The sequence below is a fragment of the Elgaria multicarinata genome, chromosome 4 (genome assembly GCF_023053635.1).
Source record: "Elgaria multicarinata webbii isolate HBS135686 ecotype San Diego chromosome 4, rElgMul1.1.pri, whole genome shotgun sequence".
In the NCBI taxonomy this organism is placed as follows: Eukaryota; Metazoa; Chordata; class Lepidosauria; order Squamata; family Anguidae; genus Elgaria; species Elgaria multicarinata.
This window is the reverse complement of record NC_086174.1, coordinates 46,068,665-46,190,560: the sequence shown is the minus strand read 5'-3', so window position 1 is coordinate 46,190,560 and position 121,896 is coordinate 46,068,665. Positions and strand designations below refer to the sequence as shown.

The following is a 121,896-nucleotide window of genomic DNA, read 5'->3' as shown; positions in this document are numbered from 1 at the left end:
TATTTTCTTCGGCCTTTTCTTGAGTTGTGCTTTATTTACTTATTTATTAAATTTTTATACTGCCCAATAGCGGAAGCTCTCTGGGCGGTTTACAGAAATTAAACCCACGAAGTACTACATAAAAACAATATGAAATATAGAAACTACAGTATAAAAATACAACCAGTATAAAACCTAGCAGCAATGCAGAGATTTAAATTGCAGTAACATTTAAAACAGCAAAGCTAAAATGCAGTCAAACATCAATGGTTTGTCTGCAATGGTACTTTGAGTGGGGTAGCTGTTGTATGATTGTCACTGGCTTTTGTTTATTTGGATATTTATTGTTGCATTGTTTTTACCTGGTGATCTGCCTTGAGAGGTTGTGTCCTAAAAAGGTGGCCTAGAAGTATTTCAAATAAATAAATAATAGAGGGATTATTTAATACAAGGTTGGTATATTGGAAAAAGTTGCATCCAATAGCAGCAACAGCCTGTCTGAGTCTGCTTAAGCAAAGCATCTTAAATGGACACTTACTTCACGCTTTGTAAACTTAGTTGCCTCTGTGGAGAGAAATGGACGCTTCTAGAACCAGATTGCTAGTGACAGTGTCTGTCTACCCCGTAGCAGACAACAGTGCTTTACCCAGAGTAAATGAGGCACAGCTGATTTGTCTTCTGTGAAAGGTTGGATCAATGTCTGTAGAGGTGGGTTGCTGCCTTCCTCAGCGTTCAGGGCACAGCAAGTTTAAAATAATTCAGTGGTGAAAACATCCTCATTCTGCCTGCAAACAGAGGGGAAGTCAAAATACCTGCATCTGTTACATGTGAATCAGCTCTAGGTAACATTTTTATTTCAATGCATTTTATTTATTTATTTTATTAGTAACACTTACATACTGCCTAATTTACTTTTGTAAACCGCCCAGAGAGCTTCGGCTATGGTATATAAATGCAATAAATAAATAAATAAATAATAAAATCTCTAAGCAGTTTATATAGAATTATCAATAATCAGATTTAAAATACACTATTAAAACCAAATCCAGCTACAATAACAATGCAAAATATAACAAGGAACAGTAAATCTAAAGTACCCTTTCTGGGGGCCTTGCTAGACTGGCCTGGAGGCGGGGCAACGGCGCGCTAATTTTAGCGCGCGCCACCCCGCCTCCTAGACGGCTGACGCACAGGGACTCCGGAAGCCCTGCAGCGTCGGCCATTTTTGTTGTTGTTAAAGGGGCCACGTGCGCCCCGAAGGCTTCAGAGAAGGTCCCCGTCCCGTGTCGCCCTCTGCCATCTCCCTCCCCGTCATTCTGTGACACCCTGCGCCCTCCCTCCCTCCTCGTCGTCCTGTGCCACCGTGTGCCCTCCCTCCCTCCCCGTCGTCCCGTGTCGCCCTGCGCCATCCCCCGTCGTCCCGTGTCGCCCTGCACCATCCCCCTCTCCTGCCGGTCCAGGATTCCCCCCCCCCCGGCCCGATGGGCACAGCATTGAGCGCTGTGCCCAGTCCGTGGCTTTCCCTGGCTACTCGTGAGTAAGCAAGTAGCCGCAAAAAGCCACGGAAGTCGGGGCTGCGGAAAAGGCACGCCATAAGCGACTTTGCTTATGGTGTGTTAAGGGAGGCTTTAGTGCAGCCTGGGGCCGGATTCCCCTGTGCGTCATGTGGACACACAGCAGGGAAACTGGGCCTCAAAGCGCGCTAACGCCTCGTCTAGCAAGGCCCTGGGTTGTGCATTTGTTACCCCTTGAGGCACACCTTTCTGAAAGCCCATACAGTGTTTGTAAGGTTATTCCTCAATAGTTGCCACACTACTGCACTTAAAAACAATCATGTGAGGGACTGCTAACGGGAGCTGATCAATACAGTGGATAAATAGGCAGCGGACCTTGAGCGCTATGACAATAAGCTGCAAAGGGAGTTACCCTAGGCCTTAGTTAATTAAAAGTGAAATAAGCAGCTTCCTTCGGCTGGAACTGTAGCTTTTGAGACATAATCGTATTCCTCACTTGCAATCACTTACCATTAGGAGATGCAAGAGCCATGAAATTATATACTAGAGATTATGTTTAATAGCTTTGTGATGATTCTTTTACTGCCTTGTGTCCTCTGTTTAACTTAGACTTAACAATTTACCATTGGTTTGGCTGAAATGAGTAAACAGTAGTGAAAGCAGGATAATCTAATGTCATTAAACAAAAGGGTATGGAATTGGGAATTGTTGCCTTACTCAGAGAATCTCTCCTCCCTCTGAATCAAAATTGCTTGTTTGCTTGATTCTCTCTGCTTCTGTTAGCAGGTTCACAACAGTTACTTGGATCACAACAATAGAAAGATGTTCATTTGGCCTGTGACAATAATGTTCATCTTTTAAAAGGGAAGTTCTTCTTCGAACATATAGCGGCAACAAGTGGGGGATTTATGGCAATTCACAAGGCTTTTGCTTTTTAGGTTAATGTAACTCACTAAAATCAGAGTGTCTTGCAGAGGTGCTGATTGTTATCTTCTGTATAGCCATGCTTGACAGTCCTATATTTTTCATGTGTATGGCTATTTACGGAAATATCTGTGCGCAAAATGTTAATTAATGAAAAGAGCATTATAGTGACTGTGAAACTAAATCTGTATCTGCCTCAGCTTAATCAAAGCAAATTGATTTGTGGCTCCCACGCTTGACTGGTGGTGAGATCTTCCTTGCTTCCTCATCTACTTGGAACTGCCTCCCAGAACACCGGATCCCTGCCCAGAATGGCTTACAATCTAAAATTCAGTACAGGAGAAACAACACAGGAAGGGGAAGGAGGTGGAAGCAAGAGGTAAACTGGAGAGAATATGTGATTGTTTGAGGTACCGCTGTTTTAGGCTTGATTACAGGCTTAGTTGCCTGGAGGGCATAGGAACTAGGGGATTGAGCTGAAGGATTAACAGAAAAGGTGGGTTTTAAGAAAATATTTGAAAGTAGTAAGTAGCTTCAGACAGGTGTTCTGGGCAGGGATCTTTCCTCTTATGCTCTGTAAAGCATCATGCATGCCCATGGTGCTATATAAATAAAATCATGAACATCAGAAGTGGCTCCAGTCCTGTCTTTAATATTCTTTCTTTTCCTCATTTGCCAAAGCCAAAGAGGATATAGCCTATCCAGAAATCCCAGGATATACTGTGCACTATTTAATGCTCTTTTCAAGCTTCTGTCCATTACACAGTATAGTGCAGAACAGATAGGCAAAACTTCTGTGCAGGCACTCTCTGGCCTTGTGCTGAAACAGTGACATTCACTGAATTGTACTTTCGCTGCAACTGGCTAAAAATGTTCAAATAGGATGTGTGGGCAGGAAACCCAGTGGGTAGATTTGCAATTTCTATTAGTTTGCCTAGAAATCTAAAACAAAATGTCTTAAAAGCAAAGTATAGTTCTCTGGATACTCGAATTATTCCTTGTTGGTTACTAATAACTAAAAATGCATCTGCAAATATGATTTTAAAAGGTTGTACTAAAACGTCTGTGCAAAATAGGAACTACTGAAATATCAATTTCATGAAGTGATTTATTTGGCATAATCTATCCATGGTCACATTGAGGCATTGCTAAAGTAGTTTCAATTGATTGGTAAAGCTGTTTTAGGGGCAGGGTTAAAACAGACTTTCGTCAGTGGGGTTCAAGCTTGGCCTATAACAAAGGACCTATAGTTTGCTACAGTGGAAAAAATATTTTGCATTCAGAAACGTTATTTTATTAATGTATTTCTCTTGTCTAGGAGGCAAACTATGCTTTATAAAGCTCAGCAGTCTCTTACACAGTGCTCTTGGGGAAGAGGTAGTTTGCATCAGACAAGGCATAATCGATCCTCTCTCCAGCATTTCACTGTTTAAACTTGCAGCACCTGAGGCTGCTTTTGGTGGAGAGTGTGTGTGCACATAAGTTGCACATAATTGTACACAATCTCTAATTTGGCTCCCTGTTCCTGACTAGTGAACAGATGCGTAATACTGAGAATAACTGATAGATCTGACGAGTCAGTTGAAAAGCTATTCTGCCACCTTTCCCATATTAAGCACCACCAGTCTGGTTTAAGTGGATCCCATCCCATTTAGAACAAGCCTGGCTTGTCCCAAAAAGTACCCAGGGCCTAATAAATCTAAACTCTTCCTCCCTACACTACCATTTCATCCATGCATTGAGTACCCTCCACTTCGTCTGACTGGCTGACTCAGGTAACATTTCAGAGAAAGCTGTCTTGGAGGTCCTTGCTTTCCATCTCCTACCTAGCAACCTAAATTTGGCTTCTAAAACTGCATGACAACATTTCCTTGCAATTGGTGCCTACATGCAACAAGGCCACTGATTTCACCCCAGCACAGGCTATCTAGACAATGTGTAATGTCTGCCACTTTTGCATCAGGCAGGCAGGTGTCATATGCCTATCACAAACTCAGCTCTTGGTGTCTCTAATGAGCAAATCATCCACTACTTAGAGCTCCCTGCCTTCCAGAGGCATATCGTTGCTGGGAGAGGGTATCTTTTTTACCCTGCAAGGGATGGGTCCTTTTTGAGGGCTTCTTCCCTTCCCTCAGAGTCGTGCCCTCTTTCTCTGAGACCTTGCCACCTTGGAAGGAGAAGGGCTCATCCACCATCCTCTCTACCTGCTCCAGCTTCTCCACATCAGTTGCTTTAGCCTCAGTGAATCATATTTGTTCCCAGAGATCCAGGGAGCCAAGCACCCATCTATAACTTCTGTCTAGCAGGCAAATAGTGTACATGTGATGCCCTGTACAATACACTGGACAGCTCCCATAGCCCTCCTTATTTACTTTTAGTAGGGGAAGAGGTCTCCTCATCCTGTTGCTAAACTCACACAGGTGCCTAAATCCCCTGACTGCTTAACTTCTTATTACCTTGATGCTTTGCCACTGGCGCTGAGACACTTCAACAGCTGGGACTCCTCCTTGTGCTTCTAGAGCTGGTCACTGGAAGCATTAAAGCAGCAGGAGGAAGGAAGTTTAAAATTTGCCTCTTTGCAAATCTCTGAGTGGAAGGAGAGGTGTTACTATTCCTGTGGTTTCTAATGTTTGACTAGTATAACTTTCACTGTTTAGGCCAGCCTTTCCCCAGGTTGGTGTACTCCAGATGATTTGGAATGTTACTCCCATAATTCCTGATTACTGGCTGGGGCTAATGGGTGTTGTAGTCAAAAACATATGGAGGGACCAGTTTAGGGATGGCTGTCTAGAGCTAGGCTGTTATCAAATGCACATAATCTTTTTTCTTGTAACATCTGGAAAAAAATTGCTACTGGTTATAACTTAGTGTTTTCTGCTGGGTGGTTCTTCTATAATGTATTTGTGTGTTTGTATAGTTTCCAAAGCATTTTATGTTCTAGTTATTGGAAACTGTGCTGAGAAGCAGAATAGAAACTTTAGAAACTATGTTGTCTAGGGACAGAATGAGCCTAGACCAAGGAAAGGGAAGGGGTGAGGGGAGTAAGGGAGTCTTAGCTGGGGCACTCTTTGTAGCTACAGAGTGAGGTAGGAAAGGAATGAGGCTAGGAGAGGCTGACACTAATGCAAGAGGAAGGGATTAGCACTATCCATTAGCCTGGAGACTCTGGTGGGTAGAAGGATGAAAGGGCTGCTTAATCTAGACAAGCAGGCTCTGCAGGTCTGGGGCTGAGTTGAGGAGCTGGTCGTGAGAGCTACCTGGCTTTGTTCCAAAGCAACATGTTTTCTTTCTCTCCAGCTGCTCCTTGCAGACTTCCTCTTGGGAGTATTTGGTGTGAGAGAGTAGTTGGGTGAACAGGAGAGTATGGCCCTTTGGTCCTCAAGCTCAACCGATTACCACTTCTTTGACCATGTCCCCATGCTAATATGTTGCCTGCAATAATTTATGTTTTTAAATAGTTAGATGGTAAAGATAAAAGGTGGGTGGGGTGGGTGGGAAGGGAGGAGATTCGTTATAAATAAGTTCTCAGTTTTCATTCTGGAGATTAGAAATTTTAAACGGAGTTTATTTTTTTGTTTAATTAAAATTAAACATATGTAGCAGTTAGCAATGCAAATTTAGATGTGAACTTAGTTTATCAGCTGACTAGCTCTTCTGCGACTGCATGGCTAATTATGTAAATTTCTCATTATTTGAATGAAGGGATTAAAAATACTATTTTATTAATTTGTGCTTAAAATGTAGTTTAACCCTCAGAAGTAATACTTGAAATTCTAGATGAAGTATGGAAAGCTCTAAAGCTCAAATATTTATCTCTGTCCAGAGTCGCTGCGCATAATGTCTGTGGCTATTTTCTCCAATCTTATAGGAGAGGAAACTTTCTAGTGGTGCAACTAGAATAAGGTTACCTCTTTCTCCACCTCCTTGGAAGTAACGGGCTTCTGTGGCAGGTGGATTAGCTGCACGTTTAGCTGTAGGGAGAGGGGAAGTCAGGGAAGTTGGATAACTCCTCTTTGCAGCTCCTCTGACCCTGCGTTCCGGAAATATTTTCTTTTCCTTTTTTATAAGAATAGAATATTTCATAATATTTTCAGCTAGCAGTCAGTCAAAGCACAGAACTTTTCTTTCAGGATGTAATTACCCTTGGTACTTATCTTATCCCTAGGCTGTCAGTAGAGGAGAGAATCAGGAATTGCCTGCTCCCCAGTTTGCACCTTCACCTCAGGTGAGTATCTATATTTGCCTTTTAATCAGTATTCAAACAGTATGTCCCCTCCCTTCTTTCCCTTTTTCATTGTCCTATTCTTTGCATATATTAGCTTTTCCAATATACTAAGACATGCCTATGGTTTAGGGGTGTGCACAGACCCCCCGCTCCGCTTCACTTGCAGATCCGCCATTTTCCGGATCGGGCCGCTCCGCCCCGCCCCCGCTCCGCCCACTTCCGCTCCGCTCCGCCCGGAGCTCCGGATCCGGAGCTCCGTTTCCCCCCCCCATAGGCTTGCATTGAAAGCTAAAAAATTATACAACTTTTTTTCTGTTCAAGTTAGAAACCTCATGTTTGGCACCATGACACCTCATGGGGATATACACACGCATGCCAAGTTTCAAAGCAATCCCATCATCCCCTGATTTTTGGCGAATTTTTGAAAATCGGGCACCCCACACACACCATCCCTGCGAGGTGGGCAGGGGAGGAGGGAGGGAAGGCAGGCAGGCATGCAGCTGGCATTTCTGGGGGCATAAGGAAGTGAGCCAAGGATAAGCCAGTAATGCATATAAAATGGAATAAATCAATCAATAAACAAAGGAGGGGTGGAATTAAAAGCAGCAGTGTTGCTCAATAAACAACAAGAAGAACTTTTTTTAAAAGGCTATATCTGTCTTTTACCAGCAATAGGGGGATGTGCCCGGGGGAGGGGGAAGTAGCTGCCAGTTCAAGACACTGACAGCCACAGCTCTGAGAAGAAGTAAAACGCTCACTTCGACTCAGAACAGGCATTGCTCCACCACTGAAAAGTGACCATTCACTTCAACTCATGATAGGCATTGCTCCACCGTTTTACTCTCTTTGGAAGGCTCTAATGGCCTTCCAGTGCAGGAGAGAGTGGGGGCACGTCCACGATGAGATGCCCTAGGGGAGCTCATCCCCTTGCACCACATCGATTCAGTTGTTCACCAAGGTTAGGGTGGGGAGCAGTGCTGTGTTTCTATCTCTTATTCTTGGCTTAGTATATGATTTCAGGTTGTGTTTGTGCATTTGGTGGGGCTACTGTGTTAAAAAACACGGGGAAAAGCCCGTTCAGATGAAGAAAGAGAAGTTTCCCAGAATCCCAAGTTACCTGTTTTGCCTATGCCCTCCTCCAACTTTGGGATCATCATGACCGGGAGCTGACTCTGCCCCTCAGCCCTTTGAAAAAGGTATTTTTCCCGCCGATTTTTTAAAAACGTCTAGCCCGCGACCCGTACGATGCAGAAAGTTGAGAGTGGTCTCAAAATGACCCCCATCCACGACTCTCTGTGCACAAGAATTTCCAGAACGATAGCTTAACCCCCCCCCAGTTATCCCCGATTCTTTCCCTCAATGCAATCCTATGGGCGAAAAGCCGAAAACGCAGTTTGAGCCGCGCGGTTGACCCGATTTTCACAAAAATATAGCCCGCGACCCGTACGATGCAGAAAGTTGAGAGTGGTCTCAAAATGACCCCCATCCACGACTCTCTGTGCACAAGAATTTCCAGAACGATAGCTTAAACCCCCCCCCCAGTTATCCCCGATTCTTTCCCTCAATGCAATCCTATGGGCGAAAAGCCGAAAATGCAGTTTGAGCCGCGCGGTTGACCCGATTTTCACAAAAATATAGCCCGCGACCCAGACAACGCAGAAAGTTGAGAGTGGTCTCAAAATGACCCCCATCCACGACTCTCTGTGCACAAGAATTTTCAGAATGATAGCTTCAAAAACAACGTAGTTATGCGCGATTATTTGCCGCAATGCAATCCTATGGCGAAATGTTTTCAAGATGGCGACCGGAGCGCTCCGCCTGAACTCGGAGCTCCGAAAAATGGTCGCTTCTCTTCGCCTTGCTTCTAGGGGGTCCGCGGTCCGCTCCTACTCCGCCTCTGGGTAAGGCGGAGCAGGCCAATCCGCTACTGCTTCTACGCTCCTAATCGGAGCGGAGCACATCCCTACTATGGTTTACTATCCAAATTGATGCCTACCTTCGAAAACATAACCAGTATTTTGGGAGCATATTTGCCTTTTTGACCTGCTTTGTGCAGGCCGTATCTGGTTAAGAATGTGGCTTTGCATATACAGTTAGTCTGAAGGAAGGAATATTATACAGCCATGTTCAGACACTTGATTTGTGGAGGACAATATGCAATCGGTGATATAGACCATGGTGCAGCTAGGTAATTTTTGACCCTGGACTGAAAGACCTTATGGGGGTGGAGGCATTAGATGGTCATGTCTGTTACTTCAAATGTGAAGCATACAATTAACAATTCTTGTTGATTCCCCACACAACTGCCATTCCATGCTTTAAAACTGCATCTACATTCCTGACATGTTGGAACAACAGCGCTGTTTGCCAACCCTGATTAAAATTATTATTAATAATAATAAATAATAATAATACTCTGAGCATGTGCAATTTTGCATTTTAAACTCCCTTAAATCACAGCACCATCATGCCGAGAGGAATAAAATGGAGTTTGCTTCTGCATCTGCCAATGGCTTGATCTTCCTTTGGAGTGAGGTGGGGTTGGGTATCATGGCTGTGGGGCCATGGATATAGAATTGCACCACTGGATATAGAACTGTTATTCTAGGCACAGTGTGATTGGAGACTGCTGGAGTACAGTTGTGTCAGTATCTCAGACTTTGATCAGAGGGCAAAGCTTATAAGACTCAGGTGGGAATAGGTTCAAATTGTATTGGTTAAAATTGCCCTGGCTATAGTTGAGGTTTGACTAATGCAGGCACTTAGACTGGCGATTTCAGAAGAGGCTTTTATTCTGAACCATCATGTTCTTCTCTCTTTTATACACATAACTAATAATGGACAAATCTCTCATAACTAATAATGGGCAAATCTCTCATAATTAATAATGTGCAGTGAGATTCTGTCATTTTATTCGCATGAATTGGGACTGTGTTTCTGTTGCAAAGTAGCAAAGAGATTAGGGGGTTGCCGCTGTCAAGCCCATTCTCTATTATCGCTTCTTACAAAACATACATCTTGGGTAATCGTGTGTCCTTCTGGTTTAAACTGGCTCTTCTGCTCTGTATACGGGGGTGGTGGGGTGGTGGTAGGCAGCTACAGTGTTACAACAAGCCACCCTGAACAACCCCAAAACAAGCCATGAGTTCTCAGGGTGGCTTGTGTATGGTCAACAAGCCACACTGAGGAAGCTGCACCCGGTTCTGTCATCATGACACACCACCCTGAAACAAACCTGGCTGACAGTCCAACATGGCTTGTCATGTCATGTGAACCAGACCTTTTTCTGCTGTAGCTGGAGGAGCTGGATAGTGATGTCATAATGTAGGTGACTGTTTCTAGTCTTTCTGCAGAAGAGTAGTTTTCATTAAAAAAAATAGGTTTTTTTATGAAAACTATAACAACTAGAGTGGTGATTTCTCCCTTTTTTGTTGTATTTTTTGTGGGGGGAGTACTTTAAGGTGCAAGTAAAAGCAGAAAATGGGAATATCAATTGCATAACTTTCATATCATTCTTCCTTTTCTTCACCAGTGGCTTCCTGGGTGATAATGTATTTCTTGGGTTGGAGCAAAGAAAGGACGCCTTCTCACCATCTCTGCAGAAACACCTAAGAACTTGTTCATTCAACCATTTATTTTGTACTGGTTACCAGTTTTGTTTTTGTTTCAAAGGGTCAATTTTAAATCAGAGGCAACCTATTTTAGGTTCCATTTCAGTTCTAGCTTACAGGGGGTGGGGCGGAATCCTGAACCTTCCATACACTCTGACATTTGGTTAGATTTAGTTTGACCTCCCTGTTTGGAATGTATCGATACAATTTTAAAATGCATTCCTCCATATTACAAGTATAGTTTTTCTGAAATGCCAAAAATGAACTGAGAGAAGAATGCTATGGTTCTGGAAGAACATTCCAGAAACCATAGAATTCTTTGAAGTCCCCCCCTCTGAAGCCTCAGAAGGGGACTCCAGTATCTGAACTCACCCACCCCCCACACCCCCTCACAGGTGTCATGAAAAAAATCATGCTGGCTGCTTCCTGAAGTCACAAAAGCAGACTTGATGTTAGAAAGTGTGTGCTGGTGGGTGGGGAGGGGAGCAGCGAGATGAGACATGAGTCCTAGGGCCTCTCCAAATCCAGTCTTGTCCCTGCCATTGTGCCCTCTCTAGATGTTCTCAGAGCATTGTCTAGAGGGGAAAAAATCAAAACACAGAGGTTGGAGAGGCAAAAATCACCTCCATTCCTCCTCCTTTTTTGCCCCCAGCTGCTCAGCAGGCATTACATACACGGAAGTCTCCAAACTCGGATGTTTCCATCTCATGAGGCTGCAACCCATAAGATTGTGCCCTTTGTATGCTTCATGTGGCTGTTGCCTAAAGTCAAAAGATGATTACAATAAGAAATGTGCATTTTATGCTTGCTCCAGACCTCTGTTGAATTAGATAATTTATCATCCTGAGATTAATTGCACTTAATTATATTATCAGAATGAGTAACTTCTCTGTGCTTTGTACAATTTGTACAAATTTACACCTGTCTCATCTATTTGATGGCCATCTCATTACTACTCACACTGTCTTTGACTATTCTTGCTAATATGGTTCATTTTGCTATATTATTTCTTCTCATTGAAATGTGTACAAAACATGTCCTGTTATTCCTCATCATGAGAGACCATTATGATCCCTGAAGCTAATGTGAATGGGTCCCTTTTGTGCTTACATCAGCAGATTCCAGCCATGTGAAGCATGCTTGGGCTGTTTCTACCCCACCTTTTTGCTTTACTTTCTCTCCAGTCAGAACAGACTCTGAGCCCACAGCAAACCACTTAGAGTCCCTCAGATTTCATTAGGGAGTTTAAGGATGAAGAATAATAAAATAGAATAAGCTAAAGAATTGAATAGAAACAAACACAGAACAAAGTTTCTAACTCAACACTTTTCATCATACCAATTTATTAATTTATATTGAACTCCCAACACTTCAGAGCTCCCCAAACCCCCCATTGAATAATCCTTCTTGTGTGAGAAATATACAGACTAAGACACATTCTGTGGGGTGGACCGGGAAGACAGCTGTCTTATGGTAGGAATTTTGTAATTTGTGAAGCAGACTTTACACTAGTTTGGATTATGGATTACACTTGACACTGTTAGTACTGTGTACATTAAAATACGGTGTGCAGTATTTCACTAGTACAGTAAATGCCAAAAAATAAAATAAAATTGTCTGCAATTATATGAAGTGTTGCATTCTGCGGGAAATCTCCAAGCCACGCAACTCAGTTTTCTAGTGGTATGAATATATCTGGTCAGCACTTTTTTAAAAAAACACCCTAAATTTACATATTTCAAGAGGGCTAAAGAAGAATGATTAGTTGAAATATGTTTGTTTATACATCATTGGAACACAAATTTTTGTGAAAATGTACATCCATATGTATTACTTCCTCAAGTATAATCTCTTTAATGTATATAATACATGTGCATTTTTGTCCACAGTAAGATTTGTTTTTATATTTTCATAATAAAAGATTCAATACATGTTTGTTTTGTGTATTTATTTTATTTGAACTCCACATTTCTACCAAGAAAATGTCACTCAAGCCAACTTGCAATCATAAGCAACTAAAAATAAAATACAAATAAAAACTTGATTAAAAAATAATAAAACAAATATATAAAACCACACTTAAAACCACTGCAGTAACAGAATAAAAACAGCACCCAGTAGACTAATTTATTTATTACATTTCTATACCGCCCAATAGCTGGTGCTCTCTGGGCAGTTCACAAAAATTAAAACCATTCAAAGTATAAAACAACAGTATAAAACCATAATATAAAATACAATATAATCTTGAGTCTAGTCAACATAGTGACTGAAATCTATAAAAGAAAAATGGAATAAATGAGTAAATGCACAAATAGCTAGGTCGAGAAAGGATGGTCCCTTTGAGTTTTATTTAGCTGATGTATTGCAACAGGATGTTCTTATTAATATCAAATCCCACAAATTAGCCATTCTTGTAAGAGAACATGTCTGATTATTTTCTTATTACAGTTTGCTAATAACTTTCCAAGGGCTGCCTTGGCATGATATAAAAACTGCTACAGAGACATGGTATCTACTTTTGATTAGCAGTGGAAAGACTTGTGCTTCAAGACATAAAAATAGTATTCTTCATTTAACAACAGTGTTGTACATTTTTATTAAATATTTCCACAAATTTGCCATTAAACACTAGCAGAGTTTATCATTTTGTGCAATAAGCCTCAATTAATGAGACACCAGCATGATCCAACTAGAAATTGTGGTGAGTAACATAAGTAGAAGTTTCCCAGGTTTGGGAATTGAGTTGGATGGCCCCACACTCCCTCTACATGTATATTTATTTATTATTGCATTCATATCCTGCCTTTTTTTCCTCCAAGGAACCCAAGGCGGTGTACATAATCCTCCTCCTCTCCATGTTATCCTCACAACAACCCTGTGAGGTAGGTTGGCTGAGAGTCTGTGACTGGCCCAAAGTCACCCAGTGGGTTTATTTATTTATTTATTTATTTATTACATTTTTATACCGCCCAATAGCCGAAGCTCTCTGGACGGTTCACAAAAATTAAAACCATAATAAAACAACCAACAGGTTAAAAGCACAAATACAAAATACAGTATAAAAAGCACAACCAGGATAAAACCACGCAGCAAAATTGATATAAGATTAAAATACAGAGTTAGAACAGTAAAATTTAAATTTAAGTTAAAATTAAGTGTTAAAATACTGAGAGAATAAAAAGGTCTTCAGCTGGTGACGAAAGGAGTACAGTGTAGGCGCCAGGCGGACCTCTCTGGGGAGCTCATTCCACAACCGGGGTGCCACAGCGGTGAAAGCTCAGTTTCCATGGCTGAGTGGGGACTAGAACCCGGATCTCCAACTCTTAGTCCAACACTTTAGCCACTACACTGCACTGCCTGTTTAGAAGAGAAATCCTACAATTTACAGCATTCCCTACCCAGCAACTTCCAGTATTCTGTCTAAACATGTACCCTTACTACATGAAGCAATATATATTTACTATAACTAACAAATAAATACATAAACATTGACTAAAATATATTTCATTTGAAACTTCCTGGGCTGTGCAATACAAATGCTCAGACATATATTCTATAGCAATAATTTGGTCTTGAGTTCATCTTCTAGTGGATTGTATTCAACATTGGGGAGGATTAGCAAGTCAGTATCTCTCAGCTGTGTTTCATAATTGCAATGCTGTGGGTTTTTTTTCTTCAAAGGAAGGCTGTTATAGCTTTGAGCACTGCCTTCAGTGAGACTCGGTTCAAATGCCAGACATTTTTCTGCTTTAGCCATTTATCTTTGATTTTGTACTTTGAATGGCATTTTATTTTCAAGGAAGTAGTCCTAATTCTTCATCTTGCACTAAATTTAAATGTCTCACCCACCCCATTCCAAATCATGGGCTAGCTATCCAGAAAGTTGTGAATTGTTCAACTCCTACAAATGATGAATTCTTTAATCTCCTTTCTAGTATCTGAAACTTTACTATCTATTCAAGTTGTATTGATACACCAAGAAGGCTAGTAGCTTGATTTTTATGTAAGACAGGAAATTTGGTTTATCATGCATCAAATAGCCCATAGTATGGGTAAATGCATCATCTTTGGGCTGAAGACTATTGCATGTAATATATATCCCCAGTCTGAAGTGATTTAATACTTAACATCCATGTCAGGGTCCTTAAACGAGTAGCAGGGTTAGAAAAGCTAAGCGTGCATACAGATTTTGAACATAAATTTGCCCTCAGTGAATTTTAATTCCTGAGTTGGATCTGTGGGTGAAATCCATATGCCAGTAATGCTGCCAAGGATTAGATTCAGGCTAGGGAGCTTTGCATTGACAAGATAAAGGCAGTAATTACCATTAGAAACTACTCAAATAAAGGCAGTTAATAAATGTGCATGTTGTGTGAAGGCAAGTTGGTCACACTCCTTTTTATGATTCCCTGAGAGCATCTTTGTGACTGAACATAATGGTTTATAATGTCATTGGCTTGTTTGTCACAGAATGCCACTCCTTCCCCACCCAGGTCTTTTGTCCATTAGAAGCCCAGATAGCTGCTGCTTTTCACCTGTTTCCCCCACCCCTACCCCCATGCTGACTTGTGTGGAAAATATAGTAATGCACAGCAGAAAGAGGTCCTTCCACATTCATGCTTTGCTTGGTAATACACTTAATTCCGCATCATTATACATTTCCATTTCATTAGTGTTCACTGTGTTACCCCCTCTAACCAAAGATGTGATATATACATTTTAAAAAACACACACACAACACTTTCAATATCTTGTTGAAACATAGAACTAGTAGAAAGCTCCCAGTATTGTAGAACAGGAGTAAAACTGCTCAGGAGCAACTTTTCAAGAGATGCAGTGAGCCTGCAGTGGGAAGAAGGGAGAGGCAAACATCAGGTGTCCTACCTAGCACATATGGAGGTGCTTTCTGCTAATGCAAAACCACCATTATAAACTATCATCACTCTTCATGGCCTGTTAGAATTATGTAAGCACAAATGATGGGGAGCTGCCTTTAAGGAGTGAACAGCCCTAAATTTTGACTGTTAAGGAAAACACTAGTGGAAGAGTAAGCAGGGAAGGGAAATGAGAGATGAACGTGTATGTTGCACATACATCGATTTGGTTACAGTTTGGGTTGAAGGAATTAGACTAAAGTCTTAATCGAAAAGGTAAGGTTGGGGAAGGGATCCGGTGTGTGCATACATTAGCGTTCCCCAACCTGGTTCCCTCCATATGTATTGGACTGCAGGCTGATGGGATTTGTAGTCCAACATTTCTGGGTGGTGGTGGTTGGGGAAGGCTGTTGTAGATATAGACACAGAAAATGTATACGTGTAACTTGTGTATTTAAAAAGCTTTGGGGATTTATTCCTTCAAATGTTTTAGTTTCTCTTCCTGCTCCTTTCTTGCCAAAGGGAAAGAATGGATATGCAAATAGGATACATCCCCCCCACAACTTTCTAGTTCAGACAGCTAGGGTAAAACTACAAGGGCTGTTAACCCTTCTGCTTGAGGATATGGACTTGTATCAACAACTATGATCGGGAGACATTTCAGCAGCTTAGTGGTAGATTCTGCACAATTAGGTTCCTCCTGATGGTTTTATGACTCCTTCTTAAGCATCTAGCCTAGACTACATTGTGTGCAAGGAAGAGGCTTAGATGGGCCATTAGTTATTTAAAGGATGGTAAATTTTTAAGTTCATAATTTAGTTTGATAGAAGTTTGTTTTAGAAGGTATTTGAGAAGGAAGTGGCAAAATGTACCGAAGTGTGATATACCTATCAAATAGACGGTTATTTTTTTGGAATCTGGAAAGCTGATATGGAATGTCTTGCAGTCTAATTCATTTTCTCTAAAATACTGTTCTGAATTTCAAATAGCCACAAATAATCATCCACCTCATGCAATGTTGAATACATAACAGAAATTAAAAGCTGAAATTCTTGACTCTGTATAAAGGGGTCAGAAGTGCTGTTATTCTGAATCCCTCTCCTTGAGAGAATTTTGTTTGTTTGTTTTTGTTCTAAGAGTTTTGTTCCACACTTTATATGTTGGGTGGGCATTGGGCCCCTCCGGTCAATTTTGAAGAACCCACTGCCTTGCTTCTGTGCTGCTTACTTTCCTGCCGAAATTTGCTAGTGTGGTGGTGAGGAAAATATGCAGGCTCCCCTTCAGAGCAGAGAGCATGCAGCACCTTGTTTTAAAGCAAAATCACACTTTGTTTTAAGAAAAGGTGTATCTTTCCATACACCTAGTTTTAAAGGGAAAGCGGTGTTTTCCCACCACACTCTGCTACTGAATAATAGTGGCAAATTTGGCAGCAGGTGTAGCACTCCCAGTGGATTTCAGGCAGGGGGAATTGCCTCCCAGCCCACCAGAGGTTGCCCTTGCTTTCGATTATGCCATCTGAATTTAATATTTTATGCCTCAGTTGTATGTTAACATGAAAATTTATACACTTGAAAATAGGAGGTATCTAGGGACTAAGCCCAAGTTGAATATATTTTCATTTAATTTTTGCTTTCATTGAGAAATATTACCTTTTTTGTATCCTTTAAATGACTCCCTTGAAATTTTGTCCCTTTCCTCTCGATGCTGGAAGGACATTTGCAAACTGCTGCCATCAATGGCTCTTTTTAAAAGTTTGGGAGGCCTGTGTAGTCTCGGAGGTGTGTTCTATGTTAGCTCAGAGAAACTCCAAAGTCTTGGGAGCAAGAGAGCTGTGCAGTCACTGAGGCTGACTAACCAAGTTCTGGGAAACTTCCCCACTGGAGTGAGCTAAAGACTTATTGAGAGTCCCTTAGGGAGAGCCACCTATGCCAACTATAAGCAGGGCAGGGGGAGGGCTCATTAAAGGACGCTTTAAAACTTTTACTTCGTTTGACAAGGAGAACTTCCCTGAGCTTCATCAGACAAGGGCCACATTCAGACATCATGATAATCCATGATGGGTTAATAAGCTATGCATAGTAGCTTATGTTTGAAATAGTCCATGATCCTCCACCAGATGAACTGGCTAATAAGCTACTTTGCATAGCTCATTAAGCTGTTGTGTGTAATTTGGCTCACCCCCTGTCCTGCTGTAGTCCTCCTACAGCAGCACTGTTTCACCTCTGAAGTGATAGAACTTTGCAATTGGGAGGCACCTGATGCAAACCCCCCTCCCCCCATGTGACTACTCACCAAGGAGCAAAAAGTGCACCAAAAGGGGGTGATGGCTATAAAACCTTGGAGCTTTGCAGGATTGGGACAACACTTCACACACATTCTCTCCTCACTGGGAAGCACCTAATCCAACAATGAATTCCTATACAATTACACTTGGAGAAGGGAGATCCTGGGTGTGCCAAAATGGGTGGCACTATATACCCTTGAAAGTTTGCTGGATTAGGAACAAACATCATACACATTAGGGGAGGCACCCGATCCACCTTCAAAATCCTGCAGAATTACACCCAGGGGAGGGAAAATCCAGGGTGCATCAAGGATGGGTTGGCACAAATAAACCTGTGGAAAATAAGCAAAAATAACAGCCCAAAATGTGCATTTCTCCCATAGTCTAAAGTTCACAATTGTACAGGCACAAATTTGCACAAATTCACAATTGCATAAATCTGCATTTGTGTGAATTTGCACCTAGGGGAAATGCACTTTTTTTGACTGTTTTTGGTTGTTTTCCAAAGGTTTACTTATGTCCTGTTTAGTGCACGCAGGAATTTCCCTCCCTTAGATGAAATTTCGCAGGATTTTGAAGGTAGACTGGGTGCTTCCTGACTAGGAGAGGCTGCCTATGAAGTGTGTCCCTGTCCTAAAAACCTTTATAGAATGTTGGCGGTTGTATGATCTCTAGGTGAACAAATTAACTCACGGTGGGTTAGCAGTGTGTTATTTTGGACAAATAACACTTTGTGGGTTAAAAAATTCCTGACAGATGATACAATAACCCATGATGGGTTAAATAATCCACGATGGATTATTTAACACATCATGGTTATCATGTCATCAGAACCCAGTCAAGGTCTAGGACACAGCATGAAGAGTACAACACATAAATTTTTGGCTCTATTATCAGCCTTCCTGGAATGAGTGTTGGGGCTAGCAATGTCCAACTGGATACATTTGTTCTATCACACTGTTTTTCCTCCACTGTTGTTAGGGTTTGGGGCTTTTAAATGTAAAATCATGCACAAATCTGGCTAGCCACACCTTCACTAATAATAGAAACCTTTCTTCAGCCTTGCTTTACCTTCTCGGATTTTTCTCCGTGCTGCTAATTTGCAATATTACAAGACACCTTCAGGGTTCTCCTCCTGTGCTCTAACTTTGTGCATATATGTATCTTGTCACAAATCTAGCATTGTGTCAGAGGTGCATTGGCCTGAATTGAAAGAGCAGGCTGAATCAGGTTTCCTGATCCGTCCAGCACATATATTCTGACAAACTGCTTAGCCTTCCATTGCTGGGAGCCTGAGCAGTTTTCCAGAGTGTGTGTGCTGGAAGGATTGGGAAACTTGACAGGCTGTGGCAATGGAGGCAGCTCTAGGCTCAGACCTGTAGGACAGTTGTTAAAACTCTGGGAAGGAGGTAGGGTGAAAGAGCAGTGCTGTAGGATTTGGAATTGATAAGAACTTGGTGCTGAAAACAGGGATCTGCCAAGTAGCAGAGTGCTATGGAGCTGTCCACTCTGCCAGATGCTGAAGAAATATGCCTTTGAAGCTGAATAGCAAAAACGTTGCACCAGTAATAGAGTGGTATAGATGGAACTGTTGTAGGCCTGGCTGCAAGAGACCCTCCTGGTCTGACCTTCTTTTCACGCAGTTTGACTTGCTTTTGTTCTGGAGACTGCTTCTTTACTGGAGTCTTGACCCATGATTTTTCCAGCCAGCGAGGTATAACCAGCCTCCCTCTTCTGGGCAAGACCTCAACCAGAATGCTTTTCCTTCACTGCTTTTGTCACGTTGGGGTGAATCAGGGCATGTGGCTCTCTGTGTTGGCAAGAGCCTGGCAGTGGGGATAGGGCTGACTTCAATATCTGGGGCCAGTGTTAACCAGTGACCTTAGATGAGGGCCCCAGTGCCTCTGTCACAGGCCAGGCTGCCTTCAGTATTATGTGATGGGTGGGGGTTCATGTCAAGCATAGCCAGCTTTAGCATGATTTCCAAAAAGAAGCAGATTTATTACAGGAGATTGAAACCCCTATGTATGGAAGAGGATGCACAATGCTCATCAGTCATGCCAGATGACGACAAGAAATAATGTATGAAGCACCAAAATAATAAGTTTTTTTTTTTGGAGGCAGCCAGCATGGAAACTAGCTGAGAATGGCTGCAGGTGTCAACTTCTCATTTTAAAAGAAGAAAAAGGGTGGTAGATAGAGAATTGCTCTGTGGCAAAAGTATAAAATATTTGTGTCCTGATTGATTGCTTATTTGTCGCAGTTGCGTGCTTCTGCATAATGTATGTACTAATTCATAATTCTGGGGAGCCATTGCTACTTTGGAGAGTTGGCCCTCATGATGCTAATTACTGCACTTTAATGCAGTGGGAAACTAATCTCAGAAGACTTTGGTTTGGCTAACCGCAAGATGTAATTTTCTTTTCCTCCAGAGACCACACAATTCAATTCCTTCAATAAACCAGAATTGGGAAGAATATCGGCTTCAGTGTTTGAAGTATCTTCATGAAACACCTCCTCTTGTGACCGGTGAGGCTGCTCAGTCACATCTATATTCTGTTGCAATTCTTTGCAAGTGTCCTCCTGCCATTTCCCTTTCTCCAAGTTCATCAACTAGGTCTGCAGGATGCTGGAGGGGCATAGTTTTTCTTTGGTTCAAGGGTGTCTATGGTGGAAGAGAGAAGGCGTTCTGCTAAGTTCTAGAAATTGGCCCACATTGGCCTGGTGTTCAGACAACATGCTAAACCATGCTGCTTAAGCACTAAATGGTTAAGGGAACGGTTAAGGGAATCACCCAGACAGAGATGCACAGAGAACACAGGCTCTGCCTCACCTCACCTTGTAATATCCAGTGAGCCTGACTTCCCTAGGAGGCCATCTTGCCCTCTGCATGTAGAGGGGCAAGGATCATGTTTAGTGTGATACTTGATACATACTTTAAAAAAGAAGTACATCCTGCCCTGGTACCCATGAAAGGCATTCAGGGCAGCTTACAATAGAATATACACATTTAGCATACTCTTCTTTACACATATGGTATGAAGGCAATATAATAATAGGAACTATAGTAAATGATTTTTGTGAACTGCCCAGAGAGCTTTGGCTATTGGATGGTATAGAAATACAATAAATAAATAAATAAATAAATAAATAAATAAATAAAGTTGATCAGGTATATAGTAGGTGGATCTTTCCAGGCTTTCTGTGTTTGTTGTTTGTTGCAACTGTAACTTCATGCAAATAATTTTAAAAAGACAGATTTGTGATTTGATTGACAGTTAGGATGTCCTCTCTTCCTCTCCCCTCACATTTTCCTTCCCCCCTCAAGCAGAATACCTAAATAGAACTCAAATATCTGACAGAAGTATATGAAGGTAGTAATTAAGTGAACACACATGAACATACTTTCCCATGTTTACTACTGAACTGCCTTTTGAAACATGCCGTAGTAGAATGCTTTATCATGTATCCCAAAATGTTGGGTCATCTTGGCTATAAGAAGGCATCAATAACTGAATGAAAAGAAAAATAATGACATGTGTTCAGCTTTCTGATCATAAGGCTTCTAGTAATTTGGAAAAGAAAGCCTGCACTAGCATAACATGTGGCTAGATGTTCTGGTCCCAACCCACTGGAATGAATTGGACTTGATATGTATCTGAAACAGCTTAATTTGTTTAAAAAGTGCCATTGCTACCTCTCAGAATTGCACTGTTGCAATTGAGAATGACACTAGCTGATGGCAATAATAGCAAGAAGGTATTAATCTCCCTCTGCTCTGTTGGGCAGCTAATGCCATACTCCTAGACTGACATTTTAATAAATCTGGTTGAGGCTTTAGTATGTTGAATAAGCTATAATGCTGATTGGTGGCCTTTTGTGTGGGTATTTCAGCAATGCATCGATGTATGTCTTTTACAGTTTGAAACAGTGTGACAGTGGATCATTTGTCTGGGGGAAATGTGTAAAGAATTCTGAATAATTGTATGACCTAATAAAGGCAATGCCAGAGATGTGTGTTTGTTGCAAAGTACAAGGATATCTGAATAGTCTCAAGGGTGGCTGCTGTTCCATTGACTATAGTGACAATCTTCTCCATTCAAGTGAATGTCATGGAGTTTCTGCATGTCAGCTGAGGCCAGTGGAGAACAACTGTGGTTATACATGGCCAGTAAGCAAGGACAGTTGGAGTAGGTGATGATGAAACACAGCCATATTATGCTGGGGGTTCAGGACATAGTCAGGGAGGCTGTCTGGGAACTCCATGTATACTGCCTTGAGTTTCATGATAGACAAAGACAAGCTACAAAGGTTTTAAATAAATAAAATGGCAAGGGCATTCCTGGAGCAGACCATTTTTGCAGTACTTGCACTAACAAATACTGTACTTAATGTTTCTGATGATTAACAGTTATAATGGTGACCAACCAAGAAAGAGATCTTTGGGTTGTGATGGACAACTCAATGAAAATGTCAGCACAGTGTGCAGCTGTTATAAAAAAGCTAACTCTGGGTTTGGCATAATCAGAAATTAGAAAAGGAATTGAGAATAACATTTCCAATATCATAGTGCCTTTATACAAATCCATGGTGTGACCACATTTAAAATACTGTGTTCTTGGTCACCATACCTAACAAAAAAAGATATTGTAGAGCTGGAAAAAGTGCAGAAAGGGGCAACTAGAATAAGGAGCAGGAGCATCTCCCCTATGAGGGAAGGATACAACAGCTGGGTTAGTTTAGCTTGGGAAAAAGAAGGGTAAGGGAAGACATGATAGAGGTATACAAAATTATGCATGACCTGGAGAGTATGGATAGGGAGACATTTTTCTCCCTCTCTCAAAATGCTAGAACATGGGGTCATCCTGTGAAGCTGATTGGTAGGAGATTCAGGACACACAGTGCATAGTTAAACTATGGAATTTGCTTCTACAAGATTGTCACCAATTTGGATGGCTTTTAAAAGGGGGGTAGATAAATTCTTGGAGGAGAAGGCTATCAATGGCTACTAGTCCAATGGCTACTCATATCAGAGACAGTATGCCTCTGGTGGGAGGGTGCTATTGCACTCATAGGTTTCCCATGGGCAGCTGGTTGGCCACTGTGTGAATGGAATGCTGGAGTAGACAAACCCTTGGTTGATCCAGCATGGCTCTTCTTATGTTCTTATATCTGCCTGGGAGTTGGTCATTTGAACCTCTAGTATGAAGTAAGTGGTGAAATTAAAATGTTTGTGAAGACCCCATCCCTATATGGTCAGGGGGCTGGAGCAGCTGTGGTTTACAAAGATAATCTTAACCTGACCAGACTCCCTGTCTGGGAATTGAATCACATCAAGTGTGTGTACCTGAGTCTGAAGATCAGGGATCGACTAGGGATTCTGTTAGTGTACTGGCCACCCCACTGCCTATCAGACTCCCTGGCCGAGCTCACGGAACTGGTCTCAGAGCTGGTGTTGGAGTCGCCCAGGCTTCTGGTCCTGGGTAACTTCAACATCCCATTTGGGGCCAGTTTGTCAGGTGCAGCTCAGGAGTTCATGGCATCCATGACAAACATAGGCCTATCCCAATTGATCTCTGGACCCACACATTCAGCAGGTCACACCCTCAGTGCTGTTTCCAGTTCTGAACAGATGGATCTGTGGGCAGAGGTGTTAAATACCTCTGCGTTGTCATGGACATATCATTTTCTGGTCAGGGTTAATATCATGGCTACTGTCTGCCCCTGCAGGGGTGGCTGACCCATTAAGATGATTCGCCCTTGAAGGCTGATGGATCTTTTTGGATTCCAGAAAGTCTTAGAGGGTTCTATGGCTGGTATTATCAATGATCCTGTAGAAGCCCTGGTCAATAGATGGAATCAAGCTCTGACTAGGGCTATCGACATGATCGCCCCCAAACATCCTCTCTGACCCTCTTCTAACCAGGTACCCTGGTATACAGAAGATCTCAGGGAGTTGAAGCAGGAAGAACGATGACTGGAGCACTGATGGTGGAAAACTTGACTTATATCTGACAAGACACAACGTAGAGAACATCTTCGTTCCTGTGGGGTGGCAATATGTGCAACAAAGAAAGCTTTCTTTTTTGCATGCATTGTGTCTGTGAATTCGCATCCAGCAGAACTGTTCAGGGTGGTAAGGGGTCTAACTCAGGCACCTTCCCCCCTGAACCCAATTTTAGAGCCTTCAGTAGTTCGCTGTGATGCCTTTAACAATCATTTCACAGATAAAATCTCTTGGATAAGAGCTAATTTAGGCACCATCATTATAGCAGAAGCTGACAGTAGGCAGGGGGCTGGAGTGAGTAGGATTGTACTGTATCAGTTTCAGTTGGTGAGTACTGAGTCCATCATGTTTAAAAGAAGCGGTGGTACAGCTGCTTCTAAAAAAAGTCCTCCCTGGACCTTAATAACTACAGACTGGTATCAAATGTTCCGTTTTTTGGCAAGGTGATTGAGAGAGCAGTTGCCTTCCAACTCCAAGCAGTTTAGGATGATACAGATTTTCTAGACCCATTTCAAACTGGCTTCAGAGCAGGATACGGAGTTGAGACAGCTATGGTTGCCTTAGTGGATGATGTTTGCATGAGTATTGACAGGTAGAGTGTGTCCCTGTTGGTACTTTTGGACCTCTCAGTGGCTTTCAATAACATCAACCATGGTATTGTTCTGGAATGTGTGGGGTTTTTGGGAATCGGGGGCACTGTGCTTCAGTGGTTCCGGTCCTGTCTCTCATGCAGATTCCAGATGGTGATGCTTGGGGATAGCTGCTCCTCAAAAAAGGAGCTGTTGAATGGTGTACTATAAGGCGTCATCCTATCCCCAATGCTGTTTAACATCTGCATGAAACTGCTGGGGGAGATCATCCGGAGGCATGGGGCAGGGTGCTATCAGTATGCCGATGATACCCAAATATATTTCTCTATCCCTTCAACAACAGTGTCAGCTAAGGATAGTGTATCTCCTCTGAATGAATGCTTGGAGGTGGTAATAGGCTGGATGAGGAAAAACAAACTGAAGTTGAATCCAGACAAGATGGAGGTGCTTACTGTAAAAGGCCCCAACCTGGGTTTGGAGGTGTGTTGACCAGTTCTGGATTGGGTTACACTCCCCCTGAAAGACTGCGTTCATAGCTTGGAGGTGCTCCTGGATCCATCGCTCCAAATAACAGACCAGATAGATGTGACGACCAGGAGTGCCTACTATCAGCTGTACCCCTATCTAGAGTTGGAAGACCTAAAGATGGTAGTGCACGCGCTGGTAACTTTAAGGCTTGACTTCTGCAATGCAGAAGTCGGACTAGGCACAAAGGGCTACCTTTGTGCCTAGTCCGGACTGACTTCAACTAGTTTAAAATATGGCAGCAAGTCTGGTCACCAGTACACCTAGAGGTGACCATATTACATCAATTTTAAAATCACTTCACTGGCTGCCAGTTAGTTTCCAGGTGAAGTATAAAGTGTTGGTTATTACCTTTAAAGCCCTACATGGCTTGGGTCCAGGTTACATGCGGAATTGCCTTCTCCCATACAATCCACCCCACACACTCGGGTCCTCTTACTTCAACCAGCCAAAACTAGACTGACAACTGTTACTTGGAGGACCTTCTCTTCTGCTGCTCCTAGACATTGGAATGGCCTACCAGGAAAGATTGTGAATTTAAAAAGCTATAAAGACTGTTCTCTTCCAGCAGTCCTACCCAGTCTAATTTTAAGATGTCTGGCTGTTATTTTAATAATGCATTAGTTTTATATGTTCTTAATCAGTTTTATGTATTTTAAAATATTTTTGTATTCAGTGTTGTTCCCCGCCTCGATCCAGAGGGAGAGGCGGGTAAGAAATAAATAATTTATGCTGCTGCTGCTTTATTTTCTGTTGACTGCTCTTCAAATATTCTGTCTACAGAAGGCAAGTTCTGCAACAGGACATTTGATGGATCTGTATGTTGGCCTGATGGTGTCCCTGGCACCTATGTGAATATGAGCTGCCCTTGGTATATCCCATCAGCTCGCTCAGGTATGTATGTTAATTGTGCATGCCTACTCTGGGAAAACCTCATCTGTATGACATTCCTCTCCCTATATTTCCTGAAGCCCTTGTATCTGAACTGAGCTGTACAGACTTTGGGCATGCTAGTGGGACCTGATCCTAGTGCAGTGGGAAGCTAGCAGTTGCAGAAGCAAGCAGAAAGAGTGGAAACACTCATTTCCTGAACAGGTCAGTGGAGCTTGGAGAAGGGAACACCGCTGACCTGTCCTATTCTGGAAACAGGAGGTTCAGCTTGTTTCTGGAGTTGTTTTAAGAAGGGCTAGTTCTTCTTGTGTTAGGGATAGATCCCACAGGTGCAATGGAATTAGCAGGGGTGCAGCAGCAGTTTTGGATACTGCCCTATGGTGTGGGTTAGGCTCACAGGCCAAAATTTCCGCCGTACAAAATTTTCCTAGACGTAGAAAAATAGCATTTGGGGAGAAGGCTTCTGGTCCAGGCTTCCCGCTGAGATGCATCCTGATCTGGTACAGCCTAGACACGGTCTACTCCCACACTGAAAGCCAAATCACTCGGTATACTAATTGTGTAGTGCATAGCTGAGGCTTACCTTTAGTGTAAGTATACATGGCCCCGATTTGCATCACCATTCTTCAGGAGAGGAGGATTAAGTCCCCCCACCACCACCATTGTCCCTTGAAATGCCCACCCCCATTGGCATCAGTGGAGGCTTTTTTTCTTTTGTTAATTCCATGTGTATATGTGTGCTTGTGTGTGTGTGGGGGGGGAAGAATTTCAGGAAGTAGACATTGGGGGAGGGGGGCAGAGCACAGTTGTCCTGATCTAAATCAGGGCCTCACACAATAGCATAAATAAAAAAGAAGGCTGAGGTCAGATGTTATGCAATTAGCAAAATGTGTAGCTTGGCTCTGAGGAGCTGGTCTGAGGTTGATGAAAGTTTTAGGCAGTAATACTAAAAAGATCCATTATTATTAATAATTATATCAATGTATCCATCTATGCATTCTTCCTATCTTTCGCTGACATAAATGGAAGGAATAGCAGTTTAAGAGGATTTAGATGTAAACATTTGTTTAAAGCGTATGTGCTTAGAACTTAGGAACTCAAGCAAGAAATTGGGAAACTCATACTCATTTTTTTGCCTTAAGTATTTTGAATTCTCTTCTATTTTTCCAATTAAGAGTCCTTGTATAGTAAGGACTTGGTAGGCTTGTTGCCCTATGGCTGAAGATGCTTCAGGGACAATAACCCCAATCCTACCAACAATGGTGGATGCTTAGCTGCATTGCATGTCTTTCTGCAACAAGAAAATCATAATCATGAAGTCTTATTTCCATGTGCTACTTTTTTCTGAAGAAGCTGCCTTACTTGATCTTGGGATTGGAGTCCTCTTTGCAGTTGACTTTTGAGGCACTGGGTCTCGTAGGGTGGGAGACAGGGCGTCACTGGATGTCTAGAACACCTTGGGAGAAAGGGCCAAGTGGTAACTGATTGACTGATTGGTTCAGGAGTCTCTGTTAGCACTTGATATTATATATTTGCATAGTAGAAACTCTCATCTCTGACATATTATGTCTAGGAGAATATTTTTTTCCTCTCTCCCAACTGTATTTTTAAATTATCTAAATATCTTTAATATTATGTTTGCTGTTGATAGTGGCTATTATCATGGGATCATATGAAAATTGAATTTATAAGCTCTTTATCGCTTCCTAGATCATTAATAAACATGTACACTATTTAAAGCTGCTTTAAAATTTGCTTGTATTTATGTGCAAAATTGTTGACTTCTCAATTAATTGATATAAGAGCACATCAAACATTCCGGAACTCCTTCCAATAATTCTAATCTTCTTTTATCTAATGACCTACATGCAGGATTAAATGCCTTCCCTCCAGCAAACCTATTTATTTTTCATCTTTAGGACTCTGTGGCAGTCATTTGGCTGCTAACAGCACTAAAAGCCATCACTGTAGGAGAGAGCCAAGATTTACCATAATCCTGCGCCTTAATAAATTATCAGAATGTGCTGCATCTTTCATGTACTTTTGCAAATAAGCAAAAGCTGAAATATCATGGGGTAGTGTACAATTTTCACTTAAAACAAATGAATGTTTGGAGTTCTACAGAGACTGTCTTTAAAAGATTGCAAACCACTTTAGAAACAAATTAAGCATTGTATTCTATCTTATCCTTGTTGCTATTGTGTATCTTATTTTTTCTTCATTGTCCTGATAGGCTTGGTGATGAACTGTGTCTAGTCTTGACCATCTCCATTATAAATTCTATTTTGTTCTGTTTTATTTTAATTATTAAGAGCTGTTTGGGCTTTGTTACACATGCACATACACACCAGCATGAGTGTAATTTGTGAATTTTCCCTACACATGTTGCAGTTTGTGTTGCAGTATGCATTGGCATACTAGGTTCATATTTTTTTAAAGTTGCTATAGTGGTTTTAAATGTATGTGTATATTGTATGCTTTTGTGTTTTTTAATTTTTGTACATTGTTTTTAAGTGTCTTAATATTATGTTAACTGCCCAGAGAGCTTTGAACCTTTCTGCATCAAAGACACACAGCCCAAGAAAGCCCATGTGCTCTAATTCCCTCCCATGTGCTTTGCTATACCAACCTACCTGGAGAAGAGCAATAGTGAGAACTCTTGCTGCACAACAGTAGAGTGTAGCAAATAACATACTAAAGGTGTGAAAATTCCATTGCTTTGCTTTTGAGTCATCTCTGCAAGTCCCTTGCACAGCCCCTGCATCTTGCCAAAACCAGCGGCTTTTGCAATACTTTTCTTTCTGTATGCAGGCATCAATACAAGGGGATAGTTTCCTATTGCTTCAGATAACCGAAATCAAATACTGCGCTACCAAAGAGCTGTTTTGAGACTTCTTTACTACAGCGTAGTATAGGAATTGAGAAGAATTTAGAAACAGAGAGGTGAATAAATGGGTGTGTGTGTTGAGAAATAACTGCCTTACATTTTCAGAAATGCAAACAATCCAAAACCTCTCCTAATTTCAGTGATGGCTCATAAACAAGCTTTTTGACTTGGCCTTTTTATCCAAAACTCACTACAGCAGCAGTATAGTAGTGGAAGAGCATTTTTCTTTGTGCCTTTCTTAGGCGCTAAAACCTTATCAGCAGAAAAACTCAGCAGTTTGTGTAATTGCGCAAAGTCATTTCTGGCTATTAAATACACTGCACAATGTGCCAAGCATTTGTATAGAAGCATCCTGCACCTGACTTGCTTCTTCGCTAACATTCCTTTTTCTTTCACTTAACCGCACATACACAAATTCCCTGGTCTACACATTTATGCACGGAAGAACAGCCCTTTCTGTTTTGTTTGGGAACCCAGGTTGGGAATTAGGTTGCAATGGATTTGCTGGATTTTTAAAACCTCTTTATACTACAGGTACATTTCTCTATAATAACTGCTGGCAGTAGGGATTGGGGGCACTTTGGATGAGGAAGAACTGCTTTTGAGTTCTTCTTGCTAATCTGGGCATTAAATCTTCTTTCAAGAACACGAAAGAACAAATTAGACAAACGTATTCATAGTGTGGGTGCAGAATGGCTAATCTTTTAGACAGCTCTTATTAAGTACCATAATTTATTAAGTTCATTTATCATAACTTCAAAGTAGTCAAAAGTACAGGACTATGTAGATCGATGGCTCTTTTCACTGCTTAGGTTGTAGTACCAAGCAGGGCTCAAGACATACATGCAGGATCTGAAAGACCCACCATTTCTGAGAGTCCAAGATGGTGGCAGCTGCATAGCTTCTGTGCTTTCCAGGACTTGGAGCAGCCCACCTGGCTCCTATGCCTGCCATTAGGTAGAATAACAGCATAAAGAGAGGACTAATGGTCATGCCTTTTCTTAAAACTCCAGTGTCCTAACTTTGCAACAGGATCCAGGTCTTCTGGCCAAGGCGGAAATGAAAACACACATCGAAGTTGTATAACCGCCCAGAGAGCTTCGGCTATTGGGCGGTATAAAAATGTAATAAATAAAATAATAAAATAACTGTTGTGTAACAACTTTATTAGCATCAAAATTAGGTATTTGAGGGCTGGTACACAGAATTCTGAAAGCCTTGCACATTTTCGCAAATCAGGCTTTCCCAACAGGCCATTCAGTGTACGTGGTAAGAAAGGCTTTTCTGAGAGCTAGTGTGATGTAGTGGTTAGAGTGTTGGAGTTAGGAGATACGGGCTCTAATTTCCACTCATCCATGAAGTTCACTGATTGACTTTGGGCCAGTGAGGAAGTTTTTCCTGATGTCCAGCCGGAATCTGGCTTCCTGTAACTTGAGCCCGTTATTCTGTGTCCTCTAACTAGAGTTGATATCTCTAACTAGAGCTGATCATAGATATGGGCATCGGTAATTGTGCAATGTGATTGCTTGCTTTTAAAAACAAGGACAAAAAACATGTAGTTGTTACTGACAGTTAATTTAATGACCCTAGACATCTGGCATCAGGAGGAGAAGTCTGCCTTGCATGGCCACTAGTGAATGCTTGCCCTTAGAGAGCTTTATCATGTGGGGATTGTTTGCACTGCATATATTTATTTCAGTTGTGAACTGGAAAATGCATGCTGTCTCTTCTGAATCACAATTTTTGTTCTCCCTCAGTCTACTTTACTCTCTGAGATAGAAACTTCAGACTCCCCACCTTGGCTTTGATCGCATATGACACGTCCAGCTTGGTCAAGGCTCTATGAAAGAGAACAGTGATCTGAAAATGAGTGAAAAACATATTTCAGTCTTGTAGTCAAGGGAGAGCATCATTTGCTTCCTGATCTCTTCAAGTGCACAGTTTTCACAGGCTGCTGTTCTTTCTCTCTCTCTTGACCTTTAACAGCTCTCTTGCTTCCCCTTTGCTCCTTTTAGAAAATGAGGTTCTTTATATATAAGGCTGCATATATAAGGATTTTCATTCCATAATTAGGTATAAAGTCTGAGCATATCAATATCAGTGATACTTTCATTTCTGTTTTTTCTCTCCCTGGAGTGAGTAAGAGGAATATGTAGAAATTACAGTCTGGGAGGTTGACATTTCTTTTCTTCTTTGAAAAGGGAGGAAGAATTTTCAGGGGGAAAAGGTAAGGGAGGAAGAATTTTCTCCCCCCCAAAAGTTTTAAACTTGCTCAGCAGAAAATCATGCAAAGACCTCCCTTTTTTCAATCACATAACTCGTTTGAAGTGATTCCTTGGATGCAATGGAGTCACTGCAATTGCAGAGAAGCATAACTGATAGAATTTTGCCAAGAATATCCTGTCCTCAGGAAAACAGAGCTCTCACTTTTAGCGATGGTATCTTTCTCTGGTTATCGTCACTGGCAGTGTAATCTCATTTTTGTTACCTTTTTATAATTTAAGCCCAGCTGTCAATAACACTGTGTAGACCAAGAAAGCTTGGAGCTCCTAAGGTAATCCATTTGGCGTTTTATGACTCCTTCAGGGTCCTAATATTTATTGTCTAATGGTACTAAATCCTCTTAAATAGAAAATTTTCCAGGGACACAAGTTCCAAACAAGACTTATAGGCAAGGTAACCACATTTGTTGTTTATGTCCTTTTGGAATACACTGGGTTTTGCTGTAGACTGGTGCGGCAGAGTCATGCCTCGGGAACACTTTGACGCATAATGTGATGAGTCCATACGGTTGAGGCTTGGTTGTAAGGGCCAGGGGCCAAGAACGTGTTGCTTAAAACTATACTTCTGTTACTAAGTGGAATGTATTGAAGGCTAGAACTGTGCTAGGAGATGTACTGAACAGATGTAACACAATCCTTCAACCAGGTGTACAATGAGGTATGACTGCAGTAGTTTTGACATCTCAGCCCATTTAATTATGATCTTAATTATGGAGCTGAATGCTTGAGATTCATACTTCAGTGGTTTTCCTGATTTCACATGCTGCCTGAGCCCTTGCTATAGGGAATGAGATAGGTGAATGGTAAACTACATCTCTTCTTCCTCTTACATCAGCCACAGTATTATGTTGCCGTATGGTGGAGCAGCAGGGTATTATATGCTCTGAACCCAGTCACAGCTTGTATCCATATACTGGTTGTAATGTCTAACCACACCTCCTTGAAGGCTATTTAAAAAATAAGGTGGCATATGAAATAATAAATTAATCATCATCATCATCATCATCTTCCTCCTGCACATATATAGCCCTATATGGTGTCCCTGTTTGTGTGATATTTACCCTGAATTATGAAAGGGTAAGTATCATAAGCTGGCCTATGCAAATTGGACACTAATTACAGGGAGTAGGCTCTCTTCCTCTGCAAGGAGGAGCCTTAGCAGCGAGGGAACCTTTGGATGCAGCCCAATAGCACCAGTTACATGTTTATTCTGAAAAGTGCGACGGCAGAATCGTGCTCTTTCTACAGTATATCCACTATACCATTTTTTTTGTTCCATGTGAATAGGCCATGTATTCTGTGGTCATATGATACAGCTCTTGATGTGTACTTGATTTACTGAAACACTGTTGAAATGTTGATCTAACATTTAAACTGAGATTTGGTTACAAGGAAGACTTGTTCATTTTGTTAAGATGTTTTGACCCCACTTAGCATGCTTTTACTAAGAAGTTGCAGGATTCATTCTCTTTCCAGGCTGAAGAATTGTTGCAGCATTTGTGATAGATTAAAGTCTTGTGGAGTCCTTCTAGTGTAAATCCTGCAATCCTGCAACAATTCACCTGGTAAAATAAGTACCCAGGGCTTGTGTTTTGATATCTCTTTCTGGCTTTGATGTCACACTTACCTAAATGAAAAATATACCTTAATTGAAACTTCAGCAGTAACCTCTGTTACTGAGACTCGTAAGCCTTTGAATCTGCAGTTCTCTTCAGATGTTTGAGTGCATATAAATGCTTGTAGTTCTGCTGAATTAATATAGCAACAATGCTCCAAGTAACATTCAATGTGTAGTTAAACTCCTATAAGAAGAGAGGCTTATCTCTTGTGGATTCAGACTCAGCAATTTTACAACTGTTTTTTCCTCTATATTTGTTGTTCAATATTTCCTCTGGGATTCATTACATTTTCTGTTTGCTGGAAGAGAACTGCAAACACTTTGTGATAAGGTGTCTAACTGTATAATTTTTGCAAAAATGTGAAAGGCTGAAAACCAGAGAAATGTTGAGGATACTTTAACTTTTGTGTAATATTGCAAAAATGAAGAATTAATAAGGGAGCACTTAATAATGCAGCATAAAGTGCTATATACATTTGGGCTTGTTTTTGGCATCTTAAGGCCAGATATTTCAGGAACAGTCATTTTTAGCAGAGGGTGAATTGGAAAAGTTTGGTCTGTGCAGGGAGGAAAGGCAATTTGGACTTTCCCAGAGAGGACATTACAAAAAGAGCCCCCTGGCAGCATAAATACTAACACATGTATGGTGGCAGAAGCTTTCATGGGCCAGAGCTCACTTCATCAAATGTAGAGGTATTTTTACAACACAAGAAATAGGTTTTCAGTGTTTATTTGCACTCTGTATATTACAAAATCCAATCAAGTAAATACAAAATATCCCATTAGTGTGGGGATGAAACACACTAGGGCCATGTCTACACCTGCTGTTTATTCGTGAATAATATTGAAGTCGTTCCTACTGGGCCACATGATGCACAGCTGATCCCACTGTGATCTCAAGTCCACCACTTCGTTATTCAGGAATATTGCTGATTAGATTTGTCACGGTTTTTCCAACTATCTTGCTACAAACAGCCAACCTGCTGTGAGGGGTGTGTCCAGCAGTTTTGGAGGTGTGCAGAGGTGGACCTGTCCGCCATTTTCGGCACAGTTTTTGATTGGTTCCTGGCATGTTGTGGCACCGACAGTGTGCTTTTTTAAAAAACACAAACGTATCTCTGTGCAGCATCGCATATTTGCTGGACCTCCTATCCAGCCCATGTGTAGCTGGGATTTTGCGTTTGTCTGCATCCCTCCCGATTCATTAAAAAAAATCCCCATCTGCCGAGCCCCACCCACTTTTCCCGATCCACATGCAGAAGCTCTGTCAGGGGACATACGTGCTCTCACAACGGCACTCCTGTCATTGTGGGAAACTTCCCTCACTTGTGCCCCATTAATGGCGATCGTGGAAGCGGGAAAACTCACAACCATCCCTCCTCTCTTGCAAAAGTACAGTAGGTCTAGATTAGGCCTAGAAAACACTGGTGACAAATAAGTATAGCAAGATCAGTACCTAACGAAAAGATTGTTACTTTCTGTAGTGCACTAATCACTCCCAAGATTTGCTGAGATCCAATTCCACTGGGTCAAATTTGAGTCAGTGGAGGCTTTTTTCTTTTTTCTAATCCCTTCCCTGTGGGGTGGGGGGTGGAATGGGACATATAGGAAGTTGTCTTATAAGAAATGAAACCCTTGGTACATCTAGTCTAGTATTATCAACACTGACTGGCAGTGGATCTTCTGAAAAGGTTTAATCCCCACTCCCGGAGTGTGCTGGTCCTGATCTGAGTTGGGGTCACATGCACTTACTCTCGAGTAAAAACAAACAAAAGAATAGACTCAGCTGCATGTAGTTTGACCTTCATTTCGGTACATTTATTCCAAGTAGACACTGGCTGTTTCTGGTTATATATTTGGCAGAAGGGCATCATCGTTATCAATAATAATACTAATAATAATAATTAATAATAATAATAATAATAATAATAATAATAATTTATTATTATCTGCGCCCTTATCTGGACAGAGATAGCTTAGCTACAGTTATCCATGCTCTGATAACCTCTCGTTTGGATTACTGCAATGCGTTATACGTGGGGCTGCCTTTGAAAACGGTCTGGAAACTTCAACTGTTGCAAAACAGGGCAGCACGCTTACTAACAGGGACTGGCCGACGAGACCACATTACGCCAGTCCTTTTCCAGCTTCATTGGCTGCCAGTCCAGGTCCGGGCCCGATTCAAAGTGCTGGTATTAACATTTAAAGCCCTAAACGGCTTGGGGCCAGGTTATCTGAAGGAACGCCTCCTCCCATATGTACCTGCTCAGACCCTAAGGTCATCTTCAGGGGTCCTTCTCCGTGAGCCCCTGCCAAAGGAAGTGAGGCAGGTGGCTACCAGGAGGAGGGCCTTCTCTGCTGTGGCACCCCGGCTGTGGAATGAGCTCCCTAAGGAGGTTCGCTTGGCACCTACATTATATGCTTTTAGACGCCAGGTGAAGACCTTTTTATTTTCCCAACATTTTAACAATCTATAAATTTTAAATAACATGGTTTTAAATTTGTAATTTTGCATTGCTGCTGTTTTTATCTGGTTGAGCTTTTCTATTGTATTTTATATTATGGTTTTATACTGTTGTTTTATACTTTGAATGGTTTTAATTTTTGTGAACCACCCAGAGAGCTCCGGCTATTGGGCGGTATAGAAATGTAATAAATAAATAAATAAATAAATAAATAAATAAATAAATAATTTTTTGCATTGCTTCCCATGCCAAGCAACTTACAAACATAGTACAGATGGGGAAAATCAACATAAACCATAATCAATGATACAAATAAAAATAAATAACATAAAAACGTAACTTAAAAACATTACAGTAGGAAAAATGTTCATCTGCAAATACATAGAATCTTCCCCTGTTCACAGCCTAGAATGAACATCACAAAAGCAGCCCACAACAATTGGGCAATAACTAATATCCAGATACCTGGGGAAATAAGTATGTCTTTGCCTGGCACTGAGAAGATGGCAGTGTTAGTGCCAGATGAGCTTCCTTGGGGAGAGTGTTCCATAAACATGTGACTATCACACAAGGGGCTTGTTCCAAACTGACACCCCCCCATGTTTCTCTCAGAGGTGGCTCTCAGAAAAGAGCCTCTGAGGCTGACCTCAGGGACCTGGTAAACTCATGTGGAGAGTGACAGGCCTTGAAGCAATGGAGTCCCAAGTCATGTAGGGCTTTATTTAGAACCAGCACTTTGAATTTGTGTGGGAAACAAACTGGCAACCAGTACAGGTGAGCCAAAACTTATTTGTTTACATTGTCTAGTCCCAGTCAACAACCTGTGATATCAAACATATCACACTGGAAGATGTGCAGGTGAATGAGGCCTTGATGGTATGGCTGGTGTTGTTTGGTCCCATAATAGTATTATCTTGGTTACTATGGAATTAAAACTAGAGTTTAGTGCAAGGGCGTTTTCCTTGATTTGGATCTTCATTTAGCCCATTTTTGCTGGTGAGTACTTGGTTCAGGTGAGTGCGTGTAGAGAGGGAATCTGTCTATCACACAAGTCCTGTGAGATGGAAAGTTAGTCTTCAAGGGGCATGTCTAGACCAGGCGTTATCCTGGGGATCGTCCCAGTGCATCCAGATGACGCAAACAGGATTCTGGGAGCAGGAAGGGATTATCCCTCCATTTCTCCAGAATATCAGCATATACTTCTTTCTCATTTTCCCCCGTGGCCCTGGGATGATCCCAAGAACGTCCTATGGTCACCCATCCCAGCTTCTTCCCTCTTCCCCGTGGGTAGCGGGGGTCATCAAAGGGAAGGAGCTTGGGTGGTGGGAGTCCAGGCCCATTGGGGGTTGGGGGAGCGGGTTCGAGGCTTCTTTAAAAAAAAACTTTTTTGCTGGAGTGCAGGTGTGCTCCAGCTCCTGTCTTTTTTAAAAAAATAATAATATGGTGGGCGTGATGTCCTGCTTCCTCCATGGACGTCACGTGCCACGTGTGAACCCAGGGGGAGGATCTTATGATCAGCATATCGCAAGTTCCTCCTTCCTCCCTCCCCTGGTCTAGTCATGCCCATGGATAGGCTGTAGAAGTGAACCTTGAGCTTTTTAAGCTGAGAGCTGTAGGTGCCAAGTAGAGTTTTGTGTGGTTTCTTATGCTGGGTCTGACCTGTTATAGGTGACTCTTGAGTACACGCATAGCCTTGCCAATGAGTTTCTTTACTTTCCTACATGAGGATTGTCATTCTAAGAATGAATTGATGTAACTCTTACAGGTGATTAGTCTCTTTTGGGAGAACTGGAACTAATGTGGTGACTTCATAGGGCTTGTCTATGGACAGATGAGCATGTGATGTGCCTTGGAGGGTAGCTGGAAACATGTAGGCATATGTAGCATTTAGTTAATTTCTAGCATAAGGTCCACTGTATAGTTACACTGTGTGGTCTAGAAAATGAATACACTGGCTGAGGTCCAGATTAATAGTGGGGTGGAGGTTATTAAAGTCCTGGTGGAATTCCTCAGCCATTTCCTTTGTGTGTGTCTACATGGTGAAAATGTCATCAGTGTAGCTCAGGTGGTTGAGAATAATAGAAGATAGGAGTATTGGTCTAAGTCATAAATACGTCGGCATATTGTGGAGTTAAGCAGGTACCCACCTCGATACTGTTAATCTGATGATAGAAGCTCAATATTAATTCACAAAGGATAGAACCTGGATGCAGGAACTATGTATGGGAGCTGAAATCTTTGCAAAGTGTTGTACCTATCTGTCCAGAAACAAAAAGACAAAATATTGTTTGCGCGATTGGAGCTACAACAAACGAAAGCTTATTTGTCTAAAGTTGTAGTCTTGCATTCCCTGAATCTGATCACCAGAATGACGTATTACAATACTCCAAGGCAACTTGGGATCCATCAAGCAAGTTGAATGTAGCCCTTGCTACCCCCAACACAACCACCGCTGACATCTATAGTGGCTTCTAAGGCACCTGACCTCCCTCCCATCCTATTTTTTCAGCCTCAGGGAGACAGGAGCCTGACAAGGAGAAAGACATGGAACCCCTGTGGTGGTCTGGCCTGCGTAGGTGGCAGGCTCTGTTCAGTTTGGTAAATGAAGTTATTCAGGGCTGTGTTGAAGTAAACTATTATTAGTTTGAAGTCGGAGCCTGGGGTACTCTGGAGTGAATTCCCACCTTAGGTGAGTATCTAAGCCCAAGTGCCCAATACCTGAAATAGGACTAATAGAAAAGGACCCAACAGAGTGGTTGCTGCAAACAAGATAAAAGATTATATAGCACTTAACATGTGTGAGTGCTTTATAAATTATTAATAATTTCATTTCCACAAAACAGTTTTAAGTTGCAAAGTGCTAAGCTTTGTGAAATGGAGTCATTTGCCTCACATCAGGCATACAGACTATTTAATTTTGCACAATGACTCGTATATGCATTGTTACCCTTTCACATTCCATATTTTATTGGTGATGATTCTCCAGGGAGCTTTTTTGTTATAGGCCAAATGCATGCTGAGAGGCAAAAGTCCCTACTACTTATGTTGGAAGTGCTACAGATAAAAGGTTTATCCTCCAAACATGCTCGAAATGTTGACTTTTAGAATTTCTATTCATCACCTTAAATTTTATTTGAGCAAGAACAAAACCATTAATGGCGTCATATTTATGAGGGAACCCACTTTTTATGGCTTTTCCTTGAAGATAATGACAGCAGTTTTTGGCTTTCTTCCAGCTTCATTTTACACTTCTGGGGCTAATTTACTTTGCTTTCTGACAATTGGAGTAACGTGAAGTGAGTTAGGGAAGAACAGAAACAAGTGCTCAATCAGTATAATTGCTTTTGCAGCAAAAAATTAGCTTTGCATATGTGAAAGCAGCTTGATGATGATCATCCCTGGAGTCTAATTTAGCAAAGGAAAAGTCCCTGTTGAGTGACTACAAATGCAGAGTCTTCTGTGAACTTGTCTTCTTCCACCATAAACTGGGATTGGATGGATGGGGAGTCACTAGGACAGACGTCTCCCACATTGTAACCTCCAAATGCTTGGAACTACAGCTAGGAATGTACAGCTTGTGCATCCCATGAATTGCCACGTGCCTTTCATTCTGTTGTCTGCCCATCAGCAGAATCAGATTTTTTTTAGTTTCTGAATTTGTGCAAATTCACATTTGTGCAAATGCAAATGTATGGAAATTCCTCCAAAATGTGTATTTTCATGCTTCGGCCAATGGGGGAAATGCACATTTTTGGCCACTTTTTTTTTAATTGTGTATTTTTCTACAATGAAATTTACACAAAATTCCTGTAGGTTAGAAAAATGGACCACAAGTCCACACAATCCACCCGAGAGGAGGAAAGTAAATCCACTGCAGGATCCATCCATGGGTCAGATTCATAAAAATCTGAACTCATTTGGTTCCGTTGTGGATTTCTCCAATATCCCAAACTTCCAGCATTCTTGACCATTGGCCGTGCTGCCTAAGGGTGATGGAAAGTCCCAAACATCTGGAGGGCATCAGTCTACATTGGGTCATTCTGGATTTAAGCACAAGAAAGAACCCTCTACAGATTTTGAACTCTTTGATAGGAGATAATTAAAAACAGTAGTAGGGTGAGTAACCTCTAGAGACAGATTCATGTAATGTATTTTAGGTCTTGGAAGAAGACAAAACCTGCCACGAGCTCCAAAGCTTCCCTGATAAGTCATGCTTTAGAAAAGTAATGTAAGAGAGCATAAGAGCCATGCTCAGACAGACGAAAAGGGTCCATCTAGTCCAGCATGCTGTTCATACAGCGGCAAACCAGCTGCCCACAGGAAACTCACAAGCAGGAGACGTGTGCAATAGCACCCTCCTGTCAAGTTCCCCAGCAAGGGGGTGATTCTTGTGTGCTGGATCAAATTGCAGTGGGAGGAGAAAGTATATTTGCACAAGTGTTACAAAGGTATTTATTTCAACACACAGTATTGGTGTACTTCCATAATTAAAACGTGTCAGATACCAAAACTATAATACCAATGAGGAGCTGTGACAGCAAAGAGAGTGAGTTTCATTTGCGTAAAATGTTTGGTACTGAGTTACATGTTGAAGATGTTGATTGTGCTGTTGATGACTAACTAAGAAATGACTATACAGCTTCAGTACTTTTCTAATCAACCTACGTGATTGTATTAGATCTTTATAACTGCTGAGATTTAAAAAAAATGAGATGAACACAACCATGGTCTATTGTTACCTACAGAAGTTGGCTTCTTTCACTTACCATTGGTTCAAGAATGAACCCCTTTTCAAGACTGTTTTTATAGGACTTTGCAATGACCATAAAGCTTTTTGCCAACATGGCACTTATAAAGGAAACAAGTTGTGGGGGTAAACATAGTGGTAAGGTTGTTGTACAGTTCCTTGGGTGTTTTCTATAGATAGCCAGTGTATGAACAAAGCTTGGCCTGCCTGTGAAACAAAGAGGGTTATTGGAAACCAATGTGCTGTCTATGTGATTAATAAATTTAGGTTCCTGCAGGGTGAGTGGAACTGTTCAAAGGAGAAGTATCTGTGCTTGGATATATTGTCTTCTGCCATCAAAGGGCAAACTACTTTGTCAAGGAGCAGCAAGTCAATCTACAACAGCAAATAATTTGGCTATTACTCAAACAGCAGATTCACCACTGCCTTCTGGAAGAAAACTGTTACTTTTTCCAGAACATTTCCCCTGTTGAGAATTAAGAAGAGTTATTAAATTTGGGACAACTTATAATGCTCAACACGTGCGCACAGCGCACTGAGGGAAAACTGTACTCTCTGCTTCCTTTCTCTCAACTTGTCTTCCCTTGTCTGGATAAAATGTGATAGGCTAGGACATGCTGTAATTTGTTTCAAAGATAAATTATGTGGCAATTTATTCCAAAGGACAATTGGGTGACTAATCTCCCACCATTCCTGACACACAGCTGTAGTAAAATGCAGATCAGGATGGTTGTTTTAACAGGGAAAGCATTTAATTTGGTTTTTTATTTCCAGCATAAGGGAGCTAGCTAATGAAATATTTGTGAGCCTCCTGGCATGTGATAACATATTTTCCTATATATAAAAGTGTTTAGCCAGATGTAGTATTTGATTTGATTTACAAGCTCATCCAAGAACAAGATAAATGATGACATTAACTCTATTTCTAACTATTGGCCTTCCTGTTCAGTCTTTTATCAGCATACAGGGACTGCTTGGATTCTAGGCATTGGTCCATATCTTTAAACATTTAATACTAATAAGGTGTAATTGACAAGGAATTCAAGCAAACAAGCTCTATTAGGGCTTTTGCTTTTAAGAAACTAACTTTTTTATGAACACGTTTTATGCAGAAAGCTGAATAAATCAAAGGCACAGCCTAATTGTGCAGTTTTACAGCATAATTTCTAGAATATTGGTCTCTTTTGTGTAAGCTTTAAATGCTTATTGATTTCTCCAGTTCTAGATAATTCAATGCAAGCATAAGATTCCCAAGAAGAAACAGGAGGACAGCTATTGAACATTAATCTAAAGTTGTTTTGGTCAAGGCAGAGTAATACATGATGTGGCACATGGTCTCACCCATAAAAGCACTTTCTTAAAGGAAAGTATATATTGCACTACTTTGAAGAACTCTATGGCTTCTGTATCACCTTGGTTTTGGTTTGTGTTGCACCTTATGGTACATTTCCTTTCCTTGTGAATTGATGCAGTAGTCAGATATATATTTTAAATTCCTATGTTCTAAATAACTCCTTGTTTGTTGGAACCTGCCCACTTTTTGTGACTTGCCCAAACCAACATGGTGTGAGTCTGGTGGTCTGTTTGGGGATTATTTTTATTTTTATTTATTTTAAAGAGATTTTGAACCCACATTATAGGGTAGACTGCCGTCACAAGGTTGCTTACAAGACTCTAAAACACATGAAAATACAATTACAATTTCAATGTTTTCAATCACAAAATTATTTTTTAATATTTATACTAATTCCCAGAAGGCAGTTGAAAAAATGTATGAGACAGATTTTTTTCCATGCCTGAAACAAAGTTTTAAAGGTATCTTGCACAAGCAAAATATATTTAAATATGAACTAAACAAATACATACATTAAAAGGAAGAAGTAATCTTAGCATAGTATAGTGTAGAATATGAGTTACTGTATTTTATTCTATTTTTGAAGCATCAGCAGTGTGCCTAGGTGTATATAAATGCAGAACCTGGAATGTATTTCTGTCCAAAGAAGGTTTCGAACTGGGAAGACAATGGAAAGATTAAATAAAGGAGAGGGAACACACTCATAGGTTTGAAACATTAGCTACAGTGGGAGCTCTTGGAAGATTTAGTAATCATGGAAGAGTAAAAACTATGAAGAAGACTATGAAATAGCTGCATATAAGACCAAGGTACATGGCACTTGTGGAATTGGGTTCTTATATGTGAAGGGATCTTATATAGATGTGTTGTATAAGTCATTTCTAGTGTTTATAACATACCTTCACCCATGACAATTTACTGAAGTATTGTGGGAAGGTTTTTTCTCCTTTGCGTTAAGAGGTTTGGTTATTTATTTAGTTATTTTTATTTAAGAGATTTATAAATCATCTTTCAAAATAGTTTTTTTTCTCAATGAGGCATACAAAATACAATTAAAACAATTAAAACACATAGATACCAAACATAATTAGCAAAAAAGTAATAAGCAAAGTGAGCAATAAAATCATGTTATTTTAGTGAGCCATTCTGCATTTAGGTCTAAAAACAGGGCCACTAACACATCCCTTATCCTTTAATTAAAAGCAGTCTGAAATAAAAAGGTTTTTAGGGTCTACCTGAAAGAAAACATTAGGGGGCTAATCATATCTCCTGAGCGATATGATGGGTATTTATTAATTGAGGGAAATATCTGAGCAAATATTAATTATAAAATGCAAGGAGAGCCAGTGTTGTGTAGTGGTTAGAGTGTTGGACTGGGACTCAGCAGATCCAGGTTCCATTTTCCATTGAGTGACTTTAGGCCAGTCATTGACTGTCAGGGCCGGTGCCAGACTATTTTGCGCCCTAGGCAAGGTGAGCTACTTTCACCCCCACCCCCCAAAAATGCCAACTTTGATTTTTAAGAACATAAGCTCCGGCTATTGGGCGGTATAGAAATGTAATAAATAAATAAATAAATAAATAAATAAATAAATAAATAAATAAATAAACAAGTTTCCTGGAAAAAATAAGCAGAAAACTTGAAACTGCTAAAAAAAAAAATTTGAAGTGCAAGAAATACGTCATGCCAATTACAGCAAACAAATCGGAAAGGAATGTCTATGGGTCTAAAATGCATTATTTAATAGGAATATCACCTCCAAATCATCCCCCCCAACTCACAGATACGTGCACACACACACACAGCATCACTCACTCCAAACAAACACATGCATGAACACATGCATTCACTCAAAGACCCCATGCACCCCATTCACCCCTACAATTTCTCTCTTCTGGGCGTGTTCTGGAAGTTTGAATGTGGAGCTGCCTCACCCCCACCCCAGCGTCCCTGGCTTCACTTCGGCTGGGTGGGCTTGGGGCACCATCTTGCCCGCCCAAGCCCAGCTGAATCCTCGGTCTGGGCCGGCTCACAACCAACTCACGTGAGAGCTGTGCTGTGCCTGGCGCCCCTCTTAGCTTGGCGCTCTAGGCGGCTGCCTGAGTGGCCTCTATGGTAGCACCGGCCCTGTTGACTGTCAGCCTGTTCTACCTCAGAAGGTTGTTTTGAGGATAAAAATAGAGAGAAAGTGGACAACATAAGTTGCCTTGGGTTTCTCGCAAGAGGAAAAAAAAGGCAGGATATAAAGCAAGCAAACAAATAAATAAATTTAAACAAACAACGAAGATTTTCAGGCAGAGAACCACAATTCCAGGAATTTTGCATTATCAGCAATTGTTCCCTTTATGTGGCTGATGCCAAACAGGTTTTCAAGCACCTGGGAAAACAGATTTAGTGTAATAAAGGTCCCCTTGAAATAGGTTTAATTTGAAGAGACCATTTAAATATACGTAATCATCTTAATTACCACAGATCCCCTTACATTCGTTGTAATGGTTAAGAAATTGGGAGTGAGTCATGTGTTCTTTTCTCTCTGGTGTGAATATTTTTTTGCCCTTCCCTGTGAGTTTGAATCATGGGGAAGCATGACATTGGTGTCATTGTTGAGAGTGATAAATTTTAAGCAGAGTTCCCTATTAGTTATGGTTTATTTACAACTAGCTTCAAATCCTTCTTAAGAGAGAACCTTGATTAGCATTGAGGGAATTTGAGGTGGAAGGGGATGGGGAGTGGAGAGCCAAGGTATAAGTTGCATACCCTATACAGATCTCTTAAGGTTAGTTTAAATGTTGCCAATATCATGTATCCCAACCAAGAATCTCTTAGGTAAACACTTCCGTAGTTGATGCCATGGCTTACACCAGGCCTCAGATCAACCATGTTTTCGGTACTAACTCGAAATCCAAGATCACGTAAATTCCAAATCACGTGAGGTACTGGTTCCTCTCTATTCGGCCCTGGTTAGGCCTCATCTAGAGTATTGCGTCCAGTTCTGGGCTCCACAATTCAAGAAGGACGCAGACAAGCTGGAGCGTGTTCAGAAGAGGGCAACGAGGATGATCAGAGGTCTAGAAACAAAGCCCTATGAAGAGAGACTGAAAGAACTGGGCATGTTTAGCCTGGAGAAGAGAAGATTGAGGGGAGACATGATAGCACTCTTCAAATACTTAAAAGGTTGTCACACAGAGGAGGGCCAGGATCTCTTCTCGATTCTCCCAGAGTGCAGGACACGGAATAACGGGCTCAAGTTAAAGGAAGCCAGATTCCGGCTGGACATCAGGAAAAACTTCCTGACTGTTAGAGCAGTGCGACAGTGGAATCAGCTACCTAGGGAGGTTGTGGGCTCTCCCACACTAGAGGCATTCAAGAGGCAGCTGGACAACCATCTGTCAGGGATGCTTTAGGGTGGATTCCTGCATTGAGCAGGGGGTTGGACTCGATGACCTTGTAGGCCCCTTCCAACTCTGCTATTCTATGATTCTATGATTCTATGAATATGTAAAGCAAGAGTGAAGGAAGAATTCTCTGAACATGTGCAGACTACTGTTGCCATTGAGTAGTTGCAGCCTGCTTCCACCCACTCAAGATAAAGAGTTGGGCATCAAGGGCAGATGGCTTCTGGTTTTTCCATTTTAAGAAATGAAACAATTCTTAGAGAAGCATTTCTTCAGTTTTCTTTATTACATTTTCTAAGATTATTTCTATGTTTAATAGATCAGCATCAAGGGCAACTGTTACCTTTTAGCTCCTGGAAGTAGGGCTATGTTGATGGTTCAAAGAGAACAGTTGGCACTATTTTGTTTGAAGCTTCTTTACTGTCGTGGGCGCCTGTCAAATGCTAATTTCTATCCACTGGGAGAGAAACTATTCTTAGCAAAAATGTCATGTGGTTCAGGGAAAATGTCATGTGGTTCAGGGAACAGGTTGACTCTCAGGTTACAGAGTCTATGACAGGTGAAAGAACTATAACTGGCAAGCTGAATGAACGTACAACAAATTTGTGCATTTACAACATTTTCTAGTAAAGAAGCAATCATGTTTAAATTATTAAAACTTGAGGACTCTAGGTTGGCTTCAGACATAATGCAAAACTATGGTATCTGCTAACCCACAGTTTTGGCTTGGAGACATAGTAGAATTTCGGTTTCGGCTTGAAGACATACCTGGAATTTCAAAATGTCTAATAAGCAACTTGAACTGCTTCTACATTAATGGTTGGGCAAATGTGTATTCTTGAAGAACCTTATGGAAAATATCTGGCAAGGAATACATCTGTACTTATTAGCTGACACTAATAATGTGTCAGGGCTTGTTTTTGCTCTTCATCATGTGCTTTCTGGTCTTGGACAGGGCAAGTTTACCGCTTCTGCACACTTGAAGGCACATGGCAACTGGAGGAGAATTCCACTGATGCCTTGAAAAAGCTTTCTGGGTGCATGACTCTCAATGAAGTAAGTGTGCAAAGATTTTTTCCAGAATCAGTAGCTAATATGCTACATCTCCTGTCCCCAGAGCCTGTGGATCAAACTACATTTTTTAAAACTCTACGGTAGGTGTGCACTGGCCCAATTCAGATGGGAATCACCACACACAGGGAGTAGGGTAACATTATCCCCCCTCCCTGAAAAAATTATCCTCAGCAACACACTTTGCAACTCAGCCTCTTATATACCGCTTTCATAGTACAACATCCTGCTTGGTGTAGATGAGGCCTATGACTAAAGTGAACTTGAAGTAATAACTAGCACATTTTAGACTTTGTATAGAAGACCGTAGGAGCCACGGATCAGACCAAAGACCTATTTAACCCAGCATGTCGCCCCACAGCGGCCACGTAGATGTCTATGGGAAGCCCACAGCAGGGCATGAGCGTAGTAGCACTTCCCACTCGTGTTAACTAGCTACTGCCATTCAAAGTCACACTGTACCGACGTTTGCCTCCATTGTCTACATTGTCATGGTGAGACTATTAGTGCGAGTGGGAAGAATACAGATGGAGAACAAATTCTGAAAGTTTGAAGTGAGGTTTAATTGAAATGCAGGAAATCCCCAAGCTGGCTTTCCCATCTATTCCTTCATTCTTTTAAATGCTTGTGACTTTGCAGAAGACTGTATGCCGTGAAGCTGAATTGCTGAAATACAAACCACATGCAGGGCCATTTTTGTCTCCATTCGGTGTTTAAAATATTATTTCACAGTTGTGTAGAAAGCTGCCAAGATGACAGATGCTTAACGACAGTGCTTGGTCGTTTGGCACCTGTCTCATTTCCATAAAATAGAGTGCTTTGGGGGGTAATGATTTAGAAACCCTGAATACTGTGTTGTGTCCTGAAATGTAAATACTTTTAAAATTATTTTTTAGCTAATCTCACCATCTTATTCTCACACTGTGTAAAGCATATGTAAAAATGGAACCCAAAAAGTGTTTAGGTTTTGTTCGGGTGAAGGTCACCATGTGCCTTGTTGTAGGTGTACTTTAGGATACAAGCCAATTGAAAACATTTCTTAAAGGAATCGTCACAGATTGACAATTGGTGTAGTCAGAGACTGTTAAAATAAGTGGGAGTTCTGCCATGGATTTATGAAGTTCACCTGTAGTTTCCAAGTTCTTTTCTTAAGTTTATGTGCCTTGCAATGAGGAGAAATTCTTCAAAAAAATAAAATACCTCCAGGTGTTGGAGATTAATTTAATGTTGGCTGACAAATTTTGTTATTACTCTTCCTTCCAATCTGGATACTTTTACTTTTCCAAATTAATCTTTCCTTTTAAAAAAACCAAAAAACCAAAAAACAGATCACCTGCAAAATGTTTTGATGACATACCGTACATATCAGAACTATTTCTGAAGAACTTGCATTTCCCCCTTCCTCTCTGAGCTTAGTGGGAGGCAGTAGGTCTGTCCAGCATAAGGTCTTGGACAGAACTCCATTACCATGAAACCAAATACGAGAGCCACATTCAGTCTCAATATCAGCCTCCCATTTTGTGTTTTGCTACCAGCCTTAACAAGAACTTGCATTTCCCCCTTCCTCTCTGAGCTTAGTGGGAGGCAGTAGGTCTGTCCAGCATAAGGTCTTGGACAGAACTCCATTACCATGAAACCAAATACGAGAGCCACATTCAGTCTCAATATCAGCCTCCCATTTTGTGTTTTGCTACCAGCCTTAACAACAGAGAACCCATGATTTGGGGCTTCCTAATGTGGGTTTGTTATCTGTGATCTGTCTTTCATTAGTGTGTTTCTGTATGGGATTGTTGGCTTTGTTTTATCTATTCCAGCCTTCCCCAACCTCTGCTGCACTCCAAATCAATCACCATGGTAGCCAGGAATGATGGGAGCTGCAGTCTAACATATCTGGTGGAAAGAAATTTGGAAAGGATTATCTATTCCACGACACTATGGCCTCATCTACACCAAGCAGGATAGTGCACTATTAAAGCGGTATATAAAACGCAGGAGCCACACTACTGCTTTATAGCAGTATTAGTGCACTGACAACTGTTGGGGCCCATTGACACATAACATATACTGCTTTCATACCACTACATCCTATTTGGTGTGGCTCCTGCCTCTTGTATACTGCTTTCGTACTGCTTTCATTGTGCAATATCATGCTTGGTGTAGATGAGGCCTATGTCTTGTGTTGGAAACTGTTCAGGAAATTGGTTTATTCCAATGAGTGTATCGTTTACTTGAGCTCTTTTTGTATTATTCTCCTCTAGGATGAATCAGGAGGACAGCTCCTATTCCTGTCTATCATCTACACCACTGGATATGCTCTTTCCTTCTCTGCCCTTGTCATAGCAACTGGTATTCTCCTTGGGTTCAGGTAACACTGACAGGATTGGCCCTAGGATAAATTGCACCCTGGGCATGGAGTGCCTTTGGTGCCCCCCTGGACACTTTTTCAGGGCTACTCAGAGGATTTATGGGGCCTGGTGCAGGTGTGATGTCCAAGAACAACATTGCTCAAAACTTAGATCTCTCAGCCACTGTGCTACAATCTATACAAGCCAAAGTTCTAAAAGCCACATTCTGAGCAGTGGCAGTGCACTAAGCAGAGCTATCATATGTTTTATTTTAGAACATCCATTATTTTTATCTTTAACCATAATAAAGAAAAGTTTTAAACAAAAAAAAAACTGATCTAGCTGAATTTTTTATGGCTTATAACTTTGTTTTATTATTTATTTAGTGCTTATTGTGTTTACGGTATTTGAAGTACTAAGTGCTCAGTAACCTTGGCTCAAAGTAAAGCTGTGTTCCACTGAATTGTACCTTGCACAAAGCACAGCAAAGTGGAAACTGAGAAAGTAATATACTTTCAAGCTAACTGAAGGGAAATAATTTTTGGTTAGTACACCAGTAACCTGTAGAAACTTGAAAGAAAGGCTACAGACACTTGCTTTTTGCCACCCGAGCTCATTGTAAATAGTCCATTTAAAAATATAGCCATTGAGCTCCACTTGATGCTGTCCTTAGCTCAGCTTGGCACCACCACCGCCTCAGCTCAGTGCCCCAGGTGACCGCCCAGCTCACCCACTCCTAAGACCAGCCCTGAACCTTAATATATGGCTAGAAAGAGCAGGGAACTGTAAAATATAAATAGCATTTGATTAACACCTATTTGTTTGCACTAGTGAAGCCTGTTGCATAATTAAAAAAACTCAACTCTTAGATGCAATAAAATGAAGAACAGTTAAACTTCAGCTACATTTTGGAAGGATCTTCCAACGTCTGTGTTTAGAAAGAGGGTTGCGTTTAACTATCAAATATAGCTTGTCTCGGGGTGGGGTGGGGGTGTGAAAGATGCAAGGCATGAGTAGAGTGCGCAGGTTCACTGTATTGTAAACAATACAAATAATGTTCTGCCTTCTTTAATCAGAGACATACTGGGCTCTCACTTGTTCCTGATGTGCTCAACATCTGAAATAGCTGTGGTTTGTGCTTAACAGAGATTTGTTTCCCCCCCCCAAAAGAGAGAAGAGATTTCATTTTACTCAGTTTGAAGTGATAGCAACATTATTTTTTAGTTACACGGCATTACACGAGTAAAGTTTGAAACAACTCAGCACAGACATGGCTGAAAGATCTTGCAGGAACGTTCTGCTCTGTTGTCAGAACATTTTTTAGTTATATGGAGAGACAAAAGAGCAGTTTCCCTTTACATCAGTGCTTTGCTCTGCTGCATATATGCTTTCAGATGGAGTTTGTTATGAGGTGATAGAAAGATGAGGAAAAGAAACATTTCAGGTTTCTGAATGAAGTATTGCTATTACATTGGTGTTAGGTTTTAGCCACCGAGTTAACTTTTTCTTTTTGACAGGTTGCAATTTCTGTTGTCCTAGCTGTGATATTCATAATGAATTTTCATTGTTATTTATTGCGAGCCCAGAGGGGAAATCATGCTCTACTTGCTCCCACATAATATATAGAGCTCCATCACACCAGCGATCAAGTGCACTCTTGCCGTGTCTGGTGTGTGGATTTACAGCACAATACTCACATTACGCTGTGCCTGTCCTGCTGACAGCCCACCTCTTCCCTTTCCTTTTCCGTCTTTTCATAGAATGCCTAAAGTCTGGATTATTTCCCTAAATGCATTTTCCTTTGTTGGGTGTGAGTGCTGTGATGGGAGCCTTGAATGGCCTGCATCAGGTCCTGACAGGGAAAAGTGATCTCTCCCAGCAGCCGGCTCCAAGCATCAATATAAAACCCAAACTTTGCATCCCAGGCTTGAAAGCATTTTTTAAAAACATACAATGCTCAAATCTCTACAGAGACAGGATTGTACTCCCTCAATGCCCCCAAAGAGCCAGACTAAAGGTTCATGCCATTTTTGCCAGGCAGAAAGGCGGTCTGGTTGAAGTACTCATCTGACAGGACCTGTCTTGTTAAAGTGGGGGAGGAGCAACCAATGAACTGGAGGGAGAAAGAGAAGGGATGGGGTGGGGTGGAGTGGAAGAGCAAACAAGCGAAAGAGCATCAGAGGTAAAAAAAAAATGCAGAGAGAAAGCAGGGGGGGAAATTACGGGTGATGGAGTCCACAGTTTTCTTTTGCTCTGCAAACAATAACGAGTAAATAGCATGATTTCTTTTGATGGAAATTGATGTTTTTGACAAAGCCGCCTGTAGAAATGCCCAGTGCACAGTAAACTGAGTCATGCTTCACCCAATGGACTTTTTAATCTTCATCCTAAGAGACTTGGAGCTCAACATAAAAAAATCCATTCCTTAAATCCCTATGACGAGACCACATTAGTTAAAATTGCACACCAGTTTTATGCAATCTCCTACTTGTACACATCTTTTCATCTAAAGGTAGTCTAAACATTTTCAGGATGGAGGCATTATAAGTTTGCCTTCCCCTTCAAAAATGAGTGAAATCCCTGCAGCTATTCCTGAATGGCTCATTTACACATGTCAGTTTTGAGGAGGGGCCCATTGTACAATTGACAATCTTTACAGGAGGAATGCTGAACCTCTTTCAGCCAAGGGCCAAGTTCTATTTTGGAAAACTGTCATGGCTGCATTCCAGGGGTGGGCGGGGCAAAAGAGGTGGGACCAGTAGTAATAACAACAACAACACATATTTTCATTTAAAGCTCTTACTGCTAGTAACTAAGACTTAGGATGGAAATTTCAACCTTTTGAAATACTGTACAAAAGCTGGGAAACCACCCAACGATTGGTAGTCAGGGGAAGGGGGAGCCAGTGTGGTGTAGTGGCTAGAGTGTGGTGTAGTGGCTAGACTGGGGCAGGATCTACACTACTGCTTTATAACAGTTTATAACAGTAGTGACAACTGTTGGGGCCCAGGACACACTTCATATACAGTCTTCAAAAAGTTCTCAAAGTATCATATCCTGCTCAGTGTAGATCTGGCCTGGGAGTTGGGAGATCCAGGTTCTAGTCCCCACTCGGACATGGAAACCCACTGGGTGACTTTGGGCCAGTCTCAGACTCTCAGGGTTGTTGTGAGGATAAAATGGAGAGTAGGAGGATTATGTACACTGCCTTATTTATTTATTTATTTATTTATTACATTTTTATACCGCCCAATAGCCAAAGCTCTCTGGGTGGTTCACAAAAATTAAAATCATGAAGAGCATAAAAGCAACAACCTAAAAACACAAATACAATATAAAAAGCACAACCAGAATAAAACCACACAGCAAAAATTGATATAGGTGCCTACACTGTATTCCTTCTGTCGCCAGCTGAAGACCTTTTTATTTTCTCAGTATTTTAACACCTATTAACTTAAATTTAAACTTTGCTGTTTTAATTCCATGTTTGTTGTTTATTCAATAAACAACAAACATGGAATTAAAACAGCAAAGTTTAAATTTAAGTTAATAGGTGTTAAAATACTGAGAAAATAAAAAGGTCTTCAGCTGGCGACAGAAGGAATACAGTGTAGGCGCCAGCTGAACCTCTCTGGGGAGCTCGTTCCACAGCCGGGATGCCACAGCATAGAAAGCCCTCCTCCTAGTACACATCTGCCTTACTCCCTTTGGCAGGAGCTCATGGAGAAGGACCCCATGGATGATCTTACGGTCCGGGCAGGCACATATGGGAGGAGGCGTTCCTTCAAATAACCTGGCCCCAAACCATTTAGGGCTTTGAATGTTAGTACCAGCACTTTGAATCAGGCCTACCTTGGGTTACTTGCAGGAAAAAAGGCGGGATATAAATGCAATAAATAAATAAATAAATAAAGGAGTGGGCCCAGGAGAAGGGGGCATGGCCATCTGGGCAATCTTGGAAGGCTGGATTAGGACCCCAGGAGGGCTGGATTTGGCCCCTGGGTTTGATGTTCTGGACCCCTATATTACAGCCTACACATGTCCAAGTGACTCAAGCATTGCGGTTCTGTTTTCAGGCATCTACACTGCACCAGGAATTACATTCACTTGAACCTTTTCACCTCCTTTATCCTACGTGCTGTATCCATTTTCATTAAGGACTCCATGTTAACTTGGATGTACAAGACAGCCCCGCGTGAAAAGCAGTGGGACACAGTAATCTCCTATCAGGTATGGTGCTGAGGCTAAAATACTTTTCATGGCAGCTACCTTGAAACTGCAGTATATTTGTCTAAAACTTTTCATCTTCATTTGAAGGGAAAACAGTATCTAGGCATGCCTTTTTAGATTTGTATATCATTATAGGACAAAATAGGCTCCCTGGGCTAGGCGTCCAACTGTCCCATTTCCAGTTGTGAATGATATTTTTGACAAAGTGCAAATCCCTTTCAATTTCCATGATGGTAGGAAGCTTTTCATCTGCACTATGGTTTCCCTTTTGTTTTCCAATAATCCCCCCTCTCCCTCACCCTGAAATCAAAAGGCAGCAATAGATCAATTAACATAATGCCTTGTTTAAAATGGTAATGTCTTCAAGGTGTTTTAGTGTCTGTATAGAAAGTTGTCCTTTTAGCTAGCAACCAAATATCCTAACAAACCTTACTATAAATATCCCCTCAAATATCCCCCAAAACAAAAGGCCTAGGATGCCAGAAAAGTACTGCCTTGATCGATTATTATATCTGATAATCAAGTGCCCCTTGGTTAGAGGAAAGAACTATGTTACAATAAATAAATAAATGTGGGAATCCAGGCATTTCTGTTCCCTGTTTTCAGAAGAATTTATCATTATTACTAATATACTGACTGGTAACTTTGAACAATTGCTTAGATCCTGAGAACTATGAGCAGAAGGAAGCTGGAATTTCTTGTCTCTTGCCTTCTCCCCCACCCCATAAAGCCTTTAATGTGGGATGGTTCATGAGAATTATAGTGGGAACGAGGAGTTTACAGAACTGCACAGAGGCACCTTGTGTGAGCAGCCCGCCATTCGCTCAAGTTGCCTCTGGATAATTTTTGGCCCTTCCCCCTGCAGACCCTCTGGAGAGCTGGGCTGCCAAGGGAGTGGGGAACAGGAAAATTCCCTTCCTACTCATTGTTCTCACAATCCAAGCCAATATGGTTCATGTTCTTTCTGTATATGCTTATGGTGGAAGACTGCTGTCTCGAAATTCAGCTGAGAAATCTCTCTCTCTCTCTCTCTCTCTCTCTCTCTCTCTCTCTCTCTCTCTCTCTCTCTCTCTCTCTCTCTGGGATCTAGTAGAGAAGCTACCTGTTGGTGAATTTGGTTTTGGGGGAGGTTTTATTGTGTGAAGTAAAATCAACAGCCTTTAAAACTTTTTCTAATATCCTTTTTAGCCAATAAAATGCTGGGAAGATGGCATCTGTCATGTAACATGCACTTCTACTTTTTTCCCTACTTATCTTTTGCAAAACCTGCTATATTTGTGAAATTTTCTGTTTGCTCTCTTAGGAGTCGCTTAGCTGCCGCTTGATCTTTGTGATGATGCAGTATTGTGTGACTGCAAACTACTATTGGCTGTTGGTGGAAGGAATGTATCTGTATACGCTGCTAGCACTATCAGTATTTTCTGAGCAGAGAATCTTCCGGCTTTATCTTTGCATTGGCTGGGGTAAGTCAGTCACTCTCTTCCCCACTGCCTCTTCTACAAACCATTTATGTCTTTGCTTCAGTGTTCTAGAATGAATAATGAAAGGGCAAAAGGAATATTGACTTTTCCTTTTCTGTTCCTGACTTAAACACATCTTTTACATAGGAACATAGCCAGAGTTTTCACTTTTTTTTACTTCTGCGTTAGACTCTTGCTGTCCTGTGCATGAGCCTTATTGATTTCCTAACCACCAGCAATGACGATGCAAGGTTACCCTGAGCATTAGCATTATTAATCTCAGGGAGAGTGTGGTTCTCAGATGGGTGAAAATAATAGTCTTCCTTGTAGAGAGTAAATTCCATACTCTAGCTGTGCATTTATGTTCAAAGAGAAAATAGTGCGGAAAAAGTGTTCAGTTGAATAATAGTGAGCATGTATAAATCCTGGGCATTTGCTCCTAGCATGTCACAATATATGACTCTCCAAAAGAACATAAAGGCCTTGCAAAAACCTACAAATAAATCTCTATGAACTGTTACTAAGAAGCTCACCCATGGTGACTTGTACATGTATATTTTGTACTTGATATTTGTGAACATCACCCCAGCACCTTGTCTAATAAGTTTTATTGTTTGGGGAGGCTGCACAGGGCAGCTTGGAGCAAAAGGGTCCTGATGATAGAATGCTAGCTACTAGCACCTTGACTTGCTTAAAGTTCATGATCTGCATATCCTCTACCTAGCTACGGTGGGTTGTGGTGTGTGCCAGCTGGCCTTTTGAATATTCAAGCCACTGCAGGAGCATCATATTGTGTGAACCTGGCAAGCGTGGCTTATGTAAGGGTTAAACAACCCTCGTATAACCCTAAAACAGCCCTTTGCATAACCCTAACATAAGCCACCTTGCCATAAGTCACAGTGCCCACCCGCTGTGGCCTGAATATTCAAAAGGGTGGCCAGCATGTGATGCAACCCATGGCAAACTGGCCCACAGAGTCGCTTTATTGTGCTAACCTAAGAAGTCTCCTGGGGTTTGCTGCTTGTTCCTTATTATACTCTCATGTGTTCCCATGCTTCCAAGCCTTGAGTTTTCCTCTTTTGCTCGTGCTACCTTGTTTATTGTAGTAAAGAAATACCCAGATAAAGCATTTAGAGAGTGTAGTAGTGCTCTCTTTGAGTTACGTGGACTCAAAGACTCTCATTTAATTAGTCAAGGCTAGTTTACATTACCAAAAATGATGTATTATTGAGCATGTCCAGAATACATGAGAAAAAAATCCAACATCTTTTGGTTTGAAACACCAATATAGTCCTTAGTTTAACATAGCAGAACCTATGCTGTGTTAAATGCCATTCAAAATGTATTTCAGGACCATGTATTTTAACATCTAAATTGCTTTGGCAGGGCTTTGCCCTTCTGTAGATTCACTTTGTATTAAGATTTTGGCAAATGTGTTTATTGGTGAAATTCATCTAAGTGATCAATTGCAAATTATTTACCTAGCTCTACCAAATGTACAGTGATATATTGATGATGAAAACATTGTGATCTATTGTAGCCAATAAACAAATATAAATAATAAAGAACTCAGATAGAAATATGTTAAGCAATTCTGCTGCAGTTTTCATAGTAATGGCAACTACACCTATATATTGTAAAATTATTCAAAGTCATACAAAGCAGAGCACTTGCGAAATGTTGTACCCGTCATAAAATTTGCCTGACATTTATCTAAATAAAAAATGTACAGAATTAGTATTCTCTTCATACCTAGACAGACTCCAAAATCTATTATAAGAAATGCAGTAGAAGCCTGTCTCTTCTTGGCTGAAATATTTCTGATTGCAGGCTCAGCTTAGCAATATTTGAAGACAATGGTTGTGATCCAGGAGGACCCTATATGCATTCTGAATAGGTGCAGTGTAGTTCTCTTCTGTGAGCTGAGAACAGCACATGAAAAGACGGATAAGTGTATGTTTAGAAAGCATGGGCTTTGAATCATGCACAATTTTGGTTTGTTTGGTCAACAAATCCTTTGTATATTGTGTGCAATTTTTGTGGACTTCTCTTATTAATGTGATAATGTTGTCAAATATGCTTTCCCAGCTCCATTTTGTAGGTTTGGAGACCTGAAGGTGGGTTATGCAAACATGAGGCTAAGGCCTGGTGACTTTGTTGAATAAAACACTGCAACATGTTTTTACTGTGTGTGTGTGTGTGTGTGTGTGTGCGCACGTGTGTGTGTGTGTGTAGTGAGATGTGTGAAGTTGCATCACACATATGCATGGTTTAAGCAGGTATATGCTAAATCTGTAATGTGTACTTGATACACTTAAACATGTAAAGTGGCTATCAAAATGGTTTTAATGTAGGAAATAGATTTTAGGCCACAGCTAGACCTAAGGTTTATCCTGGGATCATCCAGGGTTCACCCCTGCCTGAGCACTGGATCCCCTGTGTGTCACCTAGATGAACAGGTTTGACCCCTGGACGATCCAGGGATAAACCTTAGGTCTAACTATGGCCTTAGTGTCAGCTACTAGATAGGAAGGGAATACTTGTGTGCTACATAGCTTCTCCACCCATTTATATTAGCTCTGTGTGGTAGTTTCTACTCTCCTTCTCTGCCTAGTGTTCTGTGCAAACCATTCTTCTGACAGCTTCCATTCAATTTCTTGAGTATAAGCCCAAATAGATGAATTTCTGTAACTCCCACCTCCCTGCCAAACATTTCAAATGCAGGTTAATATAATCAGAATTAAGCTTGCAAATTAAGTTCACATTGGGCCTGTTCAGATGACACTTCAGGCTCTGTGGTTAGCGAAACTGTGGTTCTCTGGAGTTAGCACTAACCACAAGCCATGCTGTTGTACACAAACCTTAAGCCATGCTTAGAGCCACTACCCTGCTGCAGATTGTCCGACTGTGGTTAGTGAGTGAGCAAGGTTTAACAAAATGCATTGAACAAGACACTTTAAACCCTGCTGCTTAACCAAAAGCCTTAACCAGCAAGGTTTAAGGTATCTTCTGAACAGTCCCAGTCATAATGTATTGCACTTACAGAAATTAACTGTGTATTCTTGATGTTGCTAATATTTTGTGAGCTGTTCTTGTGAATGAGTTCTTCATGTGGAATAATAAAAAGTTACTGTGTTTGCTGACAGAGCAACTTTTTTTTTGTCATGTGTGCAATATCCTCTAGGCTGATGTTTTTGTCTAAGCAGTACATATCCGCTACAGTATTGATGAATTTCATGTAAAAGTCTTCTGGATTGGTTTAAATGTCTAGTGGTGCTAATCAGAACTAGCTGAGTAATTTATTTTGCCCTGGGTTTCTCTTCATGTTATCTCTCCTAGCTTGTTAACTAATGCAAATTACTTTCTGAATGAATTGCTTAAACAAACAACAAACCATATGTCACTTAGAAAGCTTTTATTGCTCACTGACGAATCATTATGGCTTCTAATAATAAATTTATACTTAAGTTGTACACTTTCATTCCCTCTTAAGATAATGTGGAGCATTTGGGGATATGTGCCACCCCCTCCAACTTTTAGGGATAAAAGTGATGACAAATTAAGTTGCTTTAACAGAGACTGATGTCCAGGTTATGGGATGGGTAGTAGGACAAAACATAATGGAAGACTTTCTTCATTCTTCATAAATAAATTTCTATTTTCACAACTCTGCACACCATCCATGGATACCTGTTCCAGCTCCTGAATCTTTACATATCGCCTGTCCTATATTCTTCAGGTCCCATCACTCTTTTTCACCCCCTCCCGAGCTTTCCTGTTATATTATTGCTTTATTCTGTAATGTGACTATAGTACCTAATGCAGTATGGACAGAATTAGGTTGACTTGAAACTGCACCATTCTGTAAAAGTCCAGAATAACTGCATGAACAAATTACAAAACAAATGAGGGAATCTTTAAAGCAGATATGTGGGTAATCAATTTTGATACATCTCTTACACATCTGTAGTCGAGCATTCCTTTCAGTAGGTCTTTTTCCAAAAAATGTTACATTAGAAATAAATCATTGTTTCAAAACTGTGAGAACTTCATCTGGCGCTGAATGGAGTTCTGTATTCCTTAACTAATCAAATCCATTTTTTATTGCATAATTCTCCTTAGGGTGAACTTGTAGCTTCTCATTTCTTAGGCTACGGAACACTAGCTTTTCACGGAGGTGGGGGACCTGTAAAATTGTACATTTTGGAATAATGAATTTCGGCTACTTATTATTTATTTATTTATTTAAAACATTTTTATCCAGCCCTGTAACGTTAAGATCTCAGGGCGGCATACAAAAAAAAGCATACAGTATAAAACAATAAATATACACAGCTAAAAACAAATTAAACCATGAACCAAGTTAAAACAATATGTAATTTAAATTTATTTATTTATTTATTTATTACATTTCAATACCGCCCAATAGCCGAAGCAACCAACATGTTAAAAGCACAATTACAAAATACAGTATAAAAAGCACAACCAGGATAAAACCATGCAACAAAATTGATGTAAGATTAAAATACAGAGTTAGAACAGTAAAATTTAAATTTAAGTTAAAATTAAGTGTTAAAATACTGAGTGAATAGAAAGGTCTTCAGCTGGCGACGAAAGCAGTACAGTGTGGGCGCCAGGCAGGCCTCTCTGGGGAGCTCATTCCACAACCGGGGTGCCACAGCAAAGAAAGCCCTCCTTCTAGTAGCCACCTGCCTCACTTCCTTTGGCAGGGGCTCACGGAGAAGGGCTCCTGTAGATGATCTTAAGGTCCAGGCAGGTACATATGGGAGGAGGCGTTCCTTCAAATAACCTGGCCCCAAACTGTTTAGGGCTTTAAATGTTAATACCAGCACTTTGAATCGGGCCCGGACCTGGACTGGCAGCCAATGAAGCTGGAAAAGGACTGGTGTAATGTGATCTCATAAAAGCAGTAAAAACAATTTAAACAGTTAAAACAATGTGCCATCTTAGTGAATTTAACCATTAAAGGCTTTGTTAAAAAGCCATGTTTTCACTTGGTGCTGCAATAAAATCAGCATTGGCACCAGTCGGGCCTCCAAGGGGAGGGCATTCCACAGTCAGGGTGCCACAACAGAGAAAGCCCTCTCCCTTGTCCCATAATAGCATATGTGTTGCACTGGTGGGATGTGGAGAAGGGCTCCTCCAACAGATCTCACGTCTCGGGCAGTCATATATAAGGAGAGGCGCGCCCTCAAGTATCGAGGTCTCAAGCCGTTTAGGGCTTTTAACGTCATTACCAACACCTTGAATTCTGACCGGAAGCATATAAGCAGCCAGTGCAATTCTTTTAATTAATACTTAATTCTTTTAAGTATTATGTGGTCTCTGTAAGATGTACCCACCAGCAGTCTAGCTGCTGCATTTTGCACTAGCTGCAACTTCTGAGTCATCTTCAAGGGCAGCCCCATGTAGAGTGCATTGCAGTAGTCTAATCGGGAAGTTACCAGTGCATGCACTACTGCGGCTGACCCCAAGTACTCTGTGCCACGGAGTCCACCTGGGCCTTCAGTGACAATGATGGATCTAGGAGCACTCCCAAGCTACGGCCCTGCTCCTTTAGAGGGAGTGCCACCTCATCCAGAATAGGTCGCTTATCCAATTCCCGGACTCATGAACCACCAATCCACAAAGCTTCCGTCTTATCAGGATTCAGCTTCAGTTTATTGGCCCTTATCCAGCCTGTTACAGTCTCCAGGCACTGGTCCAGCACCTTCACAGCCCCAACTGACTCCGACGACAAGGAGAAGTAGAGCTGGGTATCATCAGCATACTGATGGCACCCAACCCCCAAACCTCACCCAACAGCTTCATATAGATGTTGAACAGCATGGGGGATAGAATAGAACCATGTGGCAACCCACAGCTTAATTGCCACGGGGTGGAACAGGAATTGCCCAATACCACTCTTTGGAATAGGTCCTGCAAGTAGGAGCGGAACCACTGTAACACAGGGCCACAGTACTTAACTGAGACATATTCATTAATATTTTCCTGGTGTATATATACGTGCATATGCTCACACACACAAACTCCCCTTCCGTAACTGTGCAGGTAAAGTTAATACAGCAATATTCCCAGTGTTCTCTTGCCAAGTACTGGTGGAGAGTGTTCAGCCACTACAAAGGATTGAGTCTTAAACCCCAAACCAGACATGCACGTAATTTCAATTCAAAGCATATTTGAAGTGGTTTCCCAGAAGGGATTGAGAAAAGGCAAACTCAATGGGCTTCCTTTTTCTTGTGTTGTTGAAAACCTGAAGAGTTGAATAAACAACTTAGATGGCAAACTGTTTTTAAAGACTGGTGGGTGGTGTTACTTTATTGTGAATATTAATTAGGTTATGCTGCATACGTACTAATATGGATTTAAGTTTTCCTCTTTCATATAAAAGTCCATGGCTTTTAAACAATACACATATAAATATTCTTTACATCACTTCTGGAATGTAGTTAAAAAAATGTCCATTGGCAAAGCCAGAGAGGCAGTAAGTAGCTTGCTGCTATTGAACAAAAGTGTGAAATAAGTACTTTAAGAGAATGGAAAATATGGAAAAACTCAATTTAATGCACTGTGTTTTCATCACGTAGCCTATAGAGAGAAATTAGTATCATTTGGGGGTTTGTTTACTCCTTCCTTAGGTACCTTCACAATACAATATTATAGGCAAAAATCTATTACATAATATAAAAGAAAAAAGATGGGAGGGAAGAGGGAGAAGTAACAAATTCAGGAAGCAACTCTAACAATAAAGTGAATAATTCGTTGTGAATAATTTAGTCATCGTTAATACCCACCTACCATTTAGCTGAAGCATCTTTAAAAGCAAGCTGTCATTTGGTTTTTTACTCCATAGTTTCAGTTTTAATAGATAATAATGGAAGTATCAAGATTTTGGAACTACAGCACCAACTTAAATAATAAGACACTGAAAGGGCATTCAATTGTGTGCCCTTCAAGAGTGTTAATGTGAAGCTGCAGAACAGTTTGGACATAAGTGTGCAAAGTGTCCTCACCAGACAATGCCCTGTCATTCATGCCCATTCTGTACAAACTGGTCAAAAGTCACATACATGCATGCTTGTCTTAACATAATTGGCTGATCTGTGTTGTCCCTTTTGTTTACAGACACCATATTACCTCTTATTCATCATCATGTTTAATCATCATGTTTCATCCCCTTCTGTTTGAATAAAAGTGATAACATTTAAAATTTAAATGTTTTAAATGATTTAAATGCTTTCTCCGCTGTGACACCCTGGCTGTGGAATGAGCTCCCCAGAGAGGTCCGCCTGGTGCCTACATTGTACTCCTTTCGTCACCAGCTGAAGTCCTTTTTATTCTCTCAGTATTTTAACACTTAATTTTAACTTAAATTTAAATTTTACTGTTCTAACTCTGTATGTTAATCTTATAACAATTTTGGCTGCTTCGTGAACCGGCCAGAGAGCTTCAGCTATTGGGTGGTATAAAAATGTAATAAATAAATAAATAAATATCTCACATACATACACACACACAGTTCCTTTTTAAAAGGTAGAAATTATATTGGTATTATCCATGTTGCAGATACGACTAGTATTAGCTATCGCTGGGCAATGATGTTTTCATTGGAAGACTCTGGGCCTGTTCAGATAACATCATGGTTAGGAATGGTTCACATGACACATTAAGCCATAATGTTTAGTTCAAAATGCTTAACCACCGTAGCTTATTGTGTTGTCTGAACAGGGTCATTGAAACCTCTCAGCTGACCTGCACCAACAAGACATCACTTGAAGGCCCATCTGTAACCCCAAAAGGGTAATGGCTACCTACATATAGGGCAGATAGAACCAGCCAAATGCAGATCACACCACTCAGGATTATACCTTATTATGTAGGATACTAAAAGCTAACATAGAGACAATCTCTCATCTTAAAAGATCCCAATGGATCTATCTACATTTGTTCACTGGCAACAGGATTGCAGATGAGACTTGGCATTAATAAGTCAAATTAATACTTATTAGAGCCAATATGTCTGCCTCCACACTAATACACTGATGTGTTCAGAATTGCCAGTAACTACTCAGAAAATACACCATTTCTGTTGTAGAAATCTCACTGAAAACATTAACACAGCATGGGTCTGCAATAAAATAGGCAAACATAATGTTAGGAATTAGTAACTGGCTTGAACATAAAAAAACATTACTTTAATGCTATTATGTAAATCTATTGTGCGTGTGCCTCTAAACCAGGAGTATGTGTCTTGCATCACTCAAGGGGCACTTCGATATTTTTACCCATTCAAGAAAGCCACAGTATTTTTCTTACAATTTTAACTCAGTGGAGTGTATTCTGTTAACCCTGTTTTCTGTCTCTGGGCCATTGTGTGCTTTTTCCCCTCATACACTGTGTTATCTTTCTAAGTGTACTATAACAGTGGAGAGTGTTTTTCTGGCCTGTGGCAGTCAGCATCTGAATAGCAGGTGCGGGGGTGCACCGACATTACTGAAAATCTGTTGATGAGATGACCCTGTAAACACATAGCCTGTTCCTTATTTTTTAATTAACAAAGCATATTTATATATCTACATATCAACAAAAGAAGTTTACATGCCAAACACTCTATGAAAGCATAGTTTCTAATTAGCTGTGTAGTTTCCAAAAATTAAAGAATAAACCCTCATTTTGTTGAAAATCCTTTATATACATTTTTGCCTCCATTATGACAATATCCCAGGTGTTTGAAACCAACATTTAAACTTGGGGACATTTGGGTGTTCCATTTTGGGGCAATGCAAATCTTTGCTGCAATTAATAAGTTATGTTGCAAATTTGCTCTTAGGGGCTAATTGCTTGTACGTTACCTAACTATAAAACTTCTAGTGATCCAGGTAATCTGTCTTTTGATTAAATAGAACTTCTGTCCATGATGACATAATTTGGGAACAGCCCCACCACATATGGACATAGTTCCTTTTGATCCACAACTAAAAATGTTGAAGAAATCCTCAACAGTTTCAAATGAATTCATATTTATATGAATCTGACCTGCAGATTCTGTTGTGGCTGGCTTTTTCTGAGTCATGTGGACTTGTGGACCATTTTTTAAAAAACTGTGATGGGGGATTTACACAAGTGCAGATTTTTGCTCATGTGCATTAGTGCAAGTGTGGATTAGCACAATTGGAATGAAATTCTCATACATCCCTAAAATATTCTGATTCCATCAATGACAAAATGAAAGATGCCTGATAATCTATGAAACACAGATGGAATGGATTTAACAAAAACTATACAACCTTATCCACAACCTTTCCACCAAAGGCCCAGGCCTATTCTCATAATTTCCATTAGTTCTCCAAAGTGTATGTTACCAACATGAAATGGTAAATAAGACGCTTGAGAGAGAGGGAAAAAAACGGAGAACAAGGCTATGAACAAGACTTGGATCCTAAAATAAGTTAACTTAAGTAATCCCCCCTTCCACAGCCACATTCACTCCCTGAAAAGCCTTTTTGGGGAATCCCTCTCAAATGTTGTGGGATGGAGCAAGAGGATGTGTTACATCAGGATTCTGATTCTTCCAGGTCCCACTCATCAATCCAATTCTTTTGATTACTAAGATGAAACAAGCCACTTGTCCAAGAAGATGACAGTTTATTGATAGAAAATGGATGCAGAATATATACCTGCAAAGAAAGTTCACACTTCTTTCTAGCTAATTAAGCTCTCATTGGTAGGTGTCTATCAGTTTCCCAGCCCCATGATAGACAAAAGCTATCTCTTGAGCCACAAAAGTTCTCCAGGCTGACCGTGTACATTGCCCCCGGAAGCAAGACCGAAGCATGAAGCTTGTGGATTGGATCTTATAGACTTTTCTGCTAGATTCCTCTCTCTATCTCAGGAGCTAACAGGCTACATCTTTTCTCCCTCTCAGGATTTTAAAGCATCTAGCTTGAGAAACTAATTGCCTTTCTAGTGCCTGGTTATGAGTGAAAACCTCCCAGCTCATCTTGAGATAAAACTCTATGAGAAAAGGGTGAGATAACTATAAGAGGCCCATCTTGCTAAAGTTTGCTAAAATCTACTGACTTTGCCAAATTACACATGTCTAGTAGTAGCATTTTGGAACTCTGTGAAGTCCATATTTCTGATCACTAACAAACTCACCACAAGAGGCTCCTGGGGAAAAGGGGGATTGGACCAAATTGCTGGAGGTTCAGAACTTTTATAGGTGGAAGGAAGCCTTCCATTTGCAGAATGCTATGTTTCAAACCCACTAAACACTGTTCAAATAATCATATTTCAAGTTACCATAAAAGCAGGTAAAATAACCTGCTATATTCAGCAGGGCAAAGAAACTGAGTAGCGTTTTCCTCACTGTACTTGTCACAATGTACAAATGTGAATAGCATTAATTCCTTCTGGGTCTTTCTGGTCCCAGGCGAGTTAGATTGTAACTTGTAGATATCCAGTCACCCAATAATCTTTCCAATACATTACTTTTTAGAAATAACAAACAATGCAGAAAGAAGTTCCCTGAATGAATTGCAGAGGAAACAATTGTATCTCAGTATAGATACATAAAGAAAACAACCACAAAAGCAAGGGTTATTTATTTATTGCATTTATATACTGCCCCATAGCTGAAGCTTTTTGAGTGGTTTACAAAAGAAAGGGGTTAAAGAAAGGAGACAACAGTTATTATGTTTATTTCCTCCCCATTTGGGGGATGTCATTTCTATACATGTGTACTTATGGAAACTTGAGTTTTCAGTGGTGAAAGTCTTCTACTGTTCATTACAGCTGACATAGTGGTCAGTGTTCATTGTAAGTTCAGATGAGGCCAAAGTCTTTGGCTGTAAAAGTAACAAAGGAATAGCATTTGATAACAAAGCAAATTTGGGTGGAGAAACAAATAACGGTAAAAGAACCATTGTTTATGGCAAAACTGGACAACTTGTACCCAAAACCGCTGGAGGGCTGCAACTCCCATCACTATTGGCTATGCTGGCTAGGGCTGGTGAGAGTTGTAAGCCAAAATATTTGGAGGGCCACAAGTTGCCCATCCCTCATTTATGGATGTGGATGTGTGCATACATATATGAATATATTTTATATAAAGAAATACAGAATTCTAGATAGCAAATAGGTACATACTGTATACCCATCCTGTGTAGGCAATGCACCTACTCTTAATTAATCCCAATGGTGGCAGTGCTATCTAAAATTCTCTGAGAATGGCAGATTGTAGCTGAGTGCATTCACTTTCCCACAGGCAGTTGCTTAACTAAGGAAAATCATGATGATGATGATGATGAGGAGGAGGAGGAGGAGGAGGAGGAGGAGGAGGAGGATGCTTTTTCACATAAACCAATCAAAAGTGGCTTACAACACAAGAATAGTAAAACAAGAACCACAATATATATCAAAATAGTTCATTTCACAACGTAATACAGCAATGTAAACAATTCATTTCAATTATACTAACAAAACATTTAAATTCATTACAAAATAGATAGTAACAATCATTAAAAGACAATATCAATTGATATTATTTCATCACTGGTTAAGATGCATAAGCCAGAGTCAGATATGATAAAGCTTTTTAAAGCAAATTGATTTCCTGGATCAGAAGACATTGGAAGGGACCTCAAAGGTCATCTGTTTCAACTCTGCTATTCTAATGAATAATATAACTAATAGGAAGTTCCCCAAAAGTGCCCAGTGCAGGAAACAGTGGCCAGAGTTCTTACAGCTGTCAATATAAACACTTTATAATTTCATTCCCTCTGTTGTCTTTTGTTGCTGACAAGGGGCTAGTATAGCATGTTGGCGAACACAATAGAATTTTAAGAAAAAATTGAAAAGATCTAGGAGGGACTTTGAGGGTTTGTATAATAGAAGAAGAATGATGTAGAGATGGGCTCTTTCCATTAGCCAATTATTGCTCTACTCTTCTTGCAAGAGACTTGTCAAAGTGAAGTGTATTAAAATCTTTATTAGGATATACTGCAGTATTCACTAGTTACCAGCTCTTTAGAAGGGAACCCAGCTTTTTATGTGTGTTGCTAGTTTTTGAATCATTGCTTTTTTCTTTTCTTTTTTTAAAAGGGGATCAGAGAATAGCCCACAATACCTCACCTGTTGTTTTTCCAACTGGGGCTAGACAGTAAGATGTTAGCAAGCAAAATGTATTTTGGAAAGGACTCAAGTCCGCTCCAGGTATCCTACCAAACAATCATTCTTCATTGTTGGTCCACTTTTCACTGCCTTCAGCTTTCTGCTCAACATAAATGATGGGGCAGGTGTTAACAATATTTTTTTCTCCAGATTGATTAGACCACTGTCAAAGCAAGCTGGAGAAGAACTGGAAAACTGATCTGTACTTGACTTAATTTCATGCTTGTCATCTTATATGACATCTCTCTCAGCATCTGTCTTTTGTAGTCTACCAATATGAAGCAATATTATTCTGAAGTTGCATATCAGCCTTCCCCAATGTGGTGCCCTCCAAATGTGCTGGACTACAACTCCCAGCATTCTGGGCAATGTAGTCCAACACATCTGGAGGGCACCAGGTTGGGGAAGACTGCTGTATATCCTTCAAGGATTGCTTATTTCCTGAGACGTTTGACAGAGCTCATTTCCAGAAATGTAGCATTCAGTTAGTTGCTTTCAAGCAGCAGTCTAACTCAGCCTGTTTACACACAGTATTGTTAACCTTTTGACGACTCCAGCTCAGTTTATAGAAACACAGAAAGTTGTTCTGGCCTGGGCCACCCTTTGGAACTTACTTTAGAAAATAAGGCTATGGACTTAAAGAAAATACTGAGGGTAGAAAGAACTTGACATTAAGGTCCCAGTAGTTAATTGGTTTCAACATCAAAAAAAGTTTGTATATTATCATCATCAACATCAGTTTATTGTGCTAGCCAAAGGCCATGACAAATACATCCTTAGAAGAGCATACAACTATAAAAGTACACAATAGTTTTGAATAACCAAGAGAACCATACAGACAACCTTAACTTTACTATGACTAAAGCTCTCATTTCGCTCAGCACTCTTGAGTCTCTGTGGCAGTTTATAGCAATTTTATCTAGTTCTGTCTTCCTAATCTTTTTCACTGCCAGCGAAAACAGGGCCACTTTATGAGTGACATAACTGTTGGTATCGCTAAGGAGGAAGAGAACTGCTTCTGCTTGGGCATTCCTGCCTCCATATGTCAGCAGCGGTTTCAAGAGTCTCTCTCTTGGGTCTCTATACAGAGGGCAAGTTAACATGTAGTGTTCTATGTCTTCCACTTGTTGTTGACCAGAGATGCATAATTCGATTCGAATGGTACCTTGTGGTAGTGTCCGTCCAGCATTGCGGTTGGCATCACTTGAAATCTCAGTTCAATTAAAGCATTTCTCAGGGGCAGGTGCCTCAATTTGGACAGATAACATGCTCTATAGTGTTCTGTTTTTAGAAGAGGGAACCACCGAGAGAATTGCTCAAGATCCTGCAAGGTAGACTCCAGCAATTCATGGAGCGAGAATTGCCAGATGTACAAGCTGGGTTTAGAAAAGGCAGAGGAACTAGAGACCAAATTGCCAATATCCACTGGATAATGGAGAAAGCCAGGGAGTTCCAGAAAAAACATCTATTTCTGTTTTATCGACTATTCTAAAGCCTTTGACAGTGTGGATCATAACAAACTGTGGCAAGTTCTTGGTGGTATGGGGATACCAAGTCATCTTGTCTGCCTCCTGAGGAATCTGTATAATGAACAAGTAGCAACGGTAAGAACAGACCACGGAACAACGGACTGGTTTAATATTGGGAAAGGAGTACGGCAGGGTTGTATACTCTCACCTTACCTATTCAACTTGTATGCAGAACACATCATGCGATGTGCTGGGCTTGACGAATCCAAGGCTGGAGTTAAAATTGCAGGAAGAAACATTAACAACCTCAGATATGCAGATGACACCACTTTGATGGCTGAAAGCGAGGAGGAGCTGAGGAGCCTTATGACAAAGGTGAAAGAAGAAAGTGCAAAAGCTGGGTTGCAGTTAAACCTCAAAAAAACCAAGATTATGGCAACTAGCTTGATTGATAACTGGCAAATAGAGGGAGAAAACGTGGAGGCAGTGACAGACTTTGTATTTCTGGGCGCAAAGATTACTGCAGACGCTGACTGCAGCCAGGAAATCAGAAGACGTTTACTTCTCGGGAGGAGAGCAATGACAAATCTTGACAAAATAGTTAAGAGCAGAGACACCACACTGACAACAAAGGTCCGCATAGTTAAAGCAATGGTATTCCCCGTAGTAACCTATGGCTGCGAGAGCTGGACCATAAGGAAGGCTGAGCGAAGGAAGATAGATGCTTTTGAACTGTGGTGTTGGAGGAAAATTCTGAGAGTGCCGTGGACTGCAAGAAGATCAAACCAGTCCATACTCCAGGAAATAAAGGCAGACTGCTCACTTGAGGGAATGGTATTAAAGGCCAAACTGAAGTACTTTGGCCACATAATGAGAAGACAGGAGACCCTGGAGAAGAGGCTGATGCTAGGGAAAGTGGAAGGCAAAAGGAAGAGGGGCCGACCAAGGGCAAGATGGATGGATGATATTCTGCAGGTGACAGACTTGACCTTGGGGGAGCTAGGGGTGGCGACAGCCGACAGAAAGCTCTGGCGTGGGCTGGTCCATGAAGTCACGAAGAGTCGGAAACGACTGAACGAATAAACAACAACAATAAGTTGCAGGTCCCTCCTGGAATCTATCCAAAAACACCAATCCCTTAGTTGCTTCTTATCCATGCCTAGAGCAAACTTCAGCTCAGGGAGATGATAACTATGCAGGAGCTTTTGGAATATTGCTGTCCAATGACAGCCTAACTGATGTATTCACAACTAGGGTGCCTTGTCAGAATTCTGTGATGAAGTTTAACTGATTAAAACAAATACTAATCAACACACCCACAAATAAAAGTCAGTGTCCAATACCAAAACTGGGGGTGGGGGAAACCTGTGGCTCTCCAGATGTTGTTGGATAACAATTCCCATGATTCTTGGCCATTGGACTGATGGGAGTTTTAAGTCCAACAACATCTGAAGGGCCACAGGTCTCCTACCTGTGACCCAAACAGTCATCCTACCATTTGACATCCTTCTGAAAATAGCTTCCAAAAGGATTTCTGTTATTAATGTCATACAGAAAGCAGTCGAGTCCTTTAACTCTTTAGTGATCCACTAACAGAAGCCAAATAATAGCATATTAAATAATTACTAGTTCAAACAGCAAGCTTAAATCTGTATCTGTATCTGTTCAAATCATGAGCTGTTTTAACATTGGAATGTATTGCTTTACCTTTAGAGACTCTGTATCATAATAGCTGTTGTAATGGGTAGTCTAAATCTCAACAAATCCAGGGAAGGTGTTGGGCTGTCTCATGCCACACTTCTAGTTTTTAATCTCGTACGCATTGAAGAGGCAAAAACCACCTTGTAACTCTTCTTGATGCATCTGTGTGGCAATAGCAGAAGATGCAGTAACCAGCTTAAGGCTATCATGTTATTCTCAACATGAATTAACTTCCAAAGGTCAGTCAAAGGGCTGGATCTAGGCCGAACCAGGCAATAACTGAGGACTAAGACAAGACAACATGACTGCAAAATCTATTTCCAGGAAACCCTTAGGTGGGGCTTGAGATCAAATTACATGAGAGATAACTTTTTTTGACATTGCTATAAATCACAAATGCCAATACAAATTGCACTGAGAAGGTATTGCAAATAATTAAATTTAGAAGGATTAAATAGCCTGAGGTGGTCACCTTTTAGATTAAGAGTTTAGGACAATAAAATATACCTGTTCCCCTGTTGAGAAACTGTGCCACATTTTAAAATTATGACAAGATTATTCTGGAATAAGATGCTACCTCCTTTTGGAATATAAATCTGCCATCTCTTTTTGAGGTGGGGAATAGTTTTAAATGTTCCCCACTTTCAAGCTGTAAGAAGTTTCAGGGAAGTATTATATTTTGTTTTCCTTTTGATAATAGTGGAAATACCTTTACAAATTCACAAGTAAAACAACCACAGCCCTATGAGGAGTGCCCCTTGTTCAGGGCCCTAGCTAACCTGGCAAAGGAGCATTATACTCCTGTTTTACACATCACTGAAGGTGTGTGTGTGTGTTTGTATGTGTGTGGAATTCCTGGGCAGAGAGAAAAAGGACACTTTTTCTCACCCACACCCTGCCAAACCTTCCCTTAATGTGCTAAAAGAACGCTTACGTTCAAGTTGCCACGCTTAAGCCTGAGCATTGTACAGCTATGTTGGGGTTTGTGATGTGGAGGGTGGGAATGGGAAATGGTTCCTCTCTCTCTCTCCTTCCCTCCCTCCTAAAGCATCCCTGTGTAGTGCAGGGATGTATTTAACATCATGGCACATTCTCCTCCAGAGTACATACGGCTGCAACTCTAAACATGCTATGCTCCAATAGACAACGTGGGACTTACTTCTGAGTAAGCATGCATAGGATTCTGCTGTAAGCTGTTAGGAGTATGAGTAGGCAAATTCCCTCTTCCTCTCCGCCCCCCCCAGTCTGCAGTCTCTTCCCCCCATTTCAATTACACCTCAGCTTCCTATATTTCTGAAATCTCTTTGTCATTGTCAGCTCTATAGATTTTTAAATTTTTTTTATAAACCTTTATACTTCTGTGTAGGCAATGATATTACAGGTGACATATTGGAAGCTGTATCTGCTGACTTTGTGAACCATCAGTGAGTAACTTGTGCATCTTGTCCCATCCCACTTCAACAGTTTATACACTCAGGTATCTCTGGTAGTAAAGTATGCACGTACATGCCTGACCTGATAGATGCTTTATAATCAGATAATGGTAACTATGTATACAGTATTTAAATACAAACCACAGACTCTTAAGTCATAGATATGCTATGTTGGTCATCATCCTGACAAGAAGAGAATTATAGGGATAGCATCACAACAACAACAACAATTTCATCATTATTTTCCATTAGCTGAGGCACTCTAGGCAGGTCACAAAAAATACAAATTACAAAATTATAAAACCATTACATAATACAACATCATAAGAAAGCATTGTCTATTTTTTTAACATACAAAGTTTAAAACAATATAAATAACTAAAAACAATCTGAAGTCACTTCTAGTCAGAATACTGCAGTTCGTTCAATAACAGCTGGGTTCGTCTGGTCTGTCCCTTCTTAATTGGATCCATTTCATTAAAATATCAGATAACACTATAAATATGGCTATCTTTCCGATGTAACTAGGCTAGAGAAAACTACAAATCATACTGTTTATTGCTCTGCATATCTGTTTGTTCTGCAAAAATATAGCCTGTTCTTTTTTGTGTGTTCATATCTCATTTTACAAATGTTATGGTTAGATCCTTTCATTAATGCAACTTTAATTCCTTGCAAAGTCAAGAAGGTAACAGTCATAGTAATTAAAAAAGTTTCCTTGGATTAAAGGCACACCTGGGTTTGGAAATGATCTATGGTGGGACATCTAATGCATTTCTCCAACATCACAGCTGGAGTGAGTAAGTTCTTGCTCATTTGTCTTGGTAGATAGCTTTGTTGAACAACTCCTGTGTTGGTAGTTCTCTAGTCTCACTGGACATCTTCTCATTGTTCAAACTACCACTACTCTAATTTTAAAACTTTTCTAAAATGGGCTCCAGCACAATGAAAACCTATTACTTTTCTTTTCTCCCTAATTCAAAAGGTGTTTTACCTTGCATTGTTGTTTTTATAGCAGTTAAGTCCTCTACTAGCTATCTGGGGAATAATATAACTTAATAGAAGGTTAAAATGGTATCATATGTGTATTTAAATTGTTACCTGAATTTTTCACTGCTGTTGGTCTAGCAAAAGTGAGTACTCCTCCCAAGACACACAAAAACCCTACTATTTAATTTAAAACTTCATTGTCCCTCAATATTGGGCTAATTTGCACAAAATCCTGTAAACTAATCTCTGCATTTACAGAAGTTATAGCAGCTGTTGTGTCTAAAACAGCTGCTAAATAGGTTCAATTCAAAAGTAATGCCAACATGTTTAAAAAACAAACAAACTTTGTCTGTGAACAAGGTTTGAATGGGTTTCAGGCACATGGTCTCTCCTTCTCTTCTCCTGCTGATAATGAGGCAAGCTATGTTTTGTACATTTCCTGAAGCAGGATTGTAAACCACAATTTGATCCTGGTTTGAAGGGCGAGCACAACACATGGTTTGCAACAGGGAATTGTTGTTTGCTACAGACTAGGAAGGGAGGAGATTTCAGAGGGGAGGAAAAGAAGATATATAAGCCAAAGGTTTATTACAGGCTCATTATGAAGTGCCAAATCATGATTTGGTATGATGTCTGAACCAAATTATAGTTAGCAAGGCAGCCTTGTTCCAGCCCTCAGCAGCTGTAATGCTATTTCTCTCATCGTACTGCCACTCGCCTCTTTATCCTCCTTGGCAATGCTTTGCTTCATGCAGCAGAGAGATGAGAGAAGGAAGTCACAGAAAAAGAGAAAGTGGCTGAGTTTGGACAACACACTAACCAATGGTGGGGGTTTAATAGGAACAGAATGGGAAACAACCGTTGATTAGTGTGTCGTCCGAACTCAGCCAGTATCTTCTTTGTTCTTACTGGCTCTGTTGCCTGAATAAACTGGTGCTGCTGAAGAGTGTGAGTAGATAAGTGGTAGCAGTAGTGGTGGTGATGCTCAGAGGGTTGTATTTAGCAATTTCAGAACCAAAGGTTACTACAGCTAGCTAGGAGCTTCTGTCTACACAGGGGCGAATTAACAGACTCTTGTGTGACCAGCATGTTGTTCAAACTGTCCCTTGTCCAAAGGTGATGCCTAACTTACTTTAAAGTTATACAATTGGGAGTATAAATTGCCAAAGAATGGTAAAAAAAACAAAGATAAGCTGCAGAGCTCAAAACAGAAGCAGGCTCTCATGTCATCATCTTTTCTGCCTCTCATAATTGGGAATAAATATGAATAAGAAGTTTAAATGCAAAAACATTTATATTCCTGTTTTTATAGTTTCCTCTTCTATTGACTAAACCACTCAGTACACTGGTTGTGTGGGAGCATCTTTCTTCTAAAAAAGTACCATCTTCCATTTTTAGCAGCGTATTTTGGGCAGTTTGGAGTAGTGGTCAGAAGGAAGCACATCATCTTTCCATTGGAGATTGAGTTGCTCTCCCAACTGCCCCCATTTAAATAACTGTAAGATATATATTATGGAAACCATTCCATACATGAGGTTTACTGCCTAGTGGCTCTGGGTAGATTTGACTCAATACATATATGAGCCTACTTCAGAACCTTCTGTTCAGCAGCTAATAACATTTAAGCACACATAAATAATAGCATTAATAAAACCCATGCAGGTGGAAGGGGGCTGTAGAATGTCGACTATATTTTCTGAATCCTATGATCAAAGAAGCATAATTGATTTTATTATTATTTTTTGTCTACCAGAATTGCATGGTCACCTTTCTAATGTTAACTGACCACTTTTGTATTTCATATCACCACCTATTTATGAAATTGTGGAAATGTTATAGTTCATTTCTTTGAACTTTTTTTTCTGGGTATTTGTGCATTTCAAGCACCATGGCACAGGTGCAAGCATCCAGCAGTCCATGTAGTTTATTCAACCAATCTAATGAAACTAGGCAATAGGATTAAACACAATGCTTCCAGCTTATGATTTAGTAACATGAAGACTTGTTTATTTATTTATTTATTCTTTCTGGCATTTATATCCCACTGTTATATTAAAATCCCTCAGCGGTTCACGATATTAAAATCCTTTAAGTACCACATTAAAAGCACAACATTAAAACAACTGCAATAAAAACTATTTACAAAGCACCAAAATGGAGCGGCATGGTTAGATTACTTACAGCCCAGAGAAAGCCTGGGTGAAAAGGTGCATTTTTAGGAGGCATTTGAAAGATGCCACATTTTCTGCCTCCCAAACTCCACAGGGGAGGTTTTTCCAGAGGGTGGTTGCTGTTACAGACAGGTGGAGGGAACCATTTTTTAAAAAGCAATCAAATAATACTGGAATGTTCTAAGCATAGAAGGCTCTGTATGGTATCTGCAATCTCAGATACAAATTATATGTTGTATAAAGGCTTGAAAATCCTTCCTGTTCCCTTTTTCCTTGTGTCTCACTTTCTGTGCATATCTTGTTTCCTCTTTTTCCAGGTGTGCCAATGCTGTTTGTTATCCTCTGGGGAATTGTCAAGTACCTTTATGAAGATGAGGGGTTGGTTCAGTTCTGATTCTTAGCTGATCTTTTGTGAGGGTTGTGTTTGTGGGGGAAGAGGACGGTGCCCATTTTACTTTGGCTTGATTGCTTTGGCAGTGGCTGTTGCATTGGCATCTTATGCATTTGCTCATATTGTAGCCTGGTTAGAGTAGATCATGTTTTGTATTAGAAATGCCTCTCATCACATTTTGTTAAATAAGCACAAGCTTTTGCTGGTCAGCCATTTTCTGCATGCTTAAATATGTGTCTTTATGGAAAGGTATTCTGTTTGATATCCTCCAGCTGTGACTCACCCCACCTGGTCAGGCTATCTCTAAACTTTTATTTCTAGTGGTAGCCTTTATGGGCAGCTCAATCCATTAAACTTCCTGTTACTGAGGTTAATCTCTGTGGTGAGGAAAGTGTGTATACTATAGCAGTGTGGATGTTGATGGGGCAAAGATTGTGTTTTTACTCAAGTTAAACATGAGCTGGGGATCTGATACTTGCATCAGTATTCAAGGGTTGATTGTGCTGGTGGGAACAACCATTAGTGCAATGAGAAACTAGCGCTTGCTAGCACAACCCAGCTGAAACTAGTTGAAACTACAGCTTCTGGAACTGGAACAATCAGCAGAGCTCTCTTTTGTGAGCCCTGCTGACTTGTCCCATTCCAGAAGTGAAAGTTTTTGCTATAAGGTTGTCAAAGGCTACTAGTCCTGATGGGCCTATGCTATCTCCAGGATCAGAGGCAAAATGCCTCTAAATATCAATTGCACAAGAGGACTATTGCCATAATGTCCTGTTTGTGGGCTTCCCAGGGGCATCTGGTTTTATTTATTTAGACATTCATATACCACTTCCCAGCCCTCAAACCAGTTGACAATCATAAAACACAATCCTGATACAGTAAAAGCGCCGTAAAACAAATAAAATAAAAGCAGCTGCCAGCAAAGTTAGCACAGTTAAAACTCATTAAAAGCCTTGTGGTCACCAACTGGAAGGAAAGTTTCACAACTGGGGTGCTGCCACCAACAATACCTCATCCTATTCAACCATTCCTCCCTTGGTGATGGAACATGGAACAGAGCCTCCAGAGAAGATGGTAATTAACAGGCAGGTTCACACATTAGGAGGGGATCCTTTAGATATCCTGGTCCCAAGCCATTTAGGGCTTTATAAGTAATCATCAGAACCTTGAATTTGGCCCAGAAATGAAACAGGATTGGTGTAATATGATCTCCATATTTTGCACCATTTGCACTTTTCAACACTTGGGGGAAGCATTGTAGTTAAGTGCATTGCAGTAATTTAATCTAGAGAGCTCTAAGGACACAATCCTATGAGGATAGTCGGCAGCCTCTGAACACAGAGTCTGCCGAGCATCCAATATAGGGTGGCTGGAGGGCAGAGGCGATCTTTGCCTGTGCTTTCAAACTGCCCTGCATTTTTGCTAGACAAATGGAAGGAGGCTGGGGCAGCCATAGGAAAAGACATATGACCACAGCCCCAGTTCCTCTCCTCCCTGCTATGGTCCAATTCCGAGTATGGAGACATAGCCAGAATCATGCTGGCTTTGACAGGGTGGGGTGGGGGAGTGTACTTTGAGGTTGGAGCCCAGAAACTGAACTGATGCAGTCTGGAAGGACATAGGATTGCTCCTTAAGGCTTGCATAACTGTGGCCAGATCCCCCTCCTCCTGGAAGGCAGGCAATGATCACATCATTCAAACCTGAGAAAAATGCATTCCTATTCATAGTTGCCACCTGGATGTCCAGGAGCAATGCATGATCTTGGAGCATACCCAAGCTGTATACCTGCTCTTTTAGAAGTGGTTGTATTGTTCTCCCAGATTCATTGGTCTACTGACCGCCATTACCTCTGCTTTTTCTGGATTAAGCCTCAGCTTGTTTGTCCATATCTAACACATCACGGCACCCGACCAGGGGTTTGCCACTGTAGGTTACGTAGACTAAATAGGTCTTTGGTCTGATCTAGCAAGGCTCTTATATTGACTCATGCTAGCAGTAATATATGATACTCTAGAGGATGGCAAAAGCTCCCAGCAGCACATTGTATTTATCGGTATAATATTCTCGTGCAGAAAAGATGCTATTCTCTGTAGGGGCATGATTACCTATTTGATTTTACTTGAGTTATTCAGACTTGTTTATAAAATACACAGCCCTATTTTCTGTGTGGGAGGCAACTTGCTACAGCAAACTATGCTACACAAAGGAAAGCAATTGCATTACCATGCACACTGTCCTTTATGTTTTACTATTTACATGAATCTGAAGGAGACATCAGAATGGATATATTTGAACAAAGACTTGCATTTCACATATTCAGTCCTCCACCAAGTTATGTATGCTTTAATAACTTATTAATTAAACACATTTAACGAGGTACAGGATTGCAACAGGGAAAGCCTGACCTTACTGTCCTGCCATGATGACTGCCTCATTATCTGCACAACCTAGATAGTTTCACTATCCTATTCTCACTCAGCATTGCCAACTCACAAGCAATGCCAGAACAATAAATGCAGGAGAAATTACTGTAAGCTCTTTTCAGTTGTTTTGGCCATGCTCAAGGCCATGCTCAGGCTCTGCCCATCATCATACATGCAGTTGATTGTACATCTGCAACATGCCTACCTGCAAATGATTCCACCCCACCCCTCATAGATTCATTAAAAGGCATAGAAGTGGCCTGAATGCATGATAAAAGCATTTCTTTATAACTTCTTCCCCGCTATAATATTGACTTTGGTCAATGATATTGGTGTTCCAGTGTCTCAGATGCTTATCTCTATTTTCGGGGAAAATATTCAGGAGGTGTGGTGATTGAGTATTGAGTGCTCTCCCTTTGTACTTGATGCTAATTGTAATTTATTAATTTATTACATTTCTATACTGCCCAATAGCCGAAGCCCTCTGAGCAGTTCACAAAAATTAAAACCACCAAGTACAGCATAAAATCTTTTATCTTTTTAATGCTTCACCTTTATGTTCACCGCTTCGGAATCTGCCTTAGATGTGGAGTGGTATAGAAATGTTGTAAATAAATAAATAAATAAATAAATAACTGTTCTCTCTCTGAGCACCAGTTCCCTTTCTTCCTTCATGTACTCAAGGATTCATAGGTCTGGGAGCAACATTATGTGTCCTTTAGCCGTGCTAGATGGAACAACCATTAGATGGATCCACAGTTGGCTACAGAATAGGACTCAAAGAGTGCTTATCAATTGTACCTTCTCAAACTGGGGTACCACAGGGCTCAGTACTGGGCCCAGTGCTCTTCAACATTTTTATTAATGACTTGGATGAGGAGATGCAGGGAATGCTGATCAAATTTGCAGATGACACAAAATTAGATGGGATAGCTAATAACCTGGAAGACAGAAACAAACTTCAAAGTGATCTTGATAGGCTGGAGTGCTGGGCTGAAAACAACAGCATGGAATTTAATAGGAATAAATGCCAAGTTCTACACCTAGGAAAAAGAAACCAAATGCACAGTTACAAGATGGGGATATTGGCTCAGCAATACTACAAATGAGAAGGATCTTGGAATTGTTGTAGATCACAAGCTGAATATGGGCCAACAGTGTGATGTGGCTGCAAAAAAAGCAAATGCTATTTTGGGCTGCATTAATAGAAGTATAGCTTTCAAATTGTGTGGGGTACTGATTCCCCTCTATTCAGTGCTGGTTAGGCCTCATCTTCAGTACTGGGCACCACATTTCAAAAAGGGTGCAGACAGGCTGGAGGGGGTTCAGAGGCGGGCAATGAGGATGATCAGGGGTCTGGAAACAAAGCCCTATGAGGAGAGACTGAAAGAACTGGGCATGTTTAGCCTGGAGAAGATAAGATTGAGGGGAGACATGATAGCACTCTTCAAGTAATTGAAAAGTTGTCACACAGAGGAGGGCCAGGATCTCTTCTTGATCATTCCAGAGTGCAGGGCATGGAATAACGGGCTCAAATTAGAGGAAGCCAGATTCCGGCAGGACATCAGGAAAAGCATCCTGACTGTTAGACTAGTACTACAATGAAACCAATTACCTAAGGAGGTTGTGGGCTCTCCCACACTAGAGGCATTCAAGAGGCAGCTGGACAGCCATTTGGCAAGCACGCTTTAATGTGGATTCCTGCATTGAGCAGGGGGTTGGACTCGATGGCCTTATAGGCCCCTTCCAACTCGACTATTCAATGATTCTATGGTTTAATGAAAAGTTAAGGATTGAATATAGTATTTATTATTAAAATTACATTATTTTTTTCATTTTTGTAATTATGTTGTGAATCCACTTTAAATGCAGCAATTGCAGAAAAGAGCTTGGTGTGGTGGGGGTGAGAAAGAAATCTATAGGTGTAACATGTCTTATCCCATCTTTTGATTCTATGAAATATATGAGGGATGATCCTATAAGCTCAATTTTAGATTCCTTGTTAGATCCGGTTCTTGTGATTGTCTTTGAATAAGTCATTTTTGCATGTGTCCTGTTCCTATTTATCTTTAAAAATATTCCTAGCCCTTTCTGAATCCTTTGTCTAATACCAGATCATAGTAAATAAGACCTTGGCCCTGAAGGGTTTTTTTCTGGTTAATAGTACAGCTTCAAAAAATCAAAGGTTTGTCTGCTTCTAAGCAGCCATATGCTACAGGCACAGCACAGTATTTTTTGCCAATATAGAGATGTACTTGGAACGTTTATGCTGAATTGCTTGCCTTTTGTATTACTTGGAGGTGACTTATGGTTTCTGTTAAACAAAACCCTTTGATTTGTTTGGATGACATGATAACCAATGTTGGGTAAAATAGTCAACAGTGAGTTAAATAGTCAGCGGTTGGTTATTGTGTCGTCTGTCAGGACTTTTTAACACCACATTTGGCCATATTAACCAACGCAAATAACACACACTGTGCAGAGCTGATTATTTGAACAACGATTGGTTATGATGTTGCATGTTGGGCACCATTGACTATTTTGGCACACACAGTTGTATATTTTTGGCAACTAAAGAGTTCGTTGGCAAGAGCGACCAAAGTGGCAGCTGCCTCTCTAGTCCAGCAGGCAGAACTCACAGTGGCTGATGGGATACCAGTGGGATGACTGAGGGGGGAGAGAGGGTGGGGGACGTGTCAATCAAACACACCGTTGACTAATAGTCAACTCAACACTGGCCTTAATCCATACCATGGTTGATTATAATCATGTCGTATGGACAGTACCCTATCGATAATCAACTGTGAAGTTGACTATTAACCCAACATTGACTACTGTGTTGTTCGAATGCAGCCACTGTCTGTGCATTCAGGTGGTCCTAATGGGCAAGTTAGGTTCCCCAAACTTTGTATAAATGTTTGTAAAATGGTACAATAAATAAATGTTGAGCTTTTTCTTTTTCATAAAGGGCAATATTTCAGTGCCTTAGGCTCAATTGTGGCAATTGTTACTCATTTCTTAACAATTTTCATACCCTTTGTCTCTGTGGTACAATAATAGATGTGCAGTAGGCATTTGTGCCTTGCTTACGAGGGATATTGAGAAATGAATAGTGTCCAGGACACAGTGGTTTAAAGCAGCTGACAGTTCTGAGTGCATATGAAACTGAAAATCAATAATTTTAAACTGCAAAAACAAAGAACCTCATCACAAATGGGCTCGTCTTTTTCCTAAAAGTACAAGCTATCTTTTAATAAGAACAGGTTATTGGACAGGCAGGGTGGACTTTCTGTTTTAGTTGATGTTCAGTGGGCAGATCTTGCTTACTCATGCAGGATCTAATTAACAGCTAAATGTAATTAAAAATTGAGAAGGAATTCTCTCCCTCCCCAGTTCTGCTGGCTGATTATTTTGGCAGGATTATTTGGGCCTTATCTTGTAATGTGTTGGATGCTCATTTGCTTCAGTTGTTAGTTAATCTTACAAAGACATTCCTGTCCTATAGACATGTTTAGCATAGTGCACTTTGCTGCTGTTTGGATCATATGGTAGTATGTTAAGAGCCTGATCACATGTGTCCATTCTGATGTTCTAAGACAGCTTTCCCCAACTGGATGCCCTCCAGATATTTCGGACTTCAACTCCCATCTGCTTCAGATAGCATGGCCAATGGTCAGGAATACTAGGAGTTGTAGCTCCAAACATCTGGAGGACTCCAAGTTGTGATAGGATGTTCTAAGACAAGATGGAATATCCTTGATTTTTTAAAAAGAAAGAAACTGGAGAACATCATGAAGATGGCTGAGAGGACACACCAGTCAGGAAGCTAGACAAGACATGATTTGTCTGTCAAACAAGAACAGAACAAGACCAGGAAACTCCTGACTCCATCCAGGTACAACTAAGTCTAGTGTCATCTAGTGACTGAACTATATAATGATTCGGTCCACATAGAGTGTACATGTTCAGACTGATTTTCACTAATCTGCTGAGACCTAATGGCATATGAGGATTGGAGCGAATCTACATATTACGCTAACGCAGAGTATGAAACTGAGGCTTAGTGTTTTGTTTTGTTTTTAACTTTAGTGTAAGCATGCATGGCCCTGATGCGGATTGGGAACAATGCAAAGTACCCTATTTCTTCTATTCTAAGACACACTTTCCCCCCCATATAAACATCTCTAAAAATGGGGTGCGTCTTAGAATTGCGGGTGTGTCTTAGGGTTTTTTTTTCTGTTGGTGGTACTGAAATTAGTGTGCGTCTTACAATCGATGGCGTCTTACAATCAAAGAAATACGGTATTTTGTGAGAAGGAACCCAAACCAAAGAAACACCTGTGAATGTTACAGCTTTCTTTCTTTTTTGTCCTCTTTCTAAAATAATCCAGATTGGACTAAGCAGGTGTTCACTGAAAGTCCAAACAAACTAATGCTTGATCTGACCATTAGAGCAGGAAAATTGCTGCAAACCTGGACGTCTGACCGAAGCAACACATTGATTTCCATTTGTAAATCAAAGCCTTAAAGAGAAGGAAGAAGAGTTGGTGCAAAGATTTGATAGCTCAGGTTAAAACACTGCTTGGCATCAAGCTCGGAGGAAGGAGATTTGGCTAACAAATTCCCACCCTGTCGTATGACTTGTCTTATGATTTCTAATGAAGTAATCCTCCATAATTATTTACTTTTAGTTATTAACAAAATATGATGTGGAAATTTGTCATAAGAAAGCTAAGAAGAGAGATTTGAGAGCACCCATTAGCCTGAAGCTTTCTGTGTTCTAAGATCTAAACAGTTGCATCCATCTGTGCAATGAGCCTTGCTTGTTAGCTAATACCTACTATTCTTTTCCATCTATGCTGCTAAGATGTGTGACAAGGAGAAAATGACTGTATGCATGCACTAAACCTTCCCTCCCCCTGGTGCTTTACTTTTCCAGCTGCTGGAATAAGAACATTAACATGAACTACTGGTTGATCATTAGGCTGCCCATTCTTGTTGCTATTGTGGTAAGTGATTGGGAATTCTTGCAGATAATTTTTAGCGTTTACCAGAGATAAAGGAAAGGGGTTGGAAATAGTGGCTGTGTAGGCGTACCTCCAGTAACAAAAATCTCTTTCAGGATTGGCACTGATACTTTGGACTAACTTAGAATGTGTAAGCCAGGGTTGCACAATCTTTTTGCCTGCATTGGATGTATGCTGGGGGCCACAGATGCAGATGTACACATGCATGCTCATTCAGAATCAATTCACATATAGCTCTGTCTCTGTCTCTGTCTCTGTCTCTCTCTCTCTCTCTCTCTCACACACACACACACACACAGTCAGTAGTGGGTAACATATAGCCCATGGGCCACAAGCATGCAGCTTCCATCGGCAATTTTCGTTGCCCTCACTACTGCAGAATTTGCCAACCAATTTCAGCAGCACAGTGGCTGAAAAGAACGCTGGTTTTCCTTTAAAACATGGCTTTAAAAAAAAAAGTATCCAACGAGCATAATTTTGCTTTAAAACAACATGGTGCATGTTCCCTGTGCCCCCTTGTTTAAAGATAGATAGATAATCATAGAATCATAGAATAGTAGAGTTGGAAGGGGCCTACAAGGCCATCGAGTCCAACCCCCTGCTCAATGCAGGAATCTTCCATAAAGCATCCCTGACAGATGGTTGTCCAGCTGCCTCTTGAAGGCCTCTAGTGTGGGAGAGCCCACAACCTCCCTAGGTAACTGGTTCCATTGTCGTACTGCTCTAATAGTCAGGAAGTTTTTCCTGATGTCCAATTTATTATCATCATAGTTTAGCACCACCCTTGTTTAAAGGAAAATCAGGGTTTTTGTAATTGCTGCAACACTGAATTTCGGTGGCAAATTTGGTGGCAGTAGCAATTCTTGGGAGAGTGCAGCCCTCACTGGGTTTCAAGGGTGAGGAATCGGCCAGCAAAAGTTGTCCTGCTGTGGGTGATGCCTCAGGTTTTTCACTGACATGTTTGTAAAGGTTGCTTTGTGGTGGGGTGGGGGTGGGGGATACAATTTTCAGCATTCTGGTCCTTGATGCCCATCAGATTCATAATTCACTTGTAGCTAAATTCCAGCTCTTTAAAGTGGCAGCACCCTTTTCACTGATTTTCCACACTGGTCTCCAAGTTGTCCAGACAAGTAATAACCACCTCTGTTCATTTTAAGATTCTGCAGAGGTATTTATTTATTTATTTATTTATTACATTTCTATACCGCCCAATAGCCGAAGCTCTTGGTATAATCTTCCAGGTAGTTTAGCTCTTCCCCCAAGAACTGTGCTACACATTTCACAATAATATTTACAGCAAATGAATAATTGTCACCTATATAGTTTAAAAGAAACCTTAAACACAGATGCCAAGTGTAAATTAATATGGCTATGCTCCGTGGAATCTGGAATGTTTACTACCAAGATATACTCTACTGACTTCAATAGAAACACTGGTTCCATTCACATTTCTATACCTAAAATAGTGTTTTTCCCACAAGATGTCACCAAAGCTGAGATTTGTAGAAGCCAGCTATGACATACATTTTATACATCTGGGTAGAGAGAGAAAACACACGAAACCAGTATTTGCTAACTGGGGATTCCAGTTGTGGCTCCTCAGCTACTTCAAGGCACAGAGCATTTGGGACGGTCAGTCTTCTCTCTTGAGATTAGCTGGTGAGCAAATAGGAGTTAGGACAGAGTGACATATGCCAGATACTTGACTGCCGCAAATTACAGCATATGTGATATCTTGCAGAGGAAAATACTTTTTTTTCTCCAGGTCTAAAGATTGCAATCCTTTGTGCTTTGTTTCATCCAGGTAAATTTCCTGATCTTTATCAGAGTTATATGCATTATCATTTCTAAGCTGCAAGCCAATCTGCTGCGCAAAACTGACATAAAATGCAGGTGAGTCACCTTGTCAGCAAACACTATTAAGTGCTTCTTCATCTTTTTTTAGGGCAAAATGCTTGAGGCATCTGATTAACTGGGATTGTTACAGATTGCAGTTAGTAGGAGGTACTAAGCAGAAACTTAATTGCAATTTGATTCAACAACAGCTTAATCACAGATTAAGTTTGGCAGTGGGTGCAGTGCCCATGGGGAGCCTTTGTCTGGTTTTGAATAGGAGGAAGTCTTTAGCATTTTCCATGTAGGCCATAGCTAGACAGGGCAAAATCCCAGGTTGATCCCCGGGATTGTCCCTGTGTGTCCACATGACGCACAGGGGATCCTGGGATCAGGGAGGGATGATCCTTCCCTTGTCCCGGGATCTCACCCTCCCCTTTCGCCCCGGTTTTTCCACAGAACATGTGGCCAGGCGTCTTGGGTTGACCCAGCTCCTTATGATACCTCGTGAGGAGCCGGGAGCTGTGCATGGGGTGCAGCACTCCTCAGGAGTGCTGCGCCCATCGGGGGTAGGGTGGGGGAAGCGGGGAAAATAACTTAAATTAAAAAACCTTACCTTTTGCGCATGAGCATTTGTGCGCTGCTGCCCCTTTAATTCCCCCCCCCCAAAAATGGCATGTGCGATGCCTCTCCTTCTGAGGTCATTGTGTGTCGTGTGTAAACAGAGGAGGGTTCTCGTGATAAACACATCGCAAGATCTTCCCTCCTCTGTTGTGAGCTAACCTGTAAGACTATCTAAGGCCCTAGTCTCAAGGATGAAGGATTAGCCCAAATATTTGGAGGAAGGAGTGATAGCAGGTTACACACTGTGCAAGCATGTTCAGAAGCCTTCCCCAATAAATATGATGCTTCCAGACGAGGTTTTATCGTGCAATAGTATTGCCTTCTTTATGGAATTGTCCCCAGTACTCCAGAAGTCATCATCTTCCATTTGTAGCCCTCCTGTGTTTTCTCACTACTTCTTCCATAGTTTTTCTTACCAGAAAAGAATCTGCTAAGGAAGAAAAGGAAGAATAGCTGAGCAGTGCCTTTTGAGTATTACTGCTAGGAACATTCCATTTGGAAGCTCCCCAGATTTACTCATCATCACATATTTTCTAATCCATGCTCTCCTTTTCTCGTATTCAAGCACTTTATTGTGGGGAAGTTTAGTATCTCTGTCAGATTTCTTTACATATATCTTTTGGTACTTCCTAATTAGAATACAAAGTTATAGATACCATGTCTTTGCAGCACCACACAAAGGTAGACTTAATGTGATTGTGCTTTGTGGCATCTGTAAAATATATGGAGCACTTCATTAGTAGCTTACTACAGCTTCCAATGATATGGTATATTCATGGATGCCCTGCATCTGGTATGGATTTAATAAAATATTTCTTTTTCTCTGTGCGTGGATAGAAATAGCATTTTAAGAGCAGCAGAGGCAGTTTGATAACGCTTCTGATGTTCTGTAAATAAATTATATTCTTCACTCCTGGAGTGAGTTCTGGAAAAGCTATCCCCCAACCATATTAAAAACACCCTTTTGTTCCAATTCCATGGGTATGTCTTGGGTGGTGGGTATATTAATGTAATGCACTCTGTGTGTGCCCTTGAAGACAGTTTGAAAACTTAAATTGGTTCAGAATGCGGTAGCAAGATTTGGGTCTGAGGATGGACCACATTAGGTCATTAATGTTTTTTGGCCAAATTCATTGACTTGAAATTAATGTGCTGACTTTGGCTGTTAAAGCTCAAAATTGCTTGGAACCAGTGCGTCCCAGGAATTGCCTCCTCCCATATGAACCTTCTTGAGATCTGCACTCATTTTCCCTTTGGCTTGCGGGAACAAAAGAGAGGGTTTTTTTTTTAGTTGTGGTCCTAAACTAAACTGTGGAATATCTTCCTAGGATTTATTTCCCAGACCCCCTCTTTGCCTATTTTCAGATGGGCTCTTGAATTTTAATATGTTTTTTAACCTGCTGTTATTGGTATGATTTTTATGATGACTTTTACTGCTGTTTGTTTTATTGTTAGGCTTCTTTTCCATTTTTGTAATGATTTATATTTTTTTGATTTGTAGCCAACTTGAGTTTGACTTTGTCATAGAAAGTCATGATTTAAATACCCAAATTAAATACATTAAATTTCCAAGTAGCTCTCAGGCATGCCTGGTCCTGGGAATGACAATTTCCAGGTGGCAGCATGGATGCAGCCCCATGAGTACATGGATGAGTACATGGATGCAGCCCCATGAGTACACATGCAAGAAGACTAGGAGCTGGGAGAGAATTCTTGGAAGGAGCAGAACATTTCCTCTGCTGTTCATGCTGAGCCAATTTTAGATTGAGCTGGAATTGCTACTGAGATTCTGACAATTATTTTTCTCTCCATTCTTTTGTTGTCCTTTGAACTCATAGCCATCCAATTCCTGTTTTAACTACAAATGTTGGGAAATTCAGTGAGTTCACAAATTTATGTAAAAATTAAGGAGGGACTGTAGCTCAGTGTTAGAGCATCTGGTTTCCACACAGAAGGTCCTGGCTTCAATCCCTGGCTTCTCTACATGGGGCTAGAAATGAATCCTGCCTGAAATCCTGGAGAGCCACTTCCAGTCAGGATTGACCACACTGCATTAGATGCATCAATGGGCGGGTTCTCGTGTCACACCAAAGCACCATGCGAACTAGCCACGGTGGGTTAGTTGTTCAGAGAACAATCCACGGTTGCCCTTGAAGACGACTTGGAAGTTGCAGCTAGTGCAAAATGCAGCAGCTAGACTGCTGGCGGGTACATCTCACAGAGACCACATAACACCGGTCTTAAAGGAATTGCACTGGCTGCCTATATGCTTCTGGTTGGAATTCAAGGTGTTGGTAATGACATTTAAAGCCCCAAACGGCTTGAGACCTCGATACTTGAGGGAGCGCCTCTCCTTATATATGACTGCCCGAGACTTGAGATCTGTTGGAGGAGCCCTTCTCCGCATCCCACCAGTGCAACACATACTCTATTATGGGACAAGGGAGAGGGCTTTCTCTGTTGTGGCACCCTGACTGTGGAATGCCCTCCCCTTGGAGGCCCGACTGGTGCCGATGCTGATTTTATTCCGGCACCAAGTGAAAACATGGCTTTTTAACAAAGCCTTTAATGGTTAAATTCACTAAGATGGCACATTGTTTTAACTGTTTTAATTGTTTTTACTGCTTTTAAATTACATATTGTTTTAACTTGGTTCATGGTTTAATTTGTTTTTAGCTGTGTATATTTATTGTTTTATACTATGCTTTTATCTGTATGCCGCCCTGAGATCTTAATGATATAGGGTGGGATACAAATGTTTTAAATAAATAAATAAATAATAACAAACAACCGGGCTTGCCATGGCTTGTTCTTACCTCCTTCCCCCTCAGTCCTTCAGCTGGCTCCAGCACATCTCCCCAAGTGCCTTTGCTGCAGATCCCATCTTGTCTCCTCACCCTGGCCCCTCCCACTGCTTCAATCACTACCCCTGTTCATTCACTACTTCCCGCCCCCCCCCCCCCCGTGCTTTGAGTGTATGCAAATGTGTTGGTAATGGGCGGTTGCACCAGTAGTACTTTTACACACATACACACACACACCTAAGGGAGCCCCATTTTCTATGGTCTATGCAGCCGCCTTCCCATGTTTCTTTCTTCTTTTTTTAACCATCAGGAAGGATTTGTGCACATCTGCTAAAGGACAGTAACTGCAGTAGTAAGTGCTCCCCAAAAAAGGAGAGTTAATATCTCCCCTTTCAAGATTTGGGAAAGTATTGAAAAAAGGAAAAGATGACGAATGGTGAAGGTTTTTCCAAAGTGCCATTTAGGCATGGATGGAAGGGCAGTCACTGATGAGGGAGACTGGAAATGGCACTGGTGAGATCACGAAGAGTGGCAAAATATTTTTTGCTGCTCTTGCCAAGTGGCTTTGTAGTCAATCTTGGGAACCCATGATAAAATTGCTTTCCTGGGTTCGGACAACATGAGAACCAACTACGGGTATGAACAACCCTCCAAAAAGCCATGGGTTCTCAGCACTATTTTTTTTGCAAACAAGCCACCTGCGGAGAATGTGCTGGGCTTGGACGACATGACAACCCACCGTGACCAGCTGACCATGGTGCGTTGTCGTGTCATGTGAAGTCAGTCACATGAGTTAGCTTCCTACATTCCTAATGCTCAGTTTTCAACTCCTGAGACAGAACATGGAACAGAAACCAATCTCACTAACAAAATCCATACTTTTCCAAGGCTTGTAATGAGTTTCAGGGAGAAACATGCTATCCCACAAAAATGTGCACATTTGAAATGTGTCCACAAAACTGCTATTTTGAATGGGGGGAAATTTGTTTATTTAAGAAACATGTACAAATAATATTTACATTTAGAAAAATGCGCACAGAGATATGTACAAATTTTCATAAGGAAAAAAGGCTTGAAATCTGATGCAAACATGAGTCAGTAGGAGCTTGTTGGTGGACAAATGAGAACCTCAATGAGATCATCCCACACAGTAGTACTCTGCACCTCTCTCTCCCTCAAGAGTGTACATTGACTCAGATGCTGGATCAAATAGCTATTTTTTTCTTTTGTACACCACTTAGCGTTGCACAGCGTCATTGTAACCCAGCTGCTAATCCTTTCCTAGCATATATCCTGCAATGACATCTTAGTTCTGATGTGTAAACTCTGATTACGTAGGTTGAGAGTGCGTGTCTACCCACCTCATACATATTTAATAATCTTGTTGGTGCAGTGCCTGAATTTTGACATGAGGATGACTAATTCTAGTTTGTCCTCTTCCCCTTTCAGCTAGTTCACTTTAATCATTGGTTTCTCAATGCAAGTTTTTTTTATTAAGATATTGACACTAAACCCATCTCTTTCATAAAGATGTATTCTTACTGCAACACAGTGGTTCCCTCCTCCTTCTCCTCTATTTCTCCTCCTCCTTCTTCTTTTTAAAAAGCATAGTGATCTATTTATCTATTAATGGTAATTTGTCATTATGGAGTGCTGGTCAAAATCCTTCAGTACCTCTGCCTAATGACTACCAAACATTTGAGTGGATTGATGTGAATATTTTTCAGGAGTTAGATTCATATCATACTGGAGTGCTTTTGATCTCCACAAACCACACAGCACATGGTTATCTTCTACAGTGGGGAGACAATTGTGGAGTTAGTATAGCTCGTGCAGCCTGTGATGCAATGTAGAGCTCCCTGTGCCACAACGTTTATTTCTTTTTGGGAACTTTGTCCCACCTTTACAGCATTGTGCTAATTTACTAAGCCAGAAACACCATCAACTCCAGTTCAGATGCATGCTAATAGGGAAAATCTAGTCCGGGGAGGTAAGCACACATGATCTTAGCTATTGGGAAACTGAAAACCAGGAACACACGAGTTTGGGAGCAAAATGTATAATAGTGCTTGAGAGAGAAACAGTGGCCCCGTTCAGAAGACACCTTAAACCATAGCTTTAACCATGGTGGTTAAGCCGGAAAGCCAGGCTGTGTTCAAAAGACACCTTAAACCATGGCTTTAACCATGATGAATAAAGCAAAAAGCCTTATTCACTGTGGTTAAAGCCATGGTTTAAGTTGTCTTCTGAACACGGCCTGGCTTTCTGGCTTAACCATCAGGGTTAAAGCCATGGTTTAAAGTGTCTTCTGAACATGTCCATATGAGGCTTAGAAGGTGTTGCTGAATGTACTCATTCCTAAGGCTCTTCCTAATAAGGCTCTTCCTAATATCTATGATAGAGCAAAAGAAGATGTAGGTGGGAATTATGATTCACCAAATAAGGGGAAGGAAGTGCCCTATGGAAATAGTGAGGTTGGCTTTGGGAAGTTAAGGCTGGCTGACTAAGCATTACAATAACTATGCTTCTGAGAGACAATTAGGTAGAAGTTACCACAAGGGATGTGCAGGTGCATTTGCTGATCTATCTTCAGATGAGGATGCTTCAGGATTGGACCATGGTTTCCACCAAGACTTTACATTGGCAAATTTAAAGGTACCTTCATGGGTTGAATGACTATAGCTGGTGCCCTGATAGACATGAAGACATTTGTATTTATCTTGATTCCTTTTATTCCTAGCTGCTGTGAGACTGTTGCCAGAATAGCTTTTCCTAGAACAAAAGCCATAATTAGCCAAGGCATTAGGGTGAAGTAAATACAACACAAAATCTAAAGTACAAAAGCCATCATGGCTGAATGTCTCAGTAACATAGCAGAAGTGAAGTAGTACAGAGAAGATTGAAAGTGACATCTGGAAAATAAATGAATGTAAAGGTGTTAATAAAGTAAGCAGTGTTTATTTATTATTTCGGAATGAGAAAGTTAAAAAATGAAATAAGTAATTATTTAAGTTGGAAACAGTTCACAATGGTTTAGATTTCTGATCTGATCTCTGAGATTTGATATTACTTTTTGCCTTTGGGCTACAGCTTTCTGTGCTTTGACTCTCTAGGTTGGCCAAATCTACGTTGACTCTGATCCCACTGCTTGGAACGCATGAAATTGTCTTTGCTTTTGTTACTGATGAGCACGCAAAAGGGATGCTGCGTTTTGTGAAGCTCTTTTTTGAACTCTCCTCCTCTTCCTTTCAGGTAGTATCCAGTAGTTGTGTGTTCAGCATATTTGTGGTCAATTCTTCAAGGCCTTTCTTTCCCCCCAGGAGTTCCCCCATATTTCTGATTTTGTCCACACTAGTGCCTTCTAGGATTATTAATTTAGAGATGTTGAGCAGATGAAATGAATAGCTTTGCAGGGAGGGGGGGATGTTAAGCTTCTGATGGGTTTAATGTGCTAGGCAGAATTCTATATGCCACATATTCTCAGAAGTTCGTGGACTCTGAATCTGAGACTATTTAGGTTAGTCATATAACATAACAGTGGAGAAATAATTGTGTTCTCTCTCTCATTGGAATCAAGTGAAAGGCCACATACAATTATCTTTAATCATTTTGCCAGTGTCTTGTACCCACCTGTTAGGTTGCTAACTGTCCAGAATTTTGAACATTTCCCAGAACTGAAGGAAGACAAGTTTGTGGGAAGGGGTATCAGCCAAGCCTTTTTTTTTTTTTGGCAAGCTGAAATAGCATGCATAGTGCATGCAAGCTCTTTAAGAGCTTGCTAAAACCATGTCATAGCATAAACAAGGGGTGCTGATCAGAGAATCTTTCAGGAGCCACATTCCAGTGGTAGGTGGAGCCAAGGGCAAATGGGTTGAGGACAAAAGTACAAAATATACCCACACATATTGGATTACAGCTTTTAATGCCAGTAACTTACTATTTCAGTGTTTTAGAATATGGGGGGAAATGAACAAAAGCTGGCAAATCAGCAAACCATGGTTGGGGGTGGTGGTTTAGAGGTGGGGCCACCTGGCACTCCAGGTCTGACATTATGCACCCCTGGTATAAATTAAGCCATCATGTGATGGGTGTTTGCATTTTTGAAGTGTAGTGTATTTGTTTAAACTGTGTGTGTTCTATTTGTGTAGCCATACGCTTTGTGCCACCTCTAGAGATACATCCTTAGTAAGAGGCACACAGATGTGACTGTCACCATTTTGCAGGGTGCTTTCCATGATACTGTTTGTATGGATCTTCCAGCTGCCACACAAATGGCAAAGCTTGAGTCTCTCATCCTCATCTGCCATCTTATCCTGTGCTCCCTCTCACCTAGCACAGGTCTATGGGACTGATACAGTCATAGGCAGCCAATTGAATAAGGTAGTAAAAATGAGCAATACTACACATTCTGTCAGTGCTGTGGATGCTCTGATGCAGTGATACAGCAGATTCATGAAAACAGGGTAGGTATTATTGGGCATCTGCCAAGGGCCCCCACCCCAGGAAGGATCTATTGACAAGAGCCTTGTGGAGTTGCTCCTCTTCATTATTGCAGCCTATGTATTCACCTGCCTCTTGCTCTGAACCAGATAACTGGTGGTGAGATGGAAGAGCAGGAGATGCCACTGCCTACTTGCTTGCTGGCTCTCTGCCTCTCAAGCGAGCAAATGGTAGCAATGATGTGAAAGAGGATGAGGAGCAATAGCAGCTGGTGACAAATGCAGTAAGAAGGTAGACTCATTGAGGGAGGGGGCATAGTGAGGGTATCTTGCTCAAGGGCTCTCAAAAACCTAGAGTTGGTACTACATGAAAAGGTTTCATCTATCTGCTCCTTTCTACAACAGTAGTACCGCAGCTCAATCTGGCTTTAGTAGATCCCTTTCAGTCCAGCCTTAGGCCCAGTTTTGGAACAGAAATGGCCTTGGTCACCCAGTGGGATGACCTTTGCTAAGCAACGGGGGGAGTGCTTTGTCAGCTTCATAGGCTTCCAGTCCATTTCAGAGCCCAATTCAAAGCGTTGGTGTTGACTTTTAAAGCCCTAAAAAAATAGCTTGTGACCAGAATTTCTAAAGGCACATCTCCTCCCACATGTAACTGCTCAGACCCTTAGGTCATTGTCAGGGGCCCTCCTCTGGATGCCCCTAACAAAGGAAGCTAGGTGGGTGGCTACAAGAGAGAGGGACTTTTCTGAGTGTCCCTCGCCCACCAGTTACAGAATAAACTCCCCAAAGAGGTTTGTCTGGCATCTGCATTATCTTTTCAGCGCCACGCAAAGATAATTTTTAATCTTTGGCATTTTGGCGACCTAGTTATAGGTTATTATGTTTTATCGATTCTTGTACTGTTTATTGTTTTGCATTATATTGCATTTCCTTTTAAATATTTGTATTGTGGTTTATATTTTTAACTGTGTTTTAAAATTGCATTTTAGGATTTTAACTGGTTGTAATTTTCCCAGAGGACATTAGTTATTGAGAGTATTAGATTTTTTACACCATTGTAGCTGAACTACCAGCACTCAGTCTATTAATCTGTCTAACTAACCCAAAGAGGGTTGCATGTATCAGATACATTAGTGCTGTCGCTAACAAATCAGAACTGCAATTGGGAAAGCCCTCATCATCGATGTTCATCTATTTTTGGCTGTTGCTGCTGCTTTTATGATGATACTGTCACTGTTTTATTGTCAATTTTGTTGCTTTTATCATTTTTATGTAAAAAACCTCAGATAGCTAAATTGTTAATAAAATGAATTTAATTGCCACATCATATGAGCTGTTTGTAGTCTTGAGTCAGCAAGGCATTATTCAGAAGGCAGGAATGAAGTCTTTCACTACTGTATTCCTTTCTCAAGCTGCAGCAAAATTACAATTAGATATACTTCAATTTTCTAAGCAGTTTGCCTCGTGAAATTTAATTCAAGGGAGAGAATTAAATGTCTGTTATTTCGTTGTCTTCCTCTCCTCCCTCCAGGGTCTTCTGATTGCAGTTCTCTACTGTTTTAACAACAATGAGGTAAGATGGATTTCCCTACAAGGGAAAATATCGTGGGGAGTAGCCTAAATAACTCTACTCTGGGTTAAATTGGATTGTTGTTGTTCAAAGGGAAATGTTTATCTTCAGCCCACTTAGATTTCAGTTTCGGTTTTCATTAATGAATATTATTACACTTGCGTATGCACTCATTTCCTATGCACATTCAATCAGAACACCAGGAGCAGTAAAAAAAATCTGGGCTGGACTTCATTTTGTCTGAGATTTTGATCAGGAACAGAGAGATGTCTCTAAAACTTAGTTGTAGAACTTGTAACCAGTGTAATCCAAACTTCCGGATGCACAGAACTATCACTACACAAGATTTTTCACTGAACAACAAAGGAAAGTGTGTACTAGAGAAATGAGAACAAGAAAAAAAGATGACTAGAACAACGTATGAAGACTGCAGACATGTAAGGTACGCTGCAGGGCTGGTGTTATTGTGCCAAACTTCCATTCCACAGTTCTTGGAAAGATGGATATTTGTATTGTATACCAAAGAGCAGATCCCCTCCTCCCAAATTACAGGAGAGCTTTTTAAGAATTCTGATTTTTTTAAAAAAGACAGTTGAGTTTGTTGTATATATCTCCCTCATAAATCCAGATGGCTAAGGTCATCTTAGAAAAATATATATACACATGAACAATATAGGAATTAAAAGCAGTTATTTAGCAGTGCTTAAAATATGTATGTGTGAGCTCCCGCTCATCCTATTTGTGCTCAGTTTGTTGGACTCCAGTTGGTTGTCCGACTCTGACAGGTGTGTGGGGTGAGCTGCCAGATGGCCTGCGAGTGCCTCGTTAGAGCATGCACTTTTTTTTATTTACGAGTTGTGATTTTGCACAAAATCACAGGTGAGAACATAAATAGAGCAATTTGTACAAAAATGCCAGTGCGAAGGACCATTTACAGCTGCATTTTTGTGCAAATTGTGCCATTTACAACCACAATTTCACACAAATTGTGATTTCCATAAATATTCCCACCCATGTGAGAAACTGTGAGCTTGCCTGCAGCCCCGTGCACATGATCCAAATCTTCTCTGGAGGGTCCTCCTGGAACAGATTTTGGACACATGGAGGTGGGGCTGCAGGGTGGAAGGGAAAATTTGTTCCACCTGTTATTCCCTTCCACTGGTAAACTGTCACCTTTGGATACAATCCAATAAATGGTAAATGCCACAGATCCTAAACAGGCTTCATAATACATTTTCCCGTTAACAGCAACATGTAGCTGTTCAACTAGAATGAATCAGTAGGTTTATATTTGCACCATTAATCCATTTGCAAGATGGAGTTAACACTACTTTATTAAGTATCCTCAGAAAGCTAATTTTAGCTGATGGGATAAATGGCTTTTGCTGCTGCTGCTTCTAATTTCGCTCTTACTGTGGTGGATCAAATCACTGTGTACATTTTGTATGGTGTTTTTTTTTCACCATTTACATCCAAAATGTATAACAGGAAATGCATACATAGTACCCACAATTTGAAAAACCTGCCTAGTTGGATTTAGAATGATTTCTATGAAACTAAAAAAAAAAAATCTTTTTAGACTAACCTAATTAAGCATTTAAATAAATACCCATTTTAATTTGAAGCTTTGATTACTTAGGCCCACACAGCAACATGTTGATGCCGGACACCTGTCCAGTTTGAGGAGGAACAAAGGAAGCAGCCTTATACTAAGTCATGCCATTGGGTCCATCTACCCTAGTATTGCCGATACTGGCAGTGGCTGTCCAGGGTTTCAGGAAGTAGTTTTTCCTGTCTTACCTGGAGATGCCGGAGATCAAATCTGGGACCTCCTGCATTCAAAACAGGTGCTATGGGGAAGCAATGGTGAGAGGCAATGACGTCCCTTCTTACCTCGCTGCAGTCATTCCATCTGGGCTTCTTTCCTTCACTGAGCCTGGCTGAGGGAAATGTAATATCAGCAAACAGACTATGGGTGCTATGCTGTGACCATGGAGGGTTCAACAACTTCCACCTGTGTGCCTTCATGTCTTGCTTTATAAAGTCAGGTGTCTGTTGCAATCACACTTGAGGCATAAGAATTTTACCCTTTGTATTCAAAGATGACATAATGAGATGTGTAGTACACAGGACCCCTGCTCTAGTGTAAGAGAAGCACTGTGACCCAGAGGTATTGTTTTAATTCAGGATGTTTTCAAAATGGCTTTTATGGAAGCAAAAGGAGTTATTATGAATGGGGGAGAAGCTACAGAGTAGCACATACATGCACTGCCTTGCCCACACTTAACGGGTCTCTGGATTGAGCTACAAAGACCAAAGCTACCCATATTATGAAAAGAGACATTATGACTAGAAAGCTAGCTGTCTAATATTACACATGGCCCTAGAAAGCTTTGACACTTTTCAGATTTTAAAAGTTTGCTTCCTGAAAAATACTCTTCTCCCCGGAAGAGTCTAATAGCTGATATATCAAGATTTGTTTTTGTTCTACCAAATCAGTACCTCCATTTGCTGTCTACTTACCTCTTAAGGTTCTTTCACAGATCATTAGATGGTTATCCTTGAGTAGTGGCTCTAAACAGGTATTACACAGCTGGATTTAAGCTATTTTATTAATGGAAAGATAACTATGTTTTCTTAAACTATTGCCACAGGTTGGAGAAACAATATTAATCTTGCTCTGAAACCTAGCATGAATGGAAATGCAGTATGGTGAATTTTAAAAACTTCTGTTGAAAATAGTGTGGAAAGAGATTCAGTGTTTTACTTTTTATTATTTGAACTCATAAAGCCTTTTTGTAGAAACATCAACATTCTAATTAAGTAATGTGTAATTTTAGAAATTTTTGCATTTCTATAATAAAATAATAGTTGGAGGTTCTCATATATAGTATATTTTCAAAGAAAAAGAGAAGCTGCAAACCTAGGTCTCTTGAAACCATAATTTCTGTCCATATCCCACTGTAGTGGCTTAAAACAATCCATTTTCACTTGACTGATAAATAACAGTATTAACATTACTCACTCCCAATTCCCCATTTTATTTGCAAGGAGTATGAATGCTCTGTTTATTTATTTATTAAAACATTTATATCCTGCCTTATATCACAAGGATCTCAGGGTGGCGTACAGATAAAATCATACATATAAAATAGAATAATTATACAATTGTAAAACAAATTAAACCATTAACATGTTAAAACGAATATGAAATTTTAAAACAGTAAAATCCAATTAAAACAAAACAGTGTGAAGGCTGGTGGATTTAGCCATCAAAGCCTCTGTTTAAAAGCTATGTCTTAACCTGGCATCGAAATGAAGCCAGTCGGGCCTACAGGGGGAAGGCATTCCACAGCCAGGGTGCCACAACAGAGAAAGCCCTCTCCCATGTCCCACCATAGCGTATATCTTGCATTGGTGGGGCACGGAGAATAGTTCCTCTGACAGATCTCAGGCAGGCAGATATACGGAGAGGCGCTCCCTCTAAGTATCGAGGTCCCAAGCCATTTAGGGCTTTAAACGTCATTACCAGCACCTTGTGCTTTTATTTTCACATACTGAAGATGAACTGGATTTCAAACAACTTCCAGTCAGCATAAGTTTTAAATCAGCTTTTGCCATGATAGTCCATGCTGGATTCAAAACAGATTATATATTGGAGTGTCGCCCACTTGAGTCTTGCATTATCTGAAGGTTTGTGCTTTAGTTTAACATATATGGTGACATAGAAGTCTGCTGGCAATACTTGAGAAATTTGAGCTCTTCTTCAATGCAGTTCACCTTCTTATTCAGGTTATCAGTTCTAATGTTTTGAGAAGAGCTGGGGCCCATTAGTACAGCATATGCTTTGCATGCAGAAAGTCCCAGGTTTAATCTCTGGCATTTCCAGGTAGGGCTGGAAAAGACTTTGCTCTGAAATGCTAGAAAGCCACTGCTGAGGTAGATGGACAAATGGTCTGACATAGTAAAAGGCAGCTTGATATGTTCCTAATGTTATTTTCTTGCGTAGTTTGTCCTGGTTTAGGAAATAAAAGGTTGTATCAGTGTTAGTCCTACTTCGAGTAGAGCTATTGAAATGAATGTGACTTGAGACTAACGTTGGATACAACCCAAAAACATTTTCAGTTTTGTGTAATCGATAGAACTGCATTATCTAAATTATTCTTACGGTACAATCCTATGTGTGCTTGTGCATAAGATTATAGCTTTAATCAAGATTCCAAAATCACTGAAATAACATACTAAAAATCATGTTCTTTAGTTCGTCACCCTTGGGGTGAGATATTGGGTGCCTCAAAAGGGTTCTTAAAAAGGCATCAAGCTCCAGACTGGATTGGATCATGTTCAGACCAACATTAGGTACAACAGATCTGTGCTTGTAGCAGAGTTCAGTTAAGGCATTCTATTTCCTGCTGTTGTGTTCACATATATCTATTTATAGAGGTAGGAGAAACTAGTGTCATTATTTCAGTTATGAAACAACCCTTTAATGGAATAATTAAGTAATTAGAGGGATTATTTGAAGCTATGAGGGTGCCCTTAGAACCTTGCCATTGTTTCTTAATTATATAAGGCATTATCACTTTTCTTAATACTATAATACATGTACCTCAAAACTGGATTATTCTTCTCTTTTGCCATTTGTTTCCTTTTCTTATGTAAGGTTCGGATGGAATTTCAGAAAAGCTGGGAACGCTGGAGACTGGAACACTTTTATGTCCAAAGAGACAGCAGTATGAAGCCACTCAAGTATCCAGCCAACAGCATAAGCAGTGGAGGTACCATTGGGAGCACAGTCTATGCTGCCACTTGCCAGGCTACATTTAGCTAAAATTTCTACAGAGGCAAGTGCAGAGGAGTCAGACCATCTGACCTGAACTGTAGGAGGTAGAATTGAATGCTCAGCCAGACTGATTGTGAAAAGGCTTTGCAAGACTTGCTAGACAAGCTTTTAAAATAAAGCAGACTGCTATAATCAGAGTATTTGAAGCAAGAAAAATCTCCTAAGTCCCCCCACCCCAGTTAATGTCAGAGGCCTCCAGGAGTCCAGAGCCTAAACACTGTGTTGATGCAGACACAAAGCATGAGATTAATAGCTTATTAGTGTAGGTGGACATGTTAGAAGCTATTGATTAAATTTCAAGAATGCAGCTGATTAATACAGACAAGCAAAAGTTTCCATTGGGAAAGGTAAACCTAACTTCTCTGAGAGTTAGAAAGAAGCAGTTATAATTTGTAGATACCTTTCAAGGCCTTTCCAGATGGTAGTTTTATGAAACAACGAGTAAGTTTTTATTTGACTCAGTTATTCCAGGGAATCCAGGATGTGCCCTAACTAGTATTTTCCTTCTACTCAAACTGCAATTACATTAACTGGGGAAATGTTTTTTTTCCCCAGAGAGTTACTATTTCTATTGCAGTGTGGAGTTGGAATACCAAATGTAGTATGGCAGACACCTACTGTGTGATTATTTGAAATGAGTAACATTTCTTTCCCCATTTTGGCATATTAAGGTTAAAAATAGTTTTGTTGGGAGAAGTGTTCCCTGGTACATCAGTAATTTGGGATTACATAATGGCTTTTTAAAAAAATGTTTGGAAAGTGAATCCAGCAAATGGCAACTCCACATTATTAACCATTCACATACCCACCGTTCCCTAATAAAAAGAATTTGTGCATGCTATAAATTCCTGGTAAACAGGCAGTCCTTCAGCAGCACAGCAATCTTCCCCTGTCCATCCACCCAGAGTGTGGGGACAGGATATACCCCAGTATCACTGGATCTCACCTAATACTACTATAGCATTGGGAATAAAAACTTATATTTTATCATCTGGAAAAGCCTGAAACTATTCTTGTGCAAATCAAATTGTAACAGCTATGCCTATGGTTGGAGAATACAAATGCTAGAAATTTTGAAATGATATGTTGCTTTTTGTTGCATGCTTTGAAACTTGTTAAAGACATTTCTTGTCTGGAAAAATTTAATCTATGTACACTTAACTCTTCTCCAATTGATGAATGCATGCCCTTTCTGTTGTCATTAATGTATCTTTAAAAGTGCCCTCTACTCTTTAAATCTTGCCTTTTACATAGCCCTTTAAAGCTTCAGAAGACTACATAAATGCTAATGTGAACCAAAGCAATCAATAGCTTGCTGTGGGTAATGTGTTATCCTCTGCCCCTTGTAGACATAGAGGCAGAGAGACAGAAATATGATAGCATTTATTGGGCTAACATCTAGAGACACATTGTAGAAGTTAATTTTGTGGGACTACAAACCTTTGTGCACAAGAGTCTTGGACTTATTTAATTAGCATACTTTATTTTTACATATACCTAGTTCTTTTCTTTTCTTCTTCAAATGTCTTATAACTGCAAGCTCTCTACAGTAGAGATTGGAAGCAAAAATGGTTTGGTTGAGCTTATTCAGTAGTTATATTTTCAGCACTTTGGTCAGCTCACTACTAGAGCCAGCTAGAATTCTTGCTGTCAATAAGCCTTAAGAATCTTAGTAATTAAGAAGACTGCTCAGTTGGAATGAATTAAATTAATATATAATTAAATGAATTAAAAATATATAAACTTCATGTTCTCTCTCATCAGTAAATCCATTTCAAGGTGCCAGTCATTCCTATAATGCTCAATGGCATATGAAGAAACTCTGAAACTCATATATTAAGAACTGGTTGGTGCTGATCTGAGAAACATTTGACTTACCAAACTGTTTTTCTCTTGGGGTAACAATATTGGAGGAAATTGAGATCTCTACAGGAGCAAAAATTGAATCAACACCTATCATGTAATTCCTAAATAAAACTTTTGATTTGTTAATAATTCAAGGATTTAATCTTATGCATGCTAGAATGTTGGGAGTAGTAGGGCTTTTTCTGTGTAAACATGCATAGGATTGTGCCTTAAGTGTATTTCAGTTTGGGTCAATAAGACCTCTGATAAGTGCATGTCAAAAAGAGTCAATGCACACTTGTAAAACTTTAAACTTTGGAAGGGGGAGTCTCAAAATATCATTAAGTGAAAGTTTTGTCTCTTGGGTTTTTGAAGAGATACTAGATGGTTTGTATTTTCTAGGACTAATATATTTTTGTTAAAATGTTTAATTCAAATAGGAATGTGCATGTACTTTATTGTGTACAACTGGTTGTAAGTTGATTAATACTTTCCAATTCCAAATAAATAAATGCTGTGTGGAATGATAACAGTTTCAACATTATAGGTTAACTAAAGGGGGTATTGTGGATTTAGCAGAAGTAGTAGTGAACTGAAACTGGAAAGCAAAGCTTGATTTAGCAATATTTCAAAACTTTGCTAGATGTGGTGGGGTAGTTGTGCCCAGTATACATATGAAGCAGGAATAGGAACTGTATACTCTTTACAAAAGAGAAGTGCATGAGGGAGGGGAGTGAAAGGCCCTACTTTATTTCACAACGCTCTGCTTTTTTAACAGCACAGCTTCGATATCAGAGCAAAGTCAGCAGGGAATAAATTAAAGTAGCAGTCCATTTTCCTGAGTGATGGTGGTGGGTTGCATTGTCTTCCTTTGCATGAGTGGATACCCCATACCTGCAAATGGGGAAGGCATGCCTAAAATTTAAGAGTCTTCCCCATCACGTTTATTTTGGGCCTCAAAACACTGGAATTTGTGTGTAGCATCATAGATCTCTTATTCAGCAGGAAGAAACATTGGAGTACAAGAAACATTTCACTAAGCATTCCTTGAATGTTTTGTCTCAAGACCAATGGCTTTTATTAAATTTTGACTGGATATGGAAAATAAACGACCCTTTTTTATTCCCATAAAATTGTTTGGGAGATATTGGCTTAAATTTATTGCTTTAAAATATATTGACCTTATTCTTAAAATAAATGAGTTCTTAGTTATTTCTCTCCCTTTCTTAATTGGTCTTTTATTTTTAAACTTTAGTCATTTGAAGGCCCTATTTGCAAGTTAAAATGACTGAGAACTTGGAGGAATATATCGAATTGGTGAGGTATCTCCTACTCTGTTGGTCTCTTTGCCAACTGCTTCTCAGCCATTGCAATTACACATACTCCCCTGCCTGTTTTTGTCTTGCCTCAGACCTATCTCAGTAGGTTATGGAAACCATGCTAGCAGGGCTTGGTTCAATGCAACTTTAAAGAACAGAGTTGTGAAAGAAGTCTGGCCATCGAAGCAGATCCAAAAGGCACTGTGGGAGTCGTTGCCAGGGTAGAGCCTAGCAAATCTCAGAAACCCCTTTAGCAACTGGGGAGACCTTTCCCAAGTAATTCAGTTTTAAGACGTTAAAAAAAAAATGCTACTAAAAATATGCAGTTCTTCCGTACTATGGTCCATGTGTTGTTGCTGCTCTTTGCTCAGGCAAAGTATTTCTCTTCTATGTCGATTTCTCCTCTATCTCTTTCTGCCAGCTATGTTTCATTTGCTGAATGTATTTATTTATTGCATTTTTATACCGAGCAATAGTCGAAGCTTTCTGGGTGGTTTAGAAAATTCCTAGTACAGTGTTGTAATATTGCTGCAGTGCATGCAGCTCCTCCAGTCTTGGGTGTGGATAACAGCAGCTGCAGAGGGCAGACAAGCCTTTCTTCAGATCCTCACATGGGCTAGCGAAAACAGCATTGAGAAACACCCTTTCATTACCAGCAGCCACTTTATAATGATCCTAATCAAATTAGCCCTGATGGATAAATGAGAGGCGAAATGTGCATGAACTTGACTTTCAAGTTGCCTTTGCTTCAGAATTTGTAATATATTTTATGACTGCTCCATATGGATTGAGCACCCCAAGGCACCAGCAACCTGCTCACTCACTGTGATTCTACTTCGAAGTGTATAGAAATTAAAGTTGCATTCCACAGATATGCACACAAGTCTTGATAATATAATACAACTTGTGGACAGAACTAAGTGCTTGTATTTCAAGTGTAACAAAAGGTGAATATATGTATTTAGAGTGAATGCCTTGTTTCTATCTTTACGGCTTTGATTCATTTTTTAAAAAACACACAATTTATTTTAATATTCCATGTACTTAAAAGTTTTTAAAGGAAGTTATAAAATATGTTAAAAAAAAGAACTCTGCTCATGTATGTGTGACTCTATCCTTGTTCTTGCATAACCAATGTGATTTGCCATATAAAGATTTGCCATTACTGGTGTTGTCATTTATTTTGTTAGCACATAGTTTAGATCTTTCAAATATAAAGTTATTCCTATTTATTTTGTCAAACTTCAGAAGTTCCCATTCTATTGATGACTACCTTTTTTTAAAAAAACCTTACATCATTAAAATATATTGTCAAACATTGGGTTTCAAATCTGTTCTGCAGCTCTGTGAATGCTCTGAATAAATGTTCAAAAAGTACCAAAAAATCTAATATGGATTGGGTAAACTTCAAGTTGCAACTGCAGAATTACAGTGGAGTCTAAACTGTAATCGCAAATACAATTCGGAGGCCTGAAGCCCACATGCCATTTTAACAACTCAGAAGCAGAGACTAGGCATGCAACTGCACCTTACACATTACTTCAATTCTCCCTCTTGCCCACCATAATGAGCAGAATTCCAATTGCAATATATAGCAACCATAAGAAGCATGGACAAAGAACTCTTGATAAATCACCAATGGAAAAAGTAACAGAACCCACACATCTTCTATTCCTCCTCTTATAAATATGTCCATGGGGAAAAATCAAATGCTTATAATTGTTTGAGTATTAAATAGTTTTAAATAACTTTGAAGTCCCAGTAATTCAAATGAGTATATGCTTAAATCTCCAGTATTGACTTGGGTGAGGTCTTCACCTTCGTCCCTGAATATGAATGGGGAATCTGTCTCTAGCATTGTATATGGGTATTTGCTTGATTTCAATGGGTCTGCTTGAAATATGACATCTAGATAAAAATTTATCGACTTCAATGGGACTACAGTGGATTTCTGTAGGCAACTCCTGATATATAATATAGAATAACTATAGTTGCATTATACAAGCATTGTGATATGCCTCTTATTTTGTTCATCACATGCACTGCAAATGTACACTTTCTGTTGCTATTAGGTTATTTACAGTGTAATCCTACCCATGTCTACTCAGAAGTAAGTCTCTTTGACTTCAGTGGTACTTATTCCGAGGCAAATATACATAAGGAGGGTAAGGGCAGACATGATAGAGGTGTACAAAATCATGCATGGTATGGAGAATGTGGATAGGACATTTTTCTCCCTCTCTCACAATACTAGAACCCGTGGTCATCTCATGCAGCTGATTGGTGGGACATTCAAGTCAGGTAGAAGTACCTCTTTCCAGTGCAGAAACTATGGAATTCACTACCACAAGATGTAGTTATGGCCACCAATTTGGATGGCTTTAAAAGGTTAGACAAATTCCTGGAGAAGGCTATCAATGGCTACTAGGCCTGATGGCTATGTGCTACCTCCAATATCAGAGGTAGTATGCCTATCTACACAAGTTACTGGGGAACAAAGGTGGGAGGGTGCTGTTGCACCTATGTCCTGCTTGGGGGTTCCTGGTTGGCAACTGCGTGAATAGAGTGCTGGACTAGATGGACCCTTGGTCTCATCCAGCAAGGCTCTTCTTAAGATTGCAGTCTTAGGGTACATTGTGCCATTAAGCTCATTTTAACATTTACATGAAACCACTTGGAGAGGTCATCTCAAGATTGGGCTGAAATGTTATGAATACACTGATGATACAGAGATGTCTTAAAACAGCAGAGATCAATTGTAAAAATATACATAATTTGGTTTCTGCTGATTTTAAAGTTGCTGTGTTTTTAAATGTGATGATGGTACCATATTTTATTTTTTTAATTTAAGTTGCTTCCAAAATTCATTAAAAGTTGAATAGAAATGACTCAAGAGTAAAATGTTCTGTTTGGAGAACATTAACCGAAGTCCAAATATACATAAAAGCCCAACAGAAATACAAACCTAAGGGATTGTACAACACTGGACTTTCTATAGACAATGACCTTGGATGTTCTGCTCTTGACCTTGGGTTTATATTAAAATGGAAGTTACAAGCAGGAATAAAACAGATTTTTCTTTAAAAAGTGGTTGCTCAGTGAAAGTGGGAAGTAATTGTTTCAGACTGCTCTCTTTGATGCAGACATCTCAAAATTCAACTTTTGTGAGGAGAGACATCCCAAAGGAAATGCTAGCGTGTATGTTGATTCTTGGCACTGGTCTAAATATAAAAGCGCAAGTGTTCTTACATTCATTCTAGCTCTTTGAGGATAAAATTTGCCAAGAGGCTGTGTTTACATTTAAAAGGGATGTCCATTATATTTATGAAAATGTCTTCAATTGTGGGGATCCATCTACCCTGTGGAAAAAGAAGTTGTTTTAAAAAGATGTATGTTGAATCTCCAACTCTTGATGGCCCTTTTACCATACAGATGTAACTGCAAATTTATATTAAAATAGTCCCACGGAGCTTAGCCTTGTGTGCTCCATCTAAGAATAATCTCCTGCATGATGCTTTCATAGTCATACCACTTATACATATGATGCAGCTGGTAGCTGAAAAAATACAATTTTCACACAAATACATTATACAATAGTGCAGGGATCCCCAACAGTTTTGGACCTGTGGGCAAATTTGGTAATTTGAGAAACTGCTGTGGGCACTTTCACAAAATGGCTCTCATGGAGGGTGTGGCTAGCCATGTAATGGTTGTCATGGGGGCCTGGGTAGTCAAAAAGGGTGGTGAGGGGAGAGAAATAGCTAGACTAGAGGCTGGAAAGGAGGCGGAAATAGCAAGGCAAAGAGGTAGAGGAGAGAGAGTGAGGCTCAGTGTGGGAGAACCAGCAAGGTCAAGAGCAGGGAGAGAAATAGGGAGGCTAGAGGCTGAGAGAACCAGCAAGAGAAAAGGATGAGTGGAAGAGAAAGAGCAAGGATAGGAAGGGAGAAAAAAGATGGAAGTGAGAGAAATAGCGAGGAAATGGGTTGGGTGGAGAGAAATAGCAAGGCTAGAAGCTGGGAGTGGAGAGATAAGAGTGCAAAGGGCTGTGTAGATGTAAGAAGATTGGGCAGGGGCAGAAAACAACTTTTTTCTTCTTGCTGGCTGACCAGCAGCAGATTTAGGAACAGGAAGGAGAATCTGGCACCCTAACTTTTTTAAAAAAAGAAATAAAAAAATACATTTTTGAATGAGGCAGAGAGTAGAGAACTTCTCAGGTACAGTTGGGGTCCTTTTATGCACCATGTTGGGGAGTCCTGTTGTAGTGAGTTTGTGTGGACCAACCGGTAGCATTAAGGAGATTATTAATTTAGATTCATTCATTTATTTAAATTATGTTTCAGGGCAGAAGCCCTCCCAATACTGCTTCAAGCCAATTGTTTTTGTAAAAAAAAAACCAAAATACATTACATTCTTGCCACTTATTGTTTCTACTACTTAAGAGACCTGCTTATTTCATAACTCAAAAGCTACTGAAGATATCTCTTGTTGCAATGAGATGCTGTATTTAGATGGCATGATATGAAAGAAACTTTTATTTTATGAATAGACAGTTTTCTTGACCAAATCCAAAAGCATTTGTGCACAAATACAGAGATGGCTATAAGCTTTCTGATTTTTAGAAAACACTTTCAGAAGTCTGGGTAACTAGAAAATCTGTTGACCACTAGTTCTTAGGCTGCTTTAGCATGGTATTTGAATTGGCATCATTTTACAGAATTATCATTTTCTCCAATTAAGTACTCTACCAATTACAGATATCACATTCTTTCCAGGGCCCTCCATTTCATATTCTTTTCATATTAACCATTAGAAAATGGCTATTCTCCATCTTATACATCTATCCAGATTTAATGTGCCCATGGCATGCACTATCAACCCTTAACTATTAATCTGAGTAGAAACTGCCAGACATGCATTGTTTTAGTTCACCATGGAAACATCCAATTAAAAAAAAGCAAAAATATGGATGCTTGAATCAGCCTTCACATAATCAACCCCCTTTAATACCTGGTTTTTGTATTAGAAACAGGAAGTGCAGATAGACTCTCAATGATAATTGAGTGTGTTTTTTAGTGTTTTTAAAGTGTTTTTAAGATGAAAAATATCACAGAAAACAGTTTTAATTTTGTTCAAAGAAAAGAAAAGAAGTCTATTCACAGTAACCAGGATAAAGAAGTTTGTAGATATAATAAAATAACTGGAACTGATACCAGTTACCTCTCGGCTAAGGGCCGATACTGTAATTCTCTCTCAAACTGTTCTGCTGTGAGGGTTCCTTCAATAGCTTCACAGCCTGGGTTAAATACAGAATAAGCACTTTTTTCTCCAGTCTGTCTTTCTTCAGGGCCACGGGTTCCTACATAGATCCAATAAAACATAGAAAGGACAAAATAAGGCAAACCAAATTCCAGTTCCACGAACAGTCCTAGTAAAACCAGCCAGAGAAGAAACTTGAGGAAAGTCACATTCATGAGAAAGCAATGGGTCCACCATGGCAGAGGGGATGTAACAGTTTTGTCCTTGGGGCGTTCTGTTCTTCGAATAGATTCCTAAGAAATAAGATCAAAAAAAGATAACTGGGTTATTCATGCTATGGGTGTGATGGTTTGGAAAAAGCAGACTAAGAGCAAAACAATGTTTCCATGGGGCAGAAAAAAATACACAGTGGGGACATATGCGTATGTACAGACTGCAGATATTTAAAAGTACATCAAGGTGGGTGGGGAGGAAGGACGACCTATCCTTTCCAGTAAGGCTAGGGTGAAACAATAGTTTCAAAATTACTGGAAGTTTAAAAGCTAGAAATATGCATTCTTTCTAACTGTAAGAGCATTTGAGCAATGGAACATGTAGTTGAGATAGGCTGTGGGATCTCCTCCCATGGTGGATTTCATAAGGAGGCCAGGAGGCATCTGTCACAGATGGCTTTAGGTATACAGTATGTTTCATTGGGATAGAAATAAAACTGTAGATAGTCTAACGTGTCACTTTCAATTCTATAATTCTTTGCATTTTTATGTACACTTCTTGAAAACACCAAGATTCTTCGTAGGTCATACAAAAAAACTCTACAGTGATAAAGATTAGAAATAGGGATTAAAAGTAAAAATAAATGGAGATTTTTCAGAACAAAAAGATAAATGGCTTGAGGATTGGCATTTGGTACAGTGTTTTTAATTAATATATTCATAAACAATCTGGAGATATTATGTCAGGCTGAAATTTCAAAAGGAACTTTCTAAACTGGAAGACTGGACAGCAGCATAGTACATGAGTTTCAGCATTTATTAGGTGCAAAATAAAAATGAATTAATTTTTAATTCATTTTTATTAATTAATTCATTTTTAGTTTGCATGGCTCCAAGTTCTTTCCTGAGTAATTTAGTGTGTGTGTGTGTGTGTGTGTGTGTGCGCGCATTAAACAGTGTTCTCAGTGTGTGGTAGTTGCAATTTTCATTCACCCCATGCTGACTTCCAATCCTACTGTCAGATAATGTGTATATTAGGGGTGTGCACGGACCCCTCGATCCGCTTCTCTTCCAGATCCGCAAATTGCGGATCGGGTCCGCTTCGCTCCACCCCACCTATGGTCCGCTCCGCTCCGCTGCGGAGCTCTGGATCCGGATCGGAGCTCAGCTTCCCCCCCCCCCATAGGCTTGCATTGAAATCCAAAAAAGTACAACTTTTTTTCTGTTAAAGTTAGAAACCTCAAGTTTGGCACCAGGACACCTCATGGACATATACACACGCATGCCAAGCCTCAAGCCCATCCAAGCGTCCCCTGATTTTTGGGGAATTTTTGAAAATCAGACACCCCATTTTCAGACATGGACTGTTCTCCAACATTTTGACAGATAAAAAATTTTGAAGTGGGCACCCTCACAGATGCCATCTAGATCCACATTCATGCCAAGTTTCAAGCAAATCCCATCATCCCCTGATTTTTGGCGGGGCTTTAACCTCTAACACACCACCCATAAACCCAATTCACACCCCTTTCGATATCTCCGTCAATTTTCACGTTAGAAACCTCAAACTCGGAACCATGACACCTCATGTATGTATACACATGCATGCCAAGACTCAAGCCAATCCCATCATCCCCTGATTTTTGGGGAATTTATGAAAATCGGACACCCCATTTTCAGACATGGGATTTACTCTGACATTCTGACAGATAAAAACTTGGAAGCAGGCACATCCGCATTCATGGCAAGTTTCAAGCAGATTCCATCATCCCCTGATTTGGGGGGGGCTTTAACCTCCAATGCAGCACCCCTAACCCCAATTCAAACACCCCTTTTCTATATCTCCGTTAATTTTCACGTTAGAAACCTCAAGTTCGGCACCATGATAGCTTATCCATACATGCTTGCCAAGCCTCAAGCCAATCCAAGCGTCCCCTGATTTTTGGGGAATTTTTGAAAATCGGACACCCCATTTTCAAACATGGGATTTGCTCTGACATTTTGGCAGATAAAAAACTCTGAAGTGGGCACCCTCACAGATGCCATCTAGATCCACATTCATGGCAAGTTTCAAGCAAGTCCCATCATCCCGATTTTTGGCGGGGCTTTAACCTTTTAACTCACCCCAAATCAAGTCCCATGCTAGAACTACGTCAATTTTCACGTTAGAAACCTCAAGTTTGGCACCATGACACCTCATGGACGTATATACACGCATGCCAAGAATCAAGCCAATCCAAGCCTCCCCTGATTTTTGGGGAATTTTTGAAAATCGGACACCTCAGTATCTCAGGGATTTAAAGCTGCAGACAGCTCAATGGGGCCATTTCAAAGGAAATCCCAACATGCCATGAATTGGGGAGTAGATAAACCTATATGAATCTTCTTTCACACTTGTAAAATTGATTTGGAACTTCAAAAAGTCTAAGTGAGCGCAGGAAGGACTTGTCCCCTGAGACAAAGCAAGACACACAAAAACCATCCCTGCGAGGCGGGCACAGAGGAGGAAGACAGCCAGGCAGAGAGGCAGGCAAAGATATGCGATAGATCTATGGGGGAGTCAGTCCCGGCAGATACCCCAAAACAACAGCACACAGGCGGAGGCGGGAAGGCAGGCATGGAGCAGACATTTCTGGGGGCACAAGGAAGTGAGCCAAGGATGCCAGTAATGCAAACCATCCCTGTGAGGCGGGAGCAGCACAGAGAGATGCCTTTTCTTTTGCATCCCATAACTAGGAGGCTAGGAGGATAAGAGTAAAGCTTTGTGATCCTTGCTTCAGAGTTGATTGACTGCATTGTGATCACAGCCATTATTAAACAACAACAAAATAATAATGTTAATAATAGCAGTACTAATTAATATTAATAGCAATAATAATAACAACAACAACAATAAGGAGTTGAACCACAATGAAAGCCTGCCTGACTTCACTGAAGAGGAAAAGCCAGGAGAGCTTGGGTGATGGGGTGTAAAACGGAATAAATAAATAAATAAAGGAGGGGTGGAATTAAAAGCAGCAGTGCTGCTGAATATACAACAAGAATTTTTTTTAAAAGGCTATGTCTATCTTTTACCAGTAACAGGGAAGTGGACGTGCCCAGGGGGAAGGGGTAATTAAGAAGCTACCTGTTACTTCAACTCATAACAGGCATTAGCTTCTCCAGTCTCTCCACTAGTTACTCTTTGGAGGGCTCTGATGACCCTCCAAGGAGTGCACTGGGCACATCCACATGCCCTAGTGGACCTCATCCCCTTGGACCACATCTATTCAGTTGTTCACCAAGGTTAGGGTGGGTAGCAGTGCTGTGTTTCCTATCTGTTATTTATTTGCTTAGTATATGATTTCAGGTTGTGTTTGTGCATTTGGTGGGGCTACTGTTTTAAAAAACACTGGGAAAAGTCCGTTCAGACTAAGAAAGAGAAGTTTCCCAGTATCCCAAGTTACTAAGACGGTCCCTACCCGCAGACTTAAAATCTTAAAAAGACACGACACACAAGGAAAAATGGACGGGGACGGCAGAGGAAAATGCACACGGTCTTTCAGGATGTACACCTTGCTCCCTATGTTGGGTTCTCGCTTCGAGCGTTTATATTTGTTCATTCCTCTCCAGACCAGTTTACATGCAATCACTTAAATAAGACGGTCCCTACCTGCAGGCTTAAAAATCTTAAAAAGACACAACACACAAGGAAAAAAGGACGGGGACGGCAGAGGAAATTATGTATTACTAATACTTACTTTCAGTGAAGAAACACATCAGCACATACCTCCCCTCTGAACCCTGTAATGTTAAGGTGCAAATGTCAGCTAGCTGCCTGCCTGCCTTCCCCCCGGGGTGCTGCTGTGGTGGGGCATCTGCCGGGACTGACTCCCCCATACTAGATCTGCCCGCCTGAATTCCTCCTCCTGGTTTCCTCCTGGTTTGTGTGTGTCTTGCTTTGACTCGGGGTAAATCCTTCCTGCGCTCACTTAGACTCCTCTGTGTGACAACCTTTCAAGTATTTGAAGAGTGCTATCATGTCTCCCCTCAATCTTCTCTTCTCCAGACAAAACATGCCCAGTTGTTTCAGTCTCTCCTCATAGAGCTTTATTTACAGACCCCTGACCATCCTCATTGTCCTTCTCTGAACACACTTCAGCTTGTCTGCATCCTTCTTGAAGTGTGGTGCCCAGAATTGGCGCAATACTCAAGATGAGGCCTAACCAGGTCCAAATAGAGAGGAACCAGTACCTTGTGCGATTTGGAAGCTATACTTCTATTAATGCAGCCCAAAATAGCATTTGCCTTTCTTGCAGCCACATCACACTGTTGGCTCATATTCAGCTTGTGATCTACAACAATTCCAAGATCCTTCTCATTTTGTAGTATTGCTGAGCCAAGTATCCCCCATCTTGTAACTGCATTTGGTTTCTATTTCCTAAATGTAGAACTTGGCATTTATCCCTATTAAATTCCACGCTGTTGTTTTCAGCCCAGCACTCCAGCCTATCAAGATCACTTTGAAGTTTGTTTCTGTCTTCCAGGGTATTAGCTATCCCACCCAATTTTGTGTCATCTGCAAATTTGATCAGCGTTCCCTGCACCTCCTCGTCCAAATCATTAAGAAAAATGTTGAAGCGCACTGGGCCCAGGACTGAGCCCTGCGGTACCCCACTCCTTACCTTCCCCCAGTTTGAGAAGGTTCCATTGATAAGCACTCTTTGAGTCCGATTCTGTAGCCAACTGTGTCAAGCTAAGCTAAACGCTTTCCCCTGGCATAGTATGTTCAGGAACGGATTTTGGGTGTCGGAACATTCAAATATGCAGCTTTCCCCGCAACACACACACATATATTCCTTTAGCCTGAAGTAGTGCCACAATTCTCTACCCCGTCTGAATAAACGTGGCCCTCGGTAGCCACTTAGTGAAGGCTTCCTTCAACACACCGAACCTCGAAGTGGAGCGGCTCCGAGAAGCGTTAAGCTCCGCCACGCTCCCCGTTTGCCTGTCGAGCCCTTTGGGGTCCGACGAAATTTGAAAAGGCGGCCTCGGGGTCCCCACAACGCGCCACAGGGGGCAGGATCATCTCGTGTGAAAGATAACCCACCTCATTCGGGGGCTGGGCCTGGATTGGGGCCTGCGCCGTTGCCGCCGTTGTCGTCGTGACAGTCGCCGCCGTCTTCGCCTTTTCTGAGGGCTTGGCCGAGTGAACCGTGTCGCCGGGGCCACGGCGGGCAGCTCGGAACTCGGCCAGCCTTTGCTCCATGGAGGCGGCAGGGCAGCTTCTGCACGGGCGGAGCCACGACAGCAACGTCAGCTGCCGAGAGCCGGCAGCGCCAGGCCGCCGCTTGCTGTTGTGGCGCTCGCTGAGATATGGGCGGGAACTACTTCGCGGCGGCCGGCCTGGACCTGCCCCGGGGTGGAGAAGAGCCGCGGAGAGAGCCGTCCCGGGGGGTGGGACCAGGGGAGGAGGCTGGGTGGCTTCTTCCGTCCCACAGGGAAGGGGATCTCGCAGGTGCTTGTTGATTAATGGCAACCGAGGCTGGTGTATCTTCCCTGAGAATGGACTCAAGTGCCTGTTACTCAGGCTGATATATAGCGATTCTTTTTTTTTAATTTTTAATCATGAGCACTCTGGAATAAGAGTCCAACAGCAACGTAGCCTCGGTTCTAGCCTTTGGTGGGCTCGGTACTCTCCTGCGCCAGTCCTTCCCGCCAGGCCACCCAGAGAGGATGAGGAAGCCAAGCACTTCTCCTTGGGCGGTAGCCCTGTTGGGTGAACCCATTCCTGTTACCCCGAAAAGAGAAGGAAAGAAAGTGGGCAGAGGCAGAGGCGCAGCCATGGCATCTCCAGATAAAGCCAGAAAAGAGCTTTGCCTGAAATCCTGACGCGATGCTGCAGTCGGTTTAGAGGCGATTAGGGAAGTTTGGTTTCATATCATGGTTGGGGAAAGGGTGAGGAGAGAGAGGCAATGGCTACTTGTGTCAATGGGTGCCCTTTTTCTATAAGTGCCTGGCAATGGTCTTATGTACCTTCAGACAGCAGTGTTCTCTTGGGCTGCTGATTGCGCAGCGTCTTCACTCTGACCCCACTTGTGAAGCACGTTCCTCAGAGCACCTTATTCATGGCTTCCTCAGGGTCCACCAGTGTTGAAGGTCTGTTGTAGCTTCACTACATATGCTGGAGTGGCCTGGGGAGCTACTTCGGTTTTTTATTTGTTTCAGCTAGGCTTGTGGTACTACAGAAAAGCCTTGCCACATGTGATATTCCTTGAAGCTATTGTCTATTCTCTGTGCTTCCTAGACTTCGTCTACATGCCTAGAGGATCTGGAAGCTTCCAAATGAAACACGGAGCCCTTAAGTCTGTTTGACATTGTTTTGTTTCTCTACTCTTTGTGAAGCAGTTTTTCTAAAAGAAACAGCCAAAAAATAGCATTCAGGGCTTTAATACATGTATTTGTATATAATATATGATTATCCCCCACAGATTGGGAATTGTAGTAGATTTAGAACTTAGTCCAAAAAGTATTAGAAAGTCGGCTAGGCACAGCCAAAAGAAAGATGGGAGAGTTATCCTTTTTAGCATGATTAACCTTTCTGAATGTCTCTAATTATCTGGTTTGTAAAATTACATTCCAAGTAATTTTACAAACAGCAGTTCTTCCGAAAGTTCATTACCTTTATCACCATTATCATCTTTATCTCATGAAGTTGGAAACCCCATAGCTGCTTTTATAAGAAGAAATTATGAGAATAGGTGTTATCCTATTACAGAATTTAGTGTGTTAAGCTAACCTGTTTTAATATAATGTTAAATTTGCTAGACCTCATTTCACTGGGGCTATCATTCGTGGTTGTTGTTTTTTAATTTTCTATATGGCTTGCCTAAAAATGTATGCTCACTTGATTGTATTTGCAATAACTTTCCCAACTTTTAATTCCTTTTATCAGTATTTAATGGCCAATACTTCAGAAGACCCTGGCCTAGGGAGTTCCAATAGAGTAGAAGAATGTTTGGCCAAATGGTAGTAGTCCTTTGTGACCTTCCCCCCTATGTTTCTGGTTCTTACCGCCTATGTCTTATTATTATTATTTATTTAAATAAATAAATATAAATTATTATTATTATTATTATTATAAATCTCCTTATGAATAAAACAATTACAGGAGATGTCAACTGTGTTGTGGGCCCTCCTTGGCATGTGCAAAAAAATAGAAGGGATGTGCAAACCGCCACAGAAGCTGAGTTCAGACGAAATGCTAATCAACAGGGGGGTGGGGTGGGGGTAATAGGAACAGAATGGGAAACAACTGTTGATTAGCATGTCGTCCGAACTCAGCAAGAGTCTGGTCTTACATAACAATTGTCACATAGGCCAAAGGTAGGAGGTATGCTCATACGCAGGCTTGGAGGTGAGATAGCGGATCAGCAGACAGAAACCAAGGGTAAGAGGCATAGTAACAGATGGACTTGAGGTTAGATCAGATCTACAAAACAGAGTTTGCATTGTTACTAGGTCTGACAGGTTGGTCAGACTGCTGGACTAGGCAACTGAAAAACTGCCTTCTCCCGTATTAGCCTGCCTGGGTTTTAAGGTCTTTGGGAACAGCGCTTCTTTCAGTAATGTTGTCTTCAGAGGCATGATTGGTGGTGATCCAAGAGAGGGCTTTCTTGGTGGCTGCTCCCAGGCTGTAAATACCCTGCTAAGGGAGGCTAGGCTGGCTCCCTGTCTACTATCTTCCTGCTGGCAGGCAAACATCTTTTTATTCAAGCAGTCCTTTGGCATGTGAGCTATTCCGTTGGGCTAGGTGCTGTTTTATTTTATTATTGTTGTATTTTTAATTGTGTGTTTAATGTATTTGTTTTATTTTTATTTTAATCAAGTTTGTATTTTAATTTTTTAAATTCCTATGCTTGTAGAGCCATTTTCTTGGTAGAAAGCTAAGGATACAAATTAAACAAACAGCATAGAAGGAACGACTTTATAGGGTTTAATGCTACTTCTTTGGTTTGGAAGCTGGCCATCATCACTCTTTGAAAACAGTTGACAGCACTCAAGCCAACACTGCAACCTCTAGGCTCTCCTTTCCCTATAGAATCTAGCCTGAGTCTGACTAGCTGGTTGAGGCTCAGAGTACCAATAGCATAGGAGGTAAAGTGCCAGAGGCTGGCCTCTGGTGGTTCTGGTTTGAGATGCCTTTGGTGCCTTATACCTTTCTCACAAATATTTCCTCCTTCGCATTGCTCTTTGCCTTGGTGGTGAACTTGTTCTCATCATTTTGAATAGCATGCACAGGGTTGTTAACAAGACACCATGGCTTATTATTAACCATCCTCATGTCATGCGAACTGTGTCAGAAAGTCATCCATAAACCTACTATGCGTGGCTATATGGGGGTGGGGGTGGGGGTGGGGGTGGGGGTAGAGAAGATGGTCTCCTGTTCTATTCCTCTTCTAATGGCATTGTTGGGTTAGTGCCCAGATCTCAAATCCTTGCTCACAGTTGCAGAATGCAAACTAGGCTCTCTGCCTAGTTTGCTATGTAATGGAAGATGGATGCTGGTTTCGTGGGCCCAGAAGGTAGATTAAATTTAGAAAGGGTCTCTGTGCTCAAAATGCTGAAGAAACGCTAAGAAAGAATGCAACAAATATATTCTCCTTCGCAATGCTCTGTGCCTTGGTGATGAATTTGTTCACATCATTTTGAGTAGCAACTGAGTTTAGTTAGAAACCCATTTAAAGCTATTTGGGTTCAATCCTCCCCAAAGTATTTGTCAAGAAATTTGGAATATTCCCTAACGTTCAGTCAGGGTTAGATTTTCTGCTCTTGTCCTTTATTTGGTAGTTTCAACACCACTTCTTTTATGTATAGACTCTTGTGTATAGCACTTCATAGTGAAAGTGATAGTTAAGGCTTTTACATCAACTCTGGCCCTATCATTGTTCCTGGATAGTTGATTGGTTACAGAAAATAACATTCTTTAAATACCAGGTGGAATGGAAGCACTAGAAAATTCATCAGTCCACAGTCCTTTGCAAAATTCCTTGCTCCTTTTTAAGCTTATCGAGCAGTAAAAGAATCTCTGGATTTAAATTTTAACCAAATCATCCTCTGCAAGTTGATCACTATGACAGTACTGGTGAATAAAGGCTTGATGGAGCCATTTATTCACTTCTGTGTACAGCTTCATCCAGAGGTTTAGCCCAATCAAAGCAAAATCCTTTATGGCTCTGCTGTTCTATAGCTCTACCGACCACACATTTTATCTGACCCAGCCAATTTTGGGCATGTCAAACTGCTCCGAAATAATATTAATGATGAGAAAATCTCATTTGTTTTCTTGAGTACAGATGGGCTAATCTAATTTATTGGGAAACTGCCTCCTATGTGACATGTATATCTATGCACCCTGACTTGTTAAATGCCTCTAATAAAAAGAGAGGGGCAGCTGATTATTAAATTAATGATCGGGCTTCATTAGCTCAGTGATATTGAGGGAACAAAGTCTACATTAGCAAATGTTGGCAAAGACTTCTTTTTTCTTTTTGCAAAGGATTGGACTGTTGTGTATGCTGTTTTTTTACTATAGTTTTGCACATTTACTGTGCCTTTGCATATGTGAGTCTGAAGATGTATGTTTTTCAGATCAGTCCTCCTAAAATTTCCTCAGTCCTGGATACACTTATAAGATTAAAGTCTGCATTCTATGCCCACTTATCTGGGAATAAGTCACAGTGGGACATACTTCTGAAAAATGTTTATAGTATTGCATTGCACAACTCCCACTTGTTGGAAGAAAGAGAACAAAATAACAAAAACAATGAACTGAAGTTATTTCAAACAACTGTTTTATACTTACCTTACTAGTGGAACTCTTGTTTCACTACTTTTATATATAAGTCTCCAGTAGTGCTTTTGTGATGCTCCTGTTCATTTCAATGAGGCTTGTGCAGGACAATGTCCTGGTAAATTGTATCTTAAAATCTTTCTTTTTTTTTACTTTGCTGTATTGATTCAACAGGTGTGGTGGCATCATTACATCAGCCACAAGCAACCATTATCAGATGTATGTACCACAAAGGTGTTACTGTAAACTGAGGTGGAAGAGGGGGACTCACATATGTTGCAGCCATTAGTGCTTGATTATAGCCATGATCAAAAGCTCTGCAGGACCATAATGTCAATGCAGAGCTTTGCAAAACTTTGGCTAACTCATTCTCTTCTGTTTATAGGAACATGCCATAGATAGATTCCTATTGTGTGCATGAAACATTGGGAATAATGAGGCATCTTATTTGGATTTGAACCACTAATTTGGGTGAAATTGTGGAGTAGGCAGATTCACCATTTACCATGCATTGAAGTATTACACATTTCACACACAAAAGGACAAGTTAGAAATAAGAGTGTTTCAAAGAAACCAATTTAGCATGAAAATAGTTGCTTTTTGGTGAAAATCTTTAACAAGGCAACTGTTGATAGATATGTTTTTGTAGCATTGTTGGCAGCTGTAAATGTCAGTTATTATCCTATTAAACCTGGTGAAACTGAAGAAAATGATTAAAACCAATGGGTTATCTTTCAGTGGAATTTTTGTTCCACTATGATTCAGTACAAATAGCAAAATGCTGTGAAGCGTAATAAATATCAGCACTCAAAATATTGCTTTTCTTTCTTTTGGATTAAGCTATATATAATATTATGAAATAACATCCATATATCAGTTTTTGACCTGAAGACCATTTGTTCCTTACTCTTCTCATATGAATCTTTTTGGTGAAAAAGTGCAGAGGGGGAATATGCTTATTGTCTGCTACTTATCTACCATCTTTATCTAGCAGGCCAGTGCTAGTTCAGCTGCCTGTACCAATAATTTACATTGATCTGTGCATCACTGTAGATATTGCCCTTATTCCTGTTCCCCCAAAAGACAGCCACATAAACATACTTTTGTATTTGCAGTGTTACTTGCTTAGGGATGTTGGTGAGTTGACAGTGAGTAAATGAGAAGCTCATAGAGTGAGGTGCTTGTACTCGTTTCTATTTTCTCGTACACTTCTTGCTCACATAATGGCATGCAGAATGTAGGGATGAGTAAATTCAAGCTAGTAGCCCCCTCTTCTTCACCCAATTAAGCTAGCAGCAAACAGCGTACTGGTTCACTAAAACAGCCCATAAATTCTGGGTGGTTTGTTAACCACATTAGCAATCCATCCTTGCCAGGTTCAGACAAGGCACTGTGGCTTATTGACTGCCTCATATCATGCAGACTAGGTCAAAAAGTCATCCATAACCCTGGATTCCTACTGGTCAGAGGCTCTAATACAGGATTGCCCTGAGCCAGCAAAACTACAGGAATGCACTGCCTCGCTTTTACATCTTCTCTTCATACAGGTTGATCTTATGAACCACTATATTCCACAGCAATGGACCAAGGCTGGTATTTCACATCCATCCTCTGCATATCACAGCTTTATGGCACAATGGACTTGTATGGCTCTCCAAGGCCATACAAGTCCAAGAGGCATAGATAGCAATGCCTCCTGGCCTGTCATCCTCTGAGCAATCCGTTGTCCTATAAATAGCTTAGCTGTGCATTACTCTTCTGTGGTAGTAAGATATGGCAGAGGTGAGCATCTCTGTTACACTTGGCAAATACAAGATGCTGCATTTGCCTTGAGTTTGAGTTATGATAGCTAAAGCACATTCATAGGATCAGGCTGCTAAAGATATTTTTCATTTTCTTTTTCTTTTTTTTATAAAGAAAAAGCTGTCTTTAGGAGCTAAGGATGCACACTCATGTTTCTTTGAAAAGTTAAAGAAATGGAGAGATAGCCTCTATTGGCTCTTTGCAGAATAGACACAGACACCTGCTATGAAAAAGCACGTGTCTTTTCATCTTAGATTTGAACATTTAGACTGAATGAGCGTATTACTATCAGGGGACTATTTTTTTTATTGACCTATATATATATTTGAGACGTAATCAAAAATATGCATATCTTTTCACTAGCATTTAATAACTAAAAAGTCAGCCCCTGGGTTTCAGTTGGAAATATGAAGCACAATCCTAAAACCATTAAAAATAGTCTGAATTTAACTGGGTTGGTTTTTGCATAGGTAATGAATAATTATTACCAATGAATAACTATTAACTTCTACAAGTAATTAAGCATTTGTTAGTATTGTGTAGATAAACCCATATTTTGAGTGGTAAGTAAATATCCAAAATTAGCAACTTTATTTAGTTAGTTCTATTTCTATCTGGCCCTTCATTAAAATCCCAGGGTGGTTAACAACAATATTAAAAACAGCCAACAATAAAATACAAGAAGTAAACATCTAATCAAACCAATAGCTAATCAGCAGAGAAAACAAATAAGCAACAGTATATCCAGTACTATTCACTGCAGCAGCAACTAATTAGCCTGGTACCAAAATGATGTTAAAGGTGACATCAGGTGTACCTCTTGCGGAAGGGCATTTCATAATCGAGGCACCACCACAGAGAAGGCCCTGTCTCTCATGCCACTTCTCAGTGTGATAGGACAATGAGATGGGCCTCCCCAATGTATCCAAGCGCACAGAAAGGCTGGTACAGGGAGAATTGTACCTTCCAATACCTGGGTCCCAAGTCACTCGGGGCTTTGTAGGTCAGCACCTTGAATTCAACCTGGAAGATAGGTAACCAGTGCAGGTCTTTCAGAACTTGTGATCCAGTCAGCCACATTTTGTTGAAATTATGCTGAAATGTCAGATGATTTTCAAAATCTAGGAAACCAGTGTCAGAGGAAGATTCCAGGCAAGAATTTTTCCTCCAGTCTTTTCTGTTCGGACTTTTGGAATGATGCCTCTTTTCACGTTTCTCTTCAGTATAAAATATAAAAAGAGCTACGCAAATAAAAAGGCATTGTGGAAATTACTGTTAGTGTGAAACCAAAGCAAAAGCACAGCCCAAATATAAGTGGTTTTTTCCCACCAAGATATTGGCCTGACAAGCCATCATGGGTTAATTCACCCATGGGACTCCATGATGTGTGCCAGCTGCCATTTTGCATCTACTGCAGCTTGTCATGTTGTGCAAACCCAGCAAGAGTGGGTTGTTGGTGTGGTTAAACCACCCACAAACCCTTAAATAGGGTTTGTTAATCATGCCAACAGCCCCCCATTGCTGATTTCACATGATGTGACAAGCCACAGTTCAACACTGCTGTGGCTTGTATATGCATAATAGTGGGCAGTGCTCAGCTTAGAGCCCCCATGGGTGAATTAATCCATGGTGGATTACCATGTCATGTGAACCAGTATGAGGTATTCAGTTAAAAAAAGAATTGCATCCATAGGAAAAATGTGATAATTTTCATTCGAGTCTGTTTCTGAATTTTTTACCATAATTTAAAAAAGAAAAGAAAAATCCAGTAGACCTTAAAAAATCCAGTTTGCTCTGCCCAGAATGTATTTAATAAATAACATTTTTTTTAAAAAAAAATAGAGCATGGAACTTTCAATTTTTTCAATTAGAATATAGATGTTTCATGTCTTGAACCTTGCCCATCCAGTGGGCATAAATTATGACTATTCCTACTAAGGAAGTTCTTGGCAGGTACAAGTGAACCAGCATGCAGTCAAAGAGGTCTCTGCAACATTCCAAGCAGGTTTGGGACAACAATTCTTAAAATTGTACTGTTGCAGCTACTTTGAGTGGCAAAATGGCTTGAGTACCCAAGTCTGTGTCTATGGGATCATTCAATTAATAGTAATATTCACAACATCTATTAACATTAGCTTGGTAGTATGATTTGGCAACCATGTGCATATGGATTCATCATAAAATGATCGTATGATTCAGAAAATGCTGTAAAATCTAGATCCAAGGTAGACATTGTGAAGGAGAGTGGGGCGGGTGGGGGGGGGGGAACATATGGCTGCTGGCATGATTCCTCTCGTAGCTCCCCAGTAAGCTATTTAACTAGCTCCCCTAGTTAAATAGGACAGGAGATGTTATTTAATACCATGGGGCTGTTCCCTTGCACTGTTCATTGATGCCTCAAAGGGCTGCTTCAAACACTGAGGCCCTTTCTACACCTAAGGGTTATCCCAGGAAAATGGAGGGATCATCCCTGCCTGCTCCCGGATCCCTTGTGTGGCATCTGGATGCACAGGAATGATCCCAGAATACAGGGCTGGTGTAGACATGCCCTGAGAGTGGTAATACCACTTTTTTTTTTCTTTCAGTAGAGCAGCCTTCCCCAATCTGGTGCATTCCAGTTGTTTTAAACTAACTTCTAGCATTCCTGACCTTTCGTCATGCAAGCTGGGAATGATGGGAGTTCACATCCAACACATCTGGATGGCAGCAGATTGGGGAAGGCTACATTAAGGAGTAACTGGGGTGATTTGAGTTGGTGGAAGTAACATATTTCCCCTAATGCTTAGTTTGGGCATAAGAGTGGGAAATGCAGAAATACCATATACCTTTGACCGTGGGGGGGAGGGGGCTCGAGATAATGTTTTATGAAAGGTACTATTTGCAAAAACATTGGCTTGGGTCCTTGAAGATATAAAGTCCCATCACATCTAGGTCAAACGCATGGCTCCCATCCCTTCTCTGTCGCTGCTCCCACGTCGCTTCTTGAAAACAGGAAGTAATTAGCCCCATTCAGTCTGGTAGGAGAGAGCAGCAACCGGACTTTCTCGGGGGGGTGGGGGTGGGGGTTGCGATGCAAGAAGGGGCAGAAGACATGCAAGAGGCAGATGACATCATGTGAGTAATCCGTGAGTGCCCAGTAACGAGTGTGCAGTAAAACGCTCATCGGATGGAGCTTCAAGTCAAGGCACGTTCCCCTGTTTGGCCCTTTTTGCACAGATTGCTGGGGTGGACAGTTTTATTGGAGCAAGCACATTTCTGCTTATACATAAAAGGTAATGTTCTGATGGGGAAATACTTCAATTGCATTATTATGGCCATCTGAACAGATTTTCTGCCAAATCCAACAAATGTTTGTGGCAGCTTTGCACAGCTGCTGTAAGGAGCAAATAACAGTTGTCTGAGTTAATACATGCTGTTATGAATGGTCCTTTTTCACTTCCAGAGGAGGAAGTATCAAAGAATCGATGAGTAAGGGATGCTTTGCCCTTGCCGCTCTTGCTATCGTTACGTTCCCAATACAACTCACTTTATTATAGTATTAAATATGTGCCTGCTTAACTATAAACATAGAATTGGCCTTGTTGACTTAATAGAAACTGGACGGGGGTGAGTGGGTTGATGTATACTAGGTACAGAATTCCAAACAATGGTTTGATCATGTTTTAAAAGTCCAAACCAAACATCCCTTTGTTTGGAGGATTATCAGTTGTTGCAACATTTTTACTTCTTCATTTGCTTTTGTGTAGATTTTATAGGGTACTTTTTCTCCAGTCAGGATGTTGCAAATTTTTGGCATGTCTGTTTTCAATTTAAAAATGAGTGGCTTTGCAAGGGTAATGAAAGCAAGTGATAAGGACATTAATTGATAAAGCAGAAACATTTTATGCATATTAAGGGGGAAAAACCAGACAAAACAGAAACCCAGCCCTAAAACACCATCTACTACCTGAAACTCTTAACAGCCTTATTATTAAATACCTCATCCTATTTTGTGATGTCTCCTTACTTTTAAGGAAACATCACAAAATAGGATGAGATATTTAATAATAAGGCTATTGCAGTTAAACTGGGTTTATTGATCATAAATAGGTAGATCTTTAGTAATATTCTATCACTTTTGAACCTCTTGTCAGCACTGAAGGAATGTAGGTGTAGAAATACACTGGCTGCCTTTTATCTATCAAGGGTTTATTGCTGACATACAAAGCCCTAAATAACTGGAAACCAGCATACCTAACAGGCTGCTTTCCCATTCCCCATCCAGCCCTCCAGCTTCTTGCTCAGGCCTCACCCCCTCTGCTAGCAGAAAAAAAGTTCTAATCTCCAATCTGGTGCTGATAAGAGCTTTTTTCTACAGGACAGAGGAGCAAGGCCTGCGGAGGAAGCTTCTGAGTGTTTCAGTCCTGCTTACTTATGAGGCTTGTCCTGCAGAG

The 121,896-nt window shown here is 40.7% G+C and overlaps 2 protein-coding genes across 2 annotated transcripts; one reads left to right on the top strand and one right to left on the bottom strand.

Annotated features, from left to right (window-relative positions):
- Positions 1-555: 555 nt before the first annotated feature.
- GLP1R (glucagon like peptide 1 receptor) lies at positions 556-97,192 on the top strand. Its single transcript, XM_063125402.1, has 14 exons — positions 556-630; positions 6,583-6,642; positions 19,847-19,943; positions 25,320-25,430; positions 45,132-45,232; positions 47,506-47,612; positions 51,669-51,822; positions 53,126-53,285; positions 73,556-73,616; positions 80,993-81,062; positions 82,885-82,973; positions 89,455-89,593; positions 92,315-92,356; positions 97,017-97,192. The coding sequence occupies exons 1-14, from the start codon at positions 556-558 to the stop codon at positions 97,182-97,184; spliced, it is 1,434 nt and encodes a 477-aa protein (XP_062981472.1). The 3' UTR covers positions 97,185-97,192.
- A 7,671-nt stretch (positions 97,193-104,863) lies between these two features.
- SAYSD1 (SAYSVFN motif domain containing 1) lies at positions 104,864-111,167 on the bottom strand. The gene is made up of 2 exons (XM_063125615.1): positions 110,918-111,167; positions 104,864-105,909 (listed from the first exon to the last, which is right to left on the bottom strand). The coding sequence occupies exons 1-2, from the start codon at positions 111,074-111,076 to the stop codon at positions 105,574-105,576; spliced, it is 495 nt and encodes a 164-aa protein (XP_062981685.1). The 5' UTR covers positions 111,077-111,167; the 3' UTR covers positions 104,864-105,573.
- Between the last annotated feature and the right edge of the window lie 10,729 nt (positions 111,168-121,896).

Bases quoted from the DNA above. Each gene is read 5' to 3' on its own strand.
- GLP1R (XM_063125402.1), top strand. From the start codon at position 556: ATGGACGCTTCTAGAACCAGATTGCTAGTGACAGTGTCTGTCTACCCC. The intron at 51,823-53,125 runs GTATGGTGCTGA...TTGCTCTCTTAG, and splicing joins ACACAGTAATCTCCTATCAG to GAGTCGCTTAGCTGCCGCTT. The intron at 73,617-80,992 runs GTTGGTTCAGTT...TTACTTTTCCAG, and splicing joins TACCTTTATGAAGATGAGGG to CTGCTGGAATAAGAACATTA.
- SAYSD1 (XM_063125615.1), bottom strand. From the start codon at position 111,076: ATGGAGCAAAGGCTGGCCGAGTTCCGAGCTGCCCGCCGTGGCCCCGGC. The intron at 105,910-110,917 runs GTGGGTTATCTT...CTTATTTCTTAG, and splicing joins AGGCCCAGCCCCCGAATGAG to GAATCTATTCGAAGAACAGA.